Source organism: Thermobia domestica, chromosome 1 (assembly GCF_964235325.1).
Source record: "Thermobia domestica chromosome 1, izTheDome1.hap1.1, whole genome shotgun sequence".
Lineage (NCBI taxonomy): Eukaryota > Metazoa > Arthropoda > Insecta > Zygentoma > Lepismatidae > Thermobia > Thermobia domestica.
Genome location: NC_137454.1, coordinates 128,407,711 through 128,551,889, shown reverse-complemented (window position 1 = coordinate 128,551,889; position 144,179 = coordinate 128,407,711). Strand labels below are relative to the sequence as shown.

The following is a 144,179-nucleotide window of genomic DNA, read 5'->3' as shown; positions in this document are numbered from 1 at the left end:
AAGTTACTGAACATCCTAGCATCTTCAGCGCAAATTGAAAGACTTTTCTCAAATTGGTCCTTTGTCCATAACGTCACAAGGAACCGGCTCAGCTTCGAACGTTCGAAGAAACTACTTCAAATATACTACACCCTCAAATTACAAGACCACTCAAGTTATGAATATTAGTGTGATTAAGAGTATTGTGTTCGAATTGTACTAAACTATAATGAAAATGGCATGTAACATTTTTTTAAGAATTAAAATAATGGCTGTTTTAAATTAAATGATATACTCAGTGTTATTGGAACCAAGTGAAATATATTCAGTATTCAAACTAAGAAGAAAGACAAATTGTTTCTTTCCAAAAACAACGAAGAAACAAGTAGTTCAATATTCTGTTGAGTATTTTCTTCAGTTTTGTCTATTTATTATGAGCATGAAAAATTTCTACATTAAAAGTTCAAATGATAGTCAAGTGCTAAGGGAAGTAATATATTTAGTGTTGTTGTTGGACTTGGAAGAAAAGAGCAAAATAAATGAGTTCATTCCGAAAAATGTAGTATAATGTTCTGTTGGGTGCTTTTATATTTTTTCAGTTGTGTGTGTTTAAAATGAGAATCTAATAACTTTTACATCGAAAATTCAATATCTCCCAGTGCTAAGTGAAGTGGTATGTATATATTCTATAGTATCGTTGGAACGTGGAAGAAAAACAAATCAGTTTATTCTAAAATTTCATTATTTCGATATTCTGTTCAGTATTTCTCGTATCAGTTATGTGTGTATGTTAGTGTGTAATATGAAGGTGAAATGAGCATAACAGTCAATCTCTTTTTCTTTTCTAATAGAAGTTTCAAAGTATACTGAAATGTTTCGAGTTTTATATTAAAAGCTGCAAAGGTATAACAATAAATTGTTATAATCAAAAGGTTACTTGATACTTTCAAACATGTCCGAACCAACACATATTTTTAATGTGTGTGCTTATATGTTGGGTGGTTGTGCTTGTGTGTGCGCTAATAGGTGGAAAGTAGTAGTGGGCCGGCGAGGGGCTATCCAAAATTATCTTTTATTACTATGATTTGGCATGAAATCATTACTTTTAAATATAATGTTTAGAAGATAATAATGTTTTAACGCTTAAATAAGAAAACTAAGCTTACAATATAACCAACTATTCAAAATTATCTTAGTTTTAATGAAAGAAATATAGTTTTCTACGTCTGCGTAAAAAACTGGTTTTCTACATGAAGTATATTACTAGTAAATTACGCGTAATTTATGTAAAACACGTAACAAGTAAATTACCTTGCCAACCCTGGGTGTAAGTAATGCCCCACTAGGGATTGAATTTGGGACCATGTGTATAGAAAAAGACCGAGTTAACAACTTGAACAAAAAAGGACATGAGACGGGGCACAATTCATAATGTAGCCTGTTTGTGGTATTCAAATTAACACCTTAAATAGTGTTAAACCTGAATAAGCAGGTTCAACCTACTAGTTGGCCCATTGTGTGAATATTTTTCGTCATCATCTCTTAGTATCCCAATCTGAATTCTTTGCCTTAATTCTGGAGCTTCCTCGAGGATACATGAGGCCAAATCAAGTAATTCACAACAATTTACGTAGAAGAAAGTATAAAGTAAAGATTCATAGTGAAGCTACTTTTCAATATAGCTATCAAGTCTTTCAACATATTTCTGCCATAGTGGCACAAAATATATTTTTTAAAAAAATCATAGAAGTCCATTCTTTGGGAGTACAGTCACCTGCGCACCACTGACTTCATTTTTTCATTGGAATTGAAATTTTAAGGGCCAAAAATTTTTCATTGGGCCAAAACTATTATAGTTTGATGATACGGAGCCAGACTATTTATTTGTGGCTCCCTCTATCATATGTTTAACTATTAGTTACCTAAGCTTAAGATAACTTACATGTACTTTAAAGTCGATAAAAAAAAGTGTCCACTATGAGATGATGCTGGGATCAGATTGATATTATACCTAGGTAATTATGTATATCAGGCAGCTAAGGAGGGAAGCCACACTGCTTATGGGTGAAGTAGGATATAGCATAAATCATCTGCGATGTTCTGACTGATATAACTTTTACATTTATTAAATTAGAGCAATATTTGCTTTTGCGTTATGCTAAAAAATATTTTGAAGAAGTAGCAGACCGAATTTCATTACCTTATCATCATTATCTTTTTACATATAACCAATTACAAATTTGTCGTGTACTGCACGAGCGTAGCACAGCAGAAGCATGACTCATATGGTCGAGTAAGAAGACCTTTACTGGACTTGTTCTTATGACTGAGGGACATAGCCGGGTGTTGGAAAATTTTGCTGCATCTGCTGAGAGTTGAATCCTGCTTCATCGACTGGAGGAAGACAAAATTCCATCTTGTAATGTTATTCTCTAATGTATTTTCCTCTTTCGTAAAGTGTACATTTTAGATTTTGTTCTACCCTGTCTGCTCTGTTATTTAAATGTAGTTTTTCCTTTGTAATTTTCAGACTTGTGCTAAATTGATGTGGGAGTACATCAATTTACAAACAGCCTTATATTCTTTAAATATAGGGTTGCCAGATTTTGTAAAGGAAATACCGGGACACCAATCTCAGAATATATGTGAGGTAATTTCCTACTCATTTAATCAGAGACAATTAGTGACCTGTCTTTTCACGGTTACTACTCACAATTTGCCAGTTCATTCTATACATAGTTAACACAAATGAAGCCCTACAAGGGAGCGTCCCGTATTTCAAATTCCGATTTATTGTGTTTAGCAGGTCCTAAATATAGCGCTTTTTACGACACACCCTCACATTTATGATTGAAGATATACTTTTTTTCTTTGTTGCGTTATCACTTGAGTCAGAAACACTACCCTAAAAGAAATACGTCACAAATTTAGCATTTAGCAAGTAAAAATACATTTACACTAAATTCAGAACGATAAACAAAAACTAAAAAAGACTTCTGCAGACTCTCCAAAAGTTTGGCAGAAAACAAAATCCAGTATCACAATTAAACAATACACATAGTTTTGTGTGTTTAACTCTTTTAAATTTTTTGAATTTTTTGGCCTGTATACAGGCCATGGCGTTGACCTTCGGAATTTGCTTTATAAATCTCTAGTAAAGCTTTTCACACCGTTTTTTTTTTTTTTTGCATTTATTCAAGTATGGAAGCATCAAAGAACATGTTTTATGGGCATTTTGCAGTCACGTGTTCGATGCCTGGGGGCAGTGGGGGTAAATTTTAGAGATTTTTAAAAAAATTCGTGACGCTTCCCTATTAATCTTAGAAACATAGTTTGTACTTCGTTGGTTTCGTTATAAAGCTGAGTTTCCAAATGTAGCACTCAAATTTCCCTATTATGTACCAGAAGCGGAAAAATCCCGCCTAAATCGAAAAAAGGGATTTTTTCAGGAGAAAATTTTCCTTTTTTTTTATAAATTTCTTCCCTCAGGGACATATAGACATATTAGAAGTGGTACCGTTGGAAACCTACTCACATTTGGAACAAAGCAAGATACAAATCATGATCTTAGAGTAAATAGAAATGTGCCAGGAAATTTTCCAATGTTTGAATTCTTGCTTTACTTACACATTTTTAGTCAATTAGTTTTGTAAAGTATCTACAGTATTATCACTATTTGTCCTAAAATCATGAATCGTACCTCGTTCTCTTTGGCATGAATCGGCCTTTCAAACGGTATGACTTGCATATCCGTATCGTGCACCTGAGGGGAGAAAATTCCCCCAAAAGGGATTTTTTGTAAAAAAAAATCCTTCTTTTCCTACACGATAGGGATATGCAAGTTATACCGTTCGAAAGGCCGATTCATGCCGAACAAGACGAGGTACGATTCATGTTCCTACAATGATTAGTCTTTATGCTGAAGCGGATTAGATAGAAATTTACTGAATATGTATTATCGAGGGAAAACTGGTAAATCGGCTATAGCGTCAAGACTATTTTTCCCCGTACATCTTCGTTCCTCGTTATTTTCACAATGAAGCAAAGTTTTTTTTTTTGATACCATTTGCATATGCGTGTCATATACCTGAGCGGAGAAGTTCGCGATAAAAGAGGATTTTTTTTTTCAAAAAATTCCTTTTTCCTACTTTGAGCGGGAATTTCTCGCATTTGGTACGTAATAGGGAAATTTGACTGATGCAGTTGGAAACTCTGCTTCATTACACAAAAAAAAAGGTACAAACCATGATCCTAGCGTCAATAGTGTTGGTGCTGTAGCTGCTTGACTGAAAGCTTAAAAATTACCTTAAAAAACCCAAAATTTAAGGTGGATCACTAGGTGCTCTTGGTGCTATGCTAAACACTGCTTGAATAGTGCGGTGTTGCCAGGTAGCGTCGAGTTTTTACTGGTGCCAGATAATAAAGGAAATTATGATGGAATTCTGCTTGGGTACTTACTGGAGAAATTAGTTTTCGACCCTTACCGCAATTCACTGCTAAGTTCCGCCTCTCGAACTGCAACACTAGAATCCAGGAATTAAACGTACACATTTGGCAACAACGCATTATGGCGTTCTGCGCAAGTTTCTTCTCAAAAGCTATTTTCTTAAATGTAAATTAATATTTAAATAAAATATGAAACATAACACGAAAAACGATCAAACAATATATCTATTTCGTAATAAGATCGTTACTTTAAAATACTTTACACATACAAATAAACATTTCATAAAACTGAGCACTTCCAGTCAGATTTAACAATAAGTGACATCTTGTGTGCTCATTGTGAAACGAATAAAATATTTTCTTTTATTTGTTAGCTTTTTTGATGTCAGAAGCCGCAATCAAATGAATCAGTGTCTTGTATTGTAGCTGAAACGTAACTCTATCTTATAGTACAATAATTATAATATGTAACATTTCATTGCGCAATAATTAAGGGAATGGGCTAAAATATGTGCTGACTTCCGGGTGGTGATCCACCTTAAAAGGGTTAACTGTCACTTCTTGTGCTAGAGTAAGTTGTTACGGAATTTTAGCCTGAAAATTACTGAAAATTTTATCAGATAAAGGAAAAAATATATAAATAAAAAATTATTGAATGCAGGCACTGCATCTTTAGGAATATTTATCCACATATGGAAAAATATATTAACGAAAACTCATTCTAAAAAAAAAAAAGAAAAAAAAATTGCCTAAGAAAACGGCAGACAGGACAAAATAGTTTAAATGTGGTTAACATGCAGTGACGGAGAGCAGTATCGCCATTGTTCATTAAAGTTTTAACAATGAAGCAGTTCCGCGCTGCCGATTGATAAAATAACTAGAAGTTAAAGATCGTCACAAGTAAAAATACATTCTTTTCTATTGAAAGTGATATTCAAGAAATTATTTACTTAACATATGCTCCCTCTTGGATACCTTTTAAAATAATTTTTCCCTTCTGGAAGCTAAACAAGCCATAGGACGAAAGAATGAATGTGATTTTAAACTTCCTGTTGTTTGTTTAGTAAAATCAATTGACTACACAAATCTTCCGAAAGCCTTCCGCTTTTAGGTGGGACATACTAGTTCTTGCACATTGATTTTTTTTTTTAATTTGAAGAAGGAAAACTGGGACAAACAGGCGTCCCGAAAACATTTTGGGACAATTCTTTCATTGACAACCGGGACTGTCCCGGAAAACCGGGACGTCTGGCAATCCTATTTAAATACTATATACAGAGTTTTAGTTGGTCATGAATCCTCTGTAGAGATAGCGCACCTCTCCCCTTCTCCGAAATTCTTGATCACTCTGCGTCTATGACACTGTTAGATTTTATTTCATGCTAGAATTTGAGCAGCTCTCGAACATAAGATGTACTGTTTCCATTTTGTTGAGATAAATAGGAACGCTATTTACTGGCCCAATTTGAAATCAGGAGACAAAAACTTGAAGAAATACTTCGAATGTTAATTGGTACTACAACATTTGAAGCAAAAACAGATTTAAAGTCTTGTAATTTTTAACGAGAATCACGCGTTCAAACACGTGCTTGCTGCATGACTGGAAAAAAATATCAACGTCTCGTTGGAGCAAATTGCTGGTTTTGAGCTACTGGAAAACTGTTCGAGAGAAACGTGTATTACACCACGTGTATGTCGATAGAGGTAAGAAGATTCGCAGAACTTTTGGTTTTGATGTTGGCGCATTTTCAGAGCAGGTTAGTGTCCTTGTCCCTTGGAAGGTCAAACAAGATTCCGAAAACACTTTTTTCTTCTTTCTTTTTTTGCAATAACTTCTTTCTTCTGTTTATATGATGAAAATAAAAGCCAGGACTACCATCAATATATAACAGTTTGTGACCTTCAAAATATACACCTTTAAGTTTTGACGTCATTAACTTTTCCCCCACATGGCTACATATATGCAAAAGCCAACAATCAAAGCCTTAGAAGACCTGATGAATGAAATGCATTCTACTGCCGATTATGTGACATCTTCCTCCAAAAACAGTATCGCTTTTAATCGAAGAAGGTCATCAAGGAATATGTGTGTTAAGTTACCTATACCACCTATAGGTATCTATACCATACACAAAATTTAATAATAAATAAATAAATAAAATTAAAAATATTAACAAGATGTTGGGATTGCTGTGGTTTAGCAGTAGAGCGCTCACTATACGGGTGCGGTCCTTGGTTTGGTCCCAGCTGCCCACGTGTGCTTTTTGGTGGACAACTCCATATGCGTGGCTTTTCTCTGGCTCCCAATTCCTCATTATGACCGGCTCCCTTAGCATTGGTGCAAAAACATCGGACATTAAACAAACAAACAAAAAAAAAAAAAAAAAACTAGAAGAATGTTAAGAAATTTTAGTACATATGAACAGGAAATAAATGTGAAGATATGGAGTAAAACGTTGAAAAACAATAAATTTGTATTTTGCGTCCCGAAAAGAAAAAAAAAAGTGGAGTATTGTGCTATATAGGCAACAACCAGTGGTACATTGCTAGAATTTTTGGTAAGTACAGGTTCGATCGTTGTCAAAAATATAGCGTATAACCACCTTATAAACTCAAATACATTCCTGAGTTAAAGTGAATAGGACACCGGAAGTAATACTGAACATCTCAGTTTTAGTTGTTGAAGAGTGCTCTTTAAACATCAGCCGTAGCGGTGCATTCCAACGGGAGATTTGATGACCTGTAGCTCACAGATTGGCGACAATCATTGTGCGAATTGGCGGCAATTAATTTTTTTCGTGATTGTTTATAATTTTGAGCCTACATTCTGGCCAAGCAAGATTACCTTTACTATACCTAGATTGTAACAGATCAAGCTACATTCATTATTCATGCCCTATTTCAGCATTAATTCTAGGTAATACTGCCCTAAAAGTATTCTTCTCCACATGCACTTGCACCGCCATGAATTCCTTTGACAGCCATTTTATGAGAAGTACATCTACGACTCAGGCTAAGATAAATGTAATTGCTATGCGCTGGTCACAAATAGCTTGATGTATCACACTGCCATTTGCTTGTAGAATAATGCTCTTTTAGATGTAACAAGTCCAGTGAGTTCGCTTGTATAGCTAGCCTTGGATTTTACAATTAAAATTGGCTAAACGAAACCTGTGCGTTAACATCAGCAACCTTGTTTGAATGATCATCCGTTTCCTTCACTTCTTATTTGACCTGGACTGGTCGAATAACAACAGACAGAAGAGAAGTACTTACTAGAAGACACTAGAGGGGTAGGGGCTTTTAACATTTTCGCGCATGCGTTTTTTGTTATGCTACTGTTATACTACGCAGACTAATAAAAACACAAAAATTCTGGTCATTATACAGTAATATCCAGAATTTTTGTCAGGAAGATTTATGTGTACACATAAAAAATGTAAAGAAAAATGGAGCATAATTTTACGTGAAATGAGTTAGAAAATCTTGATTATCAATCAATATACGTATAGTCATATGTATAATACGAGAAAGGATCAATAATTAAGGTTGCAAAGCCGATATTTCTGGAGTTTTGTCTGTCATAAAGGAATGAGGGGTGTGCAGTAATTTTAATACATAGAGTTGGCAACAGTGTAGAGTTTCAGCCACTCGCCACCTACGGCGCTAGTTGTAGGTAAACCTAAATAATGACCCGTTTGGAAAACTAGTCTCGTGAAGAAGTTCGCTTAGTTATTCGATTCCTGTGGGCGAAACATGAAACCGCGGCTGAAATTCACCGCAAAGCAATCAGAAGGAAACGGAGGAGGAACGGTGAGGGAGGACTTCTCACCGAGGGCGTAATTTTCCTTCACTACAACACGTGCCTGCATACAGTCCAGAAGACCACCACACACTGTTGAAGCAGTCTTGCTGGAACATAATTGACCATCCTTCCTACAGCCCGGACCTCGCTCCAAGCTACATTCACCTGTTCCCGTACTTGAAGGAGCACATAGGAGGCTGTCGCTTCGCTTCAGACGAGGAGGTGAAACATTTTGTGACAACATGAACAAACACGCAAGGACAGGATTTTTACAAAGAGGGAATCTTCAAACTTATCACACGATGCGACAAGTGCCTCAACCGATATGAAGACTAGGTCGAAAACTAATCCAAATGTATGTGCTATCTGTTGGCTGTATTGGCTGTATGATACGTTTCACTACAGGCTTTCTAATCTTACTCTGATCATTCCTCGTACACTGTACAGTATTCATAAAATCTTGTTCGTTTTAACATTAATAGATGGAAGCACTGAGCACTGTCAGATATTCTACTGCTAAATAAAATATATATATTATTTTTTCATATTTGGCTGTATACTACATCTTAATATCTGATTACATTATGCCGAATGTTAAAATTAAAGTATCTTGAATGTTTAAGACGTCGAAATTTGAAATTTCGAAGATCAGTGTGAAGTTGGCTCACCCAATTTTATTTTGTAAATGACTCTTAATATTTTTCGAGACAAACTATTTTCCTTTCAAACTAATCAATAGGAAACGAAAAACAAATGATTGGGTTGAGTTTTGAATCGAAATTTAAAAGCAGAATAAACAGTGTGAAATTACCCACCAAATGTATCCTTTAAATATATCTTTTTTTTTTGTTTTGTTTGTTTTTTGAAGTGATTTTTCTTCTTCAAAACAATCAAAATAAACCAACTTCATCAACTTTTATTTCATAAATGTATCCTTCTGTTTTTCGAATCATACTACTTTTCTTCAAAATAATCAACAACAAACTCATATCAAACGATTGATTTTGGTCTTGAATCGAAACTTGTAAGTAAAGGGACCAGTGTGAATTGGTCACATCCGAAATTTTTGTAAATCTCTCTTTCTGTTTTTCGGAAGAAACATTTTTTTCTTCAAAATGATCAATAACAAACGATTGGCTCCAGTTTTGGATCGAAATTTGAAAGTGTGGATAGGTGAGGGGAGGGTAGTGGAAGTGTATATATATCTATAATTTTCGAAATAAACGATACTTTTCTTCAAAAGAATCAACAACAAATGATTGGTTTGGATTTTGAATCGAATGTTAAATTTGAGAGACCACTGTCAAGTTAGCTACACCCTAACTTTAGTTTGTAAATATCTCTTTATGTTTTTCGAAACAAACTATTTTTTCTTCAAAATAATCAATAACAAACAAAACACAAACGATTAGTTTCGGTTTCGAGTCGAAATTTGAAAGTGGAGAGGGAGCAACTTCACGCGGGTAAATTCTTCGTTTTTCATTAAAATTAATGTGTTTTGCTTGAAATTTGATCACTTTTAGTGGCTACGAGCGGAATCGATCAATGAAACAATAAGAGAAATCTTCAAGAACTTTTTCTATAAATGTCCATAAGTAGTAATACTTGCACGTGCCTCTGGGTCCTTGGCTCAGGACCCATAGTCCCTGACCCGGGGGCAATGACTTAGGCGTACCTAGAAGCACCCTCTCTTGATTTAACAATAACTATGTTGGCCCATTCTCCAAGTTAGGAAGAGGTGCATATGACCACCCTTTAAATTTGGCAATTGTCAGAAACTAAAAATTGGAAAATGTTCTCTAGGACTCGAATATATACTTCTCTAAATTGATTAGTTCTGTTTGTCCTTTTCATGTATGAAACTAATTGCCGAAAATATACATATTTGTCATACGTTCACCATACGGGGTCATTGACCTAATTTACCCTTTGTAGCCTTATGGTTGAGTATATAAGTCAATTCCCATATACATAAGATACGAGTATCTTGATTCCTCTTTTAAATTTTAGGAGGGAAAGAGTGTGTGCTGGCCCACCTTAAATTTAGGAATTATCAAAAAGTAAAAATTGGTAAATGTTTTCTTGGACGCAAATGTGTACCTTCGTAAATTTGGTTCGTTCATTAAATAGTAGTAAATAGTAGGTCGTTTTTTTTATCCTTTTATGATTAAAAAAGTAAACAAAACTATAGTTGAGCAACACGTGGAATTTTGAATTTTGAATTTGAATTAGCATGAGGAGGTATATTGAATGTAGTGCCTGAAGTTCCACTAACATGAGGCTTTATTGCAAGATATGATCATGTGAATGAGTATATTGGTTTCTTCTCTTCAATAGGGCATGGGCACCATGATAAATTTGCTTGAAATTTTGGAAGGTATACATTAGCTCACACTTAAACTTGGAATTTGATAAAACTAAAAATTGGTAAATGATCTCTAAAACTAAGGTTGCAAATTTCGATGATTTGGGAGTGGTACATTGGCCCAACCTTAAATTTTGGCATTAAAAAATGGTAAATGTTCCCAGGACTTGGGAACACATTATTATAAATCACGTTGATACCTTGGATGGATAAAACTTTGCCAAAATTTTTAATTTGGTGGATTTTGACCTGATCTAAGATGAGAGTTTATTATATCATATGATCAGATGGATAATTACAGAACATCGTCTAAAGTAATTGGTGAAAAATTATTTTTTATGAAATCTGATTGGTTGATCCCCGCCTTTATCTCCAAAATTTGGGCTTGAAGCCTGATAGGCAATTGAGGACTTTGAGGCAAAAAACCCCCCAAGTCCAAAAAGTGAAAGTGTAAAGGGGATAGCTTCACAAAGGTTTCTCTTCATCCGATTTTCTTCAAACTTAGTACATACATACTAAACCGAAAATAAATCGACACGTATTTTTTTTCTTTCTTTCGGAAAATAGGTTAAAGGGGCAAAGCGACCCTTTTCAAAAACGGGTCCTCTTTACTAAAAGGGCCACATTAGAGAAACGAAACTCTGCCCACACAAAAATGACTTCAAAGTAGGAAATACGGGTGTTGTCGTTTTTGCGAGAAAAGTTTCAGGGAACAATGGCTCTCTTTGAAATGACAACTCTAATAGCACAGGATGTGCTAGGCATGTGCCATTTAGGTGTTCCAGCAACTTTCTAGGTGCCCGACACTTGGCACATATGATATGTGCTAAGTATGTACTTCAGCTACCTACAGTTTTGGGTACTTGTTACACCTAATTGATATTTGCAACTATGTACCACAAATATAGCAATTATATACCTGGCTCAGTTTCGCACTCTAACAGTTATTTGTTTTTATGTCGTCCTTGGGACATATATCTGTCATGTTCTTGGTACGTCTTTTAGGTACATACTGTTTCAGACACTCTAACAGCACAATAGTCAGCGGCCAAACAGTCAGCGATTTTTGGTTCTGCCCATTGAGACTTTTCTCAGGTACACAATATCTACAACATATCACGATTTCAAGCAATTCCACCGAAATCTAATTTTCGTAAGGAATGTGCGGGGTTCTTTGTCATTTCGAAGGGAGCCATTGCCTCCTGAAACTCTTTTCTCGCAAAAACGACAAAACCCGTGTTTCCTACTTTGAAGTCATCTTTGCATCGGCAGAGTTTAGTTTTTTTTTTAAATGTGGCCTATTTAATCAAGGGGACCCTTTTTTTTAAAAAAAGGGTCTCTTTGCCCCCTTAACCCATTTTCCAAAAAAAAAAAGTGTCGATTTATTTTTGGTCTAGTATATATGTGCCAAGTTTGGAGAAAATCGAATGACGAGAAACGCTTGTGAAGCTATCTCCTTTACATTTTCACCTTTTGGACTTGACGGATTTTTGCCCCAAAGTCTTCAATTATTGTAACATATTGATTTATGTAAACAATTTCACATTTTGAATCTTAGGATTATAATTACCACACAGTCTAAGATCACTGGTGAAAAAATATGATTTGAAACCTATAAGTAATTAGTAAAACCGATTAATATGTAACAACAACAATTTCTCACTTTGAACTTTAGTTGAAACTCATAGTGTAAGAACATTGGTGGAAACTTATTCTTAACGCAAACTGATTGTGTGATCACTTTCAAATCTTTAAAAATTTTTGAAATGCTTTGTTTAAATTTTTTTGTTCTTTGTCTCAAAATGTTTTCAGTTGGAAAAAAATTGAGTAGTTACGACTCATAACCTAAGGTCATCAGTGAAAAATTTTAGGACTTGAAACCTGATCGTAATTATTAAAACATATTGATAACAGTAAAAATTTCACATTTTGAATCTTAGGACTTTAGTTATGATTCAATGCAGTCAAATAGTTAAAAACCATTTATTTGTTAATCGAATAGTTGAACTGTTTATAAGGAAATCTGGAAATGTACTCACAGATAACATTATGCTTTTAATGGTAATTTTTTAAATATATTGTTCAATCTGAAACAAGGTCTGTTATATTTTGGTGATACCTTATTCAGAAATGAGTCTTTCCGTTTAGTTTATTTGTGAATCGAATAGTTGAGGACTGGATAAAGTTTGACACTTGACTGTGAAACGTTTCTCTCTTATCACAATATTTCTGCTTGTCAATGTTTGTTTTGTTAAATAATGTAGTTGATGTTTTAAACCGAAAGGTTTTGTAGTACCTGATAGATAATTAATAATATCGATTGATGTGATCAACAATTTCACACAATTTTAACATTGGTTAGACTACCACTCATGGCCTAAGGTCATTGATGGAAAGTTATTCCTGGTATAATTTGATTGGCTGATCACTTTCAAATCTCTATTCAAATTCTTCAAAAGATTTTGAAAAGTTTTGTTTCAAATTTTTAATTTTTAAAATTTTTATTTTGAAAAAGTTTGAACGTTGGTAACATTGTTAATCAGATGGTATTGTAGAGTATGTCAAATAATGTTCTGTTATCAATATTTGCATAGTACGAAATTCCAACGGTTTCTATCAATTCGTTTAAAAGTTGCAATGGCGCTTTAAGATAAATGTTGATCCTGTAAAGTGTACTATTTGGTGCATGTCAATACTGGTTGCAGAATTCCATTCGTAAGACGACATTTTAGAATGTGTATTACATGGTCAGAACAATGTTATTTCTGTTTGTAAGAAATCTTGCACATATGTACTCAGACAACATGAAGCTTTCAATGATAATTCTTTAAGATGTCATTCAATCTGAGACAAAGTTTGTTATATTCTGGTAATATCTTATTACTATTTCCATTGAGTTTACAATGAATGTTTCAGTTGCAGAGAGATTACACTGAACTATTGGACGATAAAGTATACATCTTATAGTGTTGCCTACGAGATGAGAAATTTTCACTTTCATTAGTGTTTCGAATTGTTTGGGCTCCTCTGCGCCCGAATTTAGGTATGTGTGCTCAAGTAGATTTTGCGAAAATCGTCTTATCCTCTCAGGCATAAAAGTAGACGATTAGGATTAGGGATTAGATTTCTGGGCTTTCGGCATCTAAGGCCATTTAGCCCGTCACATTTTGGGGAATGACGTACCTCGGCGATCGCACTATCCGGGGAAAGGGAAGGAAGAAAGGATTGGGGAAGAAAGAAAGGGGCCTGGGACCTATAAGTTAGGTACTACCCCGGCATTTGCCTGGTGTGAATGAGGAAAACCAAGGAAAACGTCATTCAGGATGGCTGCCCTGATAATGCTTTATACACTTTTCCGACCGAGTGCCCCCACCAGGAATCAAACCCGGGATCGCTCGCACCGAAAGCGAGAGCGTTAGCGACTACGCTACGCGGGGCCATTAAAAGTAGACGAATTCACAGATATAATTCCTATGACGTGTATACTAAGCTTTCGAATGATATTAGCAAGTCATACAGCCAGCATGTTTTATGGCCACTGGTATGTGTCAGATTAAAAGTACCCTAATTCCTACATTAATTTTGCGCAACCTAACCAAATAGGACACGCAGATACTCTATTATACGCTTGAAAGCCTCCTGGAAAATGGTCACTTCATTTTGCGTCCCACGATTCATGATAAATTTATACACGGATCGCCACTGGTTCTACTGTATTACTAAATTAATCTACTAAGACTATTGTTTGCACTGTTTTCGAAAGTCAAGTAAATGTATAAATTTACAGGATAAGACGAGACGACAAATTTTCGAAACGAGGCGAGAAGCTTGCCATGAATAGAGATAAGACGAGAAAGAACTCTTTGAGAATAGAGACGGGAGGAGACTTCTATAAAAATTTACGAGACGAGACAAGAAAATCCAATTTCTCGTCTCATCTCGTCTCGTGAGCAATACTAACTTTCTATTCTTCATCTCTAGGTAGAATACTACATAAATATTCTTGCATGTAAAGATTAATCATTCGACGTAGATCTTACACACGTTAAAACTAAAAGTAAGTATAAATGGTACGATAAACAAACACCTATCAAAATTTCCTGATTTAATGCCTCACTGAAAGATATGACTTCGTACAAGGGCTAAATTCCTAATAACGTCACATGAAATCTGACCAACTGTAGATTGTGTGTGTATATGTGTAAATGGATAAAAAAAAATGTTGGCTGTATGCAGAATCAGTAGAGTTCAAATCACAGAAAATGAATTTAGTTTCTATTCGATGCCACGCAATCATTTCAGTCAGACGTGCCTATTTTTTATCCGTTGTTTCGTGTAATAGTAGTAAAAACAACGTCAATTCTGCAATGAGTAAAAGCTAGTCTGACTGACTTCGATTCCAAATTTCAAAGATTTGATTATAGTATCTTAATTTACCAACTCTGAAGACAATGAAATACTATTAAAATGGTAAGACAGACATACAGTTTATTTACGATCTTAATGACAGTTGATATTCGCCAACATTCACATAGAATTTTCTTCGTAACAATTTTCTGTATTAGAACATTTCTAATGATCATTTCTGTTCTGAAATCTTTTATTGTAAGCAATAAAATGTACTCCTTCTATAATATGAAATTAAAATTATTTTGCAGCATATAAAAACAACTGACAAGACTGAAATGGAATATATATATATATATATATATATATATATATATATATATATATATATATATATATATATATATATATATATATATATATATATATATATATGTATATGTATGCATGCATGTATTTAAAGAAGTGGATTATACCGAAATGTATTAATAACGATACATTCTATATTATGTATTCACACGTTGCGAAAGTTTGAGAATAGATTTGTTTTCCATCACATTTTCTTCAAATGCGTTGAGTTATACTTGGAAAACTTTAAAACTTGAAATTGATGAAATCTTGAAGGAAGATTGCATCATCCAAATTCATTTCCTGGTTTCCAACTCACTTGCACATAAATTCACTGCAGTCATGCCACAAACAAGAATATCTAACATCGTGTGTGTATGTCTGTGACTCTTTTCCGTCAAAATGACATTTATATCCAACTGCGCAGTGTCCTTAAACGAGGTTTCCTATATTCATTGAAATTATGCACAAACTAAATGTACTAAAGAGTAAAAATAAAATACTGTTTCATTTATACCTTATTTGAAATAAGGATCAATAACATTTTGGAATATTGTGTATATTCATATTCCGCATGGTACTTTTAGAGATTAGAGAGTTTAGACATTTAAAAACAAACTTACACTTTTAAAAAATAATCAAGAATCTCAGTTTTTCTCATATGTTATTTTGTGATTAGAGGCCTTAAGTACTATCAGTATATGTATAGTACAGTCGAAAACTAAAGTTGTTCCCCTCAATCAAAATTTTCCATCTGTATTATTTATTTATTTATCAATCAAGTCCTAGACTTGAGCTGAAAACAATTTCCGATGAACATGAGAAGAAATTTTGGGAAGAAGTCAGTCAGGACCAATATATTAAAGGAATCATATCAGCTTACGGCTAGTGAGATCAATGGCGGCTCTTGATGGAAGTCCATTGGTAAAAAAAAAAAAAAAAAAAACATTTTTACAAGCTAAGGAAAGTAAGATTAATACAGTTTCTAAATGTTCTATAAAAGGTTATATAAAATCTTACAAGTATTAATAAATCAGGAAAGCTTTACTTCCTCGATTGTAGCAATATTTTTTTTACCGATGTGACTTCCTTCAAGAGCCGCCACTGGTGAGGCTGATAAAAATCTTGAAAGACCTCAGGAGAGACGGCGTCAGATTCCAGGTCGAGATCTCCTGATTACTAACATTCATCGGTGTCCAATATAATTTAGTCTAAAGTCAGCATTACCCCGTAGGTTGTTTACTATCAACTACATGCATGGATAGAATGTAATGGGTTCCAGCTCGCACTAAGTGGGGTTTGTGATGGACAAACACTGTGTGGTGGGTTTTCTCGAGGTTCTTCCGTTTCCTTCACTTTCTTCATTCCATTATTTCCTTTATTACCACCATCACCGTATCCCTTAGTCTCGGTGCATAATCATGGGACATTAAGCTTTAAAAAAATAAAAATTATAAAATAGAGAATACTGAATTCAGGTATATGTATATACTACGTGGAATAATTATCAAATAAGTTTTCAGGAGCGGAATTCAAGCCAATAAAATCTTCTTTTAAAATATTAAATTATTCAACAACGTCAAATGTAACTAAAGATTGATATTGTAACGTGCTACTTACTACTATCATAGCACACTTGAGCCTATAAAATTCCAATCGCGCAAATTTAGGAATATTACGAATGAAAAAGAAGGATATATTTGGGCTAAAAATACATTTACTACTTCTTTTAAAGAAATGATAAGTGAAAATGATCAAAAGATTAAACTTATTTTCTACTTTTCCGAATTTTTCTGGTAAAAGATGGATCCTGTGACATAGAGTGATACGTCTTTTGAACCATTCCATTCATGAATGAATTTGTTGTTTGTTAAAAAAGGTGTCTTCAAGTGCATAATGCATTAATAAGAAGAGATAATATCTAATGGGATCAGATCTGGAGAGAATATTTCAGTTTAACGTCTCACGACTATACCGTTTAGGCTAAGTAAGACTGATGATGAAGGAAAATGAATGATTATGGAAAAACTGCTGGAATGAGAAAGTGGAAGGAAACGGATGTAGCCCGAGGAAACCCACGGACACGATGTTATCCACTACAAACTTACTTGGCCTGGGATCTAACTAATAACTCCACGCACCAGCACTGTGCCATCGTGCCGTCATCTCTAAGCTAAAGAATACATCAATAACTGAGAATTAAGCCTGCTATTATTCATTTTTTAAGAATAATGAACTCCACAACACTGCAAAAGTAATGATGTTTCCTACTACGCAATGCCTTATTAGATATGTATTATTTTACACTAATATTACTGAAACGCCCATTCTTCGCCTGGGAAGAATAGGTTTGTGGAAGTTATTTGAATCCCCTTCCCCGATCAAATGCGCATTTCAATGAAAGTGTAATTATGAAAACCCATAAGATACTCTCTTTTAGCATAAATTATGAACTTCACCCCATTAGGACACACGCGTTAATAAATTTGACATGATAAAAAAAACCTGCGGTGCAGTGTATGAGATGTTCATTTGTGAGGAAAAATAAGTCCAGCGAAAATTCCTCAAATTCTTCTAGCGCATGCCTCTAATTTTCTTTTTTGATTTTCTTTGCTTTTGCAATCAATTAATTTATTTAGAAAACTGAGAATACAATTGTTTCTACCAGTGGCAGATCCAGGATATGATCAAGGGAGGGGCTAAACAGTCGTTTGCCGCTTTATCCAGTGTAAAGCAGGATTGAAGCCCATTTTATCCAGTGTATACCTGAGCGTCAAGGAGGGTCTATAGCCCCTATAGCTCCCTTGGATCCGCCCCTGGTTTCTACAAGGAGGAGCAGGAGACAGAGCTCTGAAGGGGAGGGATCGTGAAATTGAACATAAAGTGATCAAATGTTTCTTTTTTTTTTTTTTTAATTAAGAGTAATGGCGTTAACAATGCCTAGAGTATTTATCCGTATCTAGCGTTAACAACGTCTAGGGTAAAGACGTTCTATCTCCATTTCTCCATATCCATCCTTATATTTATATTATACCTATTGCACTTTTACCTTTTGTTTTCTATTTCATTGTTAAACCTGATTGGCACTTAACTGTGGAGAAAATCTAAACTTTACTATTCAAAGTTTTTTTCTTCTTTGACAAGAAAATTTATTGGAGTAATGAATATATATCGGAATAATTTTAACAGCACCTCTTGAAGTTAGATGTTTATGGATGTTTCTGATAATGCAGCGTCCATGGTTTGTAACCCTGAAAAATAAGTTGCTTATTTTAACATGAGTTAAGTTCTCGTTTAACATGAAGATTTGAAATATGTAACAACGGGGCCGACGTAGTACTAAACCTTTAAATAGAGGGTTCTCTAAAGTCAGAAAACCCTTCAAATATGAAGTGATTTGAACGCGTAGTCTCAAATTTAGTGTTGCAGCTCCTAGCTGATTGAAAAACACGAAACAGAAACCATTTGACTCTGCGTTGTCTGCATTTTATTCCAGAAATAATACAATCATGTGCTTTTCCATGAAGCTGAGGTCTAAGGGTTTTCAAAAAGTAAATTATGTTGGATTGGCAACACTGTTAATTAAGTGATATTTTGGAGTATGATAAACAATGTCCCCCTGTCGATAGCTATTTTATCAAACGAAACTTCAACTGTTTTTATCAATTAGTTTAAAGGTTAGAAGGACGTTTCAAATAAATGGTCCACCCTGTGTTCCCACAGTTTCTACTAGCCATGCTTCCGGGAAGGAGTTGTCCAACCAACCCTCGGAGCTAAGAAAATTAAACTGCTATTGCATACCATTCTTGTGCAGGCCACAAATGATGGGACAGGTCACCCAGTCTGGATCTTGCTTCTTGGGTCTGGGTCTGAATCTGGTGACCCGGACATACTCGCGAGCCAGACAGATCCAATGATCGGAAACCAGCCGAAATATCAACTCTATAGCATTACTGCAGAATATTAGAATGTCTTAATATGATGCCCACTACTCGAACTCAATGGAACTCGATGAATATTCACGTATTTGATACTTGGTTTGATATTTCTTAATCAAGGTACAACGTACCATGTCTTGACTATTCCAAATATAATTTCATGTTTATTCGTCTCTCCATGCTCAAAAATGATGAAATGGTTCAGCATACAGTCTATACAAGAAGATTTAGCATAATACTGGCCTCAGCGGCATCTCTTATAGTCTACACGGCAGGCTCACTCAATTAAATTCTGATTATTCCTCATAAGAACGGTACGCAGCTTTTCTTTTCTGTGATTCTCACGCGCTTATACTTTGATATTCCTTGTAGTTATCTATCTTTGCAATGATTTGATACACATAACAAAAGAGAAAGAAAAATTATATATTTAGTGAGAAAACAAAGAGAGAGGAAAGAGAGAACTGTGTTTGTCATAATTACATTACCAGCCTTCTACATACTCATGTGTATGACGATGTTTCCTACGGGTCACGAGTCTGTCCGGGCCACTGGTCTCACAGCTTAAGGTCTTTCCGGGTCAAGGATCACGAACTTGTGACTCATACCACTACTGCAGCACACATACTTGAGCAAATACTGTTCCAATGCAGTTCCCTCACATTTTGATTCCTTTTTCTCTCTCCCAACCCGGACAAAATTTTCTGCAAGAAAGCCTGTTTTCCAGCACCACGAAGGTAACCACTTCCGGATGGTATGTACTCAGAAACCAATAACACAGGGAGTTTCTTTATGGCTATATGAATAGTATACGCGCCTTTGGTGCGGAAGACCAGGATTCAATTATTATCGGTGGAAACTCACGTCTCATATAGCCTCGCTACTGAAAGGGACGCAAATCTAAAAACAACAAAAAATATACATTTTCTGTAAAACACTGGCATTTATTGTATTCGGAACATCTTCACGTATCACATATAATCGTTACCCATTAATTTGTGAACCCCATAGCTGAAAGATGTCTGCATCTAGTGCCATCTGCCAGTTCCTAATTTTTTACATCTTAAAACGCAAGGTGTCATTATTTATTTGGTGAGCTGAGATTATTGTTTATAGAAATATTCAATGTGGGCAGTACACAAGGTTTAACCAGTAAGTATCCATACTGCATGCTCAATAATGATTACATACCACAGAAATAGTAAAACAACATTTAATTTGCCTCAGTAATTGGAGGGTATTTGCAGTAACCATTACTATTTTTAAAAATGCCTACAAATCCTTGTTATTTGTGATTAGTACCCGAAATATATCGATATATTTCGTGTTGGATTGCTCTAGAAAGAACTCATGTTTCAACTCTTTTCAATAATGTGTAAAGTGGTTCAAGTCTGAGTCGTGAGCAAGCGTCCATTAAGGAGATTTGATTGTGCTATGAAAACGTGACAGAAGGTAACACTGTCGATTTGGATGGAATATTATTCTTGAGTATAAAACTTTTACAACGTGAGAAGTACTGATAAGTTTCAAAAAATTCTGTTTATCTGAAAATCATTTCTATACAGTATCAATAGTAGAGTCCTACCACACCAAACTACATATTAAAACATTTCATAACGCCATCATCTTGACCAGAGGGTAAAAACGGCATCAGTATCAGATCTGTACCATATAGTTTTCCGGTAACTAGTAAACTCATATACATAAAGGTTGAATACGAAGTATTAGCAAGATTGCTATCATGTAATAGATTTGACGTAAGACTGTCATAGTGGATAGTATATTACTACGAATTACTACAAATAGGCTGAGCAGCGAGAAGTTTGAGATTCCTATTTTTAAGCTTATAATGCAGTAGCGTACGCAAGACTTTATTTCGGGAGGGGTCCAAACTCAATATGAGGGTATTTTATATTAAAATCCCTAAAATTGCCCCTAAAATTAGGATAAATTTGCACAAAAGTCAAAATTTCGGGGAGGGTCCGGACCCCCAGGACCCACCCCCTGCGTACGTCCATGTTATAATGTGATACTAATAGGTGATATCAAGGTGAAACCAGGGGTAAAAGTGGATTTGAAAAGGTAGGGTGACGGTAGGTAGCGGCATGACGTCACGCCGTTACCCTGCCTATCTTTGCCCATTGTAATTTTTTAGGAACTGGGGGGGATGACATACATATTTTTTGGAGGTGGGGGTAGGGCGTCCCCCGCATTCCCCCTCATTTTTACCCCTTGGTTAAACTATTAGAAAGGTTCAACAAAATACAATAATAAATATCAATAATATTAGTTTACTGATTTGTAAAGATGGTAAATAAAAGAGCGTCATGGATTTACTCCTTTTTCACCAAAGTCTTCCATTCTAAACGTCTGCATTTTGTGTTCGATATCCATGTCAAATCAATTGAACTCTGGACATTTGTAAAATACTAGTTTGCATAATACGATAAAAGAATATAGGGCAGACGATTGTACTTTGAACATAGTGTTCTTTAGAAATTATCTTGGATGTGATTGCTGGTACTATCTAATTAAATCAAACTGAATAAGGTTATAAAGATCTCGTGTGAGTAGCTTTGACGGCAATTCTGGTTTCTTTTGTGAACTAATTCATATAATAGGAAGACTTGTGGAGTGAAATTACCCCTCTTATTCAAAATTCCGCAGACAAGATTTTGTCATACTCCTTAAATCTATTTTTTATGTAAATTACACGAGCGAAAGTAAAAATTTTCTCACCTTCCGTGTGGCTGTATTTACAATAAAGTATACTTTTGGTTACTGGCCAGTCAAGTTGAAACATTATTATACAATGTTCCATTAATATCATCCTTTATAAGATCTTGCTTTGTGTGGAGAAACAACATACTACACTCTACCCGGTAGACGTTCCGATTGAGACAAACTGGCTAGTAGCCTACTTGCTTCAGGTACTTATTAAAGTCTGTTCCTCAATCAGATCTTAAACATCAATTCAACTTAACTGCAATATATTGCGTTTAACATTTTGTGCCTCCAACTTTCCATTTCACTTCTCCGAGGTTAAGTTTCTGTTAGATAACTTTTTATGAACAATTAGTTCCAGGGCCGGTTCTCAGTGTTCGAAGTGGAAAAAAAACAGAGGCGGTATGTTTTGTTATGATTTTGACTCAATATACCGGCTATTTAGATATTGTCTTGATCACTGAAAAACCAGAGACTGTATGTCCTCATTACAGAAAAACCAGAGGCGGTATGGCATACCACCGCATACCATCTCACTTCGACCACTGCCGGTTCTAGACATTTCTTAAGTGTAAGTAAATATTTCGGCACCAAAACCTAAATAATAAAAGAGCATAAAGTAGTAATGGATAAAAATTCTTCAACTAATTGTTACAATTGCAAAGAGATTGCCTCCCGTATAATGCTGTAGCACCCCATTGCAAACAATAATGATATTGATATATGTTGTAGCGCGATCAATTCTGCGTACGTTAATACCAAATGTAAGTACGATGACCATCTGGATCATACCTAAAAATCGGTTTGAATTAACATGGCGGTCTATGGGAAGAGCGAAAAAAGTAGGTTTTTTTTACGATATTAGACACGTGAACATCGGAAATGTTTAACAAAAAACTAAAAATAAGAAACTATGGACAAAGAGCTTTCTGAAAATGTATATCTTATTATCTGGAGAAAATCACGTGACATGATAACCGGTAGCCGAAAAAATGTATATGTACAGTTGTTTCTTTTTATATATATTTACATATTTTTTTTATAGTTGCATGACTTTTTTGGAGTTTTTTTTATTTTATTTCTTTTTTTTTGATTTTCGTATTTTATGTTTTTTGGGGATTTTCGTATTTTATTTTTTATTTATTTATTTATTTATTTATTTATTTATTTATTGATTTTCGTAGTTTATTACTTTTGTGTGGATTGTCTAATTTTTGTCGTTTTTTGGTTTGTTTTTCTTTATCTACACTATTTACATCCTTTGTTCATCGTCAGGTTCGTATGGTGGCATTGCACTTCCGTCGAAGTGCCTATTTAGGAAGTCTGAAGGAGCGTGTATCGTGTCGTCAGCGTGTCTATAGTACCCGAGATACCATATTACTGCCATTACATGTGCGCAGCAACCTGCAGTTCTTGCACCATTGTTGCAAGTACAGTAGTGTGCTTTGATGGCTTTGTGTTCATCTAAGTCCAAGTCACACAGAATGTACAGCATGTACTGCTTACTGCTGGAATGACGCGGTTGCATTTTTCATCTTACAAGCATTGGAATTATTGGCATATGTTCGGCATATTCAGAATGATGATTATCTTTTACTATCGAGAACTCATATTCTCCATTGAACGCGTGGTCGAAGTAGTATGACTTGGCTAGACTTTTCATGTATGTCGAGCCTAGTTCGTTCATGTCTCGTTCACTCAACTCTGGGAATTCTGGTATTTCATCAGCTGTCATCTTTTGGAATGCTGCTCTCACTTTGTTCATCGGCTGAAGTGACGGAGCTAGACAGGTGCGTTCATTGATCAAGCTGAGTAGCTTCTGAGCCGCCTGAGCTTCGTTCTTTCTGTATCTTCTCTTACCGTAGCGTTGTGCATGGCGGCTACAACTGTCGTGTCTCTAAGTAGACTTCGTATCATTCTACTCCTTAACTGTTTAGCCAAGTACTTATATTTTTTTAAGGTCTTGATTCGTGTTTTCGATTACCCAACGGACAGCTGTGCATTCTCTTGATTTATTTGCCTGAATGTCATCCAACTGTTTATAACCTTGGTGAGATACAGGTATTTTAACTACAAATCCCTTTTCTTCAAGCTCATTTGCTACATGGGAGAATCCTCGGTCTAGTACGAACACATCACCAGTTTTGTACAACATCTTGAACCAGGTTTGATTCATTATCATGCGGAGAACTGCTCCATCTAACGAGTTTCCATTCCAGAAGTCATCGTTCGATTTTCCTAGTACGGACTGTATGTATCCATTCGGAGCACATATCATCATTGGCTTTACACAGTTTCTCTTTTTATGTCCAGAGTATGAGATTCTTTGATATCGAAAATTGAGGCTCTTATTCAAGTACAAGTACGTACCATCCCACACCGTTATTATCGATTCATCGTTAGTTCCGTACAATGTATTTGCGAAGATTGATTGGTTATTTTTGAGATTAGCCCGAAAAGCAACACCATCTTCTTGTGTTTCTATTTTTACACTGATATGTTTTGGACGAAGTTCATCCACATTGACTGATGAGCATTCCGAATACATCTATATACACGTGTCTTATCCATTTTATATCTTAGTCCAAGTGATCTTTGGGATTCACCAGTGTACAGCATTGTCAGATATACTCCAAGCTCTATCTTATTGCATTTTGATTGTCTAACTAAGTCATCAAACTGAGCTTTAGTTCTACCTGTAGCTAGTGGCATTTCCACATCTGACATCTTTGAGAAGGGATAGTTTGCCTTCTCATGTACTGAACTACCGATTCTTAGTCCTGTGATGAGGTTTACCCATTCATTTACTGGCAGCTCTGAGTCCTCACTGATCTTGTGTTGAATCACTTTTTCAAGTGCTTCTTGCTTGAAGTTGTCATCTTTTTCGAAGTGATCACGACAGAACCTTGTACCGATAGGAACGACTATGGCCTTTTCAACCATCACTTGCCTCTTTTGTCACGTTTCGTAGCGGTTTTTCCTTACACCCTAGTAAGCACTTCGATTTCGTCTTTGATGTTCTAGAGAATGGTAGCTTTACAGTTTTCTCTTCTTCCTTTTCGTCCGCACTAACCACATCGTCACTATTCCAATCTGTGTCCGATCCAGTGCCTGACTCCGAACTGGGTTCTATTTCCGAACCTGCACTTGAACCTAATTTGGAAGCTGATCTCGATCGGCTTCGAACATTGTCTCTTCTATACATTTTCATAGCACACGAATTACAGAACCACTGTCCATTCAAAATCCGCTTTTGTGCACGTTTATCGATACGTTTATTACAATTAGCACAATGCATGTTTGATGATGATGGCACGATCGTTGACCGCGAAGCTTCCTCGGTGCCTTCCGAATGTGCGGGGTTTGACCTCTGTCGATGATAGCGACTCATGGTCGCGCGCCGTCGGAACTGCCCCGAGCGGCCAAGCCCATGCTCCATGTTCTGCACGTGTGCCACGGCAGGAAGTTACTCCCGTTAAATGCTCAATCATTACTCATCGATGCATAATGGCCCCGCCTGTGAGCGAGTAGTTACTCGTACATTTTTTGGACTTGATACTTCGTATCCGATCCGGGTTGACCTCGATCGGGGGGATACCATTTTTACGTGTCTACAACACAGCCAACTGAGCTAAGCTCACTCACTAAATATTCGTATATTCTCTATAGACCTTATACTGCCTCAGTGTATAAGTTCTATAGAAAATATACATTGGGGTGCTGCCTATGGCAAGTGAGGCAATCTCTTTCTTCAATATCTGTAGTCTCCCTGTGAATATTAACGAAAATGGCGAAATTATAACTGGTTGACTATAGATGAATACTAAACAAAGTTCCAATTTTAATAATTAATAGCACTTTTTTTTTATTAAATAAGCACAAGACACAACCAAGATATATACGTAAGATGCATTTTGACAAGTACAATTGAAATGTAACAGTCGAAACAGAATAAAACTCATGAACTTCAAGTCTAACATTAACATACTTGTAGGTTTGATTTTGACAAAGAGGTATACTCTTATCCTTCATTGAAATCATATTTACGTAGTATTTTCTAGTGATGCGATTATGGTAATTAGCTTAATTTCTCGTTTCTTTTGTTGCTGAAAAGTTCATGTTATAGAGACACTGTCCTGGCTTTCAATTGGGCAAAATCTCTTATTATTGCATCCGTATCCATTTCACTGAGTATGTCGTTTGCAATGGCCATCAAAACTAGTCTATTTAATCGTTCTTGAGATACAGTTGATTTCGAATAATTCTTTATTAATTTTAGCTAAACCTGTCTAATACACAACAAATGACGAAAGTGTGTGCCTTAATCGATATTTAAATTGTCTTCGGTCAGTGACAGAATTTCAAAATCACGTCCCCCGTAAAAATTCTTTTTAGGGCCCCTTGAACCTATAAAACAATTCAGTCTTTTAGTGTCTCCTTCCAACATAGGCATTTGAAATCAGGCATTGAGTAACACAATGTAAACACAAGCAGTGACGCACCCAAGATTTCTTTCTTGGATCCGAAGATTTTTCGGAGTAGAATACAAAATGCAAATAATTTTGTGTGTTTGACTAGAAATTGTGCTAATTTACTTAAAAGTTTTCGTAGATCCAGATTCTCGGACACCTCCGTCGATGCATTACGGAACACAAGTAACTATTATTCAAAACTCTACTTCGCATTAGGACTATTACCAAATGTTTAAAAATATCGCTCCATCTAAATTTACTACGAGAGAATGGATTGATAATGATTGTTACACAGTTATAATACAACGAGCATATGTATACGCTGCTTTGAAAGACAGTGAAAGTTTGAAAAAAAAGTAGACAGTGAGAGTTTCTTGTAAGCCTAATGATCTTTCGATTACAGTTTCGATTTTGATTACAGTTACCCTTTCGTGTTATATGCGCATATACTAAGTGAAAACTAATTATACAGAAACAAGTTTTGAAATAAATTAAATTTAACTCAGACCTGTAACCGAAGAGGCCGTATCCATTCCATTTTGATTCAACAATTAAATTGCTCCCAATCAATTAAAATAAATTTACAGTTTCAAAAGTTGGTCTATTCGCAAATGCTTCGTTAATAATAACTGGTATTGACAACTCCGCCATCTCATGATTATCACTTTTGAAATTTTGTCCAGAAGTCAAAAGAAACTTTTCAGAACCTACGTTTGCCTCTCATTTTCTTTCAAGTTTCGTAGCTTTCTTTCTCGATAAAATGTTCACTTCGTTTGTTTTTTTATCGTTGTACATTATTATTACATGAAAAACAAAGTACTATTGAAAAGTGAGAACACATATCATTATAAGTAAAAGAACGAAACGACTCAGGATACAAACGAATGTTGACGAATGACAAATGGACCAATAGACATTAACAAAGTGAGCATTAAGCAGTAGACAACGATTGTGAGCCACTGATATTACGAACTTAAGTCAAAATTTCCCTCAGAAATGATCAAAATTTCCATTTGTGCCGCTCGTCTTTTCTTAGTATTCGCCCCCCTGCCTGGACCAATAGACAACAAAAGCCTAGTCTCTTGAACTTCGATAGTGTGCATTTAATTTACGCTGTCATTTCTCAACTCTTAACTGTGGTCATTGAACTGAAGCACTATGCGGGGACACTGTTAATGACAAGGCAAAGCATCCTTGGAGACATTTCTTTCCACTGCGATAATACCACCCAATCCATAAGCAGCATTTGCAGTTGACTTCCTTTTGTTTGTTGATCCATTCCTATTTCAAAGACATATTTGGCAATGATATTCTCTAGCAAGGTCGCGGAAAGGTTGTTGGGACAGGAATAAAGAGTCTGCTGTTTGTATTTTGTGCATATTGTAGAATTTTGGAAAGAATGCCGCTGTCTTTAGTCGTACTGCAGTAGTGCTTAATATGATACTTATTGAAAAGCTAAATCTCTCAACATTTTACTCATATTAGTAAAATCTTCCGTTTTCTCCTGCTTAAAAAATCTTCCCTAAATCTCCCTTTGCTGCCAGAAGTTTTCCTCAGACTAGCATCACTTGTGAGTGTGACATTGGCGCCAAATGATGTACGATTCCATTTCAATTGTCAAGGGATATTTTACAGCCAACCACCCATATTCGAATTTATTGTCCTCCTGATGTATTTTACCTGTATCTCAGTCTGTACAATATTTATTTGAAGCTACTTGGAAAACTTTTCTCAAATTTAAAACAAAATTCATTTTCCAGTTGGCGCCCTCTTCAACTGGCGCCTGCTGCGATCGCGCAGTTCGCAGGATTGTAGATCAGGCCCTGATTAGTTCATATTATGGAAGTCATCAAGTAATGAAACATGTGCCAGATGCTTCTGTTGTATTGTTGATCTCAAATATGTTGTTAGACGATGGAGAGTTTTGATCGGGTTCTCAGATGAGAAGAAATTGGACTGTTGTATCATAATCAAAACTATCGCAGTTGATTTAAAACTTGTTAGACAAAGTTTTTTGCTCATATCAAGATCCCACTAATTAGTTAGATTCAATTGACATACAATAACCGTGAAAAAATGTAGCAATTTTCAACTGTGTAATTCACCTATATACGTCTTCAATGAATGGTCTAAGTCTTTGCTCTTTGCTGTAGCAGACCATCCCAAAAATACGTCAAGCAAAATGTTCTCCGTCCAAGTCTGTATTTACACATGGGTCAACATGGACCCTGGCCGGGGGTGGGCAAATTTTGTTGGAATATTTAGTTTTTATTATTTTTTTACGTATTCTAGTTAAGAAAATTTTCAAGCAAATATCCAAGTAACAAGAGCTTGTTTGTCTCGGAAGAAGTGATTAACATTTTATTTATAAATTTATACTATTTATTACTATTTATTATTATCTTAAATGACCCGTCTTAGAAGAGGGAGAATTGATTTATGGAAAATATATGCACCCTTCCTTCTTAGAATACGGAATTCAGTGAAAGTGTAATGATAAAAATCCTTAGTGTTATCCCCTTTCAAACCTTATCCTCACTCCCCGTGTCTTCGATGTTGCCTTTCCCACGCCTATATTGAAAGTAAAGCTACAAGTGGAATATATAACGGAGAGCAGCGCCTTTGGCATTACAATCGCCACAAATTCGTGTAAATAAAAACAGTAAGTAAATTAAATAAATAAGAGAAACGACTCTGTCGTTGCCCCTGTTAATTCGCGGGCAACCCCAAGTGAAATGAATAACGAAAGACAACGTCTTAAACACAGTTTCTATCAACTCCTGGTTATCGGTAAGTGAAACGAATAACGAAGAGTAACGTGTTTGGCGTTGCCACTTTAAAAATAAAGAAAGAAATGAAGTTGCTCCTGTCTAAAATTTAAAAAAAAAATGAGTGAAATAAATGACTTTGAGCAACGTCATCGGCACTGCTCTGGTGGTTCCCAGGCCACCTGATATGCTCCTTGCACTTTGGTTTCAATGTCATCGGGTGTGTCACCAATCACTTCAGCGACTCTGAAAACTATGGATTCGACATTAATATTGGTAGTTTTGTTTTTTAAATTATTTTTACACTTGTTCCCCTTCTCTCGTCCCTAGGAGTGTTATGTGTATTTTATCTGCCACAGTATTTTTTCCAGACGTACCAAGTTTAGTTGAAATTGTTCCACAGTTATGCTGAAACACACACACACACACACACAAGTATTTACATTTTTATATAACTTAAATAGATGCATCCCTTTTCCCTTGAAACGGAAATTTTCAGAAGCGCTTCGATATGGGTCCATTTATTTCCAATCCTCACTTCATAAACTAACTTTCATCTTTCTAACTTGACAAACTCGTGAGATACTAAATTTTTCGTATAAATTGTAACTCCGTATCTCCTCTCCCTTAAGATGTGTAATCAATTTAATGTCATAGGGTTACTGGGGGAGGCTAAGATTGATAATCATGTTGAACACCAACTAGCGTGTTTATAAAAAGTGAATATTATGTAAAAATAAAGTTATAATTTTACTTAATATCTGTTTCTCCTTTCAAGTACAATCCAAGAAATGGAAATCAATTATAAACGAACAAAATGCAATTCTGCTGACGTTACATAAAAAAGTTGTTCTGACGTGTATAATTGCATCATGATAATGCAATTCTTATCCAATGGTGTCAAATCTTTTTGTTTTAAACAGTTTCGATTCTTTCCTTACACTTGTAATTTTTTCAGCGAGCTGCAAAATTTAATGCGGTAAAAGAAATTAAATAACATTTTGAAACTAAAATTTCTAAACAATTTAAAAAAAAACTTTTAAACAAGTACAAACAATTTTCAAAGATATGTCTCCAAAATTTTAATTTTTTCCCATGTGTATAAAATTTTTCTAACATGAAAATTTTTTTTAAAGGATGATAAAACAAAATTTAAAAAACAAATTTCAAAAATTTTTAAACATAAGTTTTCAGAACCTTTAAAATTTAAAATTTAATTTGATTATTTAAATTTGAAAATAATCATTAAAATTTCGTTCAAAATTTTTAAATGAGTGCTAGAATTTTTTAAACTATAAATTCAATCAGAAACTTTCAACGACTAATGAGTGCAAATTTTCAAACAAAGATGTTTAATAAAAAATTAAAACTGGCAAAAATATTTTAAACAAAAATTGAAAAAACTTGTGAAAATGCTCAGCCAAATGATTTTAGACTATGAGTTCTGACTTAAGTTCAAAATATCAAATTCTTCTGTTGCATATCAAAAGGTTTTAATGAGCCCTTAACAGATATCAAAACATAAGTCTTTTTTTTTCTACCAATGACGAACTGTAAGTTAGAACTATAGTTCTAAGATTCAACATTTTCAAACTAAAATTTTAAAACGATTACGAAAAGTATTAAACAAAAGTTTTCAAAGTATTTTAAAATTTTCAAATTAAAATATCAAACTGATAAACCAATCAGACTGCAATAGGAATTGTTTACCATTAATGATCTTAGCCTATGAATTGTGACTAAAGTGCAAAGTGTGAAATTGTTATTCTTAAATATTTGTCGGTTTTAATAATTATATATCTGATTCGAAGTCCTAAACTTTTCCATCATGACCATAGACTATAAGCCGTAGCCACAATCATATGATTCAAAAGTTTTCAAACTAGAATTTTAAAACAATAGCCGAAAAATTTAAACAAAAAATTTGAAACATTGTAAAAAATAAACAAAGATTTGAAAGTGATCAAGCAATCAGAGTGTATCAAGAATAACTTTCTATTAATGACCTAAGAGTATGAGTTGTAATTACAATACTAAGTTTGAAAACTTTTCAAACTAAAAAATTTACAAATAACTTTTTAAAACCTTTTCCAAAAATAAACAAAGATTTGAACATTTCAGCCAATCAGATTGCAACAAGAATAACTGCACCAATGATTTTAGTTTGAGTCTTAACTACAATACTAGGATTCAAATATTTTTAAATCAAAATTTTAAAAATCAAACAGTGATTGAATTTTTATACTAAAAATTTAAACAGAACTTTTCAATTTTTTTAAAAAAGATTTGAACAAAGGTTTAGAACTGATCAACTAATCAGCTTACATCAAAAATAACTTTTCACCAATGACAGAGTATGAGTTTCAACAAAAGTTTAAAGTATAATTTCTTTATTGTTTCATATCAATCGGTTTGAATAATTACATATCAGTTCTAACTTCTGAATTTTTATATAACCGCTATCAGGTTATAGAAGGATTTTTTGTGGACACTCTGTATATTTCGTAAAGACTATGATCATTATTTTCGATTTATACTTTATTCTGCAACGCACATAAGTTCTTTCTTCTGTGGGAATTGCTTCTTTCCCACACAATTGGACAAAGAAGTCTTTCATCATTTTTTCATATATATATTTAAAACATTGATTTTGCTGAGAACATTTCAGTTAGTGACTAACCATTTCAGTGTTTCTCCCTGACTTATTATATGCACTGTATATATTCTATAGTTATTGGGAACTGAAGTAAGTGCTTTCTTTAATCACTTATGGAAACATTACAATAGATTGGAGAAATACGGGCTGACCAGATGTTCCAGCAACCAAAGTGGCACCAACTGCGTTGTTCTGCAGTCCGTTATCTGTACTTTCTCACGCCAGTGTTATCGCCGTGTCTAGTGCATTATAGGCAGTTGACTAAAATTAACATAAATTGTTTTCCGTATTCTGTTTGTATGTGCGTACAGGTGAGTTAACTGAGTGATTTTTGAAATGAACTGCCAACCTTTTTTAGTTGATCATCGCAACCCGTACCTTGAGCTTGGGTGCTCGAGGAGTTTGACTCCAGGTCTGGAAGCCGTAACCACGCATGTCGTGTCGAGCTTCAGATACGACTTATTGTGAAGGGGCACAAGCTATTTAGCCGGTGAAGGACGATTTCTTACGGCTAGCCCCAACTAGTGAAGTCCCAGGTTCACAAACCTAGTGCGCTAAAAAGTTATATACGCGCCCTCCAATATCAGTATTCAACTGTGGAGACCTTCTTTTCGTTTATTCGCTGAAGATTCACCTTTACGCTGCAGGACTGTTCAGCGTAACAACTGGATTCATCGTGGGACGATCCAGACAACTCTTCCCCAGTGCTAATCCCCCAAGTGTGTCAATGGTGTGAGAGAAGCATTTACAGTGAAATCCGAATCATAATTTTATATATTTAAAGGGCTATCGCGCACTGAAAAGTTAAAGCGTGATTTCAGCGACGAAAATTATTATATTTATCTAGTGTTTAGTGTTGTGTCCATTTCTCTTCGCTATTTTTTTTAGTGTTCTAATAAATAAGTATAGTGTTATTTAATCCAGTGTGTTTTCGTTGTTTGTATGAGTGATGTTTGTGTGCGTTATGGTCTGGATGACCGTCTGATCGTGCGTGAGGTTTTCGAGACGAGACACCCGAACCTCTCGGCGCCTAATGCTCATCTCATTATTGAGACCGACGAGCGATTTGGAAACAGTTTGTAACCTTTCTTGGAGAGGTTCTTCATCTTCCTGTCCAGGTAAGTTAAAGTATCAGGAGTATACTTACTGGTAGTACCACGAGCCACGGACAACGACCAGATTACACGGAGTGGTTACAAATAAAAAGCCGCCCGAACAGCGACTTGAACTCCAGGCGATTACAAATAAATTCCGCCCGAACAGCGACACGAACTACAGTCGGTTACAAATAAATGACGCCCGAACTACCGACCCGAATCGAGACCGTTGGTGCTCGAATACTTATAAGGTCAATATTTTAATATACGATTTCTCTTTCAGCTTAGTACCAGGAATTAAAAAAAGAAAAAAAAACTTCCCTTTCAGGTAAATTTAACCATATGTTTTAGTGATAATATATTTTATTCTAATCATATACTTTAAGTTTATTTTTGTCCAAGATGGAACACCAGGAAGTAGATATTATAACTAGGATGAATTCACTTTTCGAGGAATATAGGAAAGAAATGAAAGAGCATTTTGACAGATATATAAAGCAGAATAGAGAGTACCGTGCTGAACTTAAAGAGACTTTTGCTGAGGTAAAGAGCGAATTAGGTCAAAAGATAGACGCTTTACGGGATGTGTTTCGTGAAAATGATCAAGAAACAGAGAGCGCTGAAAGCAAAACACCGGAATGTGAACCCCAGTTACAGTCAGATGTTCCTACTGGATACGAAACATCGGAATTTGAACCTCAATTAGGGACTGATATTCCTAGTGTAAACAAAACATTGGAATTGGAACCTGAGCTAGAGACTAACACTCCTAATGAAAAGGAAACGCAGAAATCTGAATTCCAACCAGAGACAGGTAGCCTAAACCAACCTCGTAACAAATCTGGTAACGATTTTATCTATTTAAAATCTAGTGACGCCACTTGTAGTAGAAGTAGTGAAATCCACGAACATATGATTGTAGACGACAGAGGTCGTAAGTGCACAACAACAGCTGTCACAAACCACAGAGTAAAAAAGCACAAACGAGGTTACAGTTATAGCAATAGGCAAAGACACGCGAACCGGAGCGTAAACAATATGAAATTTAAGGGGAATCAGAACCAAGACCGCACTCGAAAAGGTAGTAACAAATACAGAAGGAGTTGTAAATCACGACCACGTAACCTGAGTTATCACATACTAGACAGGAACCGCAATTTGTGTGACATTAAGCATAGATTTGTACATAGAGGTAACCGCTGTAGGAATAGACGAACAAACCGTAATTATCAAAGTAGAAACAGTAATCATAGAAAAAGAAAAAAAAGTAACCAAGACTTTGTGTGTTGATACAAATTTTTCTCCTAGGAGAGCGACGCATTTCTAAGCGATAAACATGTATTCATTTTTCTTCCTTTTTGCTTTTAGTTTTTGATAGAAAACCTGGATAAGAAAAGAAGAACTACGCATTTCTTTTAATATTCCTCTTTGCTTCTAGCTTTTAACTGTTCGGCAAAGAGCAGATAACACGTTTTTCTTTCTTTATTTTGATAAGATAGGCGCTGCATTCTCGACCACCTGTGCTTATGGTTACGAATGACGAACGACACACAGCTGATTCTTTTCCGCTTTTGGTCTTTACTCCGTGTCGCGCCTCACAATTGAATACTAATGTTGCAAACCTTATCACTGACTTACTATTAGTTTAATGTCATTAATTTTTTCTTGTTTTCATTTCAGATGTTTGAATTTAGACTTTTAGTAAATAATTAACGTATCATTATACGTAGGGGAATTGCATCTTAAAAGCAATTTGAAATCTTGGCGCGATTTCCGTACCCCCAGCTAGTGGGAAGATATTTTGGTGTTATAATACATTTTACAGTATTTTAAAATTTTAAACTCCTTTTTAGGATCCCTTTCCACTTTCGAAATTCTTAAATATGCTATTACATGTTATTTACAATTAATGTTTGATTTTCTTTTTTTAATGAAAAAAATTATGTATCCAGATGCGCAGAATCAGAAAAATTTTAGTTGTTACTTATATATATATAGTTGTATGTTTATAAATAAAATTTAGTATGTAATCACATACGTAGGGGAATTGCATTTTAAAAGCAATTTGAAATCTTGGCGCGATTTCCGTATCCCCAGCCAGTGGGAAGATGTTTTGGCGTTATAATATATATTTTTATTGTGTTTTAAAATTTAAAAAAAATTCTTTTTAGAATCCCTTCCCACCTTCCAAATTTTTAAACATGTTATCATACGTATAACTCCAATTAATGTTTGATTTTCTTTTAGATTTTTTTAAAATAATGCATCGAGATGCCCAGGAAGAGAAATTTTTTAGTTATTCATTATATGTACACTTGTATATTTGTGATTAAAACTTAGTACGTAATCTCATGCGTAGAACATGAAACTTTACAATTACCAATGTTAAATTTCTTTTTCAGTGTTAATCTTAGATTCCCGTTTTCATTTTGAAATATTTACTGTAATTTGATTGAACCTCATTTACGTCATTTACCCGATTTTGACTTTATTTGAATTTCCAGAATGTGACATGATATATTTTGTTCGAAGAGAAAAGTTTAGAACGGAAAGTAGGCTAAGCCTTAAACAAGTGAATCAGGCATTTCCTTGTTGGTAATAGTATGTGCAGGAATGTCATGTGAATAGTATAATTCTCCGAACGAAAGCAGTAATCTTTTTATTTTAGAAGGAACTATATGAACAGATATTCTGATGGTGAACGGTCGTTTTTCCCCTCATATTAATATTTATGCGGAAATATGTTTAACTTCTATACTTTCTTGTAATTTCTAATTAACATTTTTTTGTCTTCTCTAGACCACTGAACGACCGTAGGGAAACTTCTTCGGGTAGGATATTTTATGGGGATAAATATAATTTTTTTAAGGGAGGCAATATTTCCTGGAATTGCAGATCTCTTGCAAAAATGGATGTGGCTAATCCATTGGATATTCCATAGCTAACTATTTTCGCCATCAATCGCAAAATATAGTTTTTCATTTCTCTTCTTCCTTTATGGTACCCGTAACTAAGCATGCGTATTTTTAGGTAAAATATTTTGAGTATATTTTATTGTCTAGTAACATTTCAGCGGATATTTTAACGTTTATGAATCGTAACTATGTTGTGTACTTGTATGCTAATGAGTTGTAATGTTTATTTTTCATGTTAATTTTGAGAAAAGTATATTTTAGTTCTAGTATGTCCTAGAAACTATTCGAATTCGATATAGATCCCGAATAATAAACTTATTTTCTTTCCAACAGCATGAAGCCATAATGATTTATGAAAATTATTTTCTGTCAATTATTTCGTAAGCTCGATGACTGAATTTTAATGTCAATAAGACCATTTTGAATATTTTGTAGCGAAGATGCCTAAGAAAGTTTAACTGTCGTGAAATTACATAACTGTTTTGTAGGGAATTTAATTTGGATGTTTTCAGATCGACCAGGAAGTTGTAATGTCGTTGACTATATTTTTGTTCGTATCCCATGTTTTTCTTTTAGTAGGTCTCATGTGTTTTGTCTTGTAGAGACATTTTATTGTGCTACGAAAGCATTTGTATTTTGTGTGTTTACACATGTTTTTCTAGGTGGATGATGTACGTTATGTTCCAGGGAACATACGCGTAGTTTACTGAATATTAACGTTTATATTTCAGTTTTGTGCAGAAACATTTTGTAAGTGCCTATGGTTGCAGGCCTACGCATGTTTCTAGTTTTGCCTCGCAGGTGTCGATGGCATATTTTGTGTGTAAGTACGTGTAGTATTACACATTTTCCCACCAATAGTTTTGGTCAATTCATGGCGTAATGACCATTTATTTTCAAGAATGTTTGGACTAGTGAGTCAACTTCCTTGATTCAGACCTTCGAAAAACTTGGATCAACACTGTATAGTTTTCAACGCTTTATTAATAAGTTCTCTTGCAGATAATACCCATATGTTCTGGTAACCCTACAATGTTTACGTTTTTGGAAGTGTACAACAACCATTATTCTAGGCCTAAGCTAATAATAAATATGTTTCAGAATAAAATCATTTGTTGTATTGAGCATTATCGAACTAAAGTCTCGACGAGCAGATGGCATTTGATCTTATGGCGTGCCGAATTTTCTTCATACATGTCAACGAAATCACGATCTTTTCTTTGATATGCAGAATCATGCTTATTTCTTGGAATCACTATGAACGTAATTTTTGACACTTAAATTTATTTTTTTATTTTGGAAAAACGATTTTTCGTTCTTTCTGCCAAACAACACGAGGCACAGTTAAAAAAAAGGGACATACAGGTGAAAATCTTATTTTGTTTGCATATTGTCAGTTTATCATGTGTTTACATTTCCATTCATTTTACTTTTTCAATAATTTCAAATATATTATAGTGATATCGAAACCTTAACAATAATTTTAATATTTTAGTACCTTTAACATGTTTTGCTATTTGCTTATTCATTCACATCTTGATATTTTAAATACAGATATCAGTATATTTACTAATTTTTATTGAGATATTTGATAATTCTTTAAGTCGATGTTTTCATGAATAGTTATTGAGTGTGCATATTTACTTCATATTATACAAAATGTAGTGATCGAAACGGAACACTTAAAACATTTTACAAAAAGTATTTACTCCATATTACACAAAATATAGTGATCGAAACGGAACACTTAAACATTTTATGAAAAGTATTTATGTGTTTAAAAAAATAAGAATTTTAATAGCCCTACAAACGCTTTTTGCGCATTTTTAGTGAAGTTATCATACAGGTGTTATAACCATATCTCGTTTCTCACACCAGTGTTAAAAAAAAAACTCCTTCTCCCCTCATCAACTCATCGTTGGAGAATCATGGAGGATTGGAGGATACTCACACAGGAAGACAGCATGGTTTCAACATGTGAAGAAACGGAAGATAAGGAAACCCAACTGCACCAATTGTTCAAGAGGATCTTATTACTTCATGGAACACTTGGATTGGACATTGCTCATGCAGGAACCTCATCACTTTGTAGTGAGTGAACAAATTCTTTAACTATTTTAAATAGCCCTTTTTCAGGTGAAAAACCATTCATCGCCTATGCACGTAAGTCTCACACCATATGACAGTGTTGCCAACTAACTAATTTTAAATTTCAGGTGAAAAACCTAATTTTATTCATATTTCGTCATACGGCCAAGGGTTCTCAACCTGTCTACGTGTCCACTTGACAGGTCGTTCCACGTTTCAGACGCCATATATAACCGCTATCAGGTTATAGAAGGATTTTTTGTGGACACTGTATATTTCGTAAAGACTATGATCATTATTTTCGATTTATACTTTATTCTGCAACGCACATAAGTTCTTTCTTCTGTGGGAATTGCTTCTTTCCCACACAATTGGACAAAGAAGTCTTTCATCATTTTTTCATATATATATTTAAAACATTGATTTTGCTGAGAACATTTCAGTTAGTGACTAACCATTTCAGTGTTTCTCCCTGACTTATTATATGCACAGTATATATTCTATAGTTATTGGGAACTGAAGTAAGTGCTTTCTTTAATCACTTATGGAAACATTACAATAGATTGGAGAAATACGGGCTGACAAGATGTTCCAGCAACCAAAGTGGCACCAACTGCGTTGTTCTGCAGTCCGTTATCTGTACTTTCTCACGCCAGTGTTATCTCCGTGTCTAGTGCATTATAGGCAGTTGACTAAAATTAACATAAATTGTTTTCCGTATTCTGTTTGTATGTGCGTACAGGTGAGTTAACTGAGTGATTTTTGAAATGAACTGCCAACCTTTTTTAGTTGATCATCGCAACCCGTACCTTGAGCTTGGGTGCTCGAGGAGTTTGACTCCAGGTCTGGAAGCCGTAACCACGCATGTCGTGTCGAGCTTCAGATACGACTTATTGTGAAGGGGCACAAGCTATTTAGCCGGTGAAGGACGATTTCTTACGGCTAGCCCCAACTAGTGAAGTCCCAGGTTCACAAACCTAGTGCGCTAAAAAGTTATATACGCGCCCTCCAATATCAGTATTCAACTGTGGAGACCTTCTTTTCGTTTATTCGCTGAAGATTCACCTTTACGCTGCAGGACTGTTCAGCGTAACAACTGGATTCATCGTGGGACGATCCAGACAACTCTTCCCCAGTGCTAATCCCCCAAGTGTGTCAATGGTGTGAGAGAAGCATTTACAGTGAAATCCGAATCATAATTTTATATATTTAAAGGGCTATCGCGCACTGAAAAGTTAAAGCGTGATTTCAGCGACGAAAATTATTATATTTATCTAGTGTTTAGTGTTGTGTCCATTTCTCTTCGCTATTTTTTTTAGTGTTCTAATAAATAAGTATAGTGTTATTTAATCCAGTGTGTTTTCGTTGTTTGTATGAGTGATGTTTGTGTGCGTTATGGTCTGGATGACCGTCTGATCGTGCGTGAGGTTTTCGAGACGAGACACCCGAACCTCTCGGCGCCTAATGCTCATCTCATTATTGAGACCGACGAGCGATTTGGAAACAGTTTGTAACCTTTCTTGGAGAGGTTCTTCATCTTCCTGTCCAGGTAAGTTAAAGTATCAGGAGTATACTTATTGGTAGTACCACGAGCCACGGACAACGACCAGATTACACGGAGTGGTTACAAATAAAAAGCCGCCCGAACAGCGACACGAACTCAGGACGGTTACATTTACACCAACGACTTTAGACTATGGAAGTGACTATAATTCTAAGATTGAAGGTGTGAAATTGTTTTTGTATGTCAATATGTTACAATAAGTGCCTATCAGGTTTTGAGCCCAAAATTTGGAGTTAAAAATGGGGATCAACCAATCAGATTTCACGAAAGACAACTTTCCACCAATGACCTTGAACTATGTTCTGCACTCATTCATATGATCATTTGATATAATAAACTATCTCATCACAGTGTGGCCAAACCATTAAAAATTTAAATTTTGGCAATGTTTTACTCAACGTGAAGTATTCAAATTTTATCAAGTCGTAGAGAACAATTACGAATTTTTACTTTGGACAATTCGTAAATTTAAAGGGCGTTTCAATGTACCTCTCCAGAAATTCGAGAAGAAATCTCAAGGTACTAATGTCTAATAAATTCAAATGCGACCCTGTATTCGCTCAAATATATTCTAATAAAATCACCTATTATAGGATAAATTAATCAAAATCATTCTAAATTTCAATTTTGGTATTTTTTTTCCATAGAAGAACGATATTTATCATTTTTTTATTTAGTTGACAATTTTTAAATTTAAGTGTGTGCTAATGTACTCCTCTCACATTTTAAAATGAAAGCATCAATGTATCCAAGTTATATGAAAGATTTGATTCCTATCTTAGGTACTTAACCATATATCGTGATAAAACATCATCGAAAAAGATTAATAGGTAAAAAATCTCCAAATTTTATACTTTTCACAATTTTTTATCCATAAAAGGGAACAAGCAAGAACAACTAAATTTACAGAAACATATTAGATTTCTAGACATTTATCAATTTTTATTTCTGACATTCCCTTAATTTGTGGGGCGGTTTATGTATATTCCTCCAGAAACTTAAGTGGAAAGTAACTTGATACCTTATATTATTCAAGAGAACAAGTCCCTAAATACCATATGCTGTAATAAAGCCAGGCTCGGACTTGCCAGGGCAGGAGGGCAGGAATAATATATATATATATATAAAATAATAATTATTGAATAACATGCAAATAAGATAAAACATGTTTGCTGTGTTGGAGCATAGCTACTCGTGGTAATTTGGTCCGTTCCCAGAGTTCGGTAGCCCCCAACATTGAATGTAGTCTTGGGGTCCCATTATGGGGAACAGTATTATAAAGCCCTGTTTAGGGCGTTTTGTTTGTCGCCTAGTAACAATATATTTCAACAATATGAAGAAAAGAGTCCCAGCATCATATTGTCTAAATCTGTTTTGGGCCCCATGAATGCCGAAATGAGATTGACTTTTATAGAGTCCTGCTGCGGCCCTCTGTTAGTCGTTTGACAAGTTATTGCAACACCATAAATATACTTACAGGTCCCCACCCTAGTAGATACTTCGCCGAATCTCTATTTTTCAATATGGCGGCTGTTTAATTAAGATGTAAACACGCTGTATTACGAGCTTCTGGTACTGCGGTGTTACCAAATTAGACCCTAAAAAAGGGCAACATTATAACGTAAACGTTGGTCTCTAGTACAAATAAGTGAGTTGCACACGTATTAAATTAGCACAAAAACTGCAAATGTTGCTTATTCGAATGTATTTATTGTATAGTTATATCTAGGCTGCTTACAGCCATCTTACCACACTGTATTATCTAGTTGCTATCGATACACAATCAACATTCTAAAATACAAAACATTTATATAGTTATATATTCTTAAAGTAAATATAACTTCTTCTTCTAACCTATATAAAATAATTAAATAGTTGACTAGTTTATAACACCTTTGATTAAAATATCTAAACGATGCAGGTAAAGAATAATTCATGCATGCCGAATAATACATGCTGTCGAATGCTGTCGTTCTATCTTTAATGGCTCCCAACAGGACTTCTTGAAGTGATTTAGCACTTCTAGAAAGAATTCTGGACCGTATGACAACTTTACAAAGATAAGTATACATTAATTATTGGATAGCCCTCGTATATACAAAATTCACAATACATATAAATACATATCTTTATATTCCTTTTTATTTATTCTTTATATCAATAATATTTTTTGTAATTAATTATACTTCAAATTCTTTACAACACCGTAGAGGAGGGTCTATTCCAAAAATTATGAACAATTAAAAGTTTGTTTTTGGTCCAAGCATAGTTTTTTTTTAAATAACATGGTCGAGACTCTTTGAATATTTAAACTCATTATAAATAGGGATGTTACAAAATATATTTCCTGCACTTGATAATTAGGTGTCACATATATTCATTACATAGGTAAAATACAACATAGATAATATAGAATTCAGAAGAAGAAAAATAAGATGAAATTGTGATAGGAAAAATCAACAAAATTGATGTTAATTAAATTATAAGATAACGTGGTTTGATATTGAATCACAACGGATTGAAATGAAATATCAGTTAACACGCAAATGTTAAATTAACATAAAAGAATAACATAAACATTAACAAAATCCTAAGTACAATCTAGAATATCAAATCGATAGCTTCCATCATAATAGGTCGAGCGCCAAGAATAAGATTCCTCTGTTATGTGTTTCTTATATTACTTAACGCTGATGTGGTTTCAACCCAAGCCACATCAGCACCATCTAGTTTAAATTAAAAGGATTAGTAGACTCCAATAAAGTACATTGTATTCCGCACTCTTGAGTATGTTCCGATCGATTACATAAAGATCATGAATTTGAGTTTCTGTTACTGCAAACTTGTCCATCTAGGAATCTATTTTGTGACAAAGTACGCTGATTCGTATTGCGATTTCTACTAGGATTCCGGTTATAATTCCTGTAACTTCTGTTACCGTCACCGTATCTATGATTAGGTTGAGTTAAATTGCCGGTACTATTTTGATTATTTGTTCGAGTACCAAAATAACGGACACTATTTCCTGGAGAATTAACACTCTCTTTATTTTGAATACTTAAGTTTCGAATATGCGCATAATTAATATTACGACTAGAAGTAACCTGACTTTTTTCTGGATTTCTGCTATTTCTTTGTGCTAGAAATTGGCTTTCGTAACTCTGAACTAACATGATTAAATGGTTGAAATTGACACATTGAGCGGTCATCAACATTTGTTGTAATCTAAATGGTAATAAAATACGGACAGAAGCTATTATACGTGATTCTGGTTGGTTTGGGTTAAGTGCTCTTAATTCATTATATGTGGCCACTACAAATTCGGTAACATTTTTATGTATCTTAGGGTCAAATGATTTCGTTCTTAGTAATGCGTCCCTATTTGCTAACATGAAATCGTTCTCATAGTTTGCCAATAACGCCTCTTTAAAATCAGAGTACCCATTAATGTTATCTCGGATTGCTTTGTACCAAGTCAAACATGGGGGCAATAAGACATGAGGAAGAAGTTTCATGAATTTTGACTCTTTCATTCCCACTAATTCACACTCGTCCTCGAATTTTTCTATAAATACCCTAGCTGGGATATCCTCAGGTACACCACTGAATTTTGTTAAGGATTTTATTTCACTGAATCGCAAAGTCGTGTCAGTACTATAAGATTTAGAACACTTACAGTTACCGTGAGAGTTTTTACTCTTCCGTGTAGGATGCTTCGCTCTTCTTCCTGATTCGGTGCTCTCTTCACTATCATCCAATGATCCGCTATCTTCAAACATTGCTTGGGAATGAGGTGTTGGTTCTGTCCCATTATCAGGAGATCGATTGATATTCCTAGGTCTATCATCGCGCTCCATCTCCTTAGCAGAAATATACTTTTCCTTGAAATTATGAAACTCCTCTTGAAGTCCTTTAATCCTATTAGAATGTTCGTTTACAACCGATTCTATAACTTCGACGGCATTTTGTACTCCGGTATAGGTTTCAGCTACCTGTTCCATTTTCTGTTCGCATTTCTCGAATCTGGCATTAATTTGTACATTCGTTTGGTTTTTCTGCTGATGTAACTGTTCCCACTTATGGTCGTTTCTCTGCTGTAACTGTTCCAGCCGCTGATATATATTATCTTCTAGTTTGCATTGGAATCGGTTCATTTTGTCATCAAATTGTTCTTCCATTTTATGTTGCAAATCATTCAGCTTATCATTAAATTGCTGTTGAGATGTATCAAATTTTTGTTGCAATTGCTGTTGCGACATCTCCATTTTATGTTGCAAATCATTCAGCTTGTCATTAAATTGCTGTTGAGATGTATCAATTTTTTGTTGCAATTGCTGTTGCGACATCTCCATTTTATGTTGTAATTGCTGTTGTGATACGTCCATTCTATGTTGCAAATTGTTCATTTTGTCCTCAAATTGGTCTTCAATTTTATGTTGCAAAGCATTCATTTTGTCATCCAACTGCTGTTGAAACACATCAATTTTTCGTTGCAAGTCGTTCATTTGATGGGATATTTGTTTGAGTCCATCTGCCAAATTCTCAGATGAACCAGTTTCACTTTGATTAGTCCTAATGTCGTTAACTTCACTATCTGATAAATCCATCTTAGTATTTCTATATATTAACTTTCCGCTCCTCAAGATGGTATAATTTTTAATCGACTCAATGATGTATGTATTTAACTATACTTTCAAACAGTACACAATGAATAAAACAACTTCGTAGCACTCACTTGGGTTCTCTGCTAAACTTGGTTTACTGAACTTCTTACCAGTTTTTAGCTACTCCCGGTGTGAAGGCACCATTATAGAACGTGAAAGTTCGGTCCCTAGTACAAATAAGTGAGTTGCACACGTATTAAATTAGCACAAAAACTGCAAATGTTGCTTATTCGAATGTATTTATTGTATAGTTATATCTAGGCTGCTTACAGCCATCTTACCACACTGTATTATCTAGTTGCTATCGATACACAATCAACATTCTCAAATACAAAACATTTATATAGTTATATATTTCTAACTTATATAAAATAATTAAATAGTTGACTAGTTTATAACACCTTTGATTAAAATATCTAAATGGTGCAGGTAAAGAATAAATCATGCATGCCGAATAATACATGCTGTCGAATGCTGTCGTTCTAACATTGTAAGATATAATTTAATTAGATTTTGATATCAAACTGATATCACTTTAACTAATATTTAATCAAACTCCGATCAATTTGATATTTACCGTATGATGTGGGTAAGATGTTCCCGCTGGCGCCATTACTGTCTGACCTCGTCGCGACTTTTCCTTTATAGATTTGCGCCCACTTTGTATGACCGCCCGCCAGGCTCCCTGCAACTAGCTTTTAAGGAGTACAGATTGCGAGACGCTAATGACATTTTTCTGTTTGTATGCTCCTTTATACTTTAGCTCAGATAAGAAGAGAAAGTTATTACATACCTTTTCACTTACCTTTGTCGACACACCCGCTACTCCAGTGCTGCCTATTTTCCTGGTTGTTAGTTGTTGCCCGCTGGTTTATTGATGTTGTCAATCTTCTTTATGACGTAGTAGAACTTTCCACGCGAACCGAAATCGCGGAAATATTGCGATGGCGCAATTGAAATTTATGGCTTTTAGGGTAGTTTTATAACCTCGGTTGAGTATTGTGATTCAGATCATTACTGAATTTAATAAATAGTAATTAATTGCGTGAACATATGAATTTTATATTGTAATTTTATGAAAAGTATAAATATTGTGCATTATTTATTGTAGAATTTTTTTTAAAAAAAGTACGAAAGCTACATTATTGCAATATGGATATTTCTGTCTGACATATGGATACTATCCGGAACTATTGTGCTGCCAAAATGTCTTGAGCCGTGGCAAAAATGCGAACTAAAGCTCACACCCCGACACACCCACGCGCTGAGCCAATAAGGGTTCATCAGCTGCTAAACGAGAGAGCCTTAGCGAAAGAGAGTGGAATTCCTTCAGCCGATAGCAGCGCCTGAAACGGAAGACTAGGTGTCAAGTCAATGTGGTATATTTATAGGTATGTTTACAAGTTGACGTTTGCATGCTGGTATTTGTATGTTGCTCTTTTTACCGGAAGCATGGCTTATTTGACACTGATTGCGGGCACAGTATTTGATTGTAGGATATTTGCTGCTCCTTGCAAGTTTGAACTATGTTCTTTATACACAGCACTTTGCATTATTAATGCAGTTGTATTGGAATTTCCACTTATTTCCATTTATTATTATTATTATTATTATTATTATTATTATTATTATTATTATTATTATTATTATTATTATTATTATTATTCGAATTATGAAAGTATTATCTTACATAAATAGGATTGGAACTTAGGATCTCTGAATTACTAGTCTGTTATGATATTTTCTATTTGTCATAATATATATTGTTGCGAGAGAGTTAGTTTTTTATATGTTACAGGAAATTATTATAAATATGTGATTGCGTTTTTTTAGTATATGAAACTGGATATAGAAATACCAGTACTTAACATGTAGGTGCGATCGCTTTTATTGCATGTCCTATTATTTAAATGTGAAATTACACGTTACAACTAATTGATATGTATAATACAGTTAATAATTTTTATTACTAATTGCGGAGAAGATATGATTTTAGTTTACTTTAGATTGTCTTATCTAGATTTTAATGTTTACTGTATGTGCATCCTAACAGTTATATAATCATTAACAACGAGCAAACAATTTGAGAATGCGTAGAAGACTTGTTCACCAACCTAATTCTGCGCTGTTTAGATTTTATGTTGCCTATGTATAACAATAGACATTCCACACAGGATGAATATATTTGAAACTGAAATTGTATTGGAGGGCGGATTTTTCGAAGAGAAACCCTTTTTGTTTGTTAGGTACTTATTCTTTTCTATTTAGTATACAAAGGGTGCTGCATTTTTTATTTACCATATTAATGCGTATACATAAAAGGTGTAAGTCTTGAGTTTAATAATTTTTTGCCTAATTTAATATAACTTGTATTCAAAATAATCGCTACATTATGGATTATGTCAAGTTAAGGGTGGTTTTTAATAATTAAACTATATTCACTACGTACAACACTAATTTTACTAGAACTTACAATACTTTTAAAATTGTTTTGATTGTGTGATATCACTTTATTGGATGGAACAGTAAACCGATGTATGGATTATGCTTGAAAGTCAGAGTTCCTTTATTTATAGTTGGAAATTTTAGAGTTGTGATTACTTGGAAATCTTGTCACTGCGTCTGAACGGAATAAACGTATTGCATGATACTTATTGTTTTGTAGATGAAATAGATGTCTGTACACTGAGTAAAAATATGATTACAGAAATATTAGTTTACCGTTAGCTTCATTAGGAATTGCACTAAGAACCATGCACTAGAGGTTACAACCGAACAGTTAATTATTTTAAGTTTAACGTCCTACGATTATGCCTACTAGGGTAGACACGCTGATGATGAGAAATGAATGCAATGGTAGAATGAAAATGCGGGAGGAAACAGCAGACCCTGAGAAAATCCCCTATGCACGATGTTTGTTCATTACAAACATATATGGTACTGAATTGAACCAAGAGTATTGACGCTACTAATTAGGCAGTGTTTCCTATAAGTAAGAATAGAGGATATTCTTTTGTTTGAAAAAGATAGTTGATAATTGCAGGGCTGAAAAGTTATCCACTTTATGGGATAGATGGTGTTGCAGAACTATTTATATATTATGTGGACTTAACACTTACAATTGATTACAGTATTAAGACTATTTATTTAAGAGATCTTACTTGACGCCTTTTATAGAGAGGTTTTTGTTTAAGCTTGTTGATGAATGCATTATTACGTTATTAAATTAATATAGTGAGGTTATTTAAACTTGCACCCTCAAGTGGGCTTGAACCACAAGCCTTCTGGTTAACAATTAAATGTGCTAGCTGATTATGTATTTCCGATGTTGCACAACAATATTTATTATATATGTTTTTATTTCACACGATTTATATAAATTTAAATCGCTGACAGAATTATGTTACGTAAAAATTGTTTTTGTCCCGAAATTTTATGTTACGTGTCTTGGTTGTTTAACGTAAAAATATTTACTCATGGAGTATATGTGAATTTGATTCTGTTTAAGGCTAGAATATATCGTTATTAAAAGAGTATTTGACATCGTTTTAATTGAAGTTGGAAATCAGAGGTATATTGTAGATATATTTAAATTTACAATATAAGAGAATACTGGAATTTGACATAACTTGTATTATATTTATGCTGTAGAATTTTATTCCACAGGTTAACTGTTTGAAGATTTGATTGAATAACCCTTGTATTTTGCTGAAATATGTTGTTTAGGAGATTATTTTTGTATAGAGATCCAGATTAAGTACACGATATTACTGTATGATGTGAAAATGGTTGATACTTTATTGTCGGAATAATAGATATACGATTATTTGGTTTGTAGGAAAAGAATTTAAGGAATCTTGTCTGTATTAAGATTTCAGATTGTAAGATAGAACATTGTCTGATGCTATGTAGCTTACGTATAGATGATGATTACAACTTGTCGAATTATATACACACTATTAAACTTGAAAGCTGTTTACTGTATTATATTAATGTAACAATACCAGGAAAACTACAAATTAAATTGTCATAACTTTGGAAAATAATTTAAATTTTCAATTTACAATTAAACCAACTAAAATTTCATTCTCAGTCTCATTTCCATGGAACCGAATACTGTTTGCAGACGCCAATTTGAAAATGCCAATACAAAAAAAAAAGTTATTTAGCCCAGTTTAATTTTTGAAAATCCAATGCTTACTCCCAATACGTTCCAACTTTTTAAAATTCTTACCAAAGTAGTAATCGCTTGTAAAAGATTTGCAACTTTTCTAGAATAAAGTACTATTCTGTTTATATATATATATATATATTATTATTATTATAACAATTGGATTTACAAATAGGATTCCATCTGTTTATCTTAAGGGTTAGGTGGTAGAGCAGCCATGGCTGAACCTCGCCCGCTTCAACAAAGACATTTCCATTTCATTTCATTTCATGTGAGGGTCGCAAGTCTGGTACGCCACTAGTGTTTGTCGCTCTTTCCGTTTAGTGTGGATTTTTATTTTTGTGCTTTTTGGCTTTTATATTAATATGTAATGTGGATGTTTATTTTTGTAACTTTTTATGTCATCCATTGCCCTCACGATAAAAAAGGCGTCATTCTTAATTTATTTTATTCTCTTATTTGCAGTTGGCCACACTGGTATATTTGTAGCAAAATTGAGGTTGAGTCCAACTCCTTTCTAATTTTCAACCACCCCAAAGGCAGTGTTTTGGGGTTGCCTGCTATTGCAGGAAAGGGACAATTGCAGGTGGTAATTCACTTTTGGAGTTGTCCATACCTATTGCTTGCTTTTCCTTTTCAATCAAGTTGCTTAACTGTAAAGGGGATCACCTCCCAAGTAGTTTCAAAATTACTTTGAAACCTTATATTGGGGATACGGCTGTTTCGGTATAGGATGTTTCGGAGTAGGACGTTTTGGTGCAGGGCGTTTCGGAGTAGGACGTCTTGGTGCAGGGCGTTTCGGTGTAGGACGTTTCGGTGTACGGATGTCTCGGTGTAAGGACGTTTAGGTGTGAGGCTGGTTCGGTGTAAAAGTTCCAATGTTTACACCGAAACGTCCACTCTTCAAAATGAAAATTATTCGTTAGGGAGAAATAAATTCATGAAGTAGGAAATATAAATTAATAAATAAAATAAAAATTAAATGCTGCTGTAATTGACAGTGGTTACTTATTTATAGTGAGTCCCCTCGCTTCACTCTATGTCAGAACTTCTTATATACTCAAATGTTATAATTATGAATTGATTGAGAAAACGTTTTATGGTAATGATAGTCAAAAAGTGTGTGATGCATAAACATTGTATACACCACACACACCTTATTACAGCAATAACTGTGCACAAATCGCAAAATACTGCAAAATCTTTGAAAGGAAATTTTCAAACACAGGTGTTTTTTCTTCCAAATAACCGATTTTTATATCATGCATACACAATAAGATTAGCAAATCTAGGAGAAGAAAACTGATTATGAATCAGTGTTGGGATCTTAATTATATTATTACGGAGATATAAATTCATGTTATAGTTGTAGAGGACTGTGTCAGAAAAAGCCTCAAGAAAATTTTTAACTGCCTAAAGAACACAAGAAGAGGCTGAATCCTACCAGTTGTTCCTGCAGAAATGGTTTCTATTATGGGTTACTCTTTTGTTCTTAAAATAGGTTCAAAAATGATGAATTGTGACCATTCCACGAAGCTAATAACAAAATGGACTTTGCATTAGACGCTTGAAGAAAAATCTCTTGGGACCATGATCTCACAACACTTGATGTTAATTGTCCCGGATTTGACGCTTTCACAAGGATATTTTCAAATTTAAAGAGGTTGTGTTGGACTATAAGATCAAACGTTCCATTGTTTTCCTACAAAACAATTAACAGTAGTGATAACAAAACACTATTTGCAGAAATTAAAGGCTGTATGATGTAGCTACGAGTCATAGAATTTACTGACTGTGTCACACTTTCTACTGTTTGTATCCTTGTAAACACTAGAGTACGTCCCGTCTGCACTTCCAAATTAAACCGTATTGATCAGAGTTATAAATATTTTCTTTTCCAACAACACGTGTTGCTTCACATTCGCGACAAATGCATTGGCACTGGCTTCTAACTTTTTGGGCTATAGAATTAATCAAACGTCATGTTAAAATAAGAACAGAAAGGGGTTTCAAATCAGTCTGCACCTTCTCTCAGTAGTCCCTGCCAATTATAATTGTTCTTGGCTAACTGCAGAAATTTCAAACCAGAAGACTATTTGTAATTGTAATAATCATATTGGCTCCCGATTTGAACTTTGTAATTTTAACGTCAGGTTCTGAATCACCTGTCCTAAAACCCCTTGGCAGTAAGCTGGCCGTATCATTTAATCTTCTATTTTAATAATTTTCTGTTTATGCTTGGAGGTCACCTCTAACGTTCAAAGGGTGGTTTGTACCCTTAAACCCGCAACATTACCAAAGTAAAAAAAATACGTGACGATTATTTTTTGATATTCTACAAGTATGCCAAGTTTAATACAAATCAGTAAATTACACTTCCGTAAGCCTCCTTATTAGTGCTGTTCAGATGGAACAAATAAGTTAATTGGCGGACATGAAGTCAGAAAAACGAAAAAATACGCCAATGTTACGAAGAGATTGAGCAATAACAATGAGACTCAATAATAATGTTAATCAGTTTACACTATTGCAGAGTGGCTACACTATGACACTTCATGACTGTTCATTACAAGCATATGATTAATGCAATCAAATATTAGGCTATACACCGAAACGTCCTTTACAGCCAAGCGTCCTTACACCGAAACGTCCTTACACCATGACGTCCGTACACCAAAACATCCGTACACCGAAACATCCTACACCGAAACATCTTAGACCCCATCAGGGGATGTAGTGATGGACGAGAGGTTTTCGACCGTTAAGTTGCCTAGACCGCTAAATACCTAAATCCGTCACTGGCTTCCATCTACGTATGTATTCAGTATATTATTGAATCCCGCTGTCCTTCAATTTATCTGTAATATCTTTGGAGGTAGACGGAAAGGATTGTAATATTCAAATTGTGTTTTCTGAGAAGCCTTACTCAAGTGAGAAGCCCTTCTCCAACGGGAAAGCTACGTAAAACAAAGTAAGTTCATTTTCCAACATTAGTTCAGATTGTTTTGATTTAGAGGCAGTCAAGGGAAAAAGAATCTCGTTCGCAAGCATCAAAAGTTCGCTGAAAATTATTTTATCATAAGCCAATAAAATCCATTCAGTGACTTGCATACAATAGTAAGAATGGTTTCTTTAAATGAGCTGCTAACCAACATTTTCGAAACAGCTCTTCCCGCTAGTATAATTATTAGTGTGTGGATCATTGATTCACGTAATTCCGGGTTCGATTCCCGTTCGGAGTGCATTGAAAATTTCAACGCATTACGACAGTTCTAATTCACCTTAATCTATAGCCCCACGTCTTACATAGCCTCGTTGCTTAAAAAAAAAAAAAAAAAAAAGGACGCTAATCTTCACAGAAATTTTCAAAACATTTTACGTTAGCGATTTCCTAATGACGTAAGGTAATAATGTAAACACTCATCCAGAGAGAGAGAGAGAGACAGAGAAAGAAACGCCATAATCACCTGACTTCTAGTTGTCACTCTCGCGAAATACACAGTACCGTCAAATGGGGTGAATAGAAACTTGGGGGTGAATAGAAACAAAAGTCCCAGATTAGTTTTGGATTTATCTGGACGATAAATTAATCAAGAAAACTGAATTTTCTTAACATAGTCTTATATGACTAAAGTGTTCAGGACAGAGACAAAATGTTTTACTGAGTTGGGAACACTGAGGTAGACGGCAGTAACATTAATGTGTTACTGAAATCTTACACGGTATTTTAGCGCTCCTCAAACTTTCTTGGTAAGTATGACATTTTCATATTTGTTGTATTTTAACATATGACTATTTGGTAGTTTGTTGTTTCATTTACTGACGTTCATAGTAAAATTTTTCCTTTTGTAAATTATTTTTAATCAAAATTTAACTTTACTGGGTAATTGTTATGTTTTTTTAATTTGTGGGGTGAATAGAAACACTTCTTGAGGAGTGGAAAATTCTTGAGAAGCAGAAAAAAGGACCTGATAGGAATGAATCAACCATCTCCAAGAACAAATTTCCAAGTCTTCTAAAAAAAAATGTGATAAACTGAAGGAGGAAAATATCAGAGCTGGATTTGAAAAGTGTGGAATTTTTCCCCTTTGTCGAGACCAAATACTAAGGATGCTGAAAAAAAAAAAAAAAAAAAAAAAAAACAGAAAGGCAAAAGACATCTCTGACTGTAAACCGTTCCCTTATGGATCTTCTCAAGAGCATGAGAGAAGATGAAAAAATTAAACAAGGGAAGAAGAGAGTACGAATAGATGTTTCTGGTAAGAGTTTTGGTTTGTTTTCTGAAAATGATACATTTTCATCAAATCACAACGAAACTCAAACTACCCTTGTATTGTCGGAAGAGGAGAAAGACAACATTCCAGACGATCACGAACTAGATGATGGTTTTCTAAAGCTAGTGGTTTTGCTGTGGTAAAGGTTTATGAGAAGCTAAAACTCGATGAGACTATTCACTATCCAAGTGCGAAAATGTGAACATGATGGATATGTGGCAGTGTTATATAGGAGAGCACATAAACAATGAAGTTTTCAAAAACTTCTGAAGAATCGTTTTTACTACATCAGGATATTGTTACGAAACTGTTGGGTTTTATTAGGTATATGATTAGTTTCGGGCTCTTTCGTGGCTAAGCGGTTAGCGTACGCACCTTTGGCGTAGGAGACCCGGGTTCGATTCCCGGCGGGAGCTCATGTGGTTCTGATTCCACGTTAATCAGTAGGTCCACGTCTCATATAGCCTCGCTGCTGAACGGGACGTAAACCTCAAAATCAACTGAACTCATGATAAGCTTCCCTGGTGATTTCAGTGGTTTAAATCTTATTCGAATATCATCAAAACTGTATGGTCGTTTGTACTTATATTGTTCATTGTGTTGTTTTATAAGTTTGTAGCTTATGTAATGCTGGTCTTATTGCACTTATATCTTGCAGGTATCAAATAAATAGTTCGTTTCAACAAATACGCTGTTTCTTTTTACCTTTCCAGTATTATAAAAGAAACAACAATGAAAATAAAGTCATTGTTTCTATTCACCCCTACCCGTGTGGTGAATAGAAACATTAAGAAAAATCAAGGTGAAGAAAAGTGGAATTGATAAATTAATATGACGTTTACTGAACTTCATTAGCATATTAAGACCTATTTTTTGGAATAATCTGATACGCGAAATCTTTAACATCACCAGACTTATATACTCATATAGCCAAAAATGTGTTTCTATTCACCCCATTTGACGGTAGTGGTAAAGTTGCCAATGCAACATCTGAACTTTGCACTGGGTTTCTTTTTTCGGATATTAGACACACAAAATGAGTAGAAGGAAGTCGTTCTTCAACTGCAGTTATAAGTTTAACATTTTATAGAGGGAACTCGAAAGGTGATTTAAAATAAACAACAAGAAATTAGTGTGTTTCTGCCACCTACAAATCTAGCTTAAAATAAACTAGACTGCCAATCCTGTAAAAGACGGAGCGCCTAACGTCTTCTCAGAGGTTCTACAAGTGAGTATTTAGTCCTTTCATAATCACGGACGGCTCATACTCCTACGCTTCTATAGCTTGATGCAAGGAGTATGGATCCAACACAAGGATAATGTTCAAATTCCCGCTAGACACTCGAAGATCTGTCTACGAACATAGAAGCAGGTAGAATTTTCAGTGTTTCGAGGTTGTGAGAACACTGCTTCTATCACTTGCATTCAGAAAAATAATGAATAGTTTGCTCACTCTCCCAAGTAAGCTTTTGTAGTATCAACAATTATTAATTCAAATAAATACGAGCGCTTCACTAATTTATGGGCATACTAACGGGGTGTTTAAGACAGACAGATAAACGATAGCAAAACAAACATGAGGTGTTTATATACCGTCAAAAGCATAAGTATTACATAATAAGAACAATGTCATAAATCACACCAGGGCCCATCGGGCACAATACCATTAGAATAAGCAGTCTTGGAGAAGACTATCTACCACCAGGACTTGTGGTAAGTCCACACACAATAAAATAACAATATCAAAGTAGCCTTAAAAAAGGCTGTTTATATCATCATCATCATAGGTATTCTGCCCTTACTGGCAGGTCACTTGCAGCAGCTGAGAAGCTTCCATGCTTCATGGTCCTCCACTAACCTCTTCGTCTTCACGTATGATCTTTCTGTTTTTATATCATCCATTAATTGTAGTCTCCTTCGCCCTCTGGCTCTCTTTCCCGCCCCATACCCTCTATGACGTCCCTCATGATACAATTTCTTCTTAGGCAATGTCCCAAACAGTTTCTCTTCCTCTTCTTAACAATCTCTAAAAGTGTTCTTTTCTCCCCCACCATTTCTATAGGGACTTTAAATTAGTCCGTATCAAAGGCGAGCTACGCGGCTCTGATCGTAGATGATTTAATATCACCATTACAATGTCAAATAATTCAAGGCGCAGATGTCCATCTCAAGTAAAAATGCTATCAAATAACCGTTTGTCCAGGGGGACAGAGTTCAGGTCCCAAAGCAGTACAAACAATTAGAATATGGCGGTCTCGCTAGAGATCGGACAAGCGATGTTAGTACGCAAAAGGATGAGAATTTTGATACTAAACAACGTCTAAGAAATATGACAATATAGATCTCACAACCAGGGCCGTGCCGTGGGGGGGGCGAGCCTGGCGACGGCCCTGGGCGCCGAAGTAAGGCTGGCGAAAAAATCGGGAGAAAGAGAGGCGAAAGAAAGGAAAAATTACTTGGAATATATGTATGGGGGCGCCGTCGTATATTCTCGCCCCGGGCGCTGATTTTCCACGGCACGGTCCTGCTCACAACGCTGTCAATATTTTGTTGGTGGCTTCAGCGAGTTGGAATACTACTGCTATCAGCCAGTTTATTATTATTGAACAATTGAACAATATATTATTTATCGTATCAAAATGCCTCTTAATGCTATCATTAAACAAAACTTATTTCCGCACGTTAATAAGTGAAATCATTCGAAATCAAACATAAATAACTATCAACCAATAAAGAGGAACGTTTGGAATTCGCTCTAACAATATACACGTAAGCTATACCAAAACAATAAAAGGGGTCTAGGATGTTTCGGTGTAGGGCGTTTCGGTGTAGGATGTTTTGGTGTAGGGCGTTTCGGTGTAGGACGTTTTGGTGTACGGATGTTTCGGTGTACAGACGTTACGGTGTTCGAGCGTTTCGGTGTAAGGACGCTTGGCTGTAAAGGACGTTTCGGTGTATAGCCTAATATTTGATTGCATTAATCATGTGCTCGTAATGAACAGCCGTGAACTTTCATACTGTAGCTACTCTGCAATAGTGTAAACTGATTAACATTATTATCGAGTCAATTAGAGGATGATAATACAACAAAAATGCATTTGTAACAATAATTTCGATTCAAAGGTGTTTACAGTAGAGATGCAAAAAAGCCGGCTTTTTTGAATCGATGTTTTTTTCACATAAAAGCCGGCTTTTTGAAAAAAAAACGAAAATTTTGGAAATTTTGGCTTTTTTTCATTTTCATGATTTTTCTATCTAAATAGCTTTCTTATAGTATATTCTATAGTTAGATAAGAATTTCATGACCTAAATGCCATATTTCGGTCTAAAATTCACTATCAAGATGGATGGAGCACATGTTTTACGAATTAAAGCTAACATGAAGAATGTAGTATTTGAGGGTTTTGAGTTATCGACATTTTTTTTTTCTCGGGATCATTTCAGTTTGTCATCCGTGTTTCATTTCTAAGAGCTTAGCTAGAGAGCATTCCACTTGTAAACAAAATACAACTTCTGTAAACTGTGCAGAAATTCATCGCCGGTGGAAAAGAGTTTCTATTACAGGCATCTTTCATATCAACTAATTTATTTTATCCGTCGTAAAGCACTTGCAACAATTTTAGACTAGTAATCCTACACTTGTAAACATAAAATTCAGATGTGATACGCCAAAAGTAAACCAGCGCCAAAAACAGAAACAATGAGAGTTAATTGTCATCAGTGTTATGTGGCTTTTGTGAAATTTTAGGGAACAATTCTACAATGCTGGCACAATACAAAAATTCCAGGTGTAGTGCATGAGATGGGTTCCCTCCCGGTGGGTATAAGTTTACTTTATGGGCTATGTGGGCATTTTTTCTGGGTACTGAGCTGAGAGGATGCACTCAGTACCTATACTAGAAAATTGCTCTTTCTTCTTTATTTTATCTTTTCGCGCCTTATAACTGCCCTCATTTGCATATTTGGACAAGTCATTTGATTTTCAGTTTTACAATCTGGTGGATCCAAGGATCTACAGGACAGGCCATTTATCAGCTGATACAGACTCCCTTATGTTCGTATCTTGCTGCTGAATTTTCGAAGTTGCTAATTTCAATAGGGTATGGAACTGAATAATACATTCTGTCGTGTTTTTTTTTTTTTTTTTTATGTAGGAACGAGGATTTGTAAGTAGTTCATTATTCACCATTGAAAATACGGTGCTTTCCTGTACATTATTGCGGCGAAGAATTCACACCCTTGTCCACCAGCTCCTCTTTACTCTTCCTTTCTCTCTCTCTCTCTCTCTCGTTTTTTTGGGGGGAGGGGAGGGCGGATTTTGTATCAGCATCAGAGCAGATATCGCTGCTATCGCTATGGCTATTTCATCCTCTTCAGATAAACGCATATCGTGAAATAGAAAAGCAATAATATTTACGATTTGCGTAACACGTTTTTCGTTTGTTTTAATACAGTGAACACGAGAGGCTCTGCTGGTAAAACCTACTTAGTTTTAAGGATCGTCTGAGACCCCTGCATCACCTCAGGATAAAAGAAATTGTATGGAAGTTTGAGTTAGCGCACTGTTAAGTTGTAGCTTGGGTTCAGATCCGTGTGAGACGGGCTTAACTAACTCTATGGCCTACGAAATCTGAAGGTTCAATGCCGCGTCCATAATACCTATCCAATGACTTCTGTCCTTACCCAACTGTATCCAGTTTCTACTTTGCATTCCTATTTCTGCGAGATTCATATTAATATTGTCAGCGATGTAATGCAAATTCTTTAGGTGGGTATACGCTCCATACCTTGTTACTCTCTCTCTTTCTCTCTCTCTCTCTCTCTCTCTCACACACACACACACACAAACACTTGGAAAAACAAGTTTATTACACCGAAGTCGAAAGCGGCGTCCTTTCCGAGTTATGAGCTCGGGAATGTGCTGAAAATTCAACTTTGAGCATTAATAGCGCAAAGACTAATAGTGTTAGAAGAAGCAGTATGGTGAATTTCAGAGGAAAACTTATGTGTATTTTTGTATGCCACATTCAAAATGTTCAGGAAATTACGCAGGATTTCATTAAATCTTGCCCGATTCAATCCACAATTATTTATGAGACCTTGACAATTTGTGAAATTCTGTATCTATTGGGGCCGCTCAAGCAGATGTAAATTCCGATAATAATAATAATAATAATAATAATAATAATAATAATAATAATAATAATAATAATAATAATAATAATAATAATAATAATAAATTGGTTAAGAAGGTGTGAAAAAACTTTGCAGATCAGCTATTCTAACAGACGTTTTTGTTCATTCTTACCAGACAAATGTCGGAATGGTACCTAACTTGTAGGCCTCAAGTAGTCTCCTTTCCAATGCCTTTAACGAAGGACATTATTCCTCTGACATCTTCGTCATCAAGCTGGAGATGACATAACAACCTTTATAATTTCAGCAAGTCTCCTCGGGCTATCAGCCAGGTGAAGGTATTGACATCCGACGCTTCGAATGCAGTCATTCCATTCATCTACAAGGATTGTGGTGAAGAGACCGGAGACAAGTCAAGTCTGTTTCCCCCAAAACGGGACAGGGACGTCTAGCCTTTAAACGGCTACTTTGTCCAATGCGTATATTTTTTGTTGATGTGTTCATTGAGGACAAAATGATTTGGAAGTTAAGGTATATCTAGGTATTATATTTTGTGTAGATATTATTTTATAATGGAAGCAGGATTAATCATCTCAGGTAGTTCAGAACCATATTCTTTAAGTTCATCCAGATTGAACGCCCATGCACGCGAAGAACAGGCAAAGCCCACAACATGGAGTTTAATTGATAAACTTCTTATTATCACTATTGCAATGCTTTGCGAAGTTGGTTATTATCTCGATTATTATTTCCGAGTTTTTGTGCGATCTTTGCTTCAGCGATATTCTCCTTGTAGAATTTTGATTCTACTAATCTGTTTGCGAACTTTTTGTTAAGGTGTCTTATCAAGTCTTCTAGTTTTGTTTTCCTCCATTTCTGTATCTTCTCTGGTCATTCTGACCCAGAATCTTTCTGTACTTTGCAGTTGTTGTATATCCTGAAGTTTAAAGAGTGGAGAGCCATATGTTAAGTTTGCTCCTATTACTGTCTTGTATACCCTGCTATTTATGTTTTCTGAAACATTTTTATTGATATTGATGTAATATCAACAACATAATATTGATTCTTTCATTGAAGACGTCCTCCGTTGTTCTTCTTAGGATATTTATTAGGTCCTGTGGTTCGTCTTTGTGCAGTACTGTGAGAGTGCTACTCACGCATGTTAGGATGTTGTCCTACTGTAATATTTGTAACTCAGTCCTATAGTCTGTTCAACTTGATCCTTCAGTAGACTGGGTTTGAGTAATGCATCATCACTAGGCTTCTCACTACTGCGATTCCTATGTTCTTCATCTTTTCTAAATTGCAGCGTTGAGACTTTGGTGTCAGGTGGTGTGATGACCTTGGGCATCGGCTACTCCCGGTTCTCTGATTATTAGCTTTGCAACTGCTCAGTGAGGTCCTTTTTGATTCCAGCAATCTGTGTAGCAGCAGTTGTTCTCAGAATTTTTTTTTTGAGTATTTCTTTGTCTACTAGTAAGTGAGCAGTTTATTCGACCCCATAATGTAGGTGATTTGGCGGCATCAGAATAGCTATACACGGAGTTAGGTGATCCCATAGAGAAAATGTAGCTTCTGAGGGACAAGTCTTCTTCATAAGGTGACTCCCTTTCAGAAATGTTGAGCGCCTACTTCTCTGGCCATAGCTGGAAAGGCCCTCTTTCTCTTCCTCTATTTGTTGGTTGGTCTTCTATGTGTAACATCTCTTGTCTGGTTTTGCTTAGAAGGCTTCTAGTCCTTGTGTTCCGTGGCGTTTTCATATTGCCTTTTTTAATTCCTGCGTGGGCTTAAAAAGGGCCTTAACGCTTTGTCGCTCTTCTCCCAGTAATGGGTGGGTGTTTGGTTTCTTGGTGTAAGCAGCCCCTTTTTATAACACCGCAAGGTATCCAGAGCTATAACGTTGTAGGTGTGTGTACGTGTAGTTGTTTGTGGGTGTAACTATAGTGTCGTCCCGTTGGGATAAGCTAAACTTACTTGCTCTCCGACTGTCGGCAAGACCTGTACATGCAAGAGTGCTTACTCTAAGCTCGATCACTCAAGAGGGACAGGGGAGAAAATAGTTAAACCTCTCCGTTCGGTTTGTTTAACGTCAATACTGTCGGGGAGGGAAATCTCTCTTGTAAGGTGGCTCTAATAAAATCCAGGTGACACTATTCTGATAAGAGTGGCACGATCCCTTAGCCCTGTCTTAGACAATCATCACATTCAAGTTTCTTTGCGATTCACGTCAAGTTTTACGCAGACATAGTGCGGTCACTTATACTGCTGCTGCTTGCTTCCACAGACTTGCACTACTCCTGGACGATAATTCTTCCGCGGTCGCGTGGACTGCAGGTTTCCTCTCTCGGTCCGTGGAACACTTGCATTATGATGAGACCTCTCTCTCTCTTGTATATGACAGTTTTCCATGTAGGAGTACCGGGTTCCTCCTGGATCCCTTACCTCCGATTTGTGCTGTAAGAGCATATGAAGTAGTACCATTTGTGTTGCGGTCGAAGGGCGACTGTCGCACCTGGAGTGACGCATGTGAATTGCGGCCTGGTCGCTAGCCCTGTTGTAATGATGGAACGAAAAGGTTAGGTGGAAAGTTGGAATCTGAAGGAGATTGGCCGGTTTGTGTTCTTCTTGACTGATGATTGGCTGACAGCTGATCCAATGTTGTCTGGAGTGGCCCTCATAAGGGTGTGGTCCTGAATGGAGTTTCCAACTGAAATTACGGTTGAGATGGGCTGATGTCTTCTATGATTTCACAAAGTATGGTGAGCTTTGTGAGCATGTTTGAGGCTTCTTTGAGACGAGGGAGTCTGCACTTTAAAGCTTGAATGAGTTGAAGGAGTTGTGGATCCTGGAGGATAGCCAGGACAGCTTCCAGTTTGGGCCCATTACGGTCGGGATCAGAACGTGGCAGAGAATCTGTGGGTTGGTTAGTTGATGAGGAGGTCCTCTTGGAAGAATGCGTCTTGTCAGCGTAAGTTTCCGTAGCAGGGTGCGTAGCTGGCATAGGTGGTACTGGTTTTGAGGAATCAGATGATAAAGCAGGAAAATCCGCCGCAGTTGGGATCTTCGTGGGTGGATTCCGTCTTGTTGAGATTTTACGCAGGATTGGACAGCCTTGATAATTGCCTGGATGAGCTCCTCCACAATTCGGACAGGTTGCTGGAGCATCAGAGGGTTTATTGCACTTATATGTAACATGGGATTCAGCACATTTTAAGCATCTTGGAGTTGCATAGCAATACGATTGCGTATGTCCATAGCGCTGGCAGTTGTAACATTGTGCAAAAGTCTTTGTTCTGTAAGGTTCAACTCTGATACGGTAAAATTCGATGAAATCTAGTTTATGAATCAATTGAGCTTCTGGTGTCTTCTTTAAGGTGACTAGAAAGAGGGGGAAGAGCTTCCCCCCTCTGCCTGTGAGTTGTTGTACCGAAATCACTGGGTATCCTCTGTTTTTCAAATCAGTCTGAATATTATTCACTTCAGTATCTATCGTTAATTGACGAATAACCACTCGGATGAGAGGTTCTTTCTTGATCATTTCAAAGGCATATTGTAGATTGAATGATTTACAATATCTCTTCAGTCTGTGGTAGTCATTGTCGCTCTGGCAACTAAATTTGATCCTATCAGGATACACTGCGCAGTAAGGTAACTTTTTGCACACCTGGATCGCTCCGTGGGTAAGCTTGTAAGCTTTGTCTTTAGGGAATCCATAAATAATAATAGCTTTTGGTTTGCTTTTGATTCGATCAAGAATACAACAGTCAGCACGGGTGCAAGTTTTGGGATCATGGTCTTCTTCATCAGTTTCACAGTCGTCTTCGGGATTGTTGGAGATGTCCATCATATTGTCTGAATCCCTGGAATGAGTCTCATTAGTGGCGAGAGCATCATAACTGTTTTGCGTAGGTACTGGAGTAGGAATGGCGGTCTTCGGTTTAACTGTTCTTTTGGCCTTTTCAAATGGACGTTCATCTTGTTGATCTCGGAGATGTGGGCATGTATATATGGTGACTCTTTAGGTCCGGAGCTATGAATGGGGGTTTGTGATTGGCTGAGGGAAATGCTGGATTCTGTTTGGTTGAGGGATGCTGTGGCCTGATTGGATATTGTTGTGTCTATGAGAAATCGCTTTGGGGTCAATCTATCTGAAGTGGTCCAAAAATGGTGAAAGTGGTTGCTCGATCATCTCCGAAAATTATAGAAACTTAAGTGTGATGAACCTTGTGTAGGAGAAGGTCAATAACACTATTCAGTTGTCGTATGTACAAATGTTCCTCCATCTATGTTGTCGGTGGAGTACAAATTTTTGTGTTTGCAAGCTTGTACGAAAACTAAAGTTGCTCAGGACTTACGGATCAGACGAACACCAAACAAAAACGAATGTTTAGAAGAGTGACTGAGGTACAAGGAGAATATAAACTCTTGCTTCTAAATAAATATACAGGGTCGCAAACCAAACCATACAATTTTCTTCATTTTTTAAAATCTAAATTAGACCGAAACAACAAAGAAAATGCTTATTTTTACCCCCTCCTTTTTTGCCCAGTAGGTTGCATGAAGATTATTAGTACAGTACAAGCTGCTGAGTATTTATAGAAGTAAATTGTCGCTTTCTTTGATGTCAGTTGCGGCTACAGTGAATAATATTAATCCAAGGTTCGCTGTTGTAGTTGATGGTATTGGCAGCGACGGTGAATGTTTCAAATTAGACGTACGATAGATCACATGTTTTATTTTTTGGAGGTTAACGATTTCTGGCGCAAATATATTCATTTAATTTCCTTTTAATCCTTGAGCGAAAGTAAAGTCCACATTTTTTCAGAATCTCCTTTGGCGATTAGAAAAGAGCTGGTTCCATCCCATATTGCCTCTCTCAAATTGTATCCTATTGGCAGACTTTGAATTTGGATCAAAGAGGGCATGAAAACTGTGGTCATTCCTATGTCAAAACAAACAAAAAAATGCAATATCGCCACATGAATATAGGTCCTACTCCTCACCCTCAACTCTATCTCCCACTGATCTTTTTATTTTAAAAAAACAATAAAGAGTTTCTAAGATTTTCCAAGAAAAAACATTTGGAAACAGCTTGACTTTATATAATAATACCAGAGGTCAGCTTTCAGAAGGTAGGGACAGCGCATCTGACATCTTAAGGAAAAAACACTTCAGGTTCAGAATGCTGTTTTTCATTATAGAATGGATTCTCGGAAACTCGATTCCAACACCCCGAAAACACAAACATTTTAAAAGAATTTAGATACCATTCGCGGCAACAGCCTGACGACCAGCTGTTTAGTGAGATTTTTTTTGTTTTGAAATACAGTACATGGAAAGCAGCTATGTTTGTTCCAATAAAGTGAGTATACTATGGATCGAATTTAGCGTATACCCGTGTACTTCTCAAATTTTAGGTGGCTATACGATAGTTCCCAAAACTTAGAGGTGGGTATACGCCGTATACCCGCGTATGGCCTCCATTACATCCCTGAATATTGTCCTTCCATCTGAGTCTGTGTCTTCCTAATTCACGTTTTCCGATTGGATTTCCAGTCAAAAATTTTGAAAGCGCTCCTGCTTTCTTTCATTCTGGCTACACGACTTGCCCACCTGAGCCTCCTAGACATGATGGGCCTTATGCAGAATCATTTTGAAGTGCGATTAGCGCCATACTAAAGAGCTCGACTAACATAAGTCTCCTGCAGTAGTCAGTGTTTTAGTATGAAGCTAATCAAAGTTCGAAACGACTCTGCATAAGGCGGGATGACTCTAACAATGTTTAGTAAAGGGTGTAAATTATGCAGTTCCTCATTATGAAGTTCCCGCCTTTCCCGACTGTAATTCCCCTTGGGTCCTAATATTCGTTTCAGGATTTTATTCTCAAATATTTTCAGTTTACGTTCTTCCCTTAAAGTAAGCGACCATGTCTCGCAACCATACAAAACAACAGGCATGATTATCGTTCTATATATATATTTTGATCTTCAGAATCCTCGACAGAATTCACGACAATAAAAGATTTTGAACTGAATAATAACACGAATTCCCTACTTTTAGTCGACATTTAATTTCTTCGTTGATATCAGTTTGGTCTGTTAATATTGATCCTAGATATTTGAAAGTATCCACTTTATCGAAAATATTTGAATTTTTGACGCATCCATAATTTGCAGTATTATAATCCCAGTGAACTTCCATATATTTTTTTTTCTGCATTTACTTCTAAACCTGCAAGTATTAAATAATGCCTCTGCATTTCCCTCTATTGTTTTCCTATCTTCTCCTATAAGATTTACCTCATCAGCATACGCCATAACCTGGTGAATACCATTCAGCTCTAGGCCTTGGTTGCTATCTTTCATTCTCGTTATAGTGTATCCCAGAATAAAGTTGAATAATAATGTCGACAACGCATCTCCTTGTTTCAGGCCACCCTCGACGAGGAAGCAAGTCGACAAGAATTTTCCTACTCGGACTATACTTTGGGGTTCGTTTAAACATATCTTAATTAATCTAACTAGCTTTTTTTTTTAGGTATTCCAAATTCTGCGAGACTGTTGTATAATATTTATCTCCTAATAGAATCGTAATCCTTTCTAAAATCAATAAATAATTGATGTAACGAGGCATTGTATTCCGATTTCTTTTCGAGTATTTGTCGAATGGTAAATATCCGGTCTATAATTGATTTCTTTCGTTTAAATCCACACTGATTATCTTCAATAGTTTCATCCGCGTATGTGATCAATCTTGTTAATAGAATGTTTGAGATTATTTTATAGGATGTTGGCACAAGAGTTATCGAAAATTATTACAATCAGCTTTGTTGCTTGTGAATTGGAACAAAATTTCATTCTTTCAACTCTTGCGGTAATTCCTCCTTGTTCCAGATAAGGAGAATGAGTTTGGGTAACTTGTTCCACAATTTTCCCCTCTAGCTAAAATTAACTCAGCCAAAAATTCGTCGACACCCGGAGATTTTTGTTTCTTTAATATCTTTATAACAATTTCTACTTCTGTTTGTCCAGGCTCTGAAATTTATGGTTTTGCTGTGTATTTCCCTTTCCCCACGGTCATTAGTTTTTGGCAGTGTGTTAAGCAAATCGTCAAAGAAATATTTCCATCTATTCAAGATGCTACGTGTATCAGTAAGAATTATTCCGTCGTCTCTCTTTAATATATACGCGTGAGGTTGATACCGTTTCTTAAATTCTTTGATGCAAATGAACATGTCTCGAATTTTTTTTCTTTACTATTAAACTTTTAAAAAATCTCGTTTCTCTCTTCTAATCATTTTGGAAGTTTCCGGTCTGATGTCAACGAAATTTAGTGTAGCTATATCGTTCGGATTTTGTAGTCAACGCAGTTACGCCTATTTTCCCTTCTCCGTTAGTTTGGTGCATACCTGGTCGAACCAGATTTGTTCCCACATATTTCCCTGTTTCTTTCAAATTTTTCTCTTGCTGAAATTTTAATTCTATCCCTAATTCGAACCCAAGTATCCTCAACATTAGTGCTCTCAGACCCTTCTAAAACCAAGAATCTGCTATTCCCCTTTCGCTTAGTTCTCCTATAATTTCTTTAAACTAAAACTCTCCGTTTTCAAATCTTGAATATTCTCTTTATTCAACGATAATCTCTCTCTCTCTTGTTATTGCTGCTACCATATAGTAATCAATGTCACAGTCGGGTCCTCTGAACGAGCGAACATCAATTATGCAAGACTATCTTCTTCTATCTACTAAAACGTGATCAATTTGATTTTGAGTTCTTCCATCTGGCGTGGTCCATGTGTATTTATGAACGTCGTGATATGAATTTTGTACTCTTTACTATAAGGTTTTTGGATGTTCCAAAGTTCACGAAACTAACCCCGTTATCATTACTTTCCTTATGCAGACTTTCTCTCCCCTAAAACCGATTTCAAAACAACCTGTCGGCCTACTTTCACATTGAAATGCTCTAATAGAATTTTCATGTGGTTTCGCGGGACTTGGTCAAATACCCATGATACTTCTTAAAAAATGCCTTTTACATCGTCATCCTTATCTTGTGTTGAAGTATATACATTTAAAACAATAGTATTACACTACCGACCCCTAAGAGTAATAAAAGAAAGTCTATCATTAACAAGTTCAACCCGTTTAATTGCTGATATTAAAAGATCGAAATTAAAATGCTGTTTGTGTGGTCACCATCGGCGGAGCTATGGAGATATAGGAGTCATTGTCCCCCAACTTTTTTAAAAAAATAAAAATGCCCCTATAAAATGGTCAAAAAGGGAAAAAATGAGAAAAGAAATGATAAAAATGAGGTCATCCCCCCAGCAGACAATTCCTAACTCCGCTCATGATTGTCACATACAGAATAAAATTACAAAAAATTAAATTATTACTGGAAATTAATATTGTTATCCATTTCGAACATAAAAATATATAGTTTCAAATGTATTGAAATTTCATTTCTTATCGATAGTATGAAACGTTACAAATAGTTGTATTGTAAATTTCCGTAAGTGGATTTGTATACAACCAAAGGTAGTTTTGTAAAGTTTAACAAAATGTAAAAAATGCGTCTCTTGAAAACAGCTCTTATCTGTAAAAGAATGATCGCTTTTGGCTGTTGCAACGGTCTGGCCAAGCAGCTTAATAAAAATTCAGTGTAGTATAACAATAGCTGTTGATTTTCTTATAAGTAAAAAAATGGAAGGAAAAGCTTGGTATGGTGAGTGTAGGGGGCGCGGAATTCTACTTTGCTCCGGGTGCCGAAATTTCTAGCTACGGCTCTGATGAGAATACTTCTATTCATGCTGCATATTCTGGTGTCCTGTAGATAGGTTACTTACAGAACTGTAATCGGGTCGATTAGAATTTTCTAAACTTCGTAATTTTATTGGATGACGCACTTGACCATATATGTTTTAAAAATTTAAGTGCAGTGCTCGGACACATACTATATATATATACTATATATATATATATATATATATATATATATATATATATATATATATATATATATATATGACTGTGTGTGTGTGTGTAGTGTTTTATCTACCCAATTTTTCACCGCACGCTTCGCCACTGCATCTCAAGCACATATGTAGAAACTAACAGTGCTCCCCTTTTATACCTCACCTCTCAAATTGACGACTCGATGGTTCAGAAGCGGAAGCAAATTATAAAATAAATTCCTCTCTTTTTTGACCCTCTATGTCAGTGTTTCTGAACGGATGTACTGCGGAATTTTCGATGCATAGACCTTATGCAGAGTCGTTCTGACGCGTTATTAGTACCATACTAAAGAGTTCGACTAAGTTCCATGCAGTAGTCTGGTCTTTAGTATGACGCTAATCATACTTCAAAACGACTCTGCATAAGGCCCAATGTGGCTAGTGTTTCTGAGAGCTTTAGGCCTACTATCCAATGTTACTATATTCCCATATCCCCTACTATCCAGAGTTGGCCAAACACTGCCCGAGTTAAGAAGAATTAAGTTGCAATTGCCAACATAACAACAATTAGTATCTCAGTGCAGCCACCTCACATTATGATTGTGCCCCCCACCTAACACAATTTTCTGGAAGAAAGCCTGAATATGACAATGATGGTGATAAATAAATAAATAATAATATAACTCAATGTAAATTTGAAAAGAGCAACAAGTCATATTACAAAGGCCTAAAAATATTTATTTTCCAGAGACAGTCAAGAATGGAGACATGCAATGAGAAACGGGAGGTTGTCTTTTCTCGTACGTATGCTGTAGATACGCGGATCCCAGCAAGGGAAACTGATATGACCAAAAAATAGTCGAGAACCACGTCTGTACGTTATTACTGTTCAAATAAGTGATCGCTTTTTTCTTTCAATGTTATTTCAATATTGTACTGTATTAATACAACGTTAAGTATTATAACTTAACTTATTTGTATTATTATTATAAAATTGAAACTCCATCTCTTTGAACTGGTTTAATATGCGGATACGAGTTATTGTTTCTTAGTATGTGAAGTGCGAACCACACAATAAATAAAAACCTTGAAAACACACAAGGACAAACTGGGCACGCATGTGTGCGTAATTGTCGTCTGCTAAAACTAGTTTACCATTTTGAAGATCACTTCCGCGGTTTTCATGATTGGCAATCTTTTAAACAAGTCTCAGAGTACCTACCCGAAATCCTTCACGTTGATTGGCTAGAGTAGAACCGGATGCTATAGGAACCATAATGCTAATGTGTAAAGGATTATGGACAGCATATTTTCCAGTGATTGCCCTAGCTTCCTGAACTTTTGTTGCGGCAGGCGTCTATGGAACGTGTGGAGTCTAGGAGTTGTAGTTGATCGCCGTTTTGTGTCAGAAATAAGGATTTGGTTTTGAACGGTAGATGGACATGTAATGAATTAAAACTGTTTATAATTGATTGAAAGAGCCGAACGACATCTATAGCAAAATCACAAGTGGGTCTCGTACTATGTTCTAATGGAATGACATTTTATCCCTGAAAGTTTACTAGTGACCCTAAGTGTGTGTATTCTGACGTCGAGCAATGGCAACGACCGCTAATGGCAATGGAAATTTGGTGGATGAGTTTGAAGAAGCTTTCCAGGTATAAGTGCTTTATTGTCAGAAGATACTTTCATTTACAGCAAAGGGGCGAAGGAAATTGACAATTCGGTCAAAGTCCGTTTTATCAATCCTAGCCTCCTAAGAAATTAGTTGTGGAATATGTGTTCTAGTGCTCCCATATATTATCGCAGTAAGTTGTTCGATACAGTTCTTTGTGTTGTTATGTGCCAAGTATTTTGTTCAGTTCCATAACAGTACTTAAAAAAAAAAAAAATTGAAGCAAAGTAGTTCAGATATGTTAAATTTTTAAATTAGGCCTAAGTCTTGCATGGAGGCAAAAATGACTTTTTACAATAGCAAATATATGTCAAAGAAAATTGTAACGGACAGGTGAAGATGGAAAATGATGCAGACTTACGGGAGCAAGTGTTTCACAATACAGTGCGAGAAAATATCATCTTCCTACTTCTATTTTTGGCGCTATACCTCTCCAGTTATGCTATTATTCTGCGTTTTAAGCGGCAAGAGAAAGATGATTACTTCACAAATGATGAAGACGATGCCACGGTATACAGAATCAGTTTGTGGTTATGTACTTTCTCATTGGCAGTGTCTGTTGGAGCTGTTTTGCTTCTGCCGATTTCTATTGCAAGTAATGAGGTTCTTATTTTATACCCTGACAGCTATTATGTTAAATGGCTTAATAGTTCCCTGATACAGGGTTTATGGAACCACATATTTCTATTCTCGAATCTTTCGTTATTCATTCTTCTACCATTTGCTTACCTTTTTACTGAGTCTGAAGGTTTTGCAGGATACAGGAAAGGAATTATGGCTAAAGTGTATGAATCTTTTACTGTGCTATTACTTTTGGCTGTTTTAGTCTTTGGAATGACGTACATTCTTTCAGCTCTAATCGACGATGATAGATCAAGCATTCATACGTTATTAAATATTTGGAACTACTATTTGCCATTCCTGTATTCTTGCATATCTTTCCTAGGTGTTGTAATGCTTTTGTTATGTACACCGTTAGGGTTTGGACATCTTTTTACTGTTGTAGGCAAGTTTTTAGTAAAACCACAGTTTCTCCGTGATGTAGATAAAGAATTTTATGTAGCACAATTGGAAGAAGGTAGTGTAAGTAGATACTTGCGCCATGTGATGCTAACCGGAAAATCATGTTCATCGCCGCCTCCGATGTGCCCTGTTGTCAGCCTTAATGGACGAACATTACATAATGGAGCTGTTTTAGCAGGACTAAAACAGAGATTACGAGAGGTACAGGAACAAAGGATAGTTTTAGATAAGCAGCGCCAGACATCACCGTTAAGTCGAAACTTTTTGTATCCATTTGCGATGTTAGTGCTTCTAGTGTTAACTCTCGTTACAGCATTGATAGTTATCCATAATTCTTTGGAGCTTCTTGTAGGTATCAAAGCTTTGCCTATAAGCACAAGACAGTTTACTCTTGGTATTGCCTCGTTGTCGAAACTTGGACCTTTCGGTGCAGCTCTAGAAATTGTTTTAATTTTTTATCTTGTGGTTACGTCATATGTGGGACTTTATACTATTCCCTTGTTGTCAGGTATTCAGCCAAAACATCATGAAACTCCGATCTCTCATATTATTTTAAATTGTGGGGTTGTGTTGATACTTAGTTCTGCAATACCGCTGCTTTCGAGAATTCTTGGCATTACAAATTTTGACTTGTTGGGTGATTTTGGAGAAATAGAATGGCTAGGTAATTTCGTTATAGTTTTATTCTACAATTTGGCATTTGTAGCTGCAGCTACACTGACTTTTGTTAACAAGTTTACAGCAACTGTTAGAAGAGAACTTTGTGTTAGGTTAAAAAGTGTTATAGTGGCCATATTTTATAGAGAAGAATCGCCTCACAGTTCCTCATGGAGTAATAGTCCTATTTCGAAAAAGAAGGTGTGATAATGTCACATAGATAGTACACAAATCAGTATTTAGTTTTTTCTTTTTTATAATGCTAAAAACCTTAAACTACAAACTCAAGACGTACCGTAATATTGTCTTGAAATGTATCCCAAAGAAATTTTGTCTGTACAACAAAAAGATTTTTATACACACACATATTTAAAAATAAGAGTAAAAAAAGACAAATCTGAGATGGGATTTTAGTGCCTTTCTACCAAATTTTTGAAAACACCAAGCTTTTTTTTTTTTCCATCAAATGGTACATTACTTGGATATTTTAGTGGATATTTCTAATAGCAATGAAAAATCTTATGAAGGTGACAGGTATTTGTATAATTAATATATTATTTCCCGGTAAAAGAAAACTAACATGGAACTGCCATTTTACATACACACACAAAGACCAAAGTTAAATTTTATAAGATGCAGTAATCTGAGAATATATATAGCTGTATATGCCTTTTGTGATATAATTAATGGTACCATTAATGACTTTGTTTTCATAGAATTACTGGTATCATTAATCTTTTATTTTTCTTTTCCTATGCAAGCTTTTGTATCCGTATGAAAAATTATTACAGTGTTTATTTGATATATAAAAATGTTCTGTAACGTGTTCTTAAAAATTTATGCACAATAATGATGAAAAGAACGTGTGTTCTTTATGTAGTGAGCGTATATGCAGTAAAAAAAGAAAATTTACGTAATGCACTATTATTAAATATAAATAGATAGAACAATATAGGTGTGGACTTGGTGCATTGGATGTATAAATATATATTTGTGTATGCAGTTTAATATGTGCTTACGAAAATGCACTACTCATAAACATACTGTGAACAAGACTGAATTTAAGTTATTTTATGTGATAGTGTGCATATTTTTTGTACAATGCTATGTATGTGTGTGAGAGTATTTTGTATGTCATGGGCTGGTTGTTTATAAGTGTTCACTGATATAGATATATATATATAAATAAATAATCAATCGGCCAGTATTCCTGCCTTGCTCAGTTTGTGTGAATATGTAGGGGTCAGTCAAATAAAGAGTATATAAATAAATATATAGCAGAAAAATTTGTATAACGTCCTTAGAGACGAAAAAATGTATAAAGTTACATATCTATATATAAAGCACATGTTAATCATATTCTAAATATTGAGTTTGTTTATACAATAAGACCTGTGCAATTCCTTCTTGGTGCAGTTACCTTAGTATGTAATATTTTAAATTTATTTTACGTTTATTTGTGGAATTGCGTGAGATGACGTATGTGTACATGGGAAGAGCATTTATTAAGTAGGTATACATTTACTTAAGATTACATGTAGATATTTAATGTACGGTACAATTGACAGTGGAAGACACAGCGTTCACTATATCTTTTCTGCCAATGACCTCGGAATGAATAAACGCTTAAGCATATTTATTTACTTAAACAGTGCAACTGACGCACTTTTAATGTAATTATACTTTATTGGTTGCGGATGTAAGAGTTTTCTGTACAGTTTCAACCACTTTATTCCGTGGCCCTCTTCATCTGGTTAAGTTACATGAAGATCTCATATTATTAGTACATTCAGAGTTATCTTCAATTATTTCGTGAAGAAATCACAGTAAGATTTTTCTACTACACAAACCTGTTTCTCAAGCAGTGTCATCGATTTGAGATCTCTTGCACCAAAAGAACAAAATGTGTTTATGAAATAATTTGATCACGTGAGTGACTTAACGCGCTGAGCAAGGCCACAGAGTAAGTGTCGGAAACTATATAGGAAAACTTTTACAGACTCAGTCAACGAAGTAAGTATTTCACTTATCTCATTAACAATCAGCTTAAGCATAATTTTATTTTACGTAGAGGGGAATGTGATTCTTTGTCAGTTACTGAAACATACACTTACATTAGTCCATTCATTCTGGCTATTAACCGAAGGTTTTTAAGCATTTCTGCGAACAACTGCCCAAATAATTTTTTTAATGCTCTTGCAGTTGCATAAGTTTTTATGCTTCAAAAAAGACAGTTGAAGTTTCTACAATTGCTTGAGTATGAAAACATGCTTTTCTCTTTTTTCTCCCTCTTTAGTATTCTTGTGAATGAGTTTATTTCATTTAGCTTACCTGTATAATGACTATAAAATGCTAAATGTGTGCATATACTAGAGAAGTTTACTGCACGGTACTATCTTTAAAAGTAATTTTCTTTTAAGCTAATTTGATGGAAGTACGAATTTTTCAGTACGCTTATCTCATTTGGGTAATTCGTGGAAGTATATTATTACTATTTCTTTTGGTTTCTCTTCAATCTATGAGCGAAGTATGCTTTCTGTCAATTAGCACACAGGAAGAAAAATCTTGTAAGCTTCCGTTTCGTGATGTAAGATTTCACTCATTGTTTTCTATTTTTCGAGAATAATAAGATAACATTTTGCATATACTTTTATTATTTTCGGACACAAACCTTTTTCGAATGTGGTAGCACGATGATATGAAAATTTAACATATTTTAAAAATATATTCCGATATTTCACCTGTCCTCAGTAAACTCTGTAATGTGCCAGATAAAGAGAGAAAACTCAAGAAACAGCACACATTATCTCTAATTCCATACTAACGATAATATTGTGTGTTTCAAGTTGATAGTTTACCTCAATGATCTGTACTGAAGGGTGGTGAAGTTGAAGTAAATACTACGATGTCCTGATCATTATGTTTAGCTCTGTGTATATTTCATGGTTTCATTTTTTTCTTTCTTTCTTTAAATTCAGAGGGATTTAACAAGTAAAATTGCGAAAAACACTAACTACTTCTTGATATAACAGTTACCCAATTCTCATTATAATTGCGTGTTTGTACTTTAGTCATAAAGAGGACATACTTGTTTAATACCTATACGTGCGACAATCATAGTAATCTTTATCACCCTGCAGTAGAAGAGAGTAGACAAGTTGTCGAAATTATTCAGAAAGAGAGAAAGAAAAAACACTAAAAGGAGGGAATATTGGACCTTACTACTATTAGGGAATATCTTAATAGCAATAATGATAAAAATAAAATCTGCATCTATCCAGAATTGAGTGAAGAAATCCAATTGAAGGTCTTTCCGCACAAATTTCGTTTGCACTTGTTTTTGACCTTCCGAAAAAGGACATGGGTCATCTGAATACGTATTCCTTGGATAAAGAATGTTGTCTAAAACCTCCTTGTAACTTCGTAAGTCACAGTAGTGGATTCGCCAAGCTTTACACAAAATTTGATGGCACAACGTTGTTCAAGCTCCAACACCTCAAACACAGCTTTACATCAGACACATTCAACAATCGTGTAGCAACTGGAGCAAGTTCAAACATGTACTGAGTAAGTGGCAAGGGTTATTTTAACTATCGTGTGAAGGTGGAGGCAGAGCTTGGGCGGTTTGTGTACAGTGTTGTATTTTTCTAACACGTCTAGCATTATTCAATTGAAACTTAATTTATTGGTAATAAGCACTATTTCCAAAATAATCATGTGCTAATTTCCAGGTTGCATTTTTGTTTCGATCGTTTCTTGTCTTCCGGTGCTTCACTTGAATTCTGCTCATCCCCTTTTTAGCCATCAATTTACCTAGCGTTATTTATTGTGGGTACCCAGTACGTGCTGTATAGTGTAGTAATTTAGCTTTCGTAGGGTTTTTTATTCCGCTTAAAATGTTTTATATGGTAAATTTATTTGGCGACTTCTACTGCCCATGTCAATGTTACAGACTCCTATGTTTACAACTATTGAAAAGAAAAACTTCTCCAGACCTATTTTCTAACAATATGATGGGAAACCAAAATAATTAGTAGAAAAATATGATAATGGCTTATCAATGATTAGTCCTGATGCTAGGAACCTTGACGATGTCCTAAACAGTAGTTCTTTCTTTCATTTGGTCACACGTCTCAACCCAAGTACTTGCAAATTTCTTAATAATTTCTTTCGTAAGTTTGTTTGTCTTATGGTATTAATCCTTTAATTCTTGTTTCGAAAATGTGAATAGAGAATTTACAAAAATATCAGTATATAGAGAACCAATTTCTTAAAGAATGTTGTTACACATTTTATATATTTTTGTTGTGAATAAGTGAATACAAATCACTATTTTTTCTGGAAGAAACAAATTTATTCCAAGAATATATTGGCACATAAAAATGCCTGAACATGATAATTATGGAGATACTTCAGAAATTAGAATATGAGACTTCCGAAAGCTTGACTTAGATTTTTTTATTTTAATTGTTAAAAGTAAAACTTGTCAGTATTTCTAATCTTAATTTCGTGATTAACTAGAAGCAAAATTTTGTTTAATTAATAAATACTTCAACTTTACTTCAGTATTACTCGAAAGCAAAATAATATAGCCAAATTATATAATGGCATTGCCTACGTATTTACTGAATGGGAACATTAAAAACGCATCGTGGTTGGAAATAACATCTCTTTTTCAATAATTTCTGAAAGAAAGTACGATTGCAGTTTAGTGTTCATTCCGAAGTTATCAAAGGAAATATTAACTTCAGACTGATATTTGCCAATTCATGATTTAGCTGATTTTGAATGAATGTCAAAATAAAGTATATGCGAAAAAAAAAATATTTTACTATTTTGTTGTGTTAAAACAAAATATCTATAAATAGAAATTCACATATGCATAGCATATTACTTGATACAGAGGCGCTTAATATCCCCTTAAATGATACAACACTACACTTTTTATTTATTTATTTTTCCTTATCTGTGTTTAATATCGAACAAGAAAACTGTAAAGTTTGTAATGTTGTGAGAAAGACACATGGTGAATAATATTTACCTTACCTCTCTTCAGTGTCCTTTTATTTTCTTCGTTTACGGCTTAATTTTCGTAACTTTCGTCCTAGTACCTTCCTCCGAACTCAATGCTGGAAAATGGTTATGGTTTAGCATAGTATAAGGATGCGTAGTATAAGCTATAGTAAATACCTTAAATGTACTTGGTGCTTTGTTTACTTTTCCTTATCTTCTTGTTTAATTTTCTTCCCCACTTTTCAATGAAGCACTAATAAAATATTTTTTCGTGGAACTGGACTTTTCAAATGTAACAGTTGGGATCTGTCCCGTTGCTTGCGTATTTTAAACGTGTTTTATCCGATTAGCTGAAGAAGTGTTGGTACTGTTTCCAGTTCATTTAGACTTTCGGTAAATTCCATTGTTGGATATTGTTTACTATAAATTGCATTGGCATTATTTCAAAAGCAATCATATGATTTTACTTACTTTTCAGGTTACTAAGCTTTATTTGTGTGGGCTGAAAGGTTTTCTTCCAACCTCTTCTTTTAAGAAAGAAAAAAGTCATTAGCTGCCTGTAATAGGCCTTGTACTAATATTACCCCGTGAAAATTTGTTTTAAAAGTATTATATAGTGGACTTGGGCATAATTGAAAAAAGTATTGCGAACTACTTTTCTTCAGTTTTTATTAATCAGATATATATGAATTTATGTATAATTGTATTATCTCGAATATGTAATATTTATGTTTTACAATGGAAAATTGAATATATGAAAATTGTGGTCTCTTTCACATGATTCGTTTGTGGAGATTTTTTGCACATAACATCACAAGGAATTGTATTATTTGATAGTATTGAAAGTATAGTTAATTACATTATTCATTTTCAGCAGAGATATATGAATGATTATGTTCATAATTGTCGGACATTTGCAATGTTTTAAAAGTAGAGGAAGTATGTTTGTTTATAAATAGTAGAAATTGCTGAGATGCTATCTTTACTGAAATTTAATTTTGTTCCGTCAGATCGTTATCATCTAGCAAGACACTTGTCCGAGGGAGACGTCCATGCACTAGAGTTCCCTGCTGTTTTATCTTCTTGATGAAGGAATTACCCAACTTTATATCAGTGCTCTGGTTTTATTCATCTGAAAAGAAAGGTTAAAATCCTGACAAGTCAGATCGAAATATTGTGAACGTGTTTCATAAGTTTTATTTAACGACCTGCAGAATATAGTTTTCCCCTAGAGCGTTTCCCAAACTTTGATTCATGGATCCCCTGTAGCAACTATTAATTCTCCGCGACCTCACATGAAATAAAAGTTTCTTTCTTTCTTTTTTTTAAAATATGTTTTGCTTATCATAAAAATGTTGTGATAAATTACTATTTTATAATACTAAATGTGTCATTTATGACTATGCAATACTGTTATAGTGGAGACATTCAGAAATACAAAATCATACCAGTTAGGCCTAATATTACAAATTGAACACTCAATGTGATGATGACTGATGCTGTTTTTCAGACGTCAATTTCAGACGTCTGTTTAGCTTTACGTTAAGTCTGTTCCTATATTTGTTTCATATGTACGAGATGAGAAAGTGTTGTATCGCACAGATGTAGTGGTAAATGATAACATGTGCATTACTGCCCTTTTTGGATAAACAGTCGTAGATTGGAACCAGAACACCAGTACCGATAACTAAGGAAATAGCATTTTGAATGTCGAATCACAAGACAGCTCGACAAGAAAACTCGTTCAATAGAAACAGATATTTCTGAGACGAAACTGCATTTTCACAGTACTTTTCAACATGAGAAAGCCTCAGATCTAATCTCGTGGGCACCGTCAGGTAAGATCATGAAGTTTATGCCCTGACTGTCAGCATAATAAGATAAAATTTAAAAAACATAGAATGTGCTGCGAACCAACTTGCAAACTTTCATGGTCTCTCGAGGGTCCTCGGTCCATAGATTGGGAAACTACTCTGGATGTTTCCTTCCTATTCGTGCCTTTATTTCCCATGTATATAAATTCTTCATTAAAAATTCTACATAAAACTAAGAAGTCCGTGACACGAAGCCTCAAAGGGCTTAAACTGGTTATTTGAAACCAATATTAAATCGCTAGTTGTTATTACTTGTCTTGACCGGAGACTACTACTTTCCTTTCCATTTGTTCTCAGACGCTAAGTGAACTCTGAACTTTCAGCCCCACTAGTTTTGTTCAATATCATCCATTTAAATACTGGCCGGATCCGATACCACTTCATTTCGGTATCTCATAAAAACCGGCAAACTAGTCCGGCGACAACGCTAATTAAATGCCGAAAGGTAGTCACGTGTTTTACTTTCTCCTCTTAAATTTCCAAAGTAGAGCAACTCCCTTGTAGTCACCATTGTTTTCGTCTTTTTAGTATTTATTTTTGCATTCCATATTTTTTCACGTCTTTTTTCTCAAATTTTCGGAAAATAATAGTTAAAATGTTCCACATTAAAAACTTGATAGACTTTTTATGTGCTTTAAAAATATTTTGTGGAGACCAGAAATGTTAATTATTAGTATAGATTAACTGTAATCAAATTGAATGTAGTGTTCAAAGATCTTGTATACAATCGTGCTTAAATACTTGTTCTTTGTCGTAAAGATTCATGTAACACGAAAGTAATACTACTTTGTATTTCCAAGAATTATTGCATTGCGTTTTCAGCATGTGATGCATGTATTCATTATTGAATGATTGGAATTAATTGTCCCTTTTCAGCACCGCTGCGATATGAGAAAAGGAACCTGCTTAACATTACTCGGGTTTGTGTCCAAGACAGGTACCCTATCGGGAAACGAACGTGAGACTACGTGTACAGAAAACGCTTGTGTTAGCCACTCAGCCAAGAAGAGGGCTGCATGTATCCATGTTTGAACATTTCTGTTTACTTACAGACTACTCAGAACCACGCTTCCGTTTTTGACATTACAAATGCTTGATGTAGTGCTTATCTATCTTTAGTCAGTATACGTTTTCAAAGCCTGAAAATAACATGTGAATATTATTTAATATATTAAATGTGTGTAGCTGTTTTTGCAAAGCATATCGCTATCATTGCATTTTTCCTCAGGAATAACCTCCGACATTTGTTACATTGATTGAATTACACAATCTATATTAATAATATTGTGTAACAGTTTCGGCAAGTAACATCACCTTAGTCAGACACATTATCTGATGAAGGCAATATTACCTTGCCGAAACTTTTATACATGCATTATTAACACATAATTTGGTGTTTTAGTCAGTTTTGTTTTATAAATATTGTGAATATTTTTTACATTGTATTCAGATCTAATAATTTTTAATAATGTTAACCGTAAAGATTCGTTCGCTACAATTACTGCTTTTAAATTCTGCGATGGTTCTAAACATTTTTTCGCCTTCCTGGTGAAGGGAGAGAAACATAATCACCACGATATTAACTCTATATTGTAAGAAATCCAAAGGATCATGGAGAAGAGACAATATCACCCTCAAATCCCCTCCTCCCCCCTCTACGAAATCAATTCAGCTCCTTAAAAGGCTTAAGTTGATCTATATTATCCTCTCATCTCTGAGATGTTCCATCCTCAACTGGAACTATTCATTTATGAATATTTTCAATTCGATCGACATCTCTGTCTTATATAGCTGGGACAGATGATGTCAACTTGTAATCCAGCTCTCTTGGAAAAGTTATAGTATGGTGAGGAACGGTCAGTGTTGCCAACAAATTTTATTTTCCAACCAGCGTTTAAGTAAAAGAAAACAACTAAATACAGCATCGAAAGAACCAGATTTTACTTTATCATTCAGTATCGTAATCGTAAGCAATGGTAATAATAATAATAATAATCGTGCAATAGGTCGTCAAATGTATAAAAAATATATTCTACTTGTATAGATCTAAATGATTGTTTAAGACATTCTGCACTATTTTTCCTGTGCATGCTCAAATAATGACGTACAGACTGATAATCTATCTACATGCAAACTGATGTGCAATGGAAACTATTATTCGTGCAAAAAATTCCCACGGGACGTGCGCTAGAGTATGTTAGGCTAGGTTAGATCCAGACTACGAGTGTACTGCCTATTTGGGAAATCCCCGAAGTAACCCTTTGAGAAAAGGTAAAACTTATTTTTAAAAGGAAAGCATATACTGGAAAGTAACTTGATATTAAATATTTAAAAGAAAAACTAGGCTTCCCACTAGCAATTAAAACAGTAGTTTGCCAACTAGACAGCCTTCCAAAAAGATTAGATTTAGTTAGAAAAGAACTAAATTGGCAAAGCTACGAATGGCCTGTGTTGTAAGACAGGGTGGCTAACACATCTACCGGTAAGTGCTGTGAGAAGTAGCCTTAGTCTGTGTGTCATACTGTTTTTAGCAATCACTGTTATTATTTTATAATCCCTTCTAGCGGGCTAGTGAACAGATAAGTAGCCCACCAGTTATTTCTGAAATTAAAAGTAGCCCTCGAACCTATGAAGGTTGGCAACCTGTGCTGTAACGTTTAGTTTGCGCCCGTCAACTGCATCGGATTTAAGCCCCGGTCGTAGTTCGGAGCCCACGTTAATAGTAGTGCTCTTCCTTAATAACCTCGGTGTTGTATAGGACGAAAAAAAACAAAACAAATATCTCTTATTAAAGATGATATTCGGTGACCTACTGTATATACCTACCTGATATGAAGTAAACTAGAGAACTTAATGGAAATATTTGGTTGAACGTTTTTAGAAGTGCATACGCCATCTCTGGGGTTAACTTGTCGATAGTTCGGGGAGCACGATGGGTCAGTGGTAGAACCCTTACCTCTGGTACGTGGGATTCCTGGTTCGATCCCAGCCAAGTAAGTTTGTGGTGGACAACATCGTGTTCGTGGATTTCTCGAGGTATTCCGGTTTCGTCCCACTTTACATTCCACCAGTTCTTGCATCACCATTCACTTGCTTTAATCATCTCCTTTCTTAGCCGAACAGGCATAATCATGGGACGTTAAACTAAAAGGGTTTTTTTTTTTTTTTTTTTTTTTTTTTTTTTTTTTTTTTTTTAGTAGGTAGTCTTGCTTTACTCTTGAAATTATATTTCAGAATAATATGGCGAGGTACGAGCTATACAAATTCGCAAATGGGTTGAAATACATTTCTCTGTAAGCAAGGTAACTTTTTATCTATAACAGCTAGGAGACTCAAATTTGGTATATACATACAGTACGTTAGGTCAATGCCGAGATCAAATAACCGAACCAGCCATCTAGGGTCATTCTCAAGGTCAAAAGGTCAAATTAATGATTTTTTTCTGAAATTTATAGAAAGAGACCTATACGTTACAGTGACCTTAAAAAGGATATGTGTAAGCAGATGACGCACACTTACCTCCATAAAATACAAACACCCATGGATCACATTGAAAAGTAGAAAAAATATTTTTTCTAGGACATCACTGTGATTGAAAAGTTTTCTATTTAGTGCCAAATATTAATAACGGTTTACAATAACATAAAGACAACGGATGATTTTCAAGTTAATATTATATACATTCACTAAGGAATATAAAACCATCACACTAACAGTTTTATCATTAACCTAACCTAACCTAACATCTATAAATTTATGTCATTTTTTGCAGACGATACTAATACATCTGATTATCATTTAGTGAGGAAGGTATTTCGCGACCAGTAACTATAAAGGTTGCGAAAAGGTCACAATATATTCCACAATCTATGGCGTTATATAGCCATTTATGTTTGTATAAGAGCTCACTGAGTTGGGGGACAGGTACTCCAGGTCTTGGTCTGTGATACAATTTGTGAATTAGTTGCTTCAATCTTTCGATAAGTGTGTTATCTGCCATACCATACAAGTCGATTATTCCAACTCTGTTATGTCGTTGATCCCAAAAACCTAAATAAAATTGTCCATCATCGACATTTCCTTTATAAAAAGATAAACTGTGACTGGAACATCCTTTCATCACAATATTGATGTATGTCACCGTACTCGAATGTCGAAACATTGTACAGCTTCATCAGCAAAACTTCGTCGAAGACAGAAAGGGCAGAGTGAAAATGGTCGGCCAAAGCTAAGTATTCGAATGTCGGTTATCGTTTATGTATCCGCTCAAAATATAAAAACAAATATCGATCACAGAAGTTGACACGTTCCAGGGTAGGTAAAACATCTTGAATTGAAGCAGCCACTCTTGTGTCATCATAAAAGTTGAATTCACTGACAGGTGTAATTGCTGTGAGGATTGAGTCGCATTGAGCAGTTGTCCAGCGTGTTGTGCGAATGCCGGCGTTTTCTAAATAAGACTGAAAATCTTGTACTAATTTATGTATTTCGGCGTTATATTCATTGTTAATATCCATTTATATATATATATATATATATATATATAGAAGTTCTCATGTCTATATTCTACTCAATTAGTTTAACTTTATTACGGATCGTATTGCATGTTTTGTCTGTATTTTTCTTGGTTTTGAGGGTGTTTGTCTCGCTGTTTGCACCAAAACTAATATATATGTGTCGGACATTAGTGATTAAAAATTCTAAACTTCCTTCATATTTCCGACGTTGGAGAGCTCCTTCGTGGCTAAGCCGTTAGCGTATGCGCTTTTGGCGCGGGAGACCCAGGTTCGATTCCCGGTGGGAGCTCATGTGGTTCCAACTTGAAGTTAATCAGTGGGTCCCGTCTCATATGGCCTCACTACTGAAAAGGACATTAAACTTAAAATCAACTCAACTCCGACGCTATAGATGTGCATGTAAATATTTTTTCCATCGGAGTTCAGTGAACATTGGGTTGAACATGATGCCGGATAAGGTTTTACATCTACTTATTGCAACATATGTTAATCTCATGCTAGCGTCTCTGTTACCAATGTCTATTACAGCTCTGTCAAGTACGATGCCTTCTAATTGTCTGATATCTGGTGTAGTAAAAAGTAATCCATTATTTTGGCATGACATTGAAGGCTTGCCTTACCATAGTTAGAATGATCCGATTTAGGTCATATATGCGCCGTTTTGTTCGATAAAGTGTTGCCATTTGGAAGGTAATATCATGATGCCTGTCTCATAGAAGCCCTTGTCCCTAGTGGCAAAAAATTGAGTTGAGTTGATTTTAGTTTAGCGTCCCGTTCAGCAGCGAGGCTATATGAGACGTGGACCTACTGATTAACGTGGAATCCGAACCACGAGAGCTCCCGCCGGGAATCGAACCCGGATCTCCCACGCCAAAGACGCGTACGCTAACCGCTTAGCCACGAAGGAGCTCGGCAAAAAATTGAGACAGTCGATTTTCACAAGCGACTTTTCACCAGCAAACGTGTTTGCCATGGACAGGAATAGATGGTAATCACTCGGTACCAGGTCCGGACTTAAGGTGGATGCATAAGAACCTCCCAACCAAGCTCCCGGAGCTTCTGGCGAGTCACTATCGATGTGTGTGGCCTGGCGTTGTCCTCGTGGAACACAATGCCTCTCGTATTGGCCAAAGCTGGCCGCTTCTGGGTGATTGCTGCTTTCAGACGGTCCAATTGTTGACAGTACAGTTCCGAGTTAAGGGTTTGGCCGTAGGGGAGCAGCTCATAGTAGATAATTCCCTGTCAATCTCGCCAAACACACAGCAAAACCTTCCTGGCCGTCAATCCTGGCTTGGGCACCGTTTGCGCCGGCTCACCGCGCTTCGACCACGACCGTTTTCGCGTGACGTTGTCGTAAGTGATCCACTTTTCATCGCCAGTCACCAACCGCTTCAGAAATGGTTCGATTTTGTTGCGATTCAGCAGCGGTTCGCAGATGGAAATTCGGTGCATGAGGTTTTTTGCGTTAACTCGTGTGGCACCCATACATCAAGCTGTTTTTTGTATCCAGCCTTATGCAAATGATTCCATACGGTTTTTTGTGCAATGTTTAGCTCTTGGGCAATCGACACAGTGCTTACATGACGTGAGTCCATGATTTTATCGACATTTTCAACACTTGGCCTTCCAGTGCGTGGTACATCTTTGACGTCAAAATTACCGGAACGGAATCGACGAAACCAAAATTGCGCGTGATTGGCTGTTACAGTATCAGGACCATAAACACTATTCACATTTGCAGCCGCCTGGCTTGCGTTTTCGCCTTTATCGAAGAAAAACTGTAAAATATAGCGTATTTTCTCTTTGCTAGTGTCCATTTTGACTCGCGCTCACACAATACTGAGTCAACTCATCACAACTATCTGAACAGTGTTTATAGTACGCAATCTCATCATTTGAACGCCATCTATTGGCAAAATAATGGATTACTTTATACTCCACCAGATAGATCACGGAGGCAGAGGCGATGGAGGCGAATGATCTTCAACCGACACCGGAAGACAGTTTTTCTTCTCTGTTCTCTCGGAGGATTAGTTGATCACGTTCGAAATAAGTTAACTCAGGAAGTGAGAATGTGGAGTATTTAATTGATGTGATTATCTTTCATTTTTACGTATTTCATTTTTGAAAATGTGATTTTTTAAAAACTACTCATACCTCCTGCTATGTTTTTAAGAGGGTTTGAATCTATCATGTCTATATAGGAACCTCACCATCCTCGTTGAACGAGCACCTAGTTAATTAGTTGTTGAAGTCAAGTATTTTCTCTATGAAGTCACCATCACTGTTATTACCTACACATAAAAGGCACCAGTCAAAGTTCATAGCGAGAAGCTGAAATGGTAATTAACTCTGTTAAGTGTCTCACTCCTCGCTCACTGTATAAATTGAATGGAGGCGTTGACAACTGAACAGACTGAGGTAAATGGATTCTGTGTTAGAATATTCTCTATTTGTTAAGATATACAGATGGTCTTGACCCGGACAATAGTTTGTCATGAGTATAAACAGAAATTACATCATAATCAAAAGGTGTCTTCAGCCATGTTGAGAAACTCAACAACTGTTTTTTCTTAAAAAGTTTTCTACTTACCTATAAAAGTATGATTTTTTAAAAATACTCAATAATAAAAATTTCAGAGCAGCTGTTGTTTTATTTTTTAATGATGAAATTCGAGGATTGATTGTGAAGTTATAAATGGAAATAACCGATTTTATATCACACCATTTCCTCTTTAGGCAGGAATGCAGCGATATACGAAGAGTGAAAAAATGTACGACTGGACTGAGATTCGAACCTCTCTCCTGCTTACGGTCTCGATGTGTTAAGCTCTCTTTTAGTCATACATTGTGATATACAATCAGTTATTTCTTCCATTTGTCAATATAATATATATTTCAACCGCCAGAGATATTCTGTAATGTGGACACTGGGCTGCCCAAGCACGTCAGGAGTTGTGGTGCAGTCCCTGTAGTTTGAGTAGCTGAGCAACGACTTCAAGAATGGCAGAATGTATGACCATTCAGAGATCGGACTTTATAGCATATTAGTTAACAAATCGGCACAGTAAGCTGGAGACCCGAGTTCGGATCACGGGGCACTTGTACATTTTTTTCTTTTTTGTATCTACAGTATTCCTTTTCTTTCCACAGCTTTCCCTAACTTCTCATTAGTTTTTTCTTCCACCCTGCTTATTTTCCCCTTTCTTCCGTTTCGAACGCTTTCAGTAATTTTTCATATCTCTTTCTAATGTCCACATTTCTGCCCTGCGCATCAGTACTTAACATGAAACAATAAATCATTACAGCAATTGCATATATTTAATAGCCCCCAACATTGCAACAGAACGGATGAGGAAAATGTTCCTATAATTTATTAAATTTGAGTGTTCAATTTGGAAGAAGGAAAAGTAAGTAAAGATATATTGCATTAACATTAGCACAACTCAGTTTATTCATACATACATACATACATACATATATAGAGGAAAGGGGGGCAAAGTGGATATATGAGGCAAAGCGAATAACGCAATTTACAGTCAACTGAAAACAGAGGGCAGGAAATGTTTGCCCCAGTTTATGACGTCACTAGTGAAATAAGAGATGGACATTACTGTTTAGTGTGTACGTGTTGTTGTTTAGACGAGAGAGGAGAAAAAAAGAAAATACGCATTTTGCTAAAAAATTCAAGAGGTAAGGATTTTGAAATATTTTCTTACTATTCCGTAGAATGTTTGCGAACACACTATGCATGGACAGGGTGGGATCTTACCTTTGTTATCATGTTTGAGAATTATCGTAAATACGTCGTCCATATGCTGTAGACAGTCTTTTGTCTCATGTGGTAGTGTGGGGCAAAGAGAATAATTTTAGAAGGGGCAAAGCGAATAGCGATTCACTTTGCCCCAAGCATAATTCAGTACTGTTTTAGAAAATCTGTTTGGCACTAAATGTGGTATTGACGGTACGTATACGTTGCATCACAGCTAACTTGAATATTGAAATTCATATTGAATTTGTTCCGTTAACACTCGCCGAACAAAAACATAGCAGTAGTAATAGTAGTAGTGGTGGTAGTTGTAGTAGAGTAACATCAGTAGTTGTTGTAGTAGTAAGTTGGCTTAGGATAGGAGTTCAGTTAAATAATCGCAGCGGCTATTAATGCAAATTATCCTATATTAAACTATGCAATTCTATACCACTGCACAGTGGTCCAGAGACCCTCAAAACCTGGCCAAAATTACATGACGCAAATCTCGGAACTAGTAGTAGTGCTGGATAGGCATTGACCTTGGGCAGTCATATCGACATGGGTGTTTCAAATAATAGCCTCCCGCAGTCTGTGACTGGCGTCCAATGTAAGAGGTTGCCTGTGCACAAAACAGCAGTTGTGTATCAGCTAGAAACAACAAAGTTGCCAGTGTTGTGTTATGTATGTCCTTCGTCAACTGAACAAGGGGGTCATGATATATTATATATGCAAAGCTAATACTTGCTGTTGGTGTGCGTAGATGTGTGATGTGATTGCAGTGTCCCTTTGGAATGAGCGTTAAAGGTAAGCGTAGCAAAGGAAACAAAAGTATACGTGTATTTTTGTGTTTCTAGACTTTTCTTTTGAGTGAAGCCAAGTGAAGCTCAGATGTTTCTCGTACATATGAGCCCAATATCCTCGGAATTAGACACTACAAACAAACTTTGCTCCATTTTGCTCGGTTGTGTAAAATCGAGGGATGTTTGTGGGGAGCTGATAGTAAACAAAAATTTACGAAGGGACTGAACAACAAGGGTAAACTGTCGTATATATGGAAATATGTTGTTCTAAAGCATTATGTCATGAGAAGTGTAAATCCGAAACCAGAAACATGGTAACAGGGTCAGTTTATAGTTGAAGTAATGAATATAAATGAAAGTAAGGGGCGGCCGGACCCTCTGGAAGGCAAAGGTTTGATATTCATTCGTTTGCTATTGTCTCATAAACGAATAGAGATAATGAACAGTAACGTACCATGACCATAGATAATGTTAGTCGACACAAAGGAGATGGAAAAAGCACCTTCAGTATTGCCATCTGTAGATATTCACTGTTGCTAGACTAAAGGTTTGCAAAGAAAGCTGGAGTAAGGTATTGAGTAGACAAATGAATCCAACGGCATTTCATAACAGAGTATATTATACGTCGAATGTGTGTTCTACTTTGCAAATAATGCTCTCATTGTGTTTGTAATAAAATAGTTGTGGCATAAAAGCTATTTAAACTAACTAAAAGCATGTACAATTGAAACGATTGGAAATTGAAACCCTAATGACGAGAAATTGTGCATGAAGGAGTAAATAGAAGACTATATGCGATGTCAGCACATACATTGCCATACAAATCACAATGACAGACCTCAGCAATACAACAACAGTGTGTTGTGTGTAACAGAGTTATGACTTACAGTAGCAGTAATTATGATAATCATAATGTGACGAACAGTATAGGTCATTAATGCTGAATGGGCATTTTCTTTTCGTTTCTGACATGGCGTATCACATATCAAGACGAAAACTTGTCCACGTTTTACGAGCCACTGCAGGACGCAGGACCGCACAGCTGCACGAATTGTACAAACACAGGAGCCTGTGCTAGAAAGAATTCCAGCGAAATGTAGTATGTCACTTCAGCTCATCACCAAATGGGGATGCGATGGTACTACTGGACACGCTGAATACAAACAAGTTGCACAAGAGGAGGGCTTTACAGACACTGACATTGTGTTCACGTCAATTGTACCAATTCAACTGTTCTATGAAAGGAAGTGATTACGAGTCGTAGTGTTGCAGAATCAGCGGCCATCATCCCCGAGATTCTTCCGGCCCATAAGGTTGCAGTTTAAGAAGGAAACAACTGAACTGCTACGACAAGAATTTTAATGTATGCAGGGACAAATACAAGAACTGACGCCTAGCCAAATCACCATCGCAGGAAAGGTATTTAAGGTCACACACAGCCTGCATTTCACAATGGTTGACGGCAAAGTCTGTAACGCGATTACGCACACAAAATCAGCACAGACCTGCCATGTGTGTGGCGCAACGCCAAAGGAGATGAACACATTGACAAAGGGCTCTAAGCTAGTAAAACCTGACAATCTTGGCTTCGGACTGTCTCCTCTTCATACATGGATCCGTTTTATGGAGTGGCTGCTTCATGTTGCATACCGCTTGGATCTTCGAAGATGGCAAATTCGTAAAGAACACAAACTGATCATGAAGAAGAAGCAAGCCGACATCCAAAAGGCCATGAAGGCCCAGTTAGAGCTGATCATCGATGAACCAAGGCAAGGCGGAAGCGGTACTTCAAATGACGGAAACATTGCCCGTCGTTTCTTTCAATATCCCGATAAGGTTGCATTCATCGAACCGGGATCTTATCGAGAAGTGTGCTGTGTTCCTTCACGCCTTATCTTGTGGGCTGGAGATAGATCCACGTAAATTTGAAGCTTGGTCAAATGATATACTGGAATTGTACCTTCAACACTATTCGTGGTTCTACATGCCCGCTTCAGTACATAAAGTTCTTGTTGATGGATCCGAAATTATCAGTCATTGCATATTACCGATTGGGCAGATGTCCGAAGAGGCCCAGGAGGCCCGAAACAAGCATATCAAACAGTACAGGGAACATCATTCTCGTAAGTGCACACGAGGGGACACGTTGCGGGATATATTTCTGCGACTCCTGGTCACAAGTGATCCCAAAATCTCGACGCTTCGTGAACCCATAGCACAGAAGCATAGGAAAAAGCAACTGTCTCCAGCTCTACTCATGCTTTTGAAAGATATAGAGGCTCCGCACGCACAGCCTTCTGATGATCAGTCCGAATAACTGTGTTAAAGACTATTAACTGCCTATCTGCCAAGTTGGTTATTGTTCTGAACAAAATATTTGTTTTGTATGTACTGTACAATGCAACACGGACTGAGGAGTGTGCACATTTTGCAACCAACGTGATACATATTTCAGTTAGAAAATATATATTTGTTTACTTTATATATATATTGCATGCTATTATACACATTTGCTGACTACATGTCTTATTTGTTTCCAAAATCCGCCATATTGCATTCGCCATATTGGATCCGAAATTTTGCATTTTTTTCATTTGGATATCAGATTTGTATTCAGCGGCCCAATTTCAGCTCCATGGCTTGATTTTTTCTTTTTTCTGTCCGCCATATTGGATCCGCCATTTTGAAGTTTTTAATTTGGATATCAGAATCGTACTCAGCGACCTCACAAACCTTTATCTGTCAAGTTTCATGGACATGGAACCACATCTTCCTATTTTGGCCACATTTTCAGGGTTTCTGGACCACTGTGCACTGTTAAGAAACTATTAGTTTGATTTTACATCTTTTAAAATGATTTTAATTAACTTCAGTTCTTTGTTTGTTTCTTCGTTTCTCTACTTTTTGCCTCGAATCAATTTCCGTAAAATGTTCCCTACATGTTCAGTACTAATGACTACAGTGGCGTACGGTGAAATTTTGTTCGGGGAGGGGGAAGCTTGAGGTCTCTACGTGCAGGGGAACTAACGAGTACCCCTATTAAGGAATGTTCAAAACAGAAGAGTGCGAAGAAGTATAGCAAGTCTACTATGTCTACCGAACCAAGTGCTGGTGCAACTTCCGTAAAGGAAGTACCAGAGAAAAGAAGGAACTCTACCATTGAAGGTTCTCCTGCAAGAAGAAATGTTTTGCTGCGGCTATAGCTCTCCCAATTGCATCTGGAATTACAAAGAAAAAACATGCAAAATCACCAGAAGGAGACGGTAGTTACCAATGAAAGTTCTGGCATGAATATTATTCAGATCCACTTAATGAAGACTGGATTCAGTGTTCTATTTGTCTGTCATGGTTTCACGAAAACTGTACCGATTATTATAAGGGACAAGACACTTACATTTGTGATCTGTGCAAACCAAGCGTGTGATGTGATATTATTTTCAGCCCTAAGCCTTATTATTGTTTTTTTTTTAATCTGTTTGCTACTACGTAGATTGTACTCATTAGGGTTACTATAGATTGAAAGAAACTAGATACTAGATGCCTACTTGATAAGAAAAAAACTTCTATGGACTTGAGCTTTTTAAACATGTTTAGGGATCATGTGTATGCAAGCTTTGTCTAGACTTAATTCTATATTTAAATGTGTTAGGCTAATACTCACAAAATATTAAACATTTTAATTTTCTGGTATGTAAAGCAGTTCATTTAGGTGTCATTCTATGATCTTAGACTGTGTACACATATATTGTTCTTCTATACAATTTCTATTTTGCATATCTGTATTAAACCCTGACTTTTAATGTATGAGTTTTTGCTTATTCACTTTGCCCCACTATCATGATCCGCTTTGCCCTACCGGTGAGGCAAAGTGAATAAATTGCAGTAGATCAGTAATTAAGCAATATCATTTATGTATATGCAATCCTTGTTACTATTGTATTGTTATTTGAAAGTTTAATAATCATAAAATATTTCCTCAAAACTTTGGTTTCCTAGTCTTAATTTTAGATGCCATTTGAGGCCCTTGAAGTTAAGTGATCCGCTTTGCCCTCCTTTCCTATACATACATAAAGAAGAAATATGAACCGACTTTGAATTGAATCCACAGTAAAAGGAGATTTTGCTATTGAAACATTATAAAAGATTCTCTTTTTAACAGTAACAGTTTGAAATGTAATCAAGGAAAGCTGTACTATACCTTCATCCTACTGTACACGCTCTGTCACTGTTTATACAATCGGCTCAAAAAGTGGTTTTTCATGCATGAAAACATACTTGAGATGAAATCCATGTGGATATCACATAGCTTTAGCTTCCGGATATAAGACGGGGCAGTCAATTACCAGACAGATAGAAGAACTAACAATTTTCGTTCCAGGAAAACTTCATTTTGTATCAATTGTACATTCGATAACTAGAAGTCGTTTCAATTATTTTGGAAGATACTCTCTTTAGGACACTTTGTGTTATATATATCCATTCTTTACTTTTGATACATTTAGGTGTTCTATTACTGCAGCAAGATTTTTGGTGTGAAAGATTTCTGATTTGATCCCTGGCCACGCAACTTTGTAGTAGACAACATCGTGTCCATGGGTTTTCTACATGTTCTCCCATCTCCCCAATATTCTCATTCCACCAATACGTTTTTATAATAATTCACTGTTATTAATCATTCGTCTCCTTTAGCCTAAGGGACATATCTGGGCCATCAATTAGAAATTTCTAGTTTTACGTCCCAGATTGTGTACCGATGCGAAGAGAGACGATGATGAGAATGAAGGAAGTGGGGGAACCCCAGAAAGACCCACGCACACGGTATTTGCTCACCACAAAACCCATTTGGGGCAAACTGGAATCGAACAAGAGACCTTACGTAGCGGAAGTGAGCGTTCTACCACTGAGCTTTAATTTCATTTTGTAGCAAGATTTTGCATATTCTCAAGAAATTAAATTAATGAATATTTCTTACCATGGCAAAATTATGTTTACAAAAGTAATCGTAAGTCCATTACACGTCTATCCTCTTAAAACATAATTTTGTTGCTTGGAAAAGTGATAACATTTCGAGAGCAGGTTGATAGAAATGTAAGTTCTATACATGAATGTGAAATAGAAATGGGTAATTCAATCAAATTATATTACAAGAATTATGTGTTTCGGATAAAGTAACCTTTTCCAACAAGTTCAAAAATTGGATGGAAGAAAACTGTTCTTGCTGTGAAAGAACTGACATGATGTAAACTTATGATTATTTGTAAATACGTAGAATCACGCATAAGTTTATCCATATGGTCACAGTTACATGTTTTGGGGTAAACTAACTTATGTGCCAGTCTTTACATAAAGGAAAAAATCCCAAAAATTACAAAATAATGGGTTTAAAGAATATCATATTTCTTAAATAATCTTAAAAATGAATCAAATTACATATGTTTCATCATTGTTGAATGCAAATCAAAGAAAATAATTACAAGATACACACAAGGAATTCCGGTGAGACTTTGCGGAATAAGCCACCCAGGACCATTTAGCGAGATGGCTTCGGCTTTTAAGGTCTGTGTTTCAATGTGTTAATAATTGGCGTGAGAATAAACAAATTTGTTGCTGACTGATATGATCGAATGGTCTAAGGCAGCAGTTCTCAACCTTTTCGAGCCTAGTGCCCCCTGGGTGAATGCAGATGACTTAAGCACTCCCCTTATCTTAACCCGATCCAACCATCCACAAGTATAAGAACGTAAAACTTGGACAGAGCAGTCTAAGAATCAGAAAAATATTTCAATTTTTAAAATCAGCCTTGATATATAGCCGCGGATCCAGGATGTGATCAAGGGTGGGGCTAAACTATAGTTTGTCCCTTTGTGCAGTGTAAAGAAAGTAGGATGAAGCCCATTTTATCCAGTGTATATCGGAGCGTCAAGGAGGGGCTATAGCCCGTATAGGTCTCCCTTTAGATCCGCGCCTATATATTTGGTCTAGGAATTAATTCGTGCGGTTGGTACGCACACATTGAAGCTATAGTACAAACACAAAATACATAAATACCTTAAGAAAAATATTGTCCATCGCTAGCCACCACTTTCGCCCATCTGTCAGGCAATGTACGGATTCCGTGGCGAAAGAAGTCCTCATCCTTGGAAGCGATCCAGTCAGAGACCCATGTTTCGATATCTTCTGAAGAAGTAAACCGCTGTCCAATCAAATCGTTGTTCATGCAATCGAACAAGTAGTAGTCCGAAGGAGCAACGTCTGGTGAATACGGCGGGTGGGGTAAAACTTCCCATCCGACATTTTCTAAATAGGTTTTGACCGGTTTTGCGACATGTGGGCGAGCGTTATCATGTTGAACAATAAGTTTATCATGTCTGTTCTCCCATTCTGGTCGTGTTCTGGCCAGAGCTTGCTTCGAACGCATTAATTGTCGTCGATAACGTTCTCCATTCATAGTTTCACCCGGTTGCAGCAGCTCATAGTACACCACACCTTTCATATCCCACCATATGCACAGCATAACCTTTGCACAGTGAATATCTCGTTTTGGTTGTGATGGACCTGGTTCACCTGGTTTCACCCAGGCCTTTTTTCGTTTAGTGTTCTCGTAATGGATCCACTTCTCATCACCCGTAATAATTTGATGCAGAAACCTCTTTCTGCTCTGTCGTTGAAGCAGCAATTCGCAAATGGTTTTTCGTCTTTCAACGTCTCTGTCTTTCAATTCATGTGGAACCCAATGTGACATCTTTTGAATCATTCCCATGGCTTTCAAGCGTTTGGAGACTGTTGTTTGATCAACGCCTAATGCTGCTGCAAGTTGTTCCTGCGTTTGACACGAATCCTGCTCGAGCAATGCTGTCAATTCTTCGTCTTGAAATTTTTTTTGGCTGTCCAGCTCGCTCTTGGTCTGCCATGCCGAAATCACCACTTCTAAACCGTGCAAACCACTTCTGACACGTTCGCTCAGCTAGAGCATGGTCACCATACACTTCCACCAAAATACGATGACTTTCAGTCGCACTTTTCTGCATGTTAAAGTAATGCAGCAGGGCACCCCGCAAAAACACTTTATCAGGCACAAATTGCGCCATGTTCACTTAACTACAAACTGGTGTTGTTGACGCTTTAATCCACTGCCCTATACTACGAACGATACGCGATGACAGAGGTTTGCAACACATGTGTGGATACATGGAACTGTGGGACGCTCCGTTCGTTGCGCCATCTCTTGTCCACCCGCACGAATTAATTCCTAGACCAAATAATATATATATAGTACGAGAAGAAATTTTATTCATACATAATTTGTCTTACATTAACCATCTGTGCCCTTACACCCTTCCATCAAACGCTCCCTAAATAAGTCATCACCCTTTTGGAAACTAGTACATCCCCTAGGGGACGTTACCACCCATCTTGAGAACCACTGCTCTAAGGCATTAGCTGGGGATGGCAAAACCTCTTTTGTGGGTTCGAATCCCATTCAGGGCATAGATGATGTTATTATCATTCTTCTCGTTTCTTCTGGCTTAAAGCGCACAGTCATGGAAAAAAATAAAAGGTGAACAATGCAGTTGACTAATAGAACGTATGGAATACATGTTACAAGATAAAAATTGTACTAACCTTTTTATATTCCTGGTAGCTGGAAAAGTTTGACAGATGATGAAGCTTAAGCATGGTAGATCTTACTGCAAATTATGATTTAAGTCTCTATAGACCTTGGAAATTATTTCAGCCTTGAGGAATACAAAATAATTAAAACAGTCCAAATTTGAACTTTTGATTATTCTAATACTCGCATTAAAATGTTCGGTTGGTTAGATTCAAGTTCAACATCCTTTCAGACCTAGGCTATATGGGACGTGGACCTAAAGCTTAACTAACATAGGATCCGAATTACATGAACTCGAACTGGGAATCGAAGCAGGCCCCGTACGTTAACTACATAACCGCGAGGGAGCTCTACATAGTAAAACCTGTTAACTTCTTAGTTTTGTAGAACATACATTTTCTCATAAAACAGGCATTACTTGTGCTGTAGCTCGGAAGTTCGGGCATGAAACATTCCGAGAATAAGCACAAAATTCGCTATTAATTAAATAAATAAATTAATATGGATCTTAAATAAGATAACTTCTAAAAAGCGTTCGACACTCCTATGAAAACTAAGTTAGAGAAATAGGAAAATCTATCATTCTGGTAATCATATCGAGTCTTGAGAGCACAAATGTCATATGTCCAATTTTTCTCAATATTGACTTTGACAGCTATTTCGATAGCTTGATATCTGCTATGTCAAGTGCACCAATATCATATGTCCACTGTTAATAGCTCCTTGGTAATACACAGTGAATAGCTGTCGCAAAGCTCAAACTCTCTGCTTTGCTAGGATGCACTTAATTACTTCGAAACAGTCTGCTGAAAAATTTAGAAAACTGGACATACGACATTTGTGCTCTGAAGACTCGATATATGCCTTTTTTGACTTGATAATAAATAAATTTGAATAAAATATTAATTTCAACCTAAAATTCCTTGACGAAAGGAAGTGCATACATAGATGTGCAATGTTTAAGCTTAACTCCCCCTAAATAGTCATAATTTTAATGGTATAGAAAGGCGACGCTGCACAAGTTAGAGATGACACAAATTTCGTTATCGAAGGTGGAGAGCTTTGTATTGGGCATCTTTGAACTCAGTGTCTGATTCCTAAACTGATGTTCCAGCATACAACACATCTCAGTGGAATGGTCGATTCCTCGGTGACCGTTTACTTTTTGGTAACTACTGTAGTATCATACTTTTTTTAGGATCTAATAACAACATAGTTCTGTTCCTATTGTGGCAAATAATTATTTCTTAAAATAATTTAAATCCATTCTCAAATTAAGTGTAGATTTCAGCCTTTAAATAAATTAGTATAGTTGATTTACTAATGAATAACTGTGTTCCCTCAAATATAATTTGGATACGCAATATTAACAAGAGGTGTCAATTTGAACGTAGCCGTATACATTTCGTATTTCATTTTAGCTTAAATAAAATAAAATTTTAAAAAAATATATTGGAAGCAACAAACTTATCATTGGACAGTTGGAGAAGCTATTTGACTAGTAATCCGGAGGCTTAAGCCAACTTTTTATGAGAATTGTGCATTTTATATGTAAAAGCATGAAACTTGCTGTACGTGTTATTTATATAGAATTAATAATTTTGAGCATTGTAGGCATCGGCGTATTGATATTGGAAAATGGCGGCCAAAATCGGTTTCTAGTCTATGACTTGTGAACGGATAGTCCGATTTTAATTTTTCTTTCTCTGCTTTAAAGCTCTTTTTAAGGCAAAACTTTTTTGTCATAACAAAGATTCCTCTAAACATTAAGGTTTCAGCACAAATGTTAAAAATCTAAAGATTTTTCGATGAAAATTGACTTCTTCATTCTATAACTTTTATATGGTGCACAAAATCACTTTTGATCTCTGAAGAGAAGAAAATGATAATTTCATGGTCTTTCCATTGATATATGTTAAGCTATAATTTCAGTAATGTTTTCCATAGAAATCACTCATCAAAACCAACATGGCATTAAGAAAATTTATTCTCATCTGAAGTTTTGAATTAAATATATGGTTGTTTTATCAGCACTTGTAAAATTTTGTTTTTATTATAAGTTTACTTTCACAGAACGAAATAAAAATAGATAAGTATTTAGATGTTATACTTTATTATAATTACTCTATTACTCTACAATAACTCTATTATAAAATGAACATAAAAAAGAGATATGTATTATTTTTATTGAATGCAGAATAACACTTTTACATGTGACCATAAACAGTATGAAAATAATTATAGAATTGCATAATTTCCATTGTCTTTAATGTGCATATTCAAATATGTACTTGAACAGGGTGGAAAAGAAAAGTTATTTGAAGACTTGGTCACAACCACCATATGCACAAAGATGAGTGCATGGTAAATCGACTTTCACACACTTGCACAACATCGAACACGAGATTTTACACTTGCATCTAATTAGCTCACGAGATTCTATAGCAGCAGGAGGTTGTGTGATCCATTTTGGTTGCCATGTTGAAGATTCCGAGTTGTAAAGGCATACATATGCAAATCAGGAAGATGAGGAGTCGTTTGAAGTGCCTGTCCCTATACATGACCTGCCTGGTATATTACTCTGAGTGTGTGCTGTTTAGGGGCGTCAAGCGTTGGTGGAATATTGTCCAAATCCCTGTTTTGCCGTGAAAACAACACAAGTCTAGGTTTGTTTCCATTAGTTTCTTCACTACAACGATCATATAGTAATATAACAAACCTTTCGATGAAAGGCATAACAATATCAAGTTCTTGTACCGAAGGTGTGCTAGCAAGAACACTGAGTGCATGTTTATCTTCTGGGTAATTATTTCTTGTTGCCCAGCAAGATACTTTGCCTCTTCCTGAGAATTTCGAAGTAGTATCACAGCTGGGGCATGGAAAACTGGTAGGGCTTTGCATTTTTCTCTTCCCAATGCTTCAGCAATTTCTGTTATGTTGAGGGTGCGAAAGGTTTTTGATGTTCCAAAAGAAACCCATAGATGACAATCCAGAGCATTAGAATAATGTAGTGCCAAAACCACTACATCTGTATCCTCACTTCTAATAAGAATTCCTTTTCCTCCTTGTAAAACGCCATGCAGAAATATTCGGGTATTAGCTTCTTTATGTGTGCAGGGATGTAACTCATCCAACGAATATCTTAAAGAATCTGAGAAGGAACAAACAACAATTTACTCCAAAGTAACTACAACTTCTCCGTCATATGATACGGACACTATTTGGGTAGCGAACAAGTGGAAAAGCTCTTGCTTGTTTACATCTTTTAGGAAATCAGACCAGTTTGTTGGTGTTCTCTTTGACATTTCAACTTGACGACGAGTTCCTTTTCTTCTTTTAGCTCGAACGCAAAACTTTAGGCTGTCTGACTTGTAGACGTCAAATACGATGTCTATTCTGCTTAAACCAGGTTTCTGAAACTGTTTTGCAATGTACTTGATAATCTTTAGTGAATAATTAAGGAAGAAATCATTTTCTCTGGCATAATCATGTGCACAACAGCTGGACTATCAAGGATAATCATGTCAACATCAGGGTCATCACACGCACTAACGACACTATTATCTTCTGTTGAAAGCAAGGTCTGTAAACATTCATCAAGTCAGACTTCCCCTTACAATTTAAGGATCCATCATCTGAAAGCGATGGAGGATATATGTGGTTTTCATGGCAGAAAAAAACATCAATATTGCCCTGTCAAACCTGGCAAGCAATGTACAATTTTAAAAATACACTTTGGCCCCGTTTCAGTCTTCATTGTTGTGGAGGTATTGGATTTATTTGATTTCTTATGCTTGCAGTTGAAGAGTTGAAATTTGTTTCGGGTCATAGGAACACCAACTGGCTTTTCATAGTCGATCAGTCTTTCCGTGAAAAACTTCTAATTTTTTTTCATTTTTTTTTTTTTATTGATTTTAAGGAATTAAAACTTCCTTCTCCATAATCTCCCTGGTATTGAGGATCAACAAATTGTTACTGACATCTTTAAATGTGTTTCCCATTTCTTTGATAGTAGCGATCAAATTACAAACTCTATCTAAAAATGTGTTTGTTTCCGTGGCCTGTTATCATGATGAGACCATTCGTCACATTCAGGATGTTTTATTTGGCTTTTGAACTCCTCAACAATGCGTGCTACTTCCGGCCCCAAACCATCCACCGAAGCAGAGCATCAGGCCTATTGCTCTTCCAGAACCTTTGACTATCGCATTGTTCTGCTCGTGAGCTTCATCAAGAGGCATACTAGAAAACTGGCGACCAGTTTTATTGGCAGTAAATTTTCCTTTTAGAAATTCTTGATATACTTCAGGATGCTTTTTCTCCAGTAGCATCATGTCTCGAAGATGAACATCACATCTTTTGCGTAGTTGTTATGTCCTAGAGCATGAAAAAGCCATTGAAGTAATTTAACATACTTTTCAAAATCTCCCTCATGTATTGCTTTATCCCATGCAAAAATCTCCAGTTCTGTTTGGAGGATGAGGTTCCAAAAATTGAACTGAGAATGTCTTTCCTGCAAAGATAAACACCATTCTTCTTCAGAGATAACTGCAGTTTGATATTTTCCTCCACAAAATTCCCTGTATGCTTCCTGTATTCCTTGTATGCTGTTACATGATGTGCCTGTAAAGTCTTCTTTATGTGGACAACATTCAGAAACGAGTTCACTGTTCCTAAGGATGCAATTTTGGCCTCCTCCATGGCGGAAGTCCACCCACTGTTGTTTAACAAATTTCCTATATGCACTTTAATAGTGCTAACTTGATTTGTAACCCACCAGAAAAATAACAAAATTATCCTTTCCGTAGCTATTAGGCCAAGTCCATTGTATTTCCTTCATAATTTTGAACAATGGTTGATTGCACATAATTACTGGCGTTTGTCCAGGATTAGTAATGTCATTTGGTTTTCTAATTACATCCATGGAATGTCGTAATAGCAACATAGCAACTGACTTAGAATCGTCCTGAAACAGGGGAAGGAGTGCAGTTCTAGTAGGTTATATTGGATTTCCAGTTTCTTTCTGACTGAAACGCAGACCAGCTTGCATTAGTGCTTGTTTCTTCATTTGTTCCTTTTTTGTCAACAAGCTCCGAAACATGCTTGCACGAGGAATATTCACTTTCAACATTTTCGTCTGCTAGTCGTTTTGATGAACGATCAAAAGTTTTGATTTTCGAGGGAGAACTTACTAGTTTAGTGATCGAAATGTGAGGGACAGCTGAATAGCTTTTGGCAGTTTCATAACTTTCTTGCTGGACTTGATGGTGAAGTTGATTGTTTGATTTAAACCAGTGCTAGTCTTTTCAGATTGCTGAAAAGATAAATCAAAGTATCATGTAATGAATCTTCTGAGCTTGTTGCACTGGGATTATGGTCTATATTGTCAACTGTTGAGGTTGTAAAGACACCAATCTTTAAATTTGGAGGGACTACAGGTCCAATGTTGCAAAAATGAGTAATGGCGAAGTTACCTAAATCAGCTGACAAACGAAACACTCGATCATGACACTGATATTCCCAAGTGAAACAAAACATCAATCGAATTCTTTGATCGCATTTTTGAGTGAATATAACTACCTAAAATAATGGAACTGATGTCTCTTGAGCTCGAGAATGTCTGCTTTTCATAGATGTACGACGCCGGTCTTTGCAAGGGTGGTTAACTAAACTGTGCTAGAGTAAGACTTGACTGTGACCCATTGGCTGCCTCCTCACTTTGAATTCTGGGTTCATGCATGACCATGGACAGGAAACTAATCAAGGTAGGAGGAACTGACCTTTCTTGACATCCTTCTGAAAATGATCCAGCAAATATTGATTGTTTATGATTAAGAATATTTCTGCGCAATATTCTCGCACCACGAGCTAGGATAATTGCCTCTGACTCATTGTCTAGACTACATGTTTGCCTCATAGAACGCCCCACTTCTCTGTTGATAACTATCAGAACATCTCTACCTTCTGGATGCGCCTCAAGTTTCGGAAAGTTAGTTAATATTTGTTCTTTTAACCTAATGGAGTGCACATTAGATGCTGCTCCCCCGTGCTCTTAATTCTTGTGCAATAAATCCTCTTTAATTCGCTCAGTTTAAAAACTGGCGCCTCTTCTTCATTTTCAAGGCAGAATTAAATAAAAGACATAAGCTCCGCAAAAGAACTTTTGAGTACTAATTTCTGTGAATCGTCTTTCTCTGGCGGACCTTGTAGTTTTCGTTCCTATTGTGTAAGTTTGTGAGATACTTTGCATGATACACAGCATCTCTAGCGATCATGTGACCCTCACTCAATTTTGCTATAAGAGATCCATCTTACAAATTCACAGCGCACTGACGCACTCGGCTATAAACTTTAAAAGTCGTAACAAGTGAGAGGGGTTTGTGTTGCAGTAGTGGATCTTTGTTATCACAGAAAAAACACGTCTTTTCAGATTTGCCCTATGAGGTTGCACCTTTTCCTCGTGTATAATCACTTGTAGAAGGTTCGTTCTGTTCAATTTCTAGTTGTTCCGAACTATTGCTTTCTGAAGAACACACCAACTTCCTTTTTTTCGCTCAACGTTGAGTAGCTCGATCAAATTCTTTTTATTGTAACATAACTTACACTTCCGGTGGAACTTAGCCTTGTTAATTAGAAGAGTTGTTCTAATACTACGTGAGCCTATCTCGTCAGGAAGACTCTGAATCGCTTGTAAGGACAAGAAATTCTTCTCAATTGTCCCATATCCAGAAGCTGCATTCCGGGATTCCCAGTACGCCGAACAAGTGAGCCTGTCAACTTTAATTCTTTGACCAAAAAAAAAAAAAAAAAAAAAAAAATCCCAATCTGTACTAGTAGTTTTGGGGGGTGGAGGGCTACACCTTCAACTAACTTGAATGTTCTTTTCATTTATTTATTTATTTATTTTTTTTATTTTTCGGACTTTTGTTTGATCTACGAAACTTTTTGATCCTGGGCGAAGACCTTTGGAGTAGTTTTCACCAGATCAGAAGTGCAAAATATTCGCTTCTGTTGCTAATATCTCTAGACCTGAAAAATATAACAAAATTAAACAAAAGAAAACTTGTTTACATGATTTCAAAAAGAAAATGCTCTATGATATGTTCAACTTAACACACTCAACAAAGAACTTAAGTGATGATTCTAACTACGGTTTGGAGGATTAAGTCAAAATTGTACATTTTTTTATCTGAAAGAATGAAACTGGACGAGTCATCAACGTGGGTAATGGTAACTTTCAAATTCTAAGAGTTCGTTGCAACTGAGCACCTTTCATTCCTTAACATGCTTATTTTGAGTAACGATTTCTGAGGAAACCATAGTTCAAATTATAGCAAAACATATATCATTGGAAAGATCATAAAATATCCTTTTCTTTTATTCAGAGATCAAAAGTGATTTTGTGCACCATATAAAAGTTATAGAATGAAGAAATCAATTTTCATCGAAATATCTTTAGATTTTTAAAAATTGTGCTGAGACCTCGAAGTTTAGAGAAATCTTCGTTATTACCAAAAAAAAAAAAGTTTTGCCTTAAAAAGAGCTTTAAAACAAATAATAATAATAATAATAATAATAATAATAATAATAATAATAATAATAATAAGAAGAAGAAGAAGAAGAAGAAGAATCGGACCATCTGTTCAAAAGTTATAGGCTAAAAACCTATTTCGGCCGCCATTTTCCAATATGGCGGATCAAAGGGCAATCCACCAATGCCTACAACGCTCAAAATTATTAATTCTATATAAATAACACATACAGTAAGTTTCATCCTTTTACATATAAATTGCGCAATTTTGACTTCATCCTACGGACTATAGTACGAAACAGAAATTAGCCCTGTCACTAATAGTTTTATGACAGATTTTCATCTCGCAAATGTTAGACTCGGGTAAAATTTCTTACAACTTCGAGTTAGTCTTTCTTGAAACACTTCACCATTAACAGTTACGATAAAATCGAATCATCATGAGTTTAAAACCAGTGTTTTCGACTTTTATGTTGGTCGTCAAGGTGTGATATATAAAAGTAAAAGTATTATGTTACCAGTCATTGTGTCATAATATAAAGAATAGAATATATTGACTACGTCATACTACTTCTGGAAAACCTATAGAAACCGATACAACGAAATTCTGACAGAATATGTGAATACTTTTTTTTAAAGTTAGTGTATGGTTAAGATTAGCCTCACATGCCAGAAGATTTCATAAGATAAACGCAAGTTAAATAATTCACAAATGCCGATAAATGTATCTCAGCAATGCTTTGATTTTATTCTATAAATACAATAATGTGATTTGGATTTTGTAAATTGTGCTAAATTTATAAAGGAAATAACGATTAGAGAGGAATTAGCTGGAGAAATTGGAATGAACGAATGATCCCATTGTTAATGTTTCTGTTTGTAAGTTAATTGTGACGTCATGCGCTTTAGTGACCTACTCTAAACAATTAGGAATTGGTTTTTCTTTGCAACGGAGAAGTGAATAATATATTCTCCAGATTACTAAGCGTTACAATGTAGTCACGACCACTAGACACAATGTGATACGAGAACAGTAAATCGGTTAGCATACGCGTCTTTGGCGTGGGAGACCCGGGTTCGATTCGCGGCGGGAGCTCATGTGGTTCGGATTCCACGTTAATCAGTAGGTCCACGTCTCATATAGCCTCGCTGCTGAACGGGACGCTAAACTAAAATCAACTCAACGAGAACAGTAAATTAATATATATATATATTTAAATAATATCCATGGGTGTCCATATGAGGACAGCGTGGTGCTCAGTATTCCTTCTAATATCTTGTCTATTATATATTGGCGGTCTCGTGGTTTCTAATCTCTATTAAAAATACCATTCAGTTTTCTGAAAACTAACTGTAACATTTGGGCTATGAACATTCTTCGTAATCAGGATAGCTTTCTTTTAAGTTTATAGTCCAGAGAAACTATACTGAAGGAAGAAAGTTGGGAGTGTTATAGGGATTTTTTTTTTTTTTTTGAAAATATAAGTAGTGTTACAAATTATTTTAGCAAAAGAAGTAAAATACGTTGTGGTGTTATACATGATAAAACAAGTGATGAGGGGAAGATATTTATTGGACTTATTCTACAAAACTTAACCTGTTGATCTATATAAGCATTACGCAAATTCAAGTGTTTATTAGACTATGGCATCAAGTCAATTTTTCTGTATAATCGGTGTACTTAGTTGCTTCCAAGATTTTCAACTAACAGGACAACTTGCTTGGACTTTATATGCCAGTTACTTGTACATATTTAACTAATTGTATGTGCTGTAGGTGCTCGCTTAGTCTGAATCAGGTCACCAGATGGTGCAGACATTTGTCGAGTTTGCGCCATCTTGAACATTTGTAAGAAAACTGATAATCCCGCGAGGTGTATTGCGGTTTCTGAGTGCCAAGAAAGTTTTATTCAAAGCCATAGAAAAGTAATGAATGCGTATTATAACACTATGGATTATGAATACAGCTTCTGTGATTATGCACTCAAGGAAACCGTCACTGAGTAGCTCAATACCTGAGGAGCAACTAAACACAACGAGGCATCAAAAAACTGGTACTGCTCTATGATGTGCTTCAATTAATATGCTGCCTATGTGGAAACGTAGGTTAATCTTTATATTGTGTCCAATCCTTTTATTCATAACTTTTTTTTTCCAAACTTTTTGAATGTCCTTAAACCGTCCAGATGAAATGCAAAAGGCATAGTTTTGCGCAGGCGCAGAGCAGAAACAAAATTGCACCACTGAGGGAGCAATTTGATGTATGCACTGGCAAAATATTCGTGTTATGTGAAGTCTAATTGCACTGAAAGTGAATAGATTTTGGAAAGGACACATTGTAGCACCTTCTGATACACATCTCAGTTATTCCATTTAGACAGTGCTGTTTGTACGATTTGCTGTTGAACGCTTCACTGTGAATGCCATAATGAAACGATACGTATTTGCAACCGCCTTCGGACTGCATCATCGACTAAGCCACATCCAACCGGATCCCAATGAACCTGAAGCTGTGGCACGTTTTAAGGTAGCACATAAGACGGGTGTTCATGTACTGAAAGCCAGCTATGTTGTGCAACGGAAAACCAACTGCAGAAAGCTGTACAAGTCTACCTGGTAGGAGATGGATGGAAGTTAGTAGTCACGTAGATAAAAGTGGATATATTTGCCCGATGGCGGAAAGGTTCGAGCAACTGCGTATGTTTCGACGGTTATTTATAACAACGAAATCTCCATTGTGAGGACGCAACGGAATGGAACTGCATCAGGTCAAAGCGGCCAGTCACAGCCTGACATTTTGCAGAGAAATGGAAGTTAGTACTGAGGTTAGTACTGTTCTTCTCTTGAAGAAATCCCAGTGAAGAGTCCCGATATCTATCCAATGGACAACTATGCCTGTGAACTTTTGAAACACCGCCTTCTTATAAGGTGCTCAGTTTCCGACCTCTAGGAATGAAATAAAATAAACCTTGTACACCTATAAAGAAATCTTCTCCCGTAAAAAGTGCGCTGTTAAACAGTCGTCAATACTGCAGTCATTACATAGAACAGTGGAAGCTCGGACTGTCGTAGATGTGTGAACATTCAAAGTCATCTATACGGAAGCCTATCAATCTCTGTATTTCACATCTTCCAACTTATTTCTCCCGCTTCATAAATGTTACATCTACTTTGATTGAATTTGCTCTGGATGATGATAGTCACATTTGTTTTCCTGTTGGGTTTGTTTTGTAGATGTTCCGGTTTTTTATTTATTTATTTATTTTTTATTTTATTTTTTTTAAAGGGGAAAGCATCTTTCTCTCTCTTACCTGAGATTACCTCCATACCTAAAAGTATATTTTAACTATTATTTGCAACCATTGCTTCTATATATAAGAGAACTAATTCTCGGTTACAGCTCAAAATCTTAGTTACAGCTATTTAAAAAAAAAAAAAAAAGAAAAAGAAAAAGAAATTGTTCGTTTCTAGTTGTGTATTAATATATTCTTCGTCATATTCAAAGTTGAGCTTTTCATGCTACTAGATACACATGACGTACGTACATATTATTGAATTATATGAAGAAAACGTATAGCATTCAAGAAGAAGAAAACATTTGATCTGTTTGCTGGCAGCTTTCATGACTCACTGCCTGGCAAACGCACCCAGAAATCACGAAAAGTTCGACGTTAGAGACAACAGTATAATTGCGAATAGAATTTTAATTGAAGAAAGAATGCTTAGAAGCTGTAAATAAACAAATAAAGAATATTAGATGATGTTAGAGGTATATTTATGTTTGTATTTACTTTAGAGTTTGTTAAAGATGTTAATCTCGTTAAGATAACTCAGTAATATCAGAGAATTATTTATAATTAAAGTCAAATTTAATAAAGCCGAAGCTAAACATACAAGCTTAACCATCCAAGTTATTTTAAGATCAGAGGCTAAATTGTTCAGATATCTGTTTGTTCGGTTGCTGACTTTATACGCACACACACACACATATATATATATAGGGCTCCCAGACGTCCCGGTTTAACCGGAATGGTCTCTGATTTACACCATCTGCCCCCCTCGCAAATGTTTCAAACTCAGAATGTTCTGGTTTTCGTCCAAACATAAGTAAATGCTGTCCGTGTGCTTTAAAAATTACCGCTTTGAGAAGTCAACGATACTCAACTAGTAGAATAATCTACTCTCTGTCACTCGCTCTTCGTAAGAGCTGATCTATTATTTAACAACTCTATAATTTCAGCAAGAAGCAAATCCATAACTATGGCTATACTGTAAATGTTCATAAGGTGTCCCGGTTTTTAGTCTAAAAATCTCTGAGCCCTAATATATAGATATATTTTTTATTAAATGTATCTAGCTTAGAATGAGGCATTCAACTCTAGATGTTCATGGTGTGGACATCATATGTTTTAAGAAAAAATAGTAGTGATCTAGAGGGGAAAAGATTGATCTTTAAACCTACAAACGCTATACAGTTTTTGCATATGCCACACACGTTTAAGCATTTCTGTCATCAGAAAACAAGTGTATGTATTCCTACCTAAAAGAAAGTTCCATCTTGAATAATAACTTGATCTTCAGCTGACTGGGGGACAAAACGACGTTTGCTTGTATAAATAAGCGTCACTTGTTTTCGTCTAGTGTTTGTCAGAATGCTGGATTACGTTGGCAAGATCGAAGATACCTAAATAAGAGGCAGGATCCGTTCGTCGATTTATCTAGGGCAAAGGATTTCCTTTAGACATCCGTCCTACAGCACAAACTTGCCACCAACTGATTTCCTTCTTTTCACATACTTGAAAGTTGATTGGATAACAAGTGTTTCGAGATTGAACAGCAACTGACAGACAGTGTAGTGGATTGGTTTCATATTCAGAGGAAACTTTTTCTGCAGTACCGGTAGTGGTTTAAAAAAAAAATAAAAATAAAAATTAAAAAAAAAAAAAAAAAAAACTTGTTTATCACTAGGAGTGCTCGAATACAGAGAGGAACTTCATAGGCAGGGCTCACAGCGAGTCACTTTTTTAAGAAAAGTTACTTTTTTCAAGTTGGTTACTAAAGGTTAGTTTTTTCAAGTTTGTCACTAAAAGTTACTTTTTGGGGGGTAAAGTCATTTTTCGTATTGAAACTGGCCATATGGAGACATTTTATCTAGGAAGAACCACAGAAGAACTCGTGAAATACACAAACCTAGCAATAGACAATGCAAACTTTTCCAGAGAGAAACCCTTGATGTTAGGTAGTGATGAACCATATACTAATAAAAAGGTTCACAAAATGATAAATGAGGATATGGAAACATTTAGGAACAGGGGTTTGCTTGATATAGGAACATGTAACATACAAAGTTCATACCGCGTTCCAAAAAGGACTCTCAAGAATTTTGGAATTGAAATGAGTCATTTTGTCATCTGTGTGTCATGTGTACTATTTTTTCAAGGATTGGCCCTTAAGATGGGAAGATATCGCTAAGATTGCCAGTAAGTTAGGACTGCGTAAACATAGATTTATCAAACGTGTGAGTTCAAGGTGGCTTACTCTTGAAAAATCATGTGAAAGAGTTCTTAAACTTCTCAGTGCTCTGCAGAAATATTTCCTCAAGTTTCGTCCTCTAAAGAAATCAAACCTCATGGCTGCTGGAAAATACAAGTCAGTTTCTAAAATTTTGAAAGACTCATCAACGAAAGCGCAGTTAAATTTTGTCATCTCAAGTGCAAAACTTTTCAAAGATATCACAGAACGGCTTCAAAAGGAAGAGCCCCTTGTACATGTTCTGTACTCTAAACTTCAAACTGTTACCAAGGTTTTGTTGTTGCGATTTGTGAAGAAAGAAGTTCTTACGTCTTGACTGAACTGGATGAAAGTAAGGAAAATCTGTTACCTGTTGGTAAAGTGGAGTGTGGAGAAGCAAATAAGCAGCTGAAAGGAGAAGGATGTGCTTAGTTTCAAGAAAAAAGTAAAGTCTCACTACGTGGTGGTATATAAACACACTGTGAAAACCCTTGAAATTTCCCTAGAACTTAAATACCTGTCTTCATCCGGAAAATGTAAAGTCATTTGAGTGTGTCACGTATATTACAAATCTTGACAAAAGTTCTTCCCCTCAACATTGATTTGGATTTACTGAGTGATAAGTGGCGGTTACTTCAACTTGAAAATTTCTCAGGAAGTTTTTGCAGTGGCCGAATAGATGTTTACCCATTATGTGGCACATTCCGCAGCAAAAAACCTGCAACATGAGCATGTAAGTTTATTGTGGAACTACGCCTAACAGCGCATGGAATCAACATGACTTTTAAGTGACACGAATCACGCCAGGAGAAACCTCGGCGTCCTTCACTGCACACTTATTTTAAAGCAAAAGACTTCGTCGTTTCACAATAAACTTACATGCTCATGTTGCAGGTTTTTTGCTAAGGACTGTACCAAGACAAAATTTTTAACAAACCAATTGTACAAGAAAAAATTTATTACTAGTTAATGGTAATCTATATACTATGTATTAATTACGTACATTAATTTTGTATTATTAGACATAATGAAAATATAGAAATTTGGCCTTACTCCATCCAGATCAAAGTTGAAATATAAAACCGTGCAAAGTGTGTAATTAATAATGAACCTCTAAACACAAGTAATCCAATTCTTTTATTAGCTGACAAACTTAAGTAAAATAATTTTTAATCTTAACATTCTAAAACATTACGTATTTCAGCTATGATCCAGCCTGATATTTTGGTTGGGAAAAAAAGGTAAAATTCAATTATTGCCGAAGTTTGGGTTGAAGGTTTAAAGTTACTTTTTGATGAGATTTTGGTTACTTTTTCATGTGCTTTTGGTTACTTTTCAACTATTTAGAAGAGACCAGACCACTATGAGCCGTGCACAGGGAACTACTATAGGTATGTGTGTAGTTCCCTGTGCACGGCTCAATGAAAGCTCCATATTCAACGCAGTATGTACTAACTTTTATAAGTTTTTACATTACCAGAACTTGAAGAAAAAGTAATTTTTATTGTTAATCACAAATAAATTTCAAACTAGAGTATATGTTTGTAGATGCTTTTACATCTGCTAATACTCTTTTCTTTCTATCAATTGATTAATGCGATAATGCAAATGAATTCTTTCTTGTTTTGTAGTTTGACATACCTTTTGAGTCTACATGAGATTGGGTTAATTTTAATGTTGGATCCGAACCACATGTATTCCTATTGTTTATCTAACTTGATGTTTTCGCATCAAAAGTATACAAATGCGTATCAACAGTTTTGTTTATTTTCCGTATTATATTTTTAAAAATTGCCATTGAGACTGTAGGTGGATACAAGATAATTGTAAATATAAAGCATAAGAAAAGGATTGCTTCTTAAGTAGTAGAGCAAACTATTTCAACAGATTTAATATTAACACATCATTCTTTTTTAATTTGCAGGCTTGTTTAAATGTCCTGACAAAGGAAGAAACCCTTCATAATATGGAGAAGGATGAAATTCGAGTAGAAGTGGATCACACAATTCTACGCTTTATTGATTTAGCAAGACAAATGGAAGCTTTCTTCCTTCAGAAGAGGTTTTTGCTCTCAGCATTAAAGCCAGAATTGATTGTTAAAGAGGTAATATGATACGGATTGGCGATAAAAGCAAGGTTTTTCATTTCGTATCGGAGTGTATTGTTTTGACATATGAGTGTGATGGTAGTATTTTTATTATTTATTTATTTATTTTTAATGGCAAATCCAATAAGACTAAAGAAACAACTTCGTTCTAGAAAATTGGTGACGAACGCTGAGGCCCAATTGGAGAGGATTAGAAAGCTCCATTTTAATAAGAAACTCGAATCTATCATTTGAGTACAGAAGGCTAACATACGTTTTTTTTCTACCCCATGTTAAACTGTGGGCTCACGTCTCATATCACCTCGCTACTAAAAGGGACGTTAATTCAAAGCCAACTAACCAATCTTGCTAATGAAAGAAGTGTTGGAATCACACTTTCGATTAAATTCAAAAATGAAAGAAGTTAATGAATATGATGTTACTTTATTTAGAACTTTTAATAATCTTGCGGCTGCTGTTTTTTTATATTTGTATACTGTTTTTACATTCCTTCTCAAAGGGGTAAAATAAACTTTTGTAATTTAATTTTTATTATTGTATAAACAATTCGTAGATTTAGTATACATTTTAATGTGAATACTAATACTAGAATACCAAGCTCCATATTTAACGTAAGTTCCCTCTGAAAGGATGTGTTAATAAAACAAGCCAGTAAATAAACGATAACAATTGCATAGTTACGAAATGAATATTCAAGTTCGATAAATTTACAGTGTGTGTTTTCATAATTCGATTTATTAATAACTTATTCTTCGCTATAGCCCATTTTTCTCCTTTATTGAGTGCATGAAAAATTATTCTCTATTTTCTTGTGGTGCTTCTTCAAGACCTGGCAAAAAAAAAAAAAAAAAAAAATGTATGAAGTACCAGCAGTACGTGAAACATCTACTTTTTGTAAGTATTTACTGAATGATACAAACGTCAGTGAATTTAGTCTGCAAATAGTATGGTTAAGTTCGAAATAATTTGCAGTGTCATATCTTTCTGAACTGCGGAAAATGTCTGCAATTATCAAATTTCTTATTGTGCAGTTTTGTTCATATCAAAAATAGCATTCGATTGTAAGAAATAAACGAATAGGCAATATTTAGAATATACAAGGGTCAATTCCATACTCAATAATAATAATAATAATAATAATAATAATAATAATAATAATAATAAAATGGAAAAGGTGTGTGAGTTTTGGAATGTGAACTTAGAGAGGTTTCCGAAATTATTGACCATGAGACATGCATTATGAACTTTTGTACTTTTGCTAGGGTAATTTTGCGCTTAAATATGTAACTACGTTAAAAGAATACTTATTTAAGATATCACTTAAAGTACGGAAGTTTCATCCAAATTATACTTACAAGTGAGTTGGGCACAGTTATATAAGTTCCACGTTTCAATTATACTGACGAAATTTTGAGTACGTTAAGGTGGGAAACAATACAAGTTTAAGAAGTAACTGTCAGTAATTCGGTGGGATATTCGTACGATTCTTCATATCAAGTGAACTGGTAAGGTAACATCTCACAGATATAGATTTCAATACCTACAATGTAGGAAACTACTCAGAATATGTAATTCTGCAAGCACGATTTCTAAAGAAGCGCTCAGTGAGGATGATGACAGTTAGTCATTGAAACATACGCATCGAAGTGTGTTTGAGCGCGTGAATGGTGCGAAGTGAAACACGCGTCGATGGGTGCTTTGGTGAATATTTTCTTGTTAATTGCTATGCATCCTATCATTGTTATTAAGCAGCTTTACTATTGCATTTCTGGTTTAATTTGCATTTATTGAAGAATTTAATATCATATACTCACGAATTTGAAGAATTCTTTACAAGACAAATTGCAGTTGGTTACAGTTAGTTACGTAAGCCAGAAAATTGAGAAAGTATGTATGAAATACCGTAAGAGTCAGGAAATGTGGGGGTCTGTTAATGCCTTAAGAAGCCACATTGTCAAGCTTTCTTTATATATATGTATATCTGTGTGTGTATGTGTGTGTCTCTCTGCGGCCAGACTGACTCTTATATAGCCTTAATAACTTAAGTACATAGAAAATGAAGTTCTGTAAGTACCAATATTACTTGTTATTCATATATCTTAAATTATTAAAATTACTCTATTATTATTATTTTAAGGACATAGCTGAACTTCGGCACGAACTACTTCGTAAAGAAGAGTTGATAAAACGTCATTATGAGAAAATCGCCGTGTGGCAGAATTTGTTATCTGATCTACAAGGCTGGGCGCCAACTACCGGTCTTCCAAATCAGGGGGGAATGACTCAGGGACAATCACCCCACGGGCAACAACCAGCACAAAGTCCAATGGGAGTGATGCAACAGGGACAGCAGGGACAACAACAACCACAACCTCAGCAGCAGCAACAGCAAGTACCACAGCAGCAGCAACCACAAGCTCCAGTCCCACAGCAACAGCAGCCACAGCAGCAAGCGCCCCAGCCTCCACAACAGGCTCCACAGCAACAGGTAGGAAAATCTATTTGGTATAAAACCAACTTACGTTTCTTACACTTCAAATCATACGAGAGCAAAATTAATGTGCTTGCCCTAGCCTTATTGTAGTATTGATTCATTCGGCCAGTTCTTATGATTATACAACATGTTTCAAAACAATACCGACAACATTTGGAAGGTGATTCCCACCAAGATAAGACAAAAAGTATAGACCAACGTGGGTGCACAAGTGCTTCCTTTCGGAGTTATAGGCTGCCGAAAACACGAAAAAAAAAAAAAAAAAAAAAAAAAAGAACTTTAAAGGTCCATAGGTCCACAACTATGGGACCTACCGTAGTCAGGTCAAGACTTCACTTAGGAACTAATATGTGCGTTATCCAAAAATACATGTTTCAGAATCCTAAGGTACTCACGAAGCTATTTTTATAGAGAGAGTTTGGCTACGGGCATATAAATTGAAGTACTCACCAACTACCTCTATGAAAATCGTGCATGAGTACCTTAGGATTCTGAAACATGAATATTTGGATAGGGCACATGTTAGTTCCTAAGCGAAGTCTTGATCGACTACGGTAGGCTCCATAGGTTTGGAGCTATGGACCTTTAAGGTTCATTTTTTCATAGCTTATAACTCCGAAAGGAAGCACTTGTGGACGCAGGTTGGTCTATACTTTTTGCCTTATCTTGGTGGGTTTTGCCTCCCAAACATTGTCGGTGTTGTTTTGGAACCCCTGTATACTATGTCTGTAATCACAAGTGCGATCTTCAAAGTGATTAACTTAATGAGCAATATAAAATAGATTTAATATGTGAATAGAAGTACGCAGGAAGAGAACAGAAAAGTTTAGGTTCTTCAGAAATCACAAACCAAATAATGCAACGTGCATTTGTAACATTATATAAGTCTCCAATTTTTAGACTGGCTTGGAAAATTCTGTGGTTAATAACAAGCTTAGTAATTGTGAACTGTTGGCGCATTCTCGTCATACTAAGTGACATAACATTGCTGGTCGTCAGTTTGACTGATGATTGATTTTACTGGAATGAAACATGGATTTTAATTTCTCGATGCTAAATACTTTCGCTTAACAGTGAATCTTACAGCACATTTATCGGTAAACGCATCTAGGAAATATATATTAGTGTCATTATGGCTATTATCTTATAGAACCTAAGTTTAGCAGCTTACGTCATGTATACTTGTTCAGTATTTTTCACCATATTTAACTGTAGCAAGATAGAAGACGAAAATGAAATTAAAAATCAATTTATATTTAAATTTTAGATATAATTAGCTGAACCTGCGCTTTCTACACAGTGCATCATTCACATATGAGCATGAATTCCTAACAGCATCTGTGCATGCCCCTTTACAGACACAAGTGAAAGACTTATTGATAAAAATCTCCAAGAGGTGCCATAAAGGGGAGATTATTTTGGATTATTTTTTCAATTTCTCGCACCGTTTGCAAGATAGAGCCTACTTCCGGTTGGAGTTTCTAATTCATATATGATGAGTGTTTTCTTTCTTCTTACATGCAGCATGTAGTAAGCAAATACATTACATACACAATTAATTATGTCAGTGATATATGATGTTCATTGGGCAAAACACTCCAAACAATAAAGATTCATCTTAGCCTGGAGAAATGGTTATTCTTCGTTTTTTATTATCGTTTGGCCATGAAACAAACTCTTGATATATATAAACTCATAGGATATGATGCTTTACTTTTTTAAAATTTCAACACTTCCAGTGTAGTTCTAAAAATGTCATAAAGAAATAAGGACCATGTATTTTAAATGTTTAATTAGAATTGGATAATCTATACAAAATTTGGAATCGACTAGCGAAAACGACGTTTCTGGCACTTGTGATTTTCGAGATCTCATTGTTGAAAGGATTGGAGACAAAACATATAAAGTTTTCTACTATTTTAATATATAGACTAGCTGAACCTGCGCTCTCTACACAGCGCATATGAGCTCTCCTTCTCATTCCTCACAACATCTGTACATGTCCCTTTACAGACACAAGTGAAAGACGTCTTGATTTAAAAAAAAAAAAATCGGCAAGAAGTATCACAAAGGGGAGATTTTTTCGATTATTTTTCCTCAATATCGTTCACCGTTTGCAAAATTTACGCCTACTTCCTGTTGGATTTTCTAATTCATGTATGACCAGTGTTTTCTTTCTTCTTGCATGCAGTATGTAATAAGCAAATACGTTACATACATAATTAATTATAATATCAGGGTGTTCATTGGGCAAAACACTCCAAAAATAAAGATTCATCTTATACTGGAGAAATGGTTATTCTTCCTTTTTCAGTATTATTTGGCCATGAAACAAACGCCTGAGACATATTCAACCCGTATATACACAACAATGTGGTATTGGAATGTATAATGCGTAGGATATGATGCTCTAGTTAGTTAGTTTGTTTGTTTGTTTGTTTTAATTTCAACACTTCCAGTGTGCCCGTAAAAATGTAATAAAGAAATAATGACCATGTTTTTTTAAATATTCAATTAAAACTGGTCAATCTATGTAAAATTTGCAATCGATCAGTGAAAACGTCATTTTTCTAGAGCCTGTAGTTTCCGAGATCTCATTGTCAAAAGAATTGGCCACAAACATATAAACATCCACAAACATATAGTTTAAAAGAACTACAAAGATGGCAGCACAGTTCATTTGCATTGATTTTGGAGAAGGCTTATTAAAATACAAAGGCTTTGAACAATAGCTTTAAAACATAAACTTTTAAAAAAAAGATGTATTTAAATAATAATTTATTTAAAGTATACATACTTTAAAATATTGTCTTTGTTAAACGTGAAATCACAAATAACCGTAAGTTAAAGGTTTGAAATCCAATGTTAGAGGTTGGAGTTCAGGCGTTTTTATCTTTTTTTTATCTATCTTTTTTTTTTTTTTTTTTTTTTAAGCATTTTAATAGATAGATAGATTGTAAGAAAACTATATTTAATACACATACTATTGCTAGATGTCATAGGTGACATTGACCTGATTCCAAATTGAAGAATAATTTCTCTATTATGGAGTTGAACTAAAAAGAGGGTGCCGTATAATACGCCCACATTACATGTACAAACTATCCTGAAATTTTCTTGATCATTTATGTACCAAAAGGAAAATAAAAACTACCTTGTAACTACCGGTAGTATACAAATGACAATTCTCTTATTATAGCCAAATTCTATATACATCAGGTAGTCTAAAAAGTAGTTAACCTTTTGCACACGAGATCTCATTAGTGTCCCAAATTGCAGAGTATATGTGTCGCAGCGGTCCTAACGTCGTTTGATAGCTGACAATTGAAGGTAGTGGAAATGAAAAAGTGTTGGAATTCGTGTAATTAGACGCAAGATGCTATGCCGTGCGGATGCGTTAACTTTCGGCAAAACTGCACTATACTCTACTATTTTATTTCGATAAAGGCGTAAATGCGATGCAAGCCTGTAAAGAAATTTCTGTTTATGGGCAAGATACTTTATCAAAAGCAACAGCCAAAATATGGTTCAGTCACTTTCGTTCTGGAAATTTCAATGTCCAAGATGCTCCTCGCAGTTGGCAACCAATCACATAAAAAATGGAATATACTCTGACAAAAGTTGAGCAAGATCGACAAATATGGGTCACCAAACATTGTTAAATCGTTTGGAGAAATCGATTACGAAAAGAAGCTCGACGTTTGGGTGCCGCATGAGTTGACTCAGAAACTTGATTGAATTGCCGTCTGCGAATCTCTACTGAAATGTAACGGCTCAAACACGTCATACATTTTTTGAATCTTCTTTTTTATTGTGATCTACCCTTTCTCTTGCTTCAGGTTACTTGGGGTCTGAACTACAAACATTTGAATGTAGATCGATTAATTTTTTTTTTTTTTTTTTTTTTTAACAACGTTATTTCCACATGACACAGCATCAAACCCACTTGAAAGACAAATATACAAATAATAAATAATAAACCAGAGAAAGCGAACGAGGAAAATAAAGAAAGGTTTGGTTGTTAAAGATGCAAAGAAAGAAATTGCTGACAGTTTGAATAAACTTCCATCATATATTCTACTTAGACATTTGCAACATATTGCCACTGGCACTTTTCACTGCAAACTTAGAAATATAACTTTTCTTATACAGACTTTCAATGAAAGCCAAGATCAAGGATGAATTACTTGAGAAGCATGTTTTGAACGTTAAACGAATCCACACTCAAGAGTGGCGAAATGCAACCAACAGATTTATATATCATTACGTTTGGCATCCCAGCCCTACCTGCCAATCTTACTGTAGTATATTATCGCTTAAAGTTCAGACGATAAACTGCTCGCTCTTTGTACTGTTTTAAATATCAGCATTTTGATCACTCATCTGCGTCATGCTATACCTCTGCCATCTGTAGTAATTGTTGCGAAGCAGCACATGGAGCAATGCAATGTTCAGTCCCGCCTAAATGTGCCAATTGTAAAGCAGCACATCCGGCTTGGTCTCGTGACTGTCCAACATTCAAGGACGAAAATGTGTTCCATGATCTTGGGTTTGCTGGAAAGATTTCTTCCACTTCAAGCGGAGCATACTTTTGCCTTTAACTTTTCATCTGCTGTGAAATCTACTTGTTCGCACAGAACACATTCCTCCTGAAAAATGGCAGAATCGTTGACGCCATCACTCAGACATGTGGTCTTCCTGTTGCACCAGCAGTAAATACTGCACAACAGCCACAATATCCATTGCTACCCAAACCACCACTTCTTCTGGAGAAATTCTCAGGGATCTTGCTCAATGATCTTTGAGGGAAGAATTCTTAAAAGTACAGCACCGTCTATGTCGAAACGAACTAGAAAGACTACTATTACAGAATCAAAGTGTGCAGATAAGCAATCTGTTAAATTTCAGCTTGTTGCTCCCACCACCTCCACTGTGAAACAGAAATCTGCACTTCAGCAGTCTTTGTGTCCTCCGGATAAAAAGAATAAAAATACTTATCACTCAGTCCTGCACACGTAGGTACGTGGAAGACGATCTTGATAATTTCCTCTTTTAAAAAGGTAAGAATTAAAAAGGAAAACAGTAAACCTTCAGTCATTCTTAATTGTAACCCATAATGGCTCTTCTACAGTGGAATATGAATGGTTATTCCACTCACTTCGAAAAATGCGAACACCTTCTATCATTTAGCTTGTCATTTTCTGTCTCCAAGAAACTCGCCTTATTTCTAGTCGCACTTTTGTTATTTTCAGCTACATTGTTTATCGCCATGACAAGGACGGTGAAGGTCGTGCAGCTGGCAGAGTAGTAGTTAGAATACAGGACAATTATCATTCCACTTCCATCTAGGTAAACAGCGAGCTATTCGAGTTTTCTGTGGACAACCGATCACTTTCAGCAACATGTAACGACCTGAAACTTTTACGTTGGCTGATCTAGATTACATATATCGTCAATTCTCACACGCAGTCATTCTCTTATCATGTGGGGTTCCCTTTGTACCGAACCTCGAGGTCGAGAATTCGCAAGTTTTCTCGATACTTCACACCTTATCTTATTAAACAATGGGAGTCAACACATTTTACCCCTGCAACAGGAACGTATTCACATCTGGATCTTTCTATATGCAGCCCATGTCTTGCAGTTAATCTTCAGTGGTGTGTCTGCCATGTTTTATGTGCGATATTCTTACTGGCTACCTGTTTTATAATTTACTTATTTTCCCCATTACAATCGCCGTTATTCAATACATTTTTCGTTACCAGTTCAATTGACAGTCCCGACAAGTATTTCACTTTCATCTTTCGACCTTTCTTTATCCTGCCGCATAGCCCCGACAAGAGAAGATTAATATCCCACTGTTACGAATTTTATCCTAGTGCTTTTATGTTCGCATGGTTTCCATATTTTATTTTCTTTCATGGCAGACTTACTATTCAACTTTAGATTAGACAAGTGCTTAAGACCTTTGCAGTATAACGTACTTATCGCAATCTCTTACTCTTAACTCGATTTAGGTGTATTATGATAGCCAGCTATACTCTTGCTGTCATGTATAAAGTAAAAAAAGGAACAAATCATACTTTGAAAAAAAAAAAAAAAAATCCAGGCCGCCATTGGCCATTACTGGCGTATAGTTTCTTAAACCTTTCACTGTTTAGTATATCACGAAAACTGAGTAACCTTCAAGAGCTGTTTATGCAGTTCTTGCGAAAGTTCATTCACCCTCACCCTCTCTCTCTGTATATATATATATATATATATATATATATATATATATAATATTTATTTATTTATTAGGTGATTCCTGACACCAAGATAAGACAAAAAGTATAGACCTACCTGGTGTACAAATGCTGCTTTCGGAGTTATAGGCTGCCGAAAACATGAAAAAATGAACTTTAAAGATCCATAGCTCCAATCCTATGGGACCTACCGTAGTCGGGTCAAGACTTCACTTAGGAACTAGTATGTGCCCTATCCAAATATCCAAGTTTCAGAATCCTAAGGTACTTCCAGAACAATTTTTATAGAGGTAGTTGGAGAATACTTCAAATTACATGCCCATAGCCCAACTCTCTCTATAAAAAATGCTTCCTGAGTATACCTTTTCCTGAGAATTGACCTTAGGATTCTGAAACATGTATTTTTGGATAACGCACAAATCCGACTACGGTAGATCCCATAGTTGTGGACCTATGTACCTTTAAAGGGTTTTTTATGTCTTCGGCAGCCTATAACTCCGAAAGGAAGCATTTGTGCACTCAGGTTGGTCTATACTTTTCGTCTTATCTTGGTGTCAGGAATCACCTCGCAAACGTTGTCGGTGTTGTTTTGAAACACCCTGTATATGTATTCATTAATTTCTAAAGGAATGGTTCCATTTGAGAACGGCTTTTGGTAGGTAACAACGATGATTCTACACCAGAAAGAAAGAAAGACCATTGCTTTCAAATGGGATTATTTCTGAAATTAGAGACGAGAAAACATGTACTGGAAAATATGCATTTCGGTATGTGCACAGTGCTGAATAAAATAATTTTTACTAATCTCATTATGAATATACCTTCAGTGTAGGTTCTATATATTTCTTTCTGCGTTTAGCATTTCCATGTAACTTTCGTTTCTTTTTATTTATTCACTTACAAGTAGTATTTGCGTAACTCTTAGGAGTATGAGTGTCACCATTAGAACTGAAAGACCAATAAGTACAATCTGTTTGAACTCTATTTTTTTACATAAGTGAAGGCTGTTTTCTAGCAGATTAAAAGCTCCCAGTTAATAGTGGCAACGACATAGTTTTTTTAGTGCCATAAAATTATTTTTTCTGCATTTTCTCGGGAACTGTGTGTGGTAATTTAACTTGAAACATCTCATTTTGTTCAGCATGATGTCTTCTATCGACTGATATATATGTATCATGTTTGAACATGATTTTAGTTAATCAGAAATTAAAGTGTAAGAGTTATTGATATATCGTTGACCACACTATGTGTTGTCATCTTATTAGTGTCATAATGTGGAACTTGATAATGGTATTCTTCAGTATCAATTTCACCGTAAGAGGTAACGTGGACACCGTGACAGCATCATTTTTTTAGGTTTTGAAACAAATTCGTCTTTCATTATTTTTCTCGAAAATTGCGCATGAAATCTTTTATACTCACTCATCATTTCGTTCAGCTTGATGAGATCTATGTCTCATCCTTGATTTTTTTGTCGTTAAACGCTAGGAATATTGCAGAATTTATTTTTTATTTCAGGGCCCTACGATGTCACCTGTTCCTCCGATGAGTGTTGCTGCACCCAATATGCCTCCACACGGAATGTTCATGCAAGGAGGCCCAGGTCCAAGGGGTCCTTTTCCTGGAATGAACCAGCCACAAGGTGGTCTACAGGGTCCGTTGGCGTACTTGGAGAAGACCACTTCCAACATAGGAATGCCAGATAGTCGCAGGTGACGGGGTCGGGGAAGGGGGAGGGGCAGAGGTCGAGGTAGAGGGCGTGGCAGAGGCAGAGGTGGCCTGGAATTTGGCCCTGTGCCCTGAATCTACGTAGATGCCCTCCTTCGAAAGTATATTGAAACAAAGAGGTATGAAAAGAAGTGACAGTTATGTGTAGTTAGGTTTGGTAACGTAATCCTATGAAACCTAACTTAAAAATAGAAACTTTTTTCTATAGAGCTTGAGTGATCTGTATAGTTAGCTTATAAAAAAAAAAAAGCTCCAGTTAAATCATTCGTTTTGAAAATGAAAATGGGCTGACACACGTCTTGTCTACATAAAACAGCAGCATTACATAGAGATATAAGTCAATAAAGCAAATACACTATATGACCATGGTATTATGTTGCTGTCATGTTTTAAGAATCGGTTTCAGTTAATAATTTCTTGGGTTTCTGTTTTTGTTGAGTTGTTGCAAGCCTGTAAATTAGCAAATATAAAAAAACTTGAGAACCATATGAGCTTACATTTGGGGTATATCTATACAATACTTTAAGTGCATCCTTATTATCCGTTTCCTCTAATCTTTTGCACAAAGCTTCAGTGCATTTCTTCTCGTTGTCAGAGGTATTTTGACGTGTAATACTGTTACCTAATTTTGGATGCCAAATGGATATGCTGATGTTATAGTTTAAGGTGTAGTGAATGGATCAAATACTGTTCGTCACTATTGAAAACAATAATCAATAATTGGTTGTTACTAAAATTGTAATCTTGATTTGTTTTGTTTGATTAAACATATTTTGCATTTGTTGTAAGGAAATTTTACTTGCATTAAATAAGCAATTTATGAAAATCAAAAAACGAAATATTAATGAGAACATTAAAAGTTCTGTGGCAAATTGTTATTGAAAACGCATGGAAAAAACAATAGTAATCTTTTCTTGTTGATTATTGTGCTTCAAAATGTGCAATTTAGGAAATATCCAACTTTTTTAAAAAAGAAAATGTTGTTTGGTAACTTTCTCTAAGTTTCTCTTGCGTCAGCTCCAAAAGATCATTAACCCCTTGTGCTCCAGGCTTTAATTGACTACTCTGGTCCAAATACCAGACTTGCGACCAAGCACAATTATTTACATGTCTAAGGACATGACCTTCTATCAAACAGTGTAATTTCGGTAAGAATGCAGGGCATAGTCCTTCTCACAAGAATGTTCACACCTTTAAAAACTGAAGAATATTTTCTTAACTTCAAAGCTATGCTACACATGCAACCAGCTGTAGGTAAAGTGTTGCCATCTTTTGACAAACTGTCACATAAAAATGTCCTGGGAGATCCGGGTTTGATTCCCGACGTGAGCTCATGTGGTTCGGATTCCAGGTTAATCAGTAGGTCCACGTCTCATATAGCCTCGCTGCTGATCGGGACGGTAAACTCAAACTCAGTTGTTTCAAAATAATGTCCAGTAATACCGAGTGCTGAGAAGAACACTCGCCTCGAAGTGTCAAGCAAGAACAAAAGTGGATTCTTGGAAGGAACTCGTGATGTGCTTACCTGGCGCAAGCATCGTGATGTACCACGTTACGTCACTGGTGTGGAAGGGGTTGACTTTTCCCCAGGCTGATCCCCACCTATTTTGAATTTTAGTAGCTTAAAGTCAATGAAGAACATCAAAAATTTAGAAAATGGAACAAGGGAATATCTGCAAAATGCTGTTATAAACTAATAATTGTTTTCATATTTGGATACCTAAGGGTTATGTCGTTATGAACTGCACACTCAAATTTCTGTTCAATAATAATAATAATAATAATAATAATAATAATAATAATAATAATAATAATAATAATAATAATAATAATAATAATAATAATAATAATAATAATAATAAAAAGGTTTGAAAACAGTTATTAATGTAATTAACAGCATTTTGTAGATATTATCTGGCGCACTTTCTACATATTTCATATTTTTCATTATGTTTAACGTATTTACTAAAATTAAAATTTTAAAAATAGAACTCTTATTTTCTTGGTCTTTTACCTATCCTTATGTTGTTCGTTTCACTTCTAAAGCTTTCAATAATTACTGATGATTACAGAGGGTGGCGCGGGAGAAAATTCCCATCCGGAGTTAAGACCTTCCTCCCCGGATAGTTTTCAGTTTGGGTTACCAGTATTTTCGCTGTACTACTTTCAGCCCCCGTGTATTGAAAATATTTTCAGCCGGGGAGCGAGAATCATCTGAAATTATCACTGCCCACAAGTGCTTTCTTCAGTTGGGTGTGAAAGTGAAAGCAAGGGAAAATTATTTTCTTTCGAGAAGACTTTTAGGACATACATTTGAATACATCAAATAATCTTCATATAAAAAAATAAAATCTTTCCTTAGCGAGAAAATAAATAAAAAGACGCAAGAGAAAATTTTTCTCTTCAAAATTTACCCATTCAGATTAGGATAGATTCAAATACCCATCCTAAAGAGTCTGTTCAAAGGGAAAGCCATTCTCTCCATCCTTGAGTGAAGACAAACACGAGTACGTGTTTAAAACTTTCGTATGAACCGAAACAACAGCAGAAGTAACAAAAATAAACTTGTTTCCTTCGCACTAATTACATTCATTAAAACTTTTGCATTTAAGTGACAATACGTATTCTAATGGTAAGAGATATATAATTTTTCTTTCTTTGTATGCATGTAAAAATCTTTTTTTCTTTCTTTCTTTCAAGCTTTAAAAAATAAATTTTGGACGTGTAATCTTTTACTACGCGAAATATAGACAGTATATCAGAATAAAGAAAGTGTTTGAATATTTGCCTAACTGCTTTACGAATGAACATTACAAAGTAACAGCAGTAATAATGAGAAGAAAGTAATAAAGCATTTGTTTTACAAACAGCATATGAAGTTGAGCGCTACTGTTAGTTGATATCAAAAAATTTCTGCAGTATCATCACTATTTGTTAGAATGTAAAACTTTACAGTGTGAATTAAAAGGTACGAAAGGTATAATTTGCATAAAAATGAGTTAAATAAAAAGTATTTGTATTGTGATATCAATGATTGTCCGGAACAATGCATATTTTACTTGCTTCTACTTATGATAAGTGAACACTTTTATCTCCTTTCTGCTTATACCAATTTCTAGTAAATTTTGCTTTTCTTCGCGTCCGAATTGGGTTGATTGATTGAAATAATATTTATATGGCCATATTTTGTGCTGTTTCAATATACCTTTGTTTTTTTTTTTTTTTTTTTTTTTCCCTTGTTATAATATGTATGTGTATAGTTACCTTTTTCGAGTGCGAGAAACTAGACTTAAATGGCCTATTAACTAAAGCGTCAGTTCTGTTCGTACGTTACTTGGTACGCTTGTCATAATTACTTTCTGTTTGTTTCTTTAAAGCGTTTTCCTTCAAAAACCTAACAGTCACTACATTCATGTTCATGTATGCATGTTAAGCGTATTCAGTTTCTTTTGACAGCACAATATATTTGCTTTGTACACCATAAGATTACGAAATTATTATTCTTCTGTTAGTAATGCTTTATTAAATCTTCGTCGCAGAGAAAAATGTTTTGTTGAGATAACTGAAACCGAAAGATGTATGTATTATTTCTATTGATATGCTGTGTGTCAGACCATATTTACATCTCTTTAAAAACTTAGGTGTCACTCGAGAAAATCAAGTTGGGACTAGAAACTTCGCTGCCTCGTATCCCCCTTTCCTACTAGAGACTAGCTATTCATAGCTTTGTCTGTTTAATTGAGATAGCTTCGTAAACAGTATAATGAATATTGAAAGATATGTGTATTTTTAAATTGATTTATATATCAAGAAAAGTATTGTTGATCAGATTTTAACAATACTTGTAAGTAAAGTTACCCAGTCGAATAGTGTTAAAATCTGTGGGAATTTTGTCCTTACTCCTGGGTAAAGCATTGATTATAACTTTAAAAACTTTGTAGAACTTTTCTAAGGAGACATAATTTACTACTTCATAAAATGCGAAAGGAGTATGTATTATATCCGGTTAATGGAAAAGACAATTGTATGTGTATGTATATATATATATATTGTTCAGTTACTTTACAATGTATGTAAGAAGTGGAAATAATGGAATTTAGAATACGGAATAACACACGGTAAAATATTTTAAAAGCTAATTTCATATTTGGAAGTGTGCGTACGTATGCTTAATAATCGTTAATACCATAAGGTTTACAATTATAGAAATGATTTAATTTCTATGAGTGCATACACAAAACCTTGTGAAGGGTTCAGGATTGATCAAGTGTATACTTTGTTGTATGTAAAAAGTTTAAAGAGCAGACAGTTTTCCCCTCTTTATTCTTAAGAAAAAATAATTTAGATAAGAAAACACTAAACATGGGAAAATTTAAAACTGCTAATTTTGTTACCATGTGCATCGTTCGATATATCTTTCGTTTATGTTCTATATATCTAAATGATTCGAGAGATATGTATAGAGAATATAATGGCGGATAATACGTTATCCTGTAGTAGTAGCAGTTATGAATCTTGAAAAAGATTTCTCTTTTGTATTGTAGAGATAACCTGAAAAAAGAAGTTTGTAAAAGTGAAATGTTCCTTTACATTATTGAAGGACTCTACATGCGTAATGTTAAAAATAAAATTTAATATGGTGTTCCTTTGCTGTACGCCAGATATTAACCTCGAAGTAAATTTTCTTGTTTAGCATATACCAAATATATTTCCCACGTAGTAGGAGTATTTCTATTAATTTAATGATTTAACCTATAAAGTTAGTGTGTAAATATATTATGTAGTGCCAACTATGTATTCTGTACAAAGACAAAAATAACTATTATGAACTAAAGACACAATACATTCATTTGTGACTTACTTTTAAGTTCCTTATATATATATATATATATATATATGAATAGGGTACCAAATTTTCGAACGTTGCGTGTTTCTTATGCTGAATGAGTTTTAGTTAGGTGAGAAGGAGGAGAGATATGTGGGATGTAAGTTACTGTTCGGTTGAAATACGTTAGTTTCTATTTAGGAACCGCTTAAAGAGTTACACGTTTCTGCCTTTTGAAGTATCCAAAGAATTATATCTACTACTACTTGAATCCATACAAACGTTAGGCCTAATCACAAGACCAATGTTCTCAGCACTCTTATTTTATTAATGATATTTTATAAGTACAATATTTCGCTGAAGTCGGAAAGCTTTCTGGTTTCTACAGAAAATGTCTTTAGAGCCTCCTCTCGTTGTATCCATATGCATTAAACAAACCTACACAATGCTTCTCACTGTATACCCTTACGGAACACAATCATTAATTATCAATAAATCACAACATTTTTCATCTATAACTTTATCTTAACACTCTTCCCCTTTTTCTTTAACAAAATTATTCTCTTATTGTTTACTAATGGGCACTATTGGAGACATATTATATAAATAAATAATACTCATTTCTATATACTGTGAAAAATATTCCGTAATGTTATAACATTGATTTTTTCTGGAACCTTCTTCAGCACTGTTTCTCTTTGCTGCGCTTGCTTCCTTGTATAATCATCACCTGGAAATTTTTTTAAAGAAGCAGGATCATTTCGATGAATAATTAAGGTTGGTCATTTGTTACTACCCGCACTTATTCACTTTCGGAATTTTGTTCATGCGGTGGTGATTTCAATTCAAAATGTCACTGTTCTTGTTAGAAGTGCTCCCATAAGAAAGGTGAAAACATGGTAATCATTTGTAGTGCCTTTATGAAATTTACTTCTTGGAAGAAAACCCATTGTAATTGTTTCTCCAAAACGTTTTATTTACAGATAACTGTAATTCCTGACACCACCTTGTACTTTCTATCTTTCGGCTCTCCCCTAGAGCCTTGATCACGGAAGTTAAAAGAAGAAGAAGAGAAGAAAGAATAATGAAAACAACAGAAAAGTAAAAGGAACGAACTCACCAGGGTCGAGCAGTGTGGAAAAAATACCTTGTTCACACTTCAGGTCACTTATCTAATGGTGGAGCAACATGTTGCAAGATGGTGGTACTTGCTGAAGCTAGTTGGCGTAAAGGAGTATACAAATCCGATGTTATTAAGTTGATGTAATCAGGTTGAAAGGGATTTATGTTCCAATAGTCCTGAAACCGAAACCATTGATATTAAGTAGGTTGATCTACCTGTATATCACAGATTGATAACTGTATTAAATAAGGTATTTACACAGTATGTATTCAGTACCGCATATCCCCCCCCCCCAAAAAAAAAATGAAAAAAAAAACACTCAATTTAAGAACTACTACACTGATCGCAGCGGAAAATCAGGTACTTAATAAAATGCAGTAGCCAGAAGAAATATATAAGTATGACAAAAAGAGACCTCAAACTATGGGTTAAAGAACATCTTAGAGAAGCCAAAGCAGAACACCTGGTCTCAGGACTGTAGAAACATCTGAAAAAAATATAATAATATTAATGATTCAAGAATTTTATTTGGAGCCAAAAATGAAATTGAGATTGTAATTTTCGAAAACTTACGTATTTGTTTTAAGAAATCCAAAGTTAAATTTAGATAAATGGTTGTTGAATAATGAATAGGAAGATAAATTGAGAAATACAAACAACATTGACATAGAAATAAAAACACCAATATGAGTTGGCAGTCTTCCACTACAAAACAAAGAATACACAAATTGAACCTACCATGTTGCTACATGCTGTTCGACCATTAGATTAGTGACTAGAAGTATGGACAAGTGTTTTTTCCATACTGCTCGAACCCGGTGAGTCCATTCATTTTACTTACCTGATGTATCTCCTATTTTTATATTTTTAGAAATTTTCCGAAGCATGTAAAAGCACTTACTTTTATTGTGGATTTAACTTTTTAGTAGATATAACTTAAAATATTGTAAATGTACACACTTAACTGTGTATTTTCAATCCAGCATTGATTTACGCCATCTACTTTGCTTTGTTCCAGCTGCCTGTACTACAAAAAGAAATAAATGACTACTCATCGTTGTATAAAACATGACAACAATCTCTTTCCAGAACTGTTATTTTAAGTCTTCTCTCTCTTCCTTCACTCTGTTCAGTTTCTTTTCTGACCATCGTATTACCTGATCTCATTTCCCCCATTCTTCTTTCCAAAAAAATTCTTCAGTCTTCTCAGACTCCTTCAACTTCTTTGAAACTACTGCAACAACCGACTTCTAGTGACAGTTGCGAATAGAAAATCGAAAACAAAACTTAACAAAAACAACAGAAGTAATATAATACAAAATAATTCTTTGGTTAGTGTAACGTTTCGAATATAATGTTGCCAGGTTAATAGAAATTACTATGAAGAATATTGATCCAGTAGAAGAGTGTAATAAACTTTTGAAAACTTGTTATTACACTACTTACTTAGAAGGAACTTACAGTGAATCAAAGGTGAAAGAGCTCCTCATTTGAATACATGGAGTGCAGAAAAAAGAAAGAAAGAAACAACTAAGAAACAAAGGTCGGAAGACTACTTTCACACCCATACGAGAATTCAACAAAATCAGCTTTTTGAAGCATCCTTACGTGAAAGTTGTGACTTAACTAAGCAGTTCGATAAATTATACAGCAAATAATATGAGTGAAGAAATTGCTAGAAATGCTTTCTGATCTAAAAAGGATTTTGTAATACTATACAGTTCACGAGCATGGATATTTAAATGGAACTTGTACTTTTTCAGTTCAAATTCTTGAAACTCTTGAGCTAAATCCCATTACTTTCAAACCGGGTGCTACACAAAATAGTTTCATTTCTCTTTTGGGTGCTTACAATATAGCCATTTTGAGACACGTTTATTAGATTTTTTTTTTTTTTTTTTTGCTTCGTTCTACGGAACATCATCTAAAGTATGCAGATTTTTTTTTTTTTTTTCGTACCCTGTGTATATAGTTGGGATAAAGGAATACCGAAGCGGCCGTGAGGAACGGATTACTTACCAGAAAATAATGAAACCATTATTATGCAACACTAAAATAGTACTCTAAGCCTGAAATTCCAACGGCACTCGGTTGAATACTTCACAGTTACTTTTTCGGTATGTTTTCTTTATTTTTCGTCCCTATCTGATGAGTTTTAGCCAAAAGGTCTTATAGTGTACATTTTTAGTATTTATTGTTGTTTTCATTTATTTCTGGTACTTAGTTTATGAACATCATCAGTCTATAGTCATTTTTTTCTTTTTAATGCATTTCAATAAAAGATAGTTTCTTCAAACGAAAACAAATATTAGTGGAAGATGACACTATACTGTAAAAGATATTAATACCCTTTCTACATTCTGAAATTTCATTAGAGCATACATCAAGTAAATTTGTCTGCAATTTAGTTGAACAAGAGGGAAAACGTCAATGTAGATTTGATTGAAGGAGCTGGGGAATTCGTGAGATACCAGTCGTATAGATTAGTGCCATTATCAGTCGTAAGTATATGAATTCTCGCAGTCATTTCACCCTTTTTCTTCCTGAATAATGCAGAAGTAAGTAAATAATGTTTTACGCTGCAAATATGAAATTTTTCAACGTCTGATCGGAAAGAGTAGAATATAACAACTATAGCTTTCGTTTCATATTTATCTTAATTTGTAAATGCAAAAGAACTTGGTACGAGAACTACGTACCTCATAAAATTGCTATATAAATTGCTGGTTTATATTTGGCGTTCTGATTTATTCACAAATTGACGTCATGTAATTAAAATATATAGTAGAGTTTCTAGATTCTATTTGTGCAGAATCTTCATCTAATAGGCAAAACGTGTTTGGCTGTTTTGCCTATTTGATCCCGATAACAGTTTTCGGCGTTGTTGTTGCAGCTAATATATATACAGTTTGCCCAGAAGTTTTGATGAAGTTTGAAACATCGTAATAATTATAATAATAATAAATACAGATGAAAAACTTTCTAAATGTGTTTTTTTACTATCTTTTTTAAAAAATGCTAACAGTTTCACCTTGATAATTTAAAAATTACACAAACGTCATTTTGAAAATGGTGTATAAAACCAGAGAAAGCTGTCAAATTAGCCAATACGCATGCGTAAGAATTGCATTCTTCTGTGTGAAGTAAAATAGCAGGCGCAAGTTCAGAAAGTAAGTGAACTGTAAAATGAAAGACGAACATGGAAAGAAACTAATTTTATTATTTTGCAGTTAATGATTCATAATCTACTTTTTGACATATGCACCATCCATGAGGCATTTGTCGTGACGCAGCACCAGTTTTTGTATGCCTGTGTCAACGAATTCTGCTGCCAAGTATTGGAACTAGGATGTCGCAACCATTTGCAACTCGGCTGCTCTGTCGAAACGCTGTACGGCCAGAAATTGCATCAGGTAGAGGAACAGGTGAAAGTAACTGAACGCCAGGTCGAGACTGAAGGGCGAGGTTACGTAGAACACCCCAATTTTGTCCCCGGTCACTATACGGTCAAGGAACTCTTTTTGGTAGTAACGTAGCAGGAACGTCAAAGCCGGCGCTAAGCGCTTCTTGTTCGCTGTTAGTTGATTTGAAACTCATGGTGCACACAGCTTGCGAAACTGCACTCGCTGAATGACTATCCCATTCAACAGAAAACGGGAGACGTGAGAGTTCGGACGTTGTGAACTATTGATTTTGTAGAATTGCATGCTGCACAATTTCCACTAATTTAGATGTAATCATGGTTGGTCGGCCACTAAGATATTCGTCAAGCACATTGGTGCTGCCTGCTGTGAATTTCGTTACTATTTTCTGACTATATCTTAACTCATAACATCCGGTCCATGTACTTCACACAACTGCCAGTGGATTTCTGATTGCGACAGCTTCTTAGCATGGAGAAACCTGATTACCACGCGTACCTTGTACTCAGCGGAAGACTGTATGCGCACAACCATGTTTACCATATACACTTCTCTGACTACTGACTCCACACAACTGTGAACGTGCCAGATTATGGCTACGTGTTTCTCCTCTACCTCTGCGCAGGTGTGCCCCGCTCTGAACACTCGTATCGTCTTGGGACATTTTGGGAACTTACTTTCTGGATGTGCCTCATACACTATTTAAAAACCTAGTTCTACACTATTTTCAAACCTCAAAAATTAATACTGTACATAAAACTAATGCTCCCATTCACTTTAAATATGTTGATATTACATATACAGGGTTTAAAATGAAGTTTTATACAAATGAACCTCAAAGCAGGAATCAAAAATGAATTGCATACACTGGAAGCACTTTCGCTTTAAGGCTTCATGAAATAGGGAACGAAGAAAGAAAGGAAAAGATACGAAGTTTCTATCCAGGCGGGCGCCATGTTCCATTTATATGAGCTGTTAGGCAAAACGTATGTCACAAATATAGTGCCGGAGATATTGACATTACTGAATTAAATTATCCAAAATCAATCTAGAACAGTATTCATCTGAAAAACCAGTAGAATTTGGTGTAAGTCTTAATAAGAAATTGTCGATTTCTTCCGAAATTTGCTTTGCTTTTGCTGGAGATTCGTGTAAATTATGTTACTTAAACCACAGAGATCGAGTAAATGGCGGGCTGCGAAGCTGTTATGCTTCATAGACAGCTGCCTATTCCAGAGAGTTAGTTTCACAGAGTTTATGCTGAACTTCTTAGAAGAAAGTATATCAGTAACGATAGCAGATCTCGTTCATTTCGGAGAATGCTGGGAACCGACGAAATAGAGTACGGAAGTCGAGCAAGAAAGCAGCTCGATTCAGCTTATATATATATATATATAATATTTAATAGTGGTAGTAAAAATATTTCTTTATGAACATATCTGTGGTGAACGATTTTCCTGCAAAAGATGAGACCAGGATGCTCACTGGGAACCCTTCGGTAAGAGAACAGGAAATACAAGATAATAAACATACGTTCATATTTTATATATGTGGCATTAAAGAAAGACTTTTCTTCCGTTTATGTTTTAACACCATACTCATGTTTGGATGTGATGAGACTCCATCTTTTAAAGTTCAAGAATAAATTGTATATTTAGTGCATTTTTCTTTTTGCAGAAGACTATGTCGCGTAATTTACGTAGTCAAACAGATATTTCCTATTCAACGGAACAATTTCATTCCAGCAAACAAACTTTTCGTCCACACAACGTTCATTCACGTATTCTATCCATATGATATGCAAAACATGTTTTGTGCACTTTTCTTCTTTTCTCAAAAATATTTTGGGAGAGTATGTGATCATTTTCCTACTTCCAACCAGAACGTTTCATTTGAGCGGTCACTCCTCTTGTGTATATATATGCAACAACAAAAAATAATTTTCAAAGCTTTTATTCAAATAATAAGGAAGAATATGAACTTTAATACTTTTCTATTAACCCTCTACCATTCCATTCAACATGCATTTGTCTTATCTACCTGTCTTCTCTACGGTAATACGAAAAATGTATAAAATTGTAATGAGTTGAGACATGGCGTGTTTTCTTGGAAGCTTAAGAAATGTGCATATTGTTTGTTAATTGAAAGCCGTAAAGAATAAGGAAAAAAAGGGGGAAGTCAACTTTTACAGTTTCTTCAATAAAAATCTAAACCCCAACTTGCCGTGTCCATTTTTTTTTAAATCATAACTTTAGTAAAAATTATTTGACTTGATGCAGTATTGTGTTTATTGTCTTTAAGTATTTCAGTCTTCTTCATTGCTTCAAGTTGACACACCGGTCGAATAAAGGAAGTCAATAATCTTAGAGGATCCGTCACACGATGAAGTTCCCGGTTTTCCTTACACATAGTGAGCCTTATGCAGAGTGGTTCTGACACGTAATTACTGCCATACCAAAGAGTTCGACAAACATATGTTTCCTGCAATAGTCAGACTTTTAGTATGACTAATCATACTTCAAAACGACTCTGTATAAGGCCCAATATATTTTAGTAGAAACTTGTCCTTATTGCTTGGGGATGAAATTAGAACCAATTATATGAAAATTCACTCCTCTAAAAGATAAATAACTTCCTGTTAGTTAGGGTTAAAATCGGTTAAAGACAAAGTAGTGAAATCTTTTAACTTTAAACAATTTCCGCTCGCTTCTGCAGTGCATGGCACCAGAATACCATAGTAGTAATGATGAATAAATCTGAAGTTCAATTTGATACAACTAACTAGAAATTCTTCCCTACTGCCGAATGGCTAAGGCGCGTAATGTTGGAATCAATTCCTAGTTGAGGCCCAAATTTTGGTGTTTCCTCACATAGTGAGGCAAATTGAGAATTACTTGAATTAAGAGGTAGAGGACTTTAATCTAGACAGCCAGAAATAACTATGAAGAAACTCGTTATACTAACTACATATCACTCAACTACGAATTATTTGTTCAGGCATAGCCCTTCATGGTTTTCAAAGGAAACACATAGAGCCTTTAGTTACTTAAACGATAAGTATAGATGTTAAATAAATCAATTTTCACGAGGATGCTAAACATTTCTAAGCTTCAGTTTTTAGTCCCTGTTCGTAAATTTGTACAGTAACTGGTATATACTTCATGTTTTGATTTCATGAGCTGGCGTCCCATATTTTAGTATATATGAAATTTATTTCTAACGGGTTTCCAGTATCTCTCACTGTATTACCTTCATTATTTTATATATTGTCTTTTAGAGTTTTCTGCGATTTCATTAAATACATGTTTTAGGATATTCTTCTTTTGAACTTGTGTGATTTTCCGAAAAGTGCTTATTAATTTGATCAGTATTGGTAAGTCTTCCAAGTGCTATTGTTGTATTTCTTTGTTTTCTTCCCTTTGATTTGTATGTCCTTTATTGGTACATACTGAAATACTATAATTGCTATTTTTTTTTCACATTGCTTTCAATGTAACTTGCCGTAAGTCGGAGTTCTTAGTAGGAAAACCAATTAACATCTATATCACTGTTATGGGCATACTTATGAACAACAGTACTGAAAATAATTGCGGAAAATGATAGTTCAGAGTTTTATATACTCTTGTAATACTGTATATTTAAAATTAAATTAAATCAAGTAAACATACAATGGATTTACTATATACGTAAATTGTTAAGATACAAGAACATTCCGCAACTGATTCGTATTATTGAAATTTACTATTTCACATGTAAAAGAGTACCTTTTTTAATGCCCAGGGAAACGTGTTTTTGTGTCGAAGTTCAAATGCTCATATTCTGATGATGCATATTCATAGCAGTTTTTGTTAAAATAATATTTGTATTTTATTCTCGAACAAAATTAGTTAAATATACTGTAAAAATACCTGTATGCACTGACGTTATTTCATATTGTAAAATACCTGAATAAATTTACATTTAAACCTAATAACTGTGAAGGACACGTATTTGTCATCTGTTAAGGTGGACATCTACTGAGATAATACTCATCAACATCAGCGATACGGAGCTTAAGGGGTTGAGTACCTGCTCCATTTTGTGTTTTTTTTAAGCTCATTGATTTAGAAGGAGAAATATTCTTCTACTCTCTTTCGAATTAAACTTGAATTTTATTGGTTTAATTTTACTGATTTCTTCTAGAAACTTAGTTAAAATTTCCCTTGGTATGTGAAAATGAATTTGCACTATATATAAATCTAACGTTACTTAAATTTAATTTTTAAATATTAATATTTTTATCATAAAATTTAATTTTCAAGAAGTAAAGGACATTTGAATAAGTTAGAAGAAACAACCAGTTTAATCAAAGTATGAAAGTGTGTGATCATTTGATTTAAAAAAAAAAAAAAAAACTTTGCCGCATAAATGAATAGGTTGATAAACAAAGATGTGCAAATACTCAATAGCCATAATTTTTGTTTCCCTTCAGCGACTGAAAAATCATGCCTCACGTTTCCGAGTGTCAAACGGAATGTTATTGAGACATGCACATTTGTTATTTTTTAAGCACATGGCTGACTATTTCTAGTTAAGCAAAACAAATAGGTTTTGCTTTCTCTTCGAAAACAATAGTTGGAGGTATATATTTGCGAACTAATAATAGTATTTGTATACCAAGGCGAGTTAGATAATTTGATATAATTAGTTTTATTTTGTGTGTGTGTGTGTGTGTGCACGCCGGATATACAGGGTGGTCCGGAAGTTGGCGTATCCCCCTTTAGCTTCAACAGTATAGTGTTGGTTATGGTAGAATGTCTGTACACAGTTACCTTGAAGTTTTAAGAGTCATAAACATCGGTATGATCACCATCCATGTCGTAACACAGCTGAATTCTGCATCGAGTTCTCGCAAATGTTTTGCGGAGATACTCCGGAGTCACGAGGGTGTAGGCGTGTTCCATAGCTGCTCATAATTCCTGCGTTGTGTGATATCGAGTGTTTCTTGTTGCTTTATGAAACTCCAGAGAGCATTGTCTGGTGTCGTCAGATCGGGACTTCTTGGAGGCCAGGCAAAGGAAGCTGGTGAAGATGCACAACCTCTTCCAATCCACCGGCCAGGAAACGTCTGATTCAGATTATTGCGCACGGGAATCGCGAACTGCGCTCGTGCTCCATGGATAGCAATGTTGCCAGACAATACGAAGCAATGTTACCAAACAAATGTGGGTAAAACCTAAAGCCGTCAGAAAGCATCAATTAGGGTACGCCCACTTCCGGACCACGCTGTATAAGGCGCAGAACTTAATGCAAATACACTTGTTTTTTGGTACAACAAATACACACATGTTTGGTAGATTCCAGAGTATTTAGATGGATTTACATAAAATTTTGAAAGCAATCATAGGAAGACATTTTTTTTTCTTTCTTCAAGTACAGTCATATCAATTTCTGGCACAGAGGATCGCCAAGTAGGCCTAACATTGGTCCTTGATTTCAAATAAACCCAACTATAATGCAGAAAAGATGTAAAAATAGACACGTCCCTCGAAACATTACAGCATAGATTTGAAAAGATTTAGCACATACGGAACTTATGAATGTTGTTTTCGGAAGCTGAAACTGGGAACTGAATTCACATTAAGTTTCGGCGATCAGTCTGCTAAAATTAATTGAAGGTATACATTTAAAATGTGTTTGAGGTTCTACACCTCAATGTGTACTTGCAGAGTTACTAGCAATACAAACTGTTGAAGTCCTTTGTAACTTTTGGTACAATTTTGCCATTAGTAGTCAAGAAATGGAACTATATTTAATGGTATACCCGAAAAAATTCCAGTTTACTTCTCTTCTCACATGCTTAAATTCGATACCCCGATTTCCTTTCAACGAATTTATCAGACACAAAATGAGTCTGAGATTGACCTGTAGATCTCATAATAATTACTTAGTAGGTCTTTGAACTGCCTTTGGCGGGTCTATAATTTATGAACTAGATACCCTCCAAGTTTTCGGCAACTTACGTTTTTCAGCTCTTATCTATTTGCTTTGTTTTCTTTCTTTCTTCTTTTCGAAATCCCTTAGATGATGGTATTCCCAAGTGCATGATCATATACAGAAGTTTTTCAATAGTATTGGCAAAATATGGCCAAATTGAAGAATCACTTGGTACAAATATGATGAATATCTTAACGAACAATAGTATTAAAGTTTGCTAACAGTAGAATAAGGCTAATTTCCTACATTCCTTTTGTTGTCATTAAAGGTGCAAAATAACTGCTTGAAAATTGCAATCGACGTGGGAAAACAGATAACCCAAATAAAGGAATTTGTTTCATATTTATGAGGTATTGGAAATTTGCGGATGCTAAGAAGCGGTGAATGCAATGAACAATAAAGTTATTGGAATAAAGGAGAAATAACCAACATGGTAATATTTCATTTAAAAAAAAAAAAAAAAGCGAACTCAGACTAACTCTTGCAAATAAATGGTTCTCTTTGCTGGTCTAGTGGCTACTAAGTGTGCCTTTGATGCACGTGGTTCTGTGTTCGATTCCCGATGGCAGACCTCAAAAGTTTAATATCACAATCATCCACTTTCAGTAATCATACGTCTCCTTTATCCTAAGGGGCATAACCGTAGAACGTTAAATTAAAAAATTGCATTTAATTTTCAGTTTCAATAAATGTAGCATAGGGAAGAAAAGTAGCCATAAAAAGTATGGGAATTAAATATTAAAATTGTGCTTTCTAACTTCTGAATTTACAAAATTAGTATGAGACCCGCAGTAAGAGGGCTACGATTCTACTTTGAACAGACAACTTAATTTTCGGTATTTGGGCTTGCTATCTTCACCCAAACTGTTTACTTGGAACGTTTATAATAGTTCATTAATGATAATTTAGAACACGAAGGAATTTCGTTTAGTTTTTACCTGAATATAACAAATTTCAAACTGTAGACATGAGGCAAACTTCTTTGTTTAATAGTCGCCTGAAACAAAGACGTTCATCATATACCTGTATACATTTTTAAATATCTATGTTCAAGTAAAAACAGAATGACCTTCTAGGCACATTTATTTTAAATTTCAATGTGTCCTATTTTGTTATACAACTTATTTAACAACGAGGATCTGAAGAATGAGACCTACTATTAAAGCTCAATCTGTATTACTATTCGAGTATGTAACGAAGGCGTCGTACAGGGTGCGGCAGCGTTCATAGCGTAATTTGACTTGCGTAGTACAATGACATACTGCATGAATGCGCGCCAGCTCGTGCCGCATTCGTGTACTAATGAGCTGCCATTTCGAGTGTGACAGTGATATGGAGCGGTGGAGTGCACAAAATCGTGCCTTTACTGTTGAAAGTTATTTCAAGAATAACGACTCTGTTATTGCTACCCAGCGTCTATTTCGGCAACATTTCAACTTGGGACGTCATGGGAAAGTTCCAGATGGACGGTCCATTGTTAGGTGGGTACGTGCATTTCGAACAACAGGTTTTGTTTGCAATGGCAAACCGAGAAGTGAAAGAACTGTACGGACACCAGAAACCGTGGAAAATGTTCGTGCTGCAATATTGCGTAGCCCAAAAAAGATCTGCTCGTCGTCATTCGCAAACTGTGCATATGTCCGATCGCTCATTCAGGAGAATATTGCACGAAGATCTCCATTTTCACCCATGTAAGATGCAGATTGTTAAGGAAATTAGGCCTCGCGATTGGGTTTCACGAGAAACATTCTGCTTAACCATGCGTGATCTCCTTCAGCAAAATGAAATGAAATGAAATCTTTAAGTTTTACGTCCCACGGTTATGCCGGTTAGGCTAAAGGAGACGGTGATGATGAGAGATGAGTGAAATGGTGGAATGAAGAAAGTGGGAGAAAACGGGAGGACCCCGAGAAAACCCACGAGCACGGTGTTTGTCCACCACAAAGTTCACTTGGCGGGGGCTGGGATCGAACCCGGGACCCCAAGCACCAGAGCCACTGAGCCACCGCGCCCCCCTCCTTCAGCAAAATCCACAAATGTTGCACACCCTCCTGATATCAGATGAAGCTCATTTCGGTGGTTCAGTGAATAAACAGAATATGCGTTATTGTAGTGATGTAAACCCGCATGAACTGCACATGAAGCCCTTGCACAGTTCTCGTGTCACAGTGTGGTGTGGAGTTGCTTCCTTTGGGATTATTGGCCCTTACTTCTTTGAGGATGACAGCGGTGTGGCTGTAACTGTCACTAGTGAACGCTACCTAAAGATGCTGCAAGACTTCGTTCTTTCCCAATTAGGTATGGTCGATATGGGTGTGGAACAATAATGGTTTCAACAAGACGGAGCGACCTCGCATAAGCCAGAATTTGCATGGATTTCTTGCGACAGACATTTCCAGGTAGAGTAATTTTCCGTTTTGGTGACATTTCCTGGCCGCCTCGCTCACCTGATCTTTCATGTGCGGACTTTTTTCTTTGGGGCTACCTGAAGCAACAAGTGTTCCGAACACATTGTGCCACCATTCCTGAGTTGAAGGATCGCATCAGAACTGCCGTCGGCAATGTCCCAGGGAATACGTTACGCCGAGTTATGGAAAGCTTCCAACGCCGCCTAGATGAATGTGTTGTGCAGAGGGGGCATCATTTGACAGGAGTCATATTCAAAAAGTAATCCACGCAATGGACAATGACTTACACATTAGTAAATGGCATATCTTTAACTATTAATTGACATAAGAGGTAATAAATAAATTACAGTTACTGCCTGATGGTGTGTTTTTAATATCCTACTATGAACGCTGCCACACCCTGTACTTTCAATGGTGTTTTCACCTTGTGAACAAGTGTACCTAGGAGACTTATTATTATTATTATTATCAGTGTGCGAATTAAATAATCTATATTGGGGGGGATAAAATTAGGCCAAATGACATAGTCTGAAGGTTCAAATTTCAAAATGAGAGAATAAATGCCTTACCCCCCATATATATATATATATATATATATATATATATATATATATATATATATATATGTGTGTGTGTGTGTGTGTGTGTGTGACATCTGTAATAAATAAGACATTTATTCATTTAATAAATCTACCGACAATAACTATGCACATATATTGTCTGACATACACACACCCTACTAAACCTTTCTGAACGTGTTTTAATGTTGTACTCACTCTTGTCCCTGTAGCTCTCTAAGGTTTATTTAGTTAATAATTCGGCTTGAGCGATAGCCATAATCACAAACATATGTTAATTTTTCCACTCATATTGAAAGCTTCCACTTTGCATAATACATACAGGTTGCGAAAAGAAACCTACTTCAGTCTTGTGAAAACCACTAAAATTATCAGTTAAACCGGACATTTTTTTTTTTTTTAAAGAAATGGATTGTTGCTGGTCCCGATTTCTCACATCAAGGTCAAATCGAAGGCCAAATATTTAAAATCTCTCAATTCAAATTTCGAACTTGTGCTTCTACTTCCCGCTAAAGCTGTGCTTATCATGACTTTTTTTTCTCCAAATATCGATTCCGTGATGGGCACGGAAAATCAACACTTAAAAATTACTTTACTGTTAGGTTGAAGATGAGTTGATTCACTATGGGCTACGTTATTCAAAAGTAAAACATTACACTGAAGTTTTTCAGACAACATTAATTGCGTGGACAGCAAACTGTACAGCGAAAAGATGGAAAAATGAAGGGTTAACTTTAAAAAAAAAAAAAAAAAAAAAAAAAAAAAAAAAAAAAAAAAAAAACCGCTCCAGTTGAATTGCTTATACAGACACGGAGAACCAGTCGTATTAACAAATGCTGAAACAAATATTGAATTATTCGCTTATTCACCTAAAAATCACTTTCATTAACATGTCTGCTCACTAGGAGCGTATCCCCCAGCGTGTACGTTAACATATACTTACGAGAGAATACCTGTATCTCAGATTTTGAGTACAGTTTCAAAAGTTCATTTCCGTAAACTCTAAAAGCAGTGATTACTATGCTAATTATCACAAATTAAATGCAACTTTTGAGTTGCATACACACAACCTACTAGAGAATGAAGACCATGTGCTAACAAAGAGTACACTGGAAAATGAAATAACATGTTATAACAAAAATTAAAATAAGATGATAATCGATACAAATATAGAGGATGAATATGACATATCCGAACTTCGCCAAGTATGGTAGAAGAAGCTATTTGTTTACTTCTTCTTGGCCAACCGCTAAGAACATTTATAAATCTATATGTGGCTTTGTTATAGGCAATTAGTACATTCAAATTCACAAACGATGACGAACTGAAGGGTACGAAGGTACAGTTGCAAGTAACAACCGTAGTCATAATAATATAGTTCTACTAAACAACGTTGAAAATAGTGGGTAATTAGGTGGTAAGTAGAAATGACCAAAACTGAACAGTTTACATCGATCATTTCGAAATACAACTAGAAGATTAAATTTACAAGAAATAACAAAAATCAGTGAAATTTGGAGTTATATTAAGCATAGTTTGAGGGGGAAAGCGAGCATCCCCGGTGGGGATACTTCAGCTGACTCCTTTGGGGGGGGAACAAAATGTGATTGAGGGGGAAAATCCCCCTCATCCCCCCCGGTAATTCGCACCCTGATTATTATTATTATTTATTTTTTTTTGGTCCAAGTAATATTACTCAAAATTACAGATTAAGTATATGGTTTGCCACTAAGTTTGCTGCTGGCAATATTAGTTGGTAGCTGGGGCTTGACCAGTAGACTAATACTGAATACTGTTTACTTTACAAAATATTGTATACTTTTCTGTTTGCGCAATAAACAAGGGTTTAATATGCACTGTCTGGAACTGTTATATTTTAAGAGATAATTTCATCAAATCTCTCACATATTAACTTCAAGAGGTAAAAAATAGCTGCTGTTCCCTTACTGCTAAACCCAATATGTCATCTGCTATTGGTAATTGAATAGGTTGATGCAGAAAGGGCGTATGTCATGAAAATGGCGAATGTGATTTTTATAGTAAAGCCTACTTGTATGAAGTCAATACATCTTTTGGTGCAGAAAGGGCGGTGGTATCTTTTGTCCTTACAGTAGAATATAAGTCTTGGTTTTTCAGTTTGATGCAGAAAGGGCGTATGGTCTAACTTATGGTAAAGTTAGACCATACGCCCTTTCAGCATCAAATCAAGGCAATCATGCGCAAGAGTTGCAAAGATCTATTTTGCCATTATTAATATTAAAGGAACGTGCAAACTATACCGACCTGGCAACTATTAGTTGTTACATTTCACTGTTCCAATCCGCAGGATTTGTATACTGTCAAGATGTCAGAAGCCGAAGCCGAATGTGCGCCAAAGCGAAAAAAAAAAAAAAAAAAAAAAAAAAAAGGCGGCGTAAATACTGAAAATTACCGAAGCAATGTTGTTAAAAGCAAGCTGAAAGGAGAAGAGTACACCAACTATTCTGGAAAGGTTATTGCATCAAGAAAAACTGGAGAAAAATGTAAATGTAAGTCTGATTGTTTTTCCACATTTTCGGCGGAAAATTTGCAGTCCATGCTGGACTATTTTCGTTCATTCCCGGATAAAATTGCCCAAGATACGTTCCTACAAGGACGTATTGAAGTCCAGGCTGTGGATAATAGAAGGAAGAAAAAACATGTTCCGAATCCTAATCACGATGATGAGCCGGACGATAATGCTGAAGAACCATCAACGTCATCGGGCCCTGCAAAGAAGAGGCGTAACCAGACGTACCATTATTTTGCACGCTGCAATGGTATTAGAACCAAAGTCTGCCAGAAGGCATTTCTGGCTATTTACATCATTACCGAAAAAAGAGTAAGACGACTCTGTTCTCTTCTTACCGAGGGTGTGGCTCCTGTGGATCAGCGTGGCAAAAACCGAAGTGGAAATGCCATCCCCGGTGAAATTTGCCAGGATATTCATGATCATATTTCGTCATTCCCTGTAAAAGAAAGACATTACTCTAATATCGAAAAGCAGTATCTTGATGCCCGACTGAACGTCCGAAAGATGTATGATTTTTTCCTCCAGTTACATCCTGAATATTGCAAAAACCCACAGATGGGGATAGAAAAAACAGGGTGTCATATTATTTTTACAGGCAGTACTTCTTGGAAAATTTTAATCTCGGATTTGGAAGGCCACAGGTAGATGTTTGCTGCGAATGCGAACAACTATCGAGTAAACCTCGGAATAAACATGCAAAATGATAACGCAAAACGCGTTCACAGCCGAGAAAATCATCCACAACAGAAGGGCTAAAAGGTTTTACACCGCAATGGAGCATGCCAAAGCCACGGCAGATGAAACAACTGCAATACTCGCATTCGATTACATGCAAAACCTGCCCCTTCCAAACATCCCAGTGCAGTTTTATATATATATAATCTAAGATAGCTGTGAGTGTCTGGTATCCATGATCTCAAATCAAATCATGCAAAAATGTACGTCTACCAAGAGGGCGAGGGAAAGAAAACTAATGACGAAGTTTGCAGTTTCTTGCTAGATTACATCTCTGCGCTGCCTAACACGGTTACCAAACTGAGACTGTTCAGTGATTCCTGTAGTGGGCAAAATCGAAACCATACCATCATTCGATTTTTGTGCAATCTCGTAGAGACGGAGGTTTGAGAACATTATTCACTACTTTCCTGTTCGCGGCCATTCTTTTCTACCCTGCGACAGAGACTTCGGCCTCATAAAATGGACCATCCGCCATTGCGATAGAATTTACACTCTGGAACAGTACGCTGAGCTTTTTCTTTTGTCAAGTACGCAGAGAAAGATGGAAGTAAAACAAGTGTCTATTAAAGAGATTCTTGACTTCAAGCACTGTTGGCCTAGCAAGTATAAGAAGAGCTGCATATCTGTCGAGACATCTGGAATTGGAGTGTGAAAGGATGATAAAATTCAGTTTAAGATATCAGACTACAGACAGTTTGAATACCGATCAGTCATCCCAGGAAAAGTAGTCGTACGACAGTACATTGACAACAATCTCGTTCGACATACTCGTACCTTCAGTCCAGCGAAGTATAATGAAGAAGATCGAACCCTTCCTTCAACTCCGGCATACTCAAGTGGTCAATCTCCGATAAATGAGAAGAAACTCGATTTGAAGAAACTTCGTCAATACCTGGCAGGATACGAAGAATTCTATGACCAGATTGCTGCGTGGCCATCGACAAGTGCAGAAGATATTGAAGGGATTACTTTGATGACTAAGCCCAGGAAAATGCGCTGATTTTCATTGTTTGCTTTTCTACTAACGGACACACTAAAGTGTTCACTATTATGTTGCATTTTATTAACCCTAGGAAGTCCACGGGGGGCTCGTCGAACCCACTCATATGTATTTGGTTATAAAACACGTGGTAAATCTTGATGAGAAGCATTATTTTGCAAAATAATTTGCTTTATGTAAATTGCCCATTTGGTAAGTACGGTTACTCAGGTTAGTTTAAGTTAGCGTAGGTTATGTTAGATAAATTTGGTCATTGTCTTTCAGTAACACGTTTCACCCTTTATACCGATATTCCTGATAAAAATTTTATTTATTGTCTATCGATGACTCTTTGATAAATACATACCACTAATGTGCATTTGTGTTTAATAACTTGCAAGTTAAACATAATTTTGCAGTATTGGGTTAATCGACTCCCATTTATATCGGGAATATCGGTATAAAGGGTGAAAGACAATGACCAAATTTATCTAACTTAATCTAACACAAACTACGCCAACCTAAACTAACCTAAATTAACTTAACAAAATTGGGCAGTATTTGTTTCAAAATGCAAATTATTATTTTGCAAAATAATGCTGGCCCTCCAGAAAGCCCTCCTGCCTGCAAAAATTATGTACAAGGGTTTATACAGTGGGTTCGAGGAAACTTAAACCTACTTGATACCAAAAATCTCTACTTGATTCTGAATACATGTGTTGAATTTTCTTCAGTTTATAGCCATTTTGTGCATTTGATGCAGAAAGGGCGTATGTTCCGGAATTTTTTTCCAGGGTTTACTCAAAACTGTTTGCAGTATAAACAACAAGTTTCCTACTATTTATTAGCTCTTGACAAACCTTACTAATAACAAAAACATCAGGGCTTTTATGATGCGCGTTCGAGCTAAACGGTTATTTTTAGTTTTCTCAAAACTATGTTTTTGTTACTTACGCCCTTTCTGCATCAGCCTATTCAATTGTATTTGACAAGAGTAGAGCTGCTTCAGCAGCTACTACCGAACACTTGCTCAAACCTTAGGTAATGTTGAATGTGCCCATTGTCTATTCATACAATGGAGCTTTCATATAAGCATTGTTGTGCAATGATTAGAATTTTGAAAGCGGTTTAAGTCAGCAACAAAGGTGTGAACAAGTTTGCAGTCCAAAGTATCTACAGGAATCGCAAATCCCTAGAACTATTTGCTAGTTACGAAGTGTAAGCAAGGTTATGGTTGCCTGTTTCCTTACGAAAAGTGGCATTATTGACGTAATTCTTCGAAAAAGATGGAAATCGGTATATTTTCTCCCTACAATTTTCACTTTTGGCAGGCGACCAGAACATGGCTTCGACGTATTTCTTATGTTAGGATATACATACTTTGTAGAATAACTGGTTCCATTGAAAACCAGCCGTTAAGATGGGTGGTCGTTTAAGATTTTTTTTGTCATTTTTTTAAAAAAAAATGCTTTATGTTTGATAAGGATACAAAATGTACAGTACGATAGTATGGATGAGAGCTTGCCCCTTTACATTGAGCGAGCTTAAATATCAACGATCTCATTGAAAGAGCAAAAGCACCTTAATCCATATTGTAAATCTCTTTTGGTGAAATGCCTTCGACGAGGCGAAATCCTCTCTTTCCTCACTCGTGACATAACTTCATTTCATTCCCCACCGATAACAGAAAACACAATGTTGTATTATTGGTGGAATCTATCCAGCCATGCATTGCACGCTTGAAACTGATCTTCCCCAAGGAGTGTAACAACTCCAATCACCTTTTGTTTTAGCAATGGACTGGTAATAGGAATATTGGTAGCTAGCACACTTTTAAACAATTCTAGTAGCATGGAATTTACTTTAGCAAACATAACATGACGTGGTCTTTCTTGCATCTTTACTTTGATCCTCCTTCCATTGTTACATAATAGTCTGCATTGCAGAATTTATTGGATTTGGATCTTCCTGCAGTTAATTTCTACTAATAGAATTACCTTTCTAATTTTCTTTAATTATATGCATTCTGTTCATCATTATTTAGCATTTTCCTCCTTATCTTATTACAAGACATATTAAAAGTGATCAAGATCTTCCGATATACCCCGACAACTATAAAAATATTCGGAACAAGAAATCAAGAAACGTTCGGAACATCCACAGTTTTCTCTTTCAACTCCATCTAAATATCATAAAATATGAGGCAAACAAACAAACATACACAGAAAAAGAGAGGGAGAGAGAAAAAGAGGGGGGAAGCCAACTTTCTGTAGAAGACATTTGTCTTCGTTTTCCACCCAATGTGGATAAGGATATGGCAACATTCAGC

At 35.6% G+C, this 144,179-nt stretch overlaps 2 protein-coding genes across 2 annotated transcripts; both read left to right on the top strand.

The window, feature by feature from the left end:
* Window positions 1–67,992: 67,992 nt before the first annotated feature.
* Window positions 67,993–128,185, top strand: LOC145689146 (mediator of RNA polymerase II transcription subunit 28-like). The gene is made up of 4 exons (XM_081763281.1): window positions 67,993–68,371; window positions 108,601–108,780; window positions 110,921–111,271; window positions 119,041–128,185. Exons 1-4 carry the CDS (start codon window positions 68,312–68,314, stop codon window positions 119,236–119,238), a joined length of 789 nt encoding a protein of 262 aa, XP_081619407.1. The 5' UTR covers window positions 67,993–68,311; the 3' UTR covers window positions 119,239–128,185.
* Window positions 68,366–71,434, top strand: lili (LMBR1-like protein lilipod). The gene has a single exon (XM_081763274.1). The coding sequence runs from the start codon at window positions 68,728–68,730 to the stop codon at window positions 70,273–70,275; it is 1,548 nt and encodes a 515-aa protein (XP_081619400.1). The 5' UTR covers window positions 68,366–68,727; the 3' UTR covers window positions 70,276–71,434.
* Window positions 128,186–144,179: the final 15,994 nt, after the last annotated feature.

Excerpts from the sequence above, each read along its gene's own strand:
- LOC145689146 (XM_081763281.1), top strand. The coding sequence starts at position 68,312 with ATGGCAACGACCGCTAATGGCAATGGAAATTTGGTGGATGAGTTTGAA. Across the intron at positions 68,372-108,600 it reads AGTTTGAAGAAGCTTTCCAG|GCTTGTTTAAATGTCCTGAC; the intron begins GTATAAGTGCTT and ends TTTAATTTGCAG. Across the intron at positions 111,272-119,040 it reads AACAGGCTCCACAGCAACAG|GGCCCTACGATGTCACCTGT; the intron begins GTAGGAAAATCT and ends TTTTTATTTCAG.
- lili (XM_081763274.1), top strand. The coding sequence starts at position 68,728 with ATGGAAAATGATGCAGACTTACGGGAGCAAGTGTTTCACAATACAGTG.